This window comes from Onychostoma macrolepis, chromosome 05, assembly GCF_012432095.1.
Source record: "Onychostoma macrolepis isolate SWU-2019 chromosome 05, ASM1243209v1, whole genome shotgun sequence".
Lineage (NCBI taxonomy): Eukaryota > Metazoa > Chordata > Actinopteri > Cypriniformes > Cyprinidae > Onychostoma > Onychostoma macrolepis.
Genome location: NC_081159.1, coordinates 32789806 through 32933984, shown reverse-complemented (window position 1 = coordinate 32933984; position 144179 = coordinate 32789806). Strand labels below are relative to the sequence as shown.

Sequence of the window (144179 nt, the reverse complement as noted above, 5' to 3'; positions counted from 1 at the left end):
GAGCAAATGATGTAATGCTATATTTCTCCAGATCTGTTCTGATGAAGAAACACCCTCAGGCCATCCAAGATGTTGATGAGTTTGAGTACATTTTCAGCAAATTTTCATTTTTGGATGATTTCCTTTAAGAAATAGATGAAAATATAAAAGAAACCAACAAATATTAAAGATTCAGATGCAGGTGAATATTTACATAATGGTCATGTCTACAAGTCATGTAAAACTAGTTTCTCACATTGTCAGTTTACCAATTTATAATGTACTGCAAATAATATGTAAATGCCGGTGTAAATACTTTAATATTTGTATAATAAACTGATATTTTTATAGTGTCTTTGCACACTCCAGTCTAGATGTTTTGTTCAGCTTAGTAGGAGAGATACAGTGGAAGTGTTTCTCTGTGTAGAAGTTTGACCATGCCTCATTTCTTGCTGACTCTCTCTCTCTCTCTCTCTCTCTATGTGCTTGATTAGTCCCTCAATAATTAACACCAGCTTCTTTGCACATCTATGCTCAGCAATCCTCATGCGAACCCTTCAAAAATATACACCTAAAAAAGAAGGTGGGCGTAATAGATAGAAAACAGGAAGGGGCATTGAGAAGGTGAATAATTGAGGTTCGAGTACTTGTGGCTGCTTGCAAATGGACAGATAATACTTTCCACATTGTTATAAAAATCTCATTATGCATTTGTGGTAATGGAGTCATACTTTAATAGATAAATGTGTCTAAATCCAGAGTAATTGAAAGAATTTCACACAAGCTGTCTTATCTTCCCTGTCGTTATTTAATAAAAAAAGTCAAGGCTCAGTCAGCCTGACAGTAACTCATGAATTTAGCTTTGCTTATATAATACAGTGAATGGACCAACATTTTTAAGTCAACTGTATAATCTGTATAATCAAAGGTTATTTGTGTTTCAGTAAATTAAACTTCTAGAAAGTCTGAAAAGCAAGCTTTAACCTTGGTTAAACTGAAATGCATTTGTGTGCTTTAGAAAGAAATTTTAACATTTAACAAGTGACAATTTCGTAAGTAGATAAATAAATACACAGTTATTTTTCTAGCAATAAATACACAGTTATTTTTTCTAGCATTGTCTTTACATTAACTTAAGTTCTGTCATGACAACTCTCGGAGGGATTGGCATGGTAACGTACATGACAATGTTAATGTATTTGGTCTCGGCAGAATAGATCTGCTACGCTGCTGCTGTGGCAGAGCAAGTACCGAGACTTGCTACTGCCAATACATCCACAACATGCTGCTGTGAGCATGTAAAAATACTGCTGCTGCAAATATAACATACATGAAACAACCCCCCATAGCATACATGAATCACCTCATAGCAGATCTATATAGGTGGAGCTGGGAAAGGTGGAGGGTTTCTGAAGTATGCTGCGAAACTGCTACAACAAACACTAGTCATATATTTGGGTCACATTTTATATTAGGTGGCCTTAACTACTATGTACTTACACCAAAGAATAAGTACAATGTACCTTTTGTGTTCATACTGTATTGCAAAACACATTTGTTGCTATTGAGGTGGGATATGGGTAAGGTTAGGGACAGGTTAAGTGGTATGGGTAGGTTTAAGAGTGGGTTAAGGTGTAAGGGATGGGTCAACAGTGTAATTATAAATGTAAGTACAAAAATTAATTATAGATGTAATTACATATAGCTATTTTAAAAAATATAAGTACAATGTAAAAACATGTATGTACACAATAAGTGCATTGTACCAAATGATTAATTTAAAATTTAAGTACATGTTGGTTAAGGCCACCTAATATAAAGTGGGACCTATATTTGAATGTTGAGCAGAGAGCTCATTGGCTACTGATACAGGAGAGAACCAGTCAGGTGTGCCATGTGGTAATGATGTCATTAGGTCAGATTGAGTTAGACCTATCGGACTGCGCCATCTAGAGTTTCATGCCAGAACTCTGTATTTCTGATGACAACTCTCGGAGGGATTAGCATGGTAATGTACATGACGATGTTAATGTAGTTGGTCTTGGCGGAATAGATCTGCTATGCTGCTGCTGTGGCGGAGCAAGTATCGAGACTTACTACTGCCAGTACATCCACAACATGCTGCTGTGAGCATATAAGAAATACTGCTGCTGCAAATATAACATACATGAAATAAACCCCCACAAAGCTGGAGATGTAGAAGGCACAATACAAGCCAAACAAGAACAAAACACCCTCCAACAAGCAGATCTATCGCCAAGACATATGTATTGCTGCTGTAATAGTATTAGCTCTTCATTTAAGCTTTTATTTTGAATGTTAGCTTTAGGAAATCGAATCATAGAGATTCGCTGGATCTGATTAATTGGTATTAATCAAAATGTATAATTTATATTTTCTTAACGACTCGAGCCAGTGAGCATTAAACCAGTATATTTTAGCAATCCTGTTTATCTCGTGGCCACGATAATAATACAGAATTGGTTGGGAAATTTTTGAGCAACAGGTAACACGATCTTTGGCAAATAATTTAAGATTTGAAAATCACGGCACCAGACCATTCATTAAAAATGAATCGAGAGTTTATTTACTATTCTAGGATACAATACAAAACACATACACACACATACACACGTTCTGGCAAGATGAAAGCAGTTGAAGAAAGTTTAAGGCTATTCACTTTCCTGCGAATAAAGACGACCTGAAGACGTCACAAACAGAAGACTCGACTATCGTTATCTTTTAAAGATTCATTCAAGTCAGCTCAGCAAATAGAGATTGTTTGTTTGTTTACTTGCTTTGAGTTGAGTTGAAGGCTGTTCTTCTCTCTGGATGGTTGCGTGAGGGAAATCCCGGACTTTCGCGCTGATGTGTCATTGTCGCGTGACGTCACTCGGGGAATCCTCTCTACGGTTGGATGGCTTCCTGGCAGCGCGAATGGCAAGGCTTTGAAGTTCTTATGCAGCAGGCTTTGCAAGTTACTTTGGTCAGACGTGGACAGAGTGTCCTTTGAGATGTCCTTTGAGATGATCAGCTAGATGTTAAGTCTGTAGGCGGGTGAGGCGAGACCAAAGTTTCCAAGCAGCCTAGTTTTTCCAGCTCAGTTTTTTTCTTCCGCAGCTTTTCCAAAGCTGGGTGTCTGTTTTTATCGGACTGATGTGAGCCTATACACTGTCTGATCCAATCACATTGTCAATGTAGGGCGGAGCCCCGCCCAGCACGGCTCCTTTTCGTGCATACATTATCTTAATGTTTCATCCATCATGTGAGGAACATTTCTTAATAACTTCTTATAAAAGTATTCATCATTCATACGAGACTGAAAATCGACATATAATTCATTTCAACTTCCGGCATTTGAGATAAGCTTTAACCCAATACTACACACGGCTATCTATTCAAAAAGGCAGTTATAAGGCAAAGATCAAACTAAAACACACCATGCATAACATAAAACACCAAGCATATATATAGATATATATAAGACATCAAACATGAGGTATTTGTCATATCGAATAGCTATAATTTTACCTACTACACGGGTTAAGTCATAGATTAAAATATCCTAAATTCTAATAACCACAGCAAGATAAACAAAACATAGAATACCACATTCATATATATATATATTGTCTCTTGAGTATATTGCTTTAATAGCAGCAGTCTTTTCTTGATTGTCCTTTTGGCCAAGTCAATAAAAGTTTGGGTGCTTTTTTGCAGAAGAAGAGAAAAGAGGCACATTCCTTTGGAAGGCGGGAGTCAAAGCGGAGGTCCTGAGGTCATTAGGAGTATCACGTTGTGTGGCTCTGGTGATCTTCTTAGCTCAGACGAAGCTGTAAGTCAGTCACTTTTTGTTTATCAGAAGCGTAGTTTATGGTACGCGGGGTCGCAGTATCGCGAGCGCTCTGATTCTGGAACCTCTCCAAAGAAGTAGTTCTTTGTTGTTAACTCCGTGCAGATGTAGCGCGGTCATTTCATCCTCAAACTTATCATGGTTTACGAGTCTCTCGAGGTGATAAGGAGAGTATGGCCGGACGCCAGTCAGAGAATTGCGGCGTTGTGTTGGTCATTTGTTAATTTTTACGACACAGCATGGAGTGAGGAACTCCTTGGAATGTTCTGAGTTAAGATTATGTGTGTGCGTTCTTTTCGACCAGGTTCTACACTGCTGCTCCAAAGAGCCATGTGAACCACATGTATTACTATCAATGTGTGCCTGGGCTACCACGCCGACCGGCTTAATGCTAGTGGCCTATGTCTACGTGTGCCTGGGCTACCACGCCGACTGGCTTAACACCAGTGGCCTATGCCTATATGTGCCTGGGCTACCACGCAGACCGGTTTAACGCTAGTGGCCTATGGCTATGTGTGCCTGGGCTACAACGCCGACCGGCTTAACAATAATGGCCTATGACTATGTGAGCCTTGGCTACGCCAACCGGCTTAACTCTAATTAGACGCGCTCTATGTGTAATGTTAATTAACAAAATGGATATACGTTGCAAACTGATAGATAAGACCCCAGCACCCACCTGAGCAAATATCATAATTTAGTCATTTGATAACTGCTGTTACTTTCTCCACTTCATCAGTCCCAGCGGCAGAAAAACAGCTCGTTAATTCATGACGTGCAATGATGATGGACAAAGTTAGACAATGCATGCCATTTTAACTCTCTCATGAAAATAAAAGTTGTCAGTTACAGTGCACAACTCCTGGGTGGACTAACCTGACTGAACTGAAATAAAGCAGAATATAAATGTTCTTTCTCCGTTTTCTGAACTATACACCACAGCGAGAGCACATGTCACACGAACAACATTTCTCCGAACTGCAGTACCCATAATGCATTTCACTTGGGACTACAACAGCCGTAGATAGTGATCTTCTCCCACAACATTGACATAACCGCAATAAGCACGTGCTTCTGACACTGCGCACATTCATCACAATGAAACATCAACCTTAGTAATAACGAATGTGAACATTGAGATAACACCGATGTATATGGTGAACCCCCTTTAAAATGCATACACAAGAATGCTTATTTCATTTAACCTGTTTCATGTCCGTTACTATCGGCGTGTCTTCAGCGATTACATATCTGTATAAACACAGATGCATTTAGTATTTAGCTGCTAATTGTATTTATGTGCTGCTAATATGCTTAATATTTTGTTCCTGCATGCAATGCAAACTGCTAACATGACACTTAGTTAAAAACTTGATTATGGTTGCTCATTTTTGGATTCAATTAGGCAGACCACACAATACACAAAGTGATATGGATTAGAAGAGCATTCACTTACCTTAGACGTTGATTTCGCTGTTTTGAAGCACGCTGTGAAACTGCTACAACAAACACTAGTCATATATTTGAATGTTGAGCAGAGAGCTCATTGGCTACTGATACAGGAGAGAACCAATCAGCTGTGCCATGTGGTAATGATGTCATTAATTCAGATTGAGTTAGACCTATCGGACTGTGCCATCTAGAGTTTCATGCCAGAACTCTGTATTTGTTCTGTTCTGATCTAATGATGTTTTCTTTTCCCAACCCTACCTCAAAACTAAAGCATTTCTGCATTTCACATTTACTTAAAACCATTGTTTAGTATTTTTAATAAGCAGTACTCTTAGTGGGGACAGTTGGCTGGTTCTCGCAATGTAGGTGATTTCAGGTTTTACTATCCATGTGGGGACACACAGCATCTCTCAGCCAGAAAATGTTGGAATAGCCCTCAATGAACAAATCAGTGGATAAATTAAGCTTGCAGAAACATACATGAAACAATCTTTTGTATTTAGTTGTGTTTGCTAAGGCAAACATCTCAGTTACTATTGCTCATACTTATGGTTAGGTTGGTGGAACTCTGTGCATAACTCACATAGCATTCAACATTAAAGCAACTGTATGCATGTTTTTCCTCAAAATATCAGTTTCAAAATCTTTTTGATGGCACACTGACTTCTAATAAGACGAATGGCTTCCGTTTCTTTCCCAAACGTCATCTTCTTCTTTTTTGATGTTTAATTACGGATGGCATATTCCGCCACCTACTGGGATGGGGTGTGAGACATTGATATCAGGAGAGAAGGGGGAAAAAAAACTAACTTCCTGTATTCTGTTAAATATATTTATGGCTTTCCAAAAAAAAAAAAAAAAAAGAGCTCTATAATCTTTGTAAGACCTGTTTAGTATATTCCAGAGTGTATACCAACAGCTCATAGTGTCAGTCCTGTCTTCCCTTGTCTTGTTTCCCCTCCTCTCGCGGCCTTATTTGGTCTTCCTGTTCCCGTACTTGTTTGTCATCATTAGTTTATTAGTCCCCAGCCGTGTGTGATTGTTTCCCCACCTGTTTCAGTTCTCCTCGTTTGATTTCGTTCTGTTTATAAGCCCTATGTTTCCCTGTCTCCATGTCGGTTGTTAATTGTCATTTCCCATGTCTCCTGTGTTCCTACATTTTGGAAATAAATCTATGTTTTGGAGAAACTGCTCGTGTCCTCGTTTCCCTGGCTCCAGAGAGGATCCTGACAGAACAAACGACCTAACAAACTTGATGACGGCTGAGGATAGGCTGTGGGGTTTGCGGCAGGCCGGTCGGAGGTTGGAGCGGTATGTGGAGGATTTCTGTGAACTAGTGTACCAGCTGAGCTGGCACGATGCCGCTCTTGGTGCATGCTTTCTGCTGGGGCTGGACGACGAGCTGATCCGTTGCGATCTTCCTGTCTCGGAATTTCCCCTGATCGAACTGATTAATCTCGTGCTCTTTGTAAATTGTTCTGAATTCGAAGTTCAGGAAGTTAAAAAAACTTCCTAAGCCTCGTCGTCCAGCCCATTCAGAAGCACGCCACGTCGCACCAGCTCACCTCATGCCCAGAACCCCCACATACTGCGATAACGGCTCGGACCGCCAGCCCGACCCCAAATACCCCGGTGTCCTCCATAGCTCCACCCTCGTCCTCAGCCCTAGTCACCCGCCGCCGTTCGCGGCCCACGCAAGCCCGCTGCCGCCCGCGCCTTCCTCTCACCAGCCGCCGTCCGCGGTCCACGAGTGTGGCAAGCCCGCCGGCAGAGAGTGTAGCAAGCCTGCCGGCAGAGAGTATGGCAAGCCCACCAGAGAATCTCAAGTGCCCGCCAGTGCCTGCGCCACGAAGGCGCCCCCAAGAGTCTCCGCTGATCCCGTCCAGCTCCGCGCTGCCAGAGCGCCCCCCAGTGCCTGCGCCACGAAGGCGCTCCCAAGAGTCCACTTCCCCTGAACCCCAGCCCAGGACAGCCTCTAATGTCCTCAAGAAAGCAGATCCGCAATGGCTGCCGGACTCCCCTGATCCGCCATGGCCGCCCGAGTCCCCTGATCCGTCTGTGTCTCCTGGTCCCTAGAGGCCTCCAGAGCGCCCACCCCCCCATCCCCGTTGGATGTTGGATGTACCTTGTGGGAGGGGGAGTGATGTTAGTCCTGTCTTCCCGTGTCTTGTTTCTCCTCCTCTCATGCCCTTATTTGGTCTTCCTGTTCCTGTACTTGTTTGTCATCATTAGTTTATTAGTCGTGTGTGATTGTTTCCCCACCTGTTTCAGTTTTCCTCGTTTGATTTTGTTCTGTTTATAAGCCCTGTGTTTCCCTGTCTCCACGTCGGTTGTTAATTGTCATTTCCCATGTCTCCTGTGTTCCTACGTTTTGGAAATAAATCTATGTTTTGGAGAAACTCCTCGTGTCCTTGTTTCCCTGGCTCCAGAGAGGATCCTGACACATAGATTGTCCTATAACTGTTGTCTTTCTCTTTTGTGTGCCATACAATTGATCACCACATGCTGTACGATTTCTGGGGATCCACATTCATAACACAGAATCATGTTTACCTATCATCTGAAGTGATTTGTTTATGGCAGAATGAACAATTCTTAGATGAGATATTACTGTATCTTCCTTTCTGTTACCATAACTAACTCTAACTAAACCAACTTGTTTTTGTATATTATACAAATGCAGACCTTTATTTCCTTTGTCCCATCTCTCCTGCTACATATTTTAATATCCGTTTTAATCCCTGACATACGTCAGTTCTGAGAGTACTGTATGTAAGTTTGGCAAGCAGGTATGAAATTCTGTGGAAAGGCCGGATTACTTTATGGCAGCAACAAATGCACAAATTACTTTACACACACACACACACACACACAGGACCGTTTTGAGCTTTAATGAACAAATCCTTCAGATTTTGCAGAGTGGTGTGCTTTCATTTTTCAAAACAATTACACTTAAGATTTTACCTTGGCAGATAAAAGCTTTAGAAGCCAGTAAGAAACCTTCTAACAACTACCCAGAACACCTAAGCACTGTGGTGGTGACTTTTGCATGAACGAGAGCCACAATGTCAAGGATGTTTTATAACATATGTCAATATTTATAAGAAATAAGATGTGTTTATTCAAGAATTTTTATCCAAGCTTCTACACCAGATAACGTCTTAGTTCTTTTAAATCCATGCATATGATTATCATTGTCAGATTCAGAAGACTTTGAATATTTGGTCATATTCTCACCACAAATATTACTAGATGACTTCCTACAGTGGTGATTTACTGGATTAGATTTGACTTCTTTGATAAAAAAGAATATATGTTTAGACTTGTAATTCTAGTTGTGCTCTAGTTGTACAAACCTACCCAACTACCCCCCAAGAGAGAGCAGCTGCTGGCGCTTCTTTGCTGATGTGCTGCCAGCCCTTGTGTTCATTGTCCCCAGCCGGCCCCGGGGCCCTGCTCTACAAATGCAAGCAAAAAGCCCAACAATAATTTAGACAACAGAAATCCAACAAATGCACATTAGACACAGTCCTTTGCATTAGCTCAGCAAATGAAGACAAATGAATAAATACTGTATGCATGCAATGTGAAGTTGAGGCACAAATCGTACACTCAAAAAAACACTCTATTATCACAACTTAAATAAATACATTGGTGAAAGTCAAAATGATAATTTATTGGTTTAATTAAACATTATTTGAATGAGTTCTGTTGTTAGAAATGTTGGTGATTACATTAACTTAATATTATGTGTGTTGATATTATGTATTATGTAAACTCTCATTTCTGTAGGATATTATTTCGACTCAATATATCAGAATATGGTTGTTATGAGTTAAAAAAGGGTCATAATAAATACTTTTCACTAGATTCGACTGCTTGGCAATAATGCTAATATGAAGATTACCAGATTTGAGTGATTATGTTATCTATTCCACCAGAAGCTAAAAACAAGACCACACAAGCTTTTAATTTCCGGTGGGACCGCCAGGGTTCACATACTGTACACACACAACAGGCAAGTGTTCTCTGCGCATGCCATCAGGGAGATGTCGGTTTCTGACAGCATCCATTACAGAGAAGGCCATGCATAGCCACATTAGCCTTGTGTGATGTTGAACCCTGATTATGGTACTCTGTCTATGTCCCATCCAAACTCCTCTGAGAACCCCCATGGGAGTCGCCCGTCTACACTCAGTCTAAGCGCTCTTCATTGCACTGGGAGAATGTATCTGTCAGGATGCAAACCAGACCCCAAGAGAGAGGAATAGTAGGACACTGTGTTTCCTACTAAAAAATTTCAGACCTCCCCAACTCAAAATTTTCTAGTGACTGATTATTGAATAGTGAATTGATTTTTTTCAGTTATGGCAACAGTTTGTTAACATTGGCTCAATGAGAAATAATATGTTGAGCCAATTGGGCCCTGATCTAAAATGTATATTGGCAAATTTATATTGCTAAAGCAACCTTACTAAATTGTTTATTCCTCGTTCTCCCAAAAGAAAATGGTTTAAAAAAACAAAAACAAAAAACAAACAAACAACAACAAAAAAAAAACAAGAAAAAAAAACAAAAAAAACATTAAATGATGTTACACTGAACATGGACACATTTTAATACATTTTTAATAAAATCTACAACAATTTTGTAAAAATACCTTACAATGATAAGTACATTCTACACAGTAAACCTTACAAAATCATGCATTTTAATTCTCATAAGATACACAATGCTGATGAATTGCACTTAATACAGTCACAAACATGCAAAAATATCAAAAACACCATAAAATGTAATAATTTATCTGAGGTTACTTCAACCAGTGTTTAGTGTAATGTCACCTGAATATTATCATTCTCACAAAAGGTACTCTGAGCTTACTTCCGCTCAATTTCATTTCGCTTCTGTACTCAGTCTGATATAGCAAACCAACTCCCAGATTATCTCTGGCTCCGCAGCATCCGGCCAACCAACGAACAGAGGGCGGGCTGAGAGCCGTGACGTTGACACTAAGCGCCTAATTTAAAGCTTGTCCAGGACAATTTTTTAGTGAAATACATCTTTACATGCCCGATTGGACAAATTAGCCTGATTAAAACTTGAGTGAAAAAAAAAAAAAAAACTATGGAAGCATCGAAACGCAAGACTCATTCTGATTTTATTACATTCAACATCAAAACAAATAACCTTAACATCACACATAAACTCACGGAAGAAACATGAATTAAATGTTCAAACTGTTGAGTTTATCTATAACATATGATATTGTTAAAGGTGCAGTTGTAGATCTCGGAAAATGCTAACTTTAGCCTGATAGCACCGAAAGCGAACGTCCCTGCAATCGCTGTCCAAAGCCACGCCCCCTGAACACACATATGCTAAAGTTCACTCTATTCTTCTCCAAGTTCACCAGCCACTTACTTACATGTATTTTGGGAGAAATTGATGAATTCACATGCTGTAAGTCCGACTGACAGGACTCTCTGAACTGTGGCGTGAACAAACATGGAGGCGCCTATCTCACGTTACAGATCACAATCAATCATTTACAAATGATAAAGGTTTTTAAACAACAAAACACACTCATTTGCACATATTTGTGAATCGGAATATCAGATTGTTCATGACATAGTAAGCAAGTTTGTGAATATTTTAAATAAAAGGTGAAAAGAACATGTCTTAGCTTTGAGACATATTTAGTTATGAGAGCTTTGAAGGCCAGTCTATTTGGCATGACCCTGTAGAAGAACCTTGATAGTGGTCATAGTGGACATGGCAATGAATAAGCCAGCGTATACCTGAGTCTATTCTGCCTCCTTTCAGTGTTGTCAACACTATACACTGGACCCTGGCCCTGAAGATTAAGCTGGACACAGAGAGTGAAGTGGATGGACAAATACAGCTCTGCTGTAATGCCTTGCTGATATACAGCGACAATGACAATGTTCACTGGCTTGTGTGTCACTGTGGCGGGGTGAAGAATCACACACGACAAGGGGACTCAAGAAAGTCAAGAAAAACCCTGGAGGGTGGATTTTATTTGTGAAGTGGTGTAAGTGGGTAGTGCGGTGCTCCGTGCTGTGCTCCAAATCACTCCTCTTGTGTCCTAGAAGCTGTGGGTCGGTGTCGTGCTCTTTGTGCTCGGGCAGACCGGTCACACACTGCTTTCTGGTAGGAAAGGAGATAGAATAGCATTAGTCACGGAGGCTTCTTGAGAAAAACTCCCCACAATGTGCTTGTATAACAGCTTTTAAAGGGCGGTGGCTGATGACTCTCACGTGTGGCCGGTCTGCCGGTAATGCGGGGTGCAGGTGTCCCTCCTTTGTTGCCAGGGCGACACTGATGAAGGCTCGGGACACGTGTCACACTCCCCCCCCCAAGCGTTGTCCTGGTCCTCCTACACAATGGGGAAGCTGGGGGTGGGCGGGAGGTGAACCCTGACAGACCTGCGAAAGCTGCCCAGCCACAGGAGAGTCCGTCGGCGTTGGCGTTGGCCGTCCCTGCCCGATGTTGTATGTCGAAGTGGAAGTCCTGGAGCGCCAGGAACCATCGAGTCACCTGTGCGTTGCTATCCTTCGCAACCGTTCGAGATGTTCCTCCCAGCTCTCCGCATGGACGATGACGTCGTCCAGGTAGGCCGCAGCGTAGGCCTGGTGGGGCCGCAATAGGACGTCCATCAAACGTCCATGCAGGCCGAAGGGGAGAACCCGGTATTGCCAGTGGCCGCTAGGGGTCGAAAATGCGGTCTTTGGTTTTGCAGTCTCAGTCACCGGCACCTGCCAATATCCCTTGGTGAGGTCGAGCGTGGAAATGAACCGGGCTCTCCCCAGCCGGTCTATCAGCTCGTCCACCCGTGGCATGGGGTATCCGTCGAATTCGGAGACTTTGTTTAGTCGACGGAAGTCTTACAGAAGCGGAGGGTGCCGTCCGGCTTCGGGACCATGACGATAGGGCTGGACCATGGGCTTTGTGATGGTTCAATTACCCCTAACTTCAGAATCTCCTGTACGTCTTCCTCGATGGCATGTCGCCGAGCCTCCGGAAACACGGTAGGGCTGCTGCCTAACGATGGTACCCACCGTTTCAGGAGGTTGATGTGGTAAAGCTGTTCTTCCCATCGGCGGCCGGGCTGGCGAATTCGGTAGGTGATCGGTCCGACTTTCTCGGTTACGGTGTACGGCCCTTGCCAGGTGGCCAGGAACTTGCAGGCGGCTGTTGGGACCAGAACCATCACGTAGTCTCCTGGCTGGAATTCCCGTGGTTGGGCTGCCCGGTTGTAGTGACGTTGCTGGGCTTGTTGAGCCTTTGTGAGGTGTTCCCGGACTAACGGCATCACTCTGTCTATTCTCTCCCTCATGTCCCATATGTGCTTGATCGTGGAGCAATGGGCTGCCGGTTGCTGTTCCCACGCTTCTCTTGCTATGTCCAGGACTCCTCGCGGTTGGCGGCCGAACAAGAGCTCGAAGGGGGTAAAACCGGTGGAGGCCTGAGGTACCTCCCGGATTCCGAAGAGCACATAGGGTAGCATCCGGTCCCAGTCACGTTTGTCTTCGGCAGCCACGCGGCGAAGCATCTGTTTAAGGGTCTGGTTGAACCATTCAACCAATCCATCCGTTTGCGGATGGTAGACGGTGGTTTGGAGCTGTTTGACCCTCAGGAGGCGACAGAGGTCAGCCATTAGCCGGGACATGAACGGCGTGCCCTGGTCAGTCAGTATCTCCGCTGGGATGCCGACTCGGCTACATAGGAGGAACAGCTCCTGGGCGACGGCCTTGGATGTGGCCTTACGGAGAGGGATCGCTTCCGGGTACCGGGTGGCATAGTCGACTATCACCAGGATGTGTTCGTGGCCTTGGGCGGACTTTGGCAGCGGCTCTATCAGGTCCATTCCGATGCGCTCAAAGGGCACCTCGATGATTGGCAGCGGAATCAGCGGGCTGGGGGGAGGTGTTTTTGGGGAGGTCTGTTGGCAGGTCGGACATGCCTGACAGAAGCGTTTCACATTGGCCTCCAGGCCAGGCCAGTGGAAACGGTCTCGTATGCGCTGGGTGGTGTAGTGAACTCCGAGGTGGCCGGCCATCGGGTGAGCGTGGGCCAGTTCCATTACGATCTCCGTCTTGTTTCGTGGGACTACCAATAGCGTTTTTTCCTCCCCCCTCCGCTGAGCAACACAGTAAAGCAGGCCATTTTGGACGACGAAGTGAGGGACCGGATGGGGCGCTGGCAGGACCTCTTTCCTCTCGATCACCCGCACTTGTGTCCAGCAGTGCTTGAGGCGGTCGTCCCCATGTTGCTCTTTCGCGAACGCGCCCCCTCCCGATATCTGTTGGAACACATCATAATATAGGTTAGAATTTTGTGAGGGGGACTCACTATCTCTGGCGCTGTCTGATGCCAGCAACACGGGGCGTCGGCGGAGGTTTCGCCTCGGTTTCCGTCGACGGTGGTTCCCGGCAGGGCTGACAGGCTGGCTGGCAGCGGCGAGGAGGCGGTCAAAACCGGGCCAGTCTCTCCCGAGGAGGACGGGGACGGGCAGGTCCTTTACGATCCCAACTTCCACTGGCCAGGTTCTTTGAGGTGCCGCGATGTTTATCCGCCGTGCGGGCACCTGTCGCATGTCCCCATGGACGCAGGTGATGGATAGAAGGGCTTTTGACTTGGTTCGTTGGGGAAGGACGGCCGGTTGTATGAGTCTGACGGCGCTGCCAGAGTCGAGGAGAGCTGGGAAAGGCCTTCCGTTTATCTTCACCTTCGTCTGTGGAGCGGCATGGGGTGGTTCGCGATGGAGTGCGCAGCCTGCCAGCCAAGCCCGATTTGGAGAGCGGGGTGGTTCCGTAAGCATGGGCTCATCTTGGGGGCTGGGAACCGCTGGCCTGTTTACCGGTCGCGGGGTACCCTCCGGCGTGCGTCGCTCCTGGACCACCCTCCGGGGAAAAGGCGGCACTCGCTCCCTCGCCTCTCGATGTAGGGTGGCATCCGCCAGCTCGATGGCCTCCACAACTTCCCCAATGGTGAGTGGATTTCGCATCCCAGCCGCTTGCCTGAGGGAGCGAGGGAGGGCCCGGAGAAGCTTGTCCACGATGACTCGTTCAGCGACCTGACTGGCGGTGGGGCTCCCGACGAGTAGCCAATGTTGAGTTCGGCCGCCTGGGCGTGGGCCGGCAATCGGGCCTTATACTCCCAGTCCTGGAATAGTTGGGCGGCACAGATGGGTAAGAGACCGACTCGGGCCAGGATCTCCTTCCGCAGCTCCTCGTACGATTCACTTTTCTCCAGGGGCAACGCGAAGTAGGCGCGTTGTGCCTCCCCGTTTAGAAGGGGGGCGAGAATCCGTGCCCATTCTTCCTGCGGCCAGTCTTCCCGGAGCGCAATGGCTTCAAACATTTGCAGATAGTGCTCGATGTCGTCGTGGACGGTCATTTTGGGTAGTAATTGTGTGGCCTGCATGCGGGGGTCCGGCAGCGGGACTCGCTGGGCAGCGGCGACACGGAGCTCGGCGAGTTCCCGCGCTGTCTTGCCTTGTCGGGAGGCCATATGCTCCATGATCTGTTGCTGGCGGATGCTCACCTCCGTTAGGTGTTTTAACAGCTCTTACATGATCGGAGTGGGGAGGAGCGGCCGCCTAGACAGAATGGAAAAAAAACCTAAACAAATTTAGTCCACGTGCTGGAGGGGTAGCTTGTCGGCGATTTTTCACTCTCCTGCCCGCATTCTCCACCAGTGTGGCGGGGTGAAGAATCACACACGACAAGGGGACTCAAGAAAGTCAAGAAAAACCCCGGAGGGTGGATTTTATTTGTGAAGTGGTGTAAGTGGGTAGTGCGGTGCTCCGTGCTGTGCTCCTAATCACTCCTCTTGTGTCCTAGAAGCTGTGGGTCGGTGTCGTGCTCTTCGTGCTCGGGCAGACCGGTCACACACTGCTTTCTGGTAGGAAAGGAGATAGAATAGCATTAGTCACGGCGGCTTCTTGAGAAAAACTCCCCACAATGTGCTTGTACAACAGCTTTTAAAGGGCGGTGGCTGATGACTCTCAGGTGTGGCTGGTCTGCCGGTAATGCGGGGCGCAGGTGTCCCTCCTTTGTTGCCAGGGCGACGCTGATGAAGGCTCGGGACACGTGTCACAGTCACAAAAGAAGTATGTATGTAATTGGACCATCTTGGTTTTCCACTAGAAAGTGAAACAATAAATACAACTTTTGCTCTCTCAGTCGAGAAGCACTGGTGCTGCATTTCTTTGTTAAGGGAGCACTTGCAATAGAAAGCCACTGCAGTCCTCATGAGCAACATGAGGTTGGAGTGGGATTCGCCATAGGGCTGGAGAGATGACCAGATGCAGAAGGAAACATAGGGGTTAGTAAAAGACCTATAGCCACTAGTGTGGCACTAGCTCCCAAAGAGGGGGACCTGTAAGACAGGAAGTAGCAGATGCTGGTTAGGGTTCGGAAATGGCAGCAGTGAGAGGTCTATGTAGCTGATTAACCAGTGCCTTGATAATATCAATGGCATGGGGAAGATCTGAACATGCTGAGTTAATAGTCAGCGATCTAGGCTTTTATCATGCAATAACTAAGCAGATGTAGCAGAACTCAGATGTGGCTGGTTTAGAAGACAGATGAGTAACAACAACAGGTATGAAGTGCCAGGCAGAGATAGTAATGGCAGTATATGATGATGAAGGTAAGTATTCCCAGTAAACTGAGAGAGTTATTTACAGTCTGTGTGTGAGACTGGACAGTGATTGTGCGTATGTGTGTGTGTGTGTGTGTGTGTATTTGTAGCGTCCTTGTTTATTGAGCTGAGTGGATAAGGGGTGGATGAGTCAGAGAGTGAATGTTTGCCAATATACAGTATGTTGATATTGTATATGTAAATATAACAGATAAACATGTATGTTAAACATTAATAAGAAAAACGTGTATATGCATACAGCATTTTTGTAGATGTGTTCTTTTTTATAAACATGCATATATAAATTAGGTATACTGTATATTGTTAATGGTAACACAGTTCTCACTATTAATTAATTACTTATTAGCATGCCTATTATTAACATAGCCTCTTTATTAGTACTTATAAATCATTTATTCTACATGGCCACACCCTACCCAATACCTAAACTTAACAACTACCTTACTAACTATTAATAAGCAGCAAATTAAGAGTTTATTGAGGCAAAAGTCATAGTTAATGGTTTGTTAATAGTGAGAATTAAACCTTAAAATAAAGTGTGACCTTGTCAATATATACATCTAAAAAAAAAGATTTTAGAAATATTTGTGCATCTATAAATTTACTATACTTTTATAATTTACATTACCTTTATACCTTTATCTTCATATATCCAGAGTATGTTTAAATGTGATAATATATAGCAGTATACTAACATGGTAATACCGCTCTTGGGAAAAATGTCATATATTACATTTCTGTATGGGAAAAGACAGCAAACATCAATAAACCTCTGAAAACTGGTGTCTACCCAGACTTGTCCTCATTAAAAGTAGCTTGCTGCCATTAAGCCATAATCAGTTTGTCATTATTGCACTCAATGAAATAATGGAAATAAAGTGCAGTAACTAAAAGGGGAGTGGGGGCGTGGTGTTTGTGTGCTGGCTGGGAATTGGGCAGTGCAGACTTCAGAAGGTCCAGGAAAAGGTTGGTCATAATTAAAACGCAGTTCATCTTAAACTTTATGCTCATTCAGGTCTGTGGGCATGGCTGTCCTGTTGCACCCCACCCGGTACTTCAAAGATACCTTTGTGGGTAGGTCCATAGGGAGAGACCAGTCTCCTAAGGAGGGAGACATTATAAGATTTTATGGCAGTGGTGATGAAGCCCCCAAAAATGGCTTTGGGAAGATTAATATTATACAAGGCTGAATGTTGAATGCTGAATTATGGCAGAGCGTATAAACTTATAATGTATAGCCATAATATAATATATACTGTATATATATATATATATATATATATATAATATAGGCTGTATCCAGATCAGATGGTCACTGCAGCCACCCGGTTCCAGTCCATATCCAGACCAGACAGTGGATCAGCAACTAGAGACAACCTCAACAGCCCTGTATGTCAGTGGAGACTATGTCAACTAGATGAGCCCCAGAGACAGATCCCCTCCGAAGACCTCGTCACCTAGACGGCCATTGGGATAAGAACACGGGAACCAGATGATTCCTCTGCACAATCTGACTTTGTTGCAGCCTAGAATTAAACTGCTGGTTTCGTCTGGCCAGTGGAGAACAGAACACTATTTCGAGACTAGGGCTGTCGCGATAACCGCAATACCGCAATACCGCGCTATTGACGAGCATAACCGCAGAGGAATGCAACAACCACAGGAACTGCGATATTTGAGACGATATTTCAGTGTTTTCTTTTTCATAAGGTTACGCACTTAGTGCACCGAATATTACTAATGATAACAATGTGTATCATGCTGATTTGCACAGAGGCTCAGTAAATTTGCACTTAATAAGCCTAAACAGACAGCGAATGAGAGAGAGATCGACTGATCACGTGTGATTACCTGTGTCTGTCCTTCAGGCCAAGTCATATGTGAAAACAGGTTGTCATGTCCAAGGAAAGCGAAATAGCATCGACGCTCTGATGGTCAGCTGAGCCTTTAAAAGTGGCGCTCAAAGTTAAAATGATTTAAACAGCGTGTTTCATTACAAATCTCTGAATGAATCAGCGCTTTTAACGTGTAGTTGAATGAACGGTTTAAAGGCTCACTCAAAGACAGTCTCTTGCCGCCACCTTGAGGCGAAACAATGAAGCTGAACTGACTGAAGGCCCGTCTAGAACACGCAGGTGAAATATTAACAGAAAAAGTATCTTGTCAGTCAAATTCGAGGATCAGAACTAACATATATATATATATATATATATATATATATATATATATATATATACAGGCTAACAATATACTAATGATCTTGTCAGGTTTAAGTTTTGTTATGTGGACCGTTATTTTGTCGTCTCTTGTGTTTATTTCACTTCCTGTTTCTACGCGATTTAGTTTCGGTTTTATTGCTTTCTGAAAATGACCTCCTTAGATCGTAACACATACACACACAGATTATATATATATATGCGCTATTGAGCCACTCAAAATTACCGCAAGGGAAATTCCTTAACCGAGACAGCCTTATTCGAGACACTATTTCCCAGTTTAATACTGTAAAGCTGCTTTGACACAATCTGCATTGTAAAAAAAGTGCTATAAAAAATAATGGTAAAAAAAAAAAAGGCATGGCAATGCATGGCAAGAAAAATGCCACCACCAACAAAGGGGAAGTTAACCAAACACTCAATGAATACATTAACAAAACTTGTTGGTTTAATGTCTAGCCAGAGTAAGACGGGTAGGTTAAATGTGACACTTTACACAGCTATAAACAGGCTGCAATTGGCACTAATTGGTGGTTGTGATAAATACACAACAATACCAGTAATTAACCCCTTCTGCCACAATTGTGTGAGTATGTGGACCAGAGTTGATTGATTTTATACTCTCTTTGCTTTTATTGTTGACAGTTTATACTCTTGTTGGAAGGCCTTCAACAAGGAGGCAGGGAATTGTTCTTTTCAGACAGAAGAGCATCATGGAGGTTAAGAACTGACCTGACATTGGGTGATGGGTATTGGCTTGCTGTTACACTTTACAATTCAGCCCAAAAGTATGGACATTGTCCAGACCAGTCAAGTTCTTCCACATCAGACTCAGTAAACATTTCCTTTTTAATTTTTTTTCTTTTTTTTTTTTCTGTATGGACCTTACATTGTACAAGGGCTTTGAAGTTAGAAAAGAAAAGGTAGGCTTATTCTGCTACAAATCTTGATCTAATTTTATGCAACTGTTAGTAATGGGTTTATCACACATAGCCAAACATCTTATTAGAAGAAGATATCCACATATTTTGAGTCATGTCATGTAATTGAGGTGAGGTTACCAGGGTCTTAAGACTCAGAACACTTCAGAAATATTACTTCAATATATATATTATACAAATATTATTTATATAACTGAATTCAGAAAGTATTTCCCCCCATGTTATGTTTCAGCCTAATACTAAACATGCAAATATGCAAATAATTTTATTACATCACTCTATACATACCCCATAATGACAAAGCAAAAATGAGTATTCAGTATTCAGAACCTTTGCTTTGAGACTACCTCAGGTGCATTCAGTTTCTCCTTATTTGTTTGGGGAACGTTATTTTTCTGCAGCATGGGTTACCAAGAGCACAGTGGCCTCCATAATTCTTTAATGGAAAATGTTTGGAACAACTAGAACTCTTCCTAGAATTGGCTGTCTAAGCAATTAGGGAAGAAGGGCCTTGGTAAGAGAGGTGACCAAGAACCTGATGGTCACTCTGGCCGAGCTTCAGAGATGATGTGTGGTAAAGGAGAAACTTGCAGAAGCTTGCATTCCACTCTGCTTGATGGAACAATGTCCTCAAAAATTCCAAGCATGATGTCTGAAGGAAACCAGGCTCTGCTTATCACCTTGGCAAAACTAACCCAATGATGAAGCACGATGGTGTTACTAGCATCATGCTCTGATGGTATTTTTCAGAGGCAGAGACAAAAGAAGGAAGGATAGCTGAGTGCAACTGAATACAGTACAACAAGAACCTTAATGAATACCTGGTCCAGAGTGCTCAGCAGCTCAGGCTAAGTCGAAGGTTCACCTGCCAATAACCCTAAGCACACAGCCAAAACAGAGGACAACTCTATGACCTAGCCAGAGACTGGACTTGAACCCATTCAAACCTCTTGGAGAAACCTGGAAATGACCGTTCACTGGTGGTCCATATCCATCCTGACCGAGCTTGAGAGAATCTGAAGAAAATAATGGCAGAAAATCCCCAAATCCAGGAGTGCAAAACATGTCACATCATACTCAAAGGTACTTAAGGCTGTAATCACTGCTGTAATGGTGAATTTTGTATGCCTACTATTAAGAACTCGGTCCACCTTTATAAGATATCCAAATTAGCCTTTGCACTGGATTTAGCTTCTGCAAGTCAACTCAACTCTCACCCCTCCTTACCCACTCTTGTGCTCCTGCTCCTCCACCCTCCCCCATTTGCGTCTGCCGTAAATGACGTTAATATAGGGAACCCAGACTGTAATTAGATCACATAGACTGGGATAAGTATTAAAGACATTAGAGTAAGTGAATGAGTCTGGGACTGCAGGCTATTGTAGATGGGAAGGATATAACATATCACGCAGACAAACAAATCAAGATTTTACCGTAAACCTGTAAAATTATGTATCAACCATCTACTAAATAATTATTTTAAATGAGTGTATTTAAAATATCTGTGTAACCCCTCAGAATGTTAATGAATTAAAGTGGCAGTTAGTAAAAAAGTAAATATTCATCAGTTCATTCCAAGCCCATTTTATGGATACTGTGGTTTCTCCGAAATTGAAGAAAAAAAAAACAAACAAACAAAAAAAAAAACACACATAAAAGTATCAAAAAGTGGTTCATAATACTTCTTCTGAAGTTTTAGGTGAGGAACTGACCAAAATTTGTTATTGATAGTATTACATACAACAGCAAACTACAACTCCTAAATAGCTCTCAGGTTAGTTAATGTAATTTTCCATACCGCATAACATAGCCTTGTGGATGCATCACAAAATGTATGGATGTGACCAAAAGTGGTGTTGTTAATTAATTCTGCAAATTTTCCATTAATTTCTACCAGTTTGTCCTATTCATGCAAATGTGTGAACCAACTGCAAACATTATTGGCAGTCATTATGTTTTTGACAATGCAATTAGTCAATTACAGTGAAGTGGAAGCACTGCCTTCAGTATGATTTTCACCCAGATTTCACTATTACTCCTCCCACATTTGGACATGTTTGGACATTACTTGCAAATGAGTGATTTGTACATTATCAATCTCATATTTCGTACTCGATTATTTTCACATTCCATTTTTTTATTTTTAGGATATCTCATCTGCCTCCTGGGACAGAACACTCCTAACATAGTGTTGCTGATTTTGCTGCCGTCTGAGCACTGATAATTGCAGCACAGTATGTGTTATGCTGAAAAGGCTTGTGTGGAGGGAAGCAAAGCAGTGTGTGTGTGTGTATTTGTGATATTATTTATGCTGACCTGCTGGTAATATGAAGTGATGTTAGTAAAGCTGCCTGATCTCAGGCCCTGCTCTTAAAACTGATGTGTCTGGAAGCAGTAAGTGCTCTAAGGGGCTTCAAGTGTGTGTGTGGAGATATGGAGAGAAGCGGGAATATGGAGAAATGGAGAGTGTGGAGAGGGAATATGTAGAAATCAAAATGGGAATGATAGGCTGAGAGAGAGAGAGAGAGAGTTAGAGAGAGTCCAAGTACACACACTGTCAGATGAAAAACTTGTGGACAGGAGGTCACCATGGCAACGGCAAAGCCCAAAGGCTTGTTACCGAAACCCGGTTAATTATGGAGAGGGAAAGATAGCTTTATTTCTCTCTTGTGGCAGCTCTCCTTCTATCCATCTTTCCATCCATCCACCCCTCCTGGAAAAAGACATAGAAGGTGAATGAAAAAAAGAGAGATAAAAAACAAAGAAATATTGTGAGCGCACACACTGCCAGACAGTTGTAATATATAGATGAATAAAAATGTTTCTGTGTGTGTGTTACATGTCTAGACCTAAGGCAGAGGAATCCAATCTGTCCACCACCAAGAGGCGAAGCGTGTTTATGTGGACAGACTGCTGATACTGCTTCAGAATGTGCAGACATTCATGTAGAAATACAGGGGTGAGATTCTGTAGACTCCGCAGCCTCGTGTGCACAGCAAACTCCGTACAGTAAGTGTTTAACCAAAAATGAAAATTCTGATCATTCATACTCACCCTCATACTGTTCTGCTTTCTTACTTCTGTGAAACAGAAGTTGTTCAGATTTGTTTGATACAAAGCAGTAGTTTATTCATGTCTTTTGAACACTTATGAGAGGTTTGCTTGAGGAACATAATTTTTAAGTAATTATTCATACAGTCGTTATAAATCTGTAGCTTTCAAATGTCGTACAGTCTTGTGTGTCTTCATACTTGGTCAGTTTTGTGTCAGGTTTGATGCCAAACCCAGTTTGGGTTGTCAACATATTCAAATCCATTTAGGTCCTCTTGTTGAGCTCTGATGATAAATTAACTGAAATTTACAGAAATTATTTACTGATAAATGTGAGACATTCTGGGAATGTTGTGGGGAACGCTCATTTCTGTAATGTGCAATCAATCAATCAATCAATCAATCAATCAACAAAAACAAACAATGTTATATTTACTTTTGATTAAAAAACAAAAACAAAAACAAACAACAATCAACAAAAATACCCATCATTTTCCCCAAAGATTGACTTTTAACCTTCATGTTGTATTCCAGTCATTTTGACCCAGAGAGGATTTAATTTTTCCCCAAAATGCTAGTTCATTTTATCACACTGGACTAAATCTTACTGACTTTGCTCACACAGTGTATACCAACTTTTCAGTAGTACTACTACTACTAATAATAATTTTATTATTTATAATTTTATTGTTGTATTACTTTTTATTTTTATTTTCTGGCCTAAAAATGCTTAGAAATTTCTAGTTTTGTTATATTATTACAGTACCAATCTTTTTATGAATTTGTTTTCGTTCAATTAACACAGGTTTTAAGTGGGATTGATCATAGGCCTAATTTATCTGAGCTTATGCACATTGAACATTGCCAAAATTATACACAAATAATACCTTTTTCCCTTAAAAACCAATTTCAGATCAATGAGGCCTACAATTAATTACAGTTATTAATTACAGTTCCAAAAAGAAATAGAAATAGAAAACCAATTGACACAAATATCGAATCCAAGATTTGATGGTAATTTACTGTAGCAATGAGAAATTTTCAAGCAAATTTTAAAAGGCCAGTCATTTCTGATCAGTAACACCAAATTTGGTATAGAATTTTCAGCTCAGCACAAGGGTTAATGCCAAATAGATAAATATGTTAACTGTGTTAAACAGATTCATCACATTCATTTAATCTCTTAAGTGATTGGCAGTCCTATCCCCTAAAGCATTGATTAACTTCACCATCCCTAATTTTGAATGTATTATAATAATGATGATATATCTAACAACAATGGGTCAGTTGATCTTTTGGACAAAGAACAAGTCTATGTGTTTAAGCAATCATTATATCATCATTATCTTGCATTAGTCCTTACATGAAAAACCCATAATCCATGAGTAACCATGATTCCCTGGAGCAACGTACTTAAGCCTGCAGGTTAGCCCAGGGTACTGTCCCTGCAATTTGCTTTTTACAAGCTGCTTTGGGTACAAAAAAAAAAAAAAAAGCATCTGTTATGACTAGTAGCCAAAAAGACTCCAAATTACCACTTCTTCCTAACATGAATAAAATAATTCACAAATGCTATTTCTTAATAATTTTCTGGCCAGCTGTGACTCAAACCAGAGACCTTCATGCTGTAAGACGACAATGTTACCTACTAAGCCACAGTGCCACCAAATCCCTTTTTATATTTTTAAGATAAGCAGGTATTGAAGTATGACCACTACAAATATTTTAACCTATATGAAATAGACTTCAGTTCTTCAAAGGAGAAGTTCACCAAAATGTCTAAATTTTGTCATTCTACCAGTAGCCTGCATCATTCTTCAGAACATCCTTCACAGAAAAAAGAATGTCATGCATGATTGGATGGAGTGAAATTAAAAAGTTTAGCAGTTTCGTGATAGTAACTTGACAAGGAAACATACGTTAAGGGAGAAAGGGACTAGAAAAGCCAGTGACCTCACCTTCACTCTAGTATAATCAATAAATGAGAGTGAATGAGGAACAGAGAGAGAAAGAGAGTAGCAAAACCTACATTGCATTTTTCCCCCCTCTAAGGGCTTGTATATGACATATTACAGCTCATGAAATACATACATTAAATCATTAATGTGTTTTGGGAATATGCTTACCTGTGTGGAGAACACCACAGATGGACTTGTCTCAAAGGAGTACTGCTTCCTGTAGAGAACACAACATGGCCTCCATCTCATAAACTAACAGTACATCTCTGCCAGCCACACCAACCTTTATTAATGGAGACACCATAATAGCCTTTTTAAAAGCTAGCTGTTTTGAAGTGTGTAATTTCTGCACCAACTAGACCAACTAGAACATCAAGCTGGTTTTGCATTTTCAGATGAAAATGTAAGTGGTGCTTACAAAATTTCCTGCCACAATCCAGTTGTCTGTGCAGTGCTTGGTAGTTCTGGATGGTTGAATGGTTGCCCACTCTGAAGTGCAGTTCTGGTCATTATGGCTCTGGCATCAAAGTAAATGTATATTGCATTTGGTATCATGCTGTATCGCATGCCTATATAATTTCTCTAATAATTGCTATTTTTCCCACACCCCCCTCTGACTGGAAGAGGTGGAGGTACTGGTCTGCTCATCTATAATGATTGGAAATTTAATCCTTTAACATCTCTGGATATCATTTGAATCACAATCACCCACTGTCTTAAAATCCATTTTGTAGTTGTTTATCAAACCCCAAGTCTGCTAGGTAAATTCTTAGAGGAGTTAGATGTGTTGCTCTCAAACTTCCCTGAGGATAATACTCCTTATGATTGGAGACTTCAACGTCCACCTAGATAAACCTCAGGCTGCAGACTTCCACTCTCTGCTTGCCTCTTTTAATCTCTAGTGAGTGTTAACTGTGGCTACTCACAAATCAGGTAACCAACTGGACCTTATTTACACACGCTACTGCCCCACTGCTCATGTGCTGGTTATTCCACTGCACACCTCAGATCACTTCCTCCTTACTCTCAACATGGTTCCTGATACAACACATACACATGTAAACTTTTAATGTAACCTATGCTCACGCTCACCCTCTCGGCTGTCTGCTATGGTTTCATCTTCACTTCCTCCCCTTAAACAGTTCTCATCACTTGATACTGACAGTGCTACTGACACTCTCTGCTCCACTCTGACGTCTTGTTTAAACACAGTCTGCCTCTCTTCCAGGCCAGCCCGTACCACCCCTTATGCCCCTAGCTATCTGATGTTCTCCACAAACATCCCTCTGAACTCTGAACATTCTGAACACAACAAAATTAACAATTTTGTCTAACTCTTGCATGCTATTTAAAACATTTTCTTCCCTCCTCTGTCCTCCGCCTCCTTTCCTCAGCTTTAACGGTTGATGACTTTGCTACATTTTTCATTAATAATATTACAACTATCAGTGCTCAATTCTCCACATCACAAACTGTCAAACACATCTTAACAGCAAATATACACTGGCTCATGTCCTTCTCTCCACTCTCATAGGCAGAAGTCTCCAAACCATCAGAAGTCTCCTTTCCAATCATCCTACTACTTGTCCACTTGATCCTATTCCATCTAATCTCCTTCAAGCCATTTCTCTTCCAGTTGTACCTGTACTCACTCACATCATTAACACTGGTGTCTTTCCCTCAGCATTTAAACAGGCTCGGATAACCCCACTACTTAAGAAACCCACTCTTAACCCCGCACTTTTAGAAAACTACAGATTAATATCCCTTCTTCCTTTCATTGCAAAAAACAAAACATTTGAACAAGTAGTGTTCAACCAAGTCTAAGCTTACTCTCACAGAACAACCTTCTGGACAGCGACCAGTCTGGCTTCAGAAATGGACATTCAATCAAGACTGGCCTGCTCTTGGTTGCTGAAGCCCTAAGACTGGCAAGAACAGCTTCCAAATCCTCAATACTTATCTTTCTGGATGTGCCCGCTGCTTTTGGCATGGTTAATCACCAGATCCTCCTGACAACCCAAATGGAACAGGGCATCTCAGGTACCGAACTCCAGTGGTTTGAGTCTTATCTCTCAGATAGGTCCTTCAAGGTATCTTGGAGGAGTAAGGTGTCCAAGTTGCAAATTCTAGCTAGTGGGGTGCCTCATGGCTCAGTTCTTGGTCCACTTCTCTTCTTTATCTACATGGCATTACTAGGTTCTGTCATTCAAAACCATGGCTTTTCATATCACTGCTATGCTGATGACACTCAACTCTACCTATCATTCAATTTTGATGATCGAACGACAGCTGCTTGCATCTCAGCATGTCTAACAGACATTTCTTGCTGGATGAAGAACCATTACCTTCAACTCAGCCTTGCCAGGACAAAACAGCTTGTGGTTTTAGCCAACCCAACACTTCATCATAATTTCTCCATCCAGCCAGGCACATCAACCATAACTCCTTCTAGGACAGCCAGGAACCTTGGAGTTGTGATTGATGATCAACTGAATTTCACAGACAACATTGCTAAAACGGCAGATTTCCTTATACAACATTAGGAAGATCAGAGTCTTTCTACTGGAATGTGCTAAATAACTCCCCGTGCAAGCTCTTGTTCTGTCCAGGCTGGACAATTGCAATGCTCTCTTGGTAGGTCTTCCAGCATGTTCTATCAAACATCTGCAACTCAGGTCTAATAAACTTGACTACGACATGTGTGTAGACTGTATGATAATGACACCTCCCATAGGAAAAATGTATTGCTCAGTGCTTGATTTTCATAAGCTCAGGAGACTTAGATGAGATTCTCATATATCTCTCATTTTAGTATTAACAACATTTCAGATGTTTCTTCTAAAATTTCTTTGGAGAAATAGAATTAGACACAAATGAGACATGAGCAATATTTGAGAAAAAAATAATAAAAACAGTCAAAACACAATGTGGTGGAAGAAACGTAGAATATCTCTTTATTGTCTTGCTGCAATCTCTATCAAGACTCCAATATTGAAATATTTTATTGCTCAGTGGTTGCTCTTTCTAAGCTCATGAGACTTAGTTTTGATTCTCATATGTCTCATTTTAGTATCAATAGTGTTTTCGATGTTTGTTCTAAAATTCTTTAGGAGAAATTAAAGTAGACATAAATGAGACATGAGAAAGTTCTGAAAGAAAGGAATCCAAAATGACAATGGGAGAGAAACGTGTGAGAAACATGGGGGATCTCTTTATTGTCTTGCTGTAATCTCTTGCAAGACTCCATTATAAAAATGTTTTCATTTTTCATGTTTTTATGTTTTCATGCTAATCATTTAAATAGCATTAAACAGTTCAGAATATTAAGGGTTACTAGTTTAAATCTCTCTCACAATGGTCTCCTTTAAAGCTTTAGAAGAGATCTCAACAACTTTACACACCATGCTCAGATTTTTTTCTCCTAATCTAAAGACTGCTGGTCTCATACTTGTCTCCTCCAATGTTTCAAATAAGATCTCAACAACATCACACACTGTCCTCAGATATTTCTCCTTAGCTAGAGACGCTGGATCTCTCCCATGTGTCTCCTGAAATGTTTAGAAGATATCTCAACAAAATCACACGCTCAGATGTTTCTCCTTAGCTAGAGACTCTGGATCTCTCAAATGTGTCTCCTCAAAAGTTTAGAAAAGATCTCAACAACATTACACATTGTGCTCAGATTTTTCTCCTACAATAAAGACTTCTAAATGCTCTCACATTTGTCTCCTCTAAATCTCAGAAGTGATCTCAATAACTTTACAAAGTGTGCACCAAGTCAAATGCCTCAATATGAGCTCTTAAGAACATTTCTATAATATGTATTAATAATCAAATTAGTCAATTAATAATCAAGACTGAGTCATAAGCCATTTATGTGCCTTTCAGCAAAGAAAGCTCCAGGGTTACATTTTCTGTAAATCAGTTTTGATTAAGACATCTGGTACATTACTATTTCCAATAACAAATTATGTGCCTAAGTACATAAACATTATCCTATAAAAAGTTTTCCCCCTTTATTTAGAGACTTCCAAGTACTTGACTTGGTGCACACTTTGTAAAGTTATTGAGATCTCTTCTAAAGCTTTACAGGAGACAAATATGAGACCCCCAGATTACAGGTGCATCTCAATAAATTAGAATGTCATGGAAAAGGGCATTTATTTCAGTAATTCAACTCAAATTGTGAAGCTCGTGTATTAAATAAATTTAATGCACACAGACTGAAGTAGTTTAAGTCTTTAGTTCTTTTAATTGTGATGATTTTGGCAACAAATTAGAATACTTCATAAGACCAATAAAAAAAAACAAAAAAAAAAACATTTTTAGTGAATTGTTGGCCTTCTGGAAAGTATGTTCATTTACTGTATATGTACTCAATACTTGGTTTATGGCACTGCTGAGGTGGAAGCCCAGGTTTCTTTGACAGTGGCCTTCAGCTCATCTGCATTTTTTGGTCTCTTGTTTCTCATTTTCCTCTTGACAATACCCCATAGATTCTCTATGGGGTTCAGGTCTGGTGAGTTTGCCGGCCAGTCAAGCACACCAACACCATGGTCATTTAACCAAGTTTTGGTGCTTTTGGCAGTGTGGGCAGGTGCCAAATCTTTAAAAATCTTTAAAAAGCTGGTCAGCAGAAGGAAGCATGAAGTGCCCCAAAATTTCTTGGTAAACGGGTGCAGTGACTTTGGTTTTCAAAAAACACAATGGACCAACACCAGCAGATGACATTGCACCCCAAATCATCACAGACTGTGGAAACTTAACACTGGACTTCAAGCAACTTGGGCTATGAGCTTCTCCACCCTTCCTCCAGACTCTAGGACCTTGGTTTCCAAATGAAATACAAAACTTGCTCTCATCTGAAAAGATGACTTTGGACCACTGGGCAACAGTCCAGTTCTTCTTTCTTCTCCTTAGCCCAGGTAAGACGCCTCTGACGTTGTCTGTGGTTCAGGAGTGGCTTAACAAGAGGAATACAACAACGGTAGCCAAATTCCTTGACACGTCTGTGTGTGGTGGCTCTTGATGCCTTGACCCCAGCCTCAGTCCATTCCTTGTGAAGTTCACCCAAATTCTTGAATCGATTTTGCTTGACAATCCTCATAAGGCTGCGGTTCTCTCGGTTGGTTGTGCATCTTTTCTTCCACACTTTTTCCTTCCACTCAACTTTCTGTTAACATGCTTGGATACAGCACTCTGTGAACAGCCAGCTTCTTTGGCAATGAATGTTTGTGGCTTACCCTCCTTGTGAAGGGTGTCAGTGATTGTCTTCTGGACAACTGTCAGATCAACAGTCTTCCCTATGATTGTGTAGCCTAGTGAACCAAACTGAGAGACCATTTTGAAGGCTCAGGAAACCTTTGCAGATGTGTTGAGTTGATTAGCTGACTGGCATGTCACCATATTCTAATTTGTTGAGATAGTGAATTGGTGGGTTTTTGTTAAATGTGAGCCAAAATCATCACAATTAAAAGAACCAAAGACTTAAACTACTTCAGTCTGTGTGCATTGAATTTATTTAATACACGAGTTTCACAATTTTAGTTGAATTACTGAAATAAATGAACTTTTCCATGTCATTATAATTTATTGAGATGCACCTGTATTTACCTAAAGAGAAAAATCTAAGCACAGTATGTGATGTTGTTGAGATCTCTAATCTAAACTTTTGAGGTGACAAATGTGAGAGATCCAGAGTCTGTAGCTAAGGAGAAATATCTGAGCACAGTGTGTGATGTTGTTGAGATCTCTTTTAAAGCTTTAAAGGATATACATGTGTGACCACCAGAGTCTTTAGCTAAGGAGAAATATCTGAGCACAGTGTGTGATTTTGTTGAGATCTTGTTTGAAACTTCAGGAGACAAATGTGAGAGATCCAGTGTCGTTAGCTAAGGAGAAAAATTTGAGCACAGTGTGTGATGTCGTTGAGATCTCTTCTAAAACTTTAAAGGAGACAAATATGAGACTACCTGAGTCTTTAAACTAGGAGAAATATCTGAGCACAGTGTGTGATGTTGTTGAGATCTCTTTAAAGCTTTAAAGGAGACCATTGTGAGAGTGTTAGAGTTTTGAGTTTGAGAAGCAGGAGATTCAAGCAAAAATCTCCATTTAATCCTTACGTAACCTCATTTCTGTCTAGGAGAAATATTTGAGATGTTAAAGAGATCTCACTTTTGATTTTTTCTTTCATATGGGCTATTTACTCGTACGCTACAATGCACGTTACTATGAAATAATAAAATGTCATCAGCATGCGCTAGTCGAAAACAAAAGGAGCATGTTAAATCTCACTTTAGCAGTTGTATTTTTTATGTGGAAAAAAAGAGGAAGCGGCAAAAGAGAAAGGGATAAGAGCTTGAGGTAAGCAGTTTTATGTTTTAGTACCATGTCGCATTAATTTTTGTCACATTTTTGTCAGCTGGTCAGTAAACGTGGATCGTATCAGCAAACACACTGTGCGATGATCGTGCCTCTCTCACTGTACGACATGAGAGCACCAATTAAGAGCCACGATCACAGAAATCGCCACGGTTGTTTCACAATGCCAATTTTTCATCTGGGACAGCCGAAAGTCACGCAGTGTGTTTAGGGCTTAACACTAGTGATCTCTATTCTTTTTTCTATTCTGTCTACTTGTTTTCTTTTTAATTGTTATATATATAAAATAATAAAAACTTGACCCTCGGACATTAGCTCTATCTATTCTTTATCTTTTCTATGTACTTTTTATTGCTTTTATTATACAAACCCCCCCCCCCCAAAAAAAAACACTTGCTACACGTACTGCATTAGTCTAACCGGGACTTGTCACAACACTTATATATTGTCGCTCTTTGGTTGTTTTGATTGCTTCCATTACCCCAATTTGTAAGTTTGTAAAGTGTCTGCTAAATGATTAAGTGTAAATTTCATATTTCATAACCGTATATAAATAATTTATAATGTCATATACATTATAGTTCAGATGCAAAAGCCTCTAAATGCCATCTGAAATTTTATTCTAAATGAGCATTTTTATCAGGCCCCTATATTTATGTTCAGTTATTTCACTTTAATTGCATAGAAAAGGACATATACATTGCCATTACAGTAAAATTACTAAACAAAAACATTGCAGCCTGATAAAAATATTCATTTTAGATGAAAATTTCAAATGGCACTTAGAGGCTTTTGGATCTGAACCCTTCATACATCAACTGATATTATGTTAATATATCACCAAATCTGAACAACTGAAATATGATTTTTAACTTAAAATATACTTACAACCACCATAAAACTACATGTAGTAAAACTGAAAATCACATCATGAATCAAAGTTTATCATGAAGAGACTTTCCCATGGATAGTGGCCAACATTCAGATACATGAAATACAAAAAGAAATACAAATACAACAATATGTATATCTTGTTGAATATAATATAGATTTTGATTGTTCAAATTGTATGGTAATCCATTTTTTCTTAAAACTTTATGTATTTTACAGTATAGGTTAAAAATACTGTGTTTCACAGACATTTGTTCACTGTATATCATAAGGTAACTTACAGATTTTCCACTGATACTCCATAAACTCATCATTCAGTGAGCTAGAAGTTGACATGAAAAAAGGCAAACAAAACAAAACAAAAAGTCAAATGGATCACTGATGACATAAAATCCCAAAACTGACCTGCTATGTACATAAGGTACCCACAGTTAGTGAATTCTCATTTCCTATAAGTAGCAAATATCCTTGACAGTATATTAACAAAGTATAATAAAGATGCAATTAACCTAAAAATGACAAGCCATTTATCATTTCCAAACAGGGTCACCAGATCATATGCCAATGCATTCACAGTGTGATAACAGCAGCTCTTTCAGCATATGCTTACATCAAACGACTGTAGATACACTTTATTATGCAAATACTGTATAAAAGGCATACTAGCTTTAGGGTGTGTTCTGTATTCTTCTAATATTTATTTTCCAAGATGTTTGTTACATAATCTTATGTTGAGGCTTTTGAGTGTGAATGTTTAACCCTCTTTGGGGGTTCAAACCCACATCATAACATTTGCCTCTTGGGCATGCTGCCCACACATTCACAAGGATGACTGTACAGCTGACAAAATGGCTATCCACTGAGGACATATGGAGATATGAATACTTGTAGTTCAGGTTAACTCAGTTGCGTTAACACAGCTATATGTGCAGACTTTATCCTCTCAAGTCTTTATCATAGGCACATAATTTATTACATTTTTAGGGTTAATGGGAAAGTAGTTCATTTAATGGTTGCAGATGAATTTATGGACTATGATGCTCATTAGTCTGTTGCAGAAGCAAGCTAAGCATAGCTGAGAGTACTAATTATAATTAAGCATGCACTTTAAATGCTAATAATTAAAAATGTATGTTTTCTAATAAACTTGATACTGCATTGTATAGAATATCATTATTTCTATGTGTGTCTTTCAAGTGAATGAGAAGAACAAAACGAAAAATGAGAATGTGAACCTCACAAAAAAGGTTAAGTCTATTTTTGGAGGTTTTTTTTTTGTTGTTGTTATTTTTGTGATCATGATAATTAAGCACCCTGCATACCTATAATGATGCATACTGTAATGCAAATAATCAAACAAATAAACCGTTATATTATTTGTATTGTATATAATTGTATATGCTGGTACTTAACTGTGCCACTGTAAAAAATAAATAAATAATAATTTAATTAATTAATTAATGAAAATTAAAAATACAAATTACTCTATTACATTTAAAACAACGTACAGTGGTAAATTATTGTTGGCTGCAGAATTGCGCTGCTAGACCTTTTTGCGAGATTTCTTCAGGGATAGTAGATTAAAGCACAGATATGAAACAAAGAAAGCCCTCTCTGAGAAAGCCTCGCTCCCCTCCGCTGCTCCACGTCCGTCACTACGTGATATCCGCACTTCCTATGCTCATAAAGCTATTATTCCACTCTCCTGCTCTGTCTGGGCTGATGAACGGGCGCTGAAACATCCTGCGCTTGACATCGCTGAGAAATGGCAGGCGAATCGAGCTGACACGAATGAGACAATACAGCAAGCTCTCTAACGATGGGAACTCCGATTCATTTCAGTCAATCGGTTCGTTCAGACGATTCATTTCAATGATTCAATTCCTTCGAGTCACCATTTCAAAGTGTTTCAAGAAATTCAAGAAACAGCGGAGTTTAGCTTTTTTTTCTCTCTCTCTCTGTAGTGAGAAATATTTTACTCAAATACTGCTAATTTGATTCATAATTTACATTTTGCATTTTTTTGTTTTGTTTTGTAATACTATTTAGCATAAATTTGTATTCCTGTTACTGCCACTCAAGTGAAAAAAAGGGGAAAAATAGTTGGCTTCAACTTGTCACCCACAGTACAGTAGGCTATCAGTTCAAATGAATCAGGGAACCGACTCAAAAAACGATTCGTTTGCGAATCGGTCACCGCTGTGAACCGAGCGTGAATTATGCATTCGGACTAACAAGGGAAAGTGATGCTCAGAGAGGAGGACAGAGGACTCGGAAAAGATGCATTAAAGGGCGATGAAGTTCTGTGAAGCGGTTTCTCGTCGCAGCGTTATGTACGCACGTATGATTAATTTGGTGTAGTTTATTGCTACGTAGCACGGGGTGGATTTTATTACAAAGGAAAAAACGATAGTCGATATCGGATGGTCGCTGAAAGGAAGAGAGAAAGGGGGGTAAATGATTTTAATGATGACTTATAGGCTACAGCGGACCGTCACTTAATTTTGAATTACAGCTTGAATAGCGTGGAACTTCGCAGTTCTGAGGAAATAACAAAAAAGCGTTTTATTCGGTAAAGGAGAGATGGATGGAGAGACAGGCAAAGGAAGGGATCTCTGACGAAAAGGTAAGTTGTCATAATATCCCATTTTTCTATTTCATGTGCTGTGTCTAAGCAGTTTGCAGGCTTTCATGTCCATCTCACAAAATCGCGCAGCTGTGTAAATGAATGTGAATCCACTGGAATAGGCTATAACAACAGACGCGTTTAGCGCAGTCAAAAATAAGCACAAACTGTCACAGCATACAAAGCAACTGCTGAGACTTTCACCATTTCTGGTTTTCTGCAGAAATATGACCTACGACCAACCCACCTCGACAAGCACAACATAAGAGCTGTTCACACGTGTTATGTGTTTCTGCGCAATCTTTTAATTATTGCTCTGTGTACACATGCGTGTTTTCAGCAGTGGCGTCGCGTCGTAGCCTTGCTATTTCAAAGAGCCTGTCTTTAAGTTAATAACAGTTCAATTTAAAACCGCGTTCCGAGAGGCATTCTATCCTTTTCTGTTGCACTCGGTAAGGGGATTGGAAAAGGTGTTTTAATCGTTTAAACGAAAAAAAAGAAAAAGAAAAAAAGTTAAATAAGAATTCATGCGCGCCTGTGTTAGTGTTCATTACCTCACGATAAAAACGCTTGTGCGAAAGCTGGCTTTGGCGCGAATAACCGCCATTATTAACTATCCCTCTAACCATTACTGGTTAGGCGTGTAGGCTGCCTTCAAATATTGTTTTGTTTTTTTGTTTTTTCATTAATGCAGTACATTGTGCTCATGAAGAGCTGGAGCTGGAGTCAATGCGGTCACGGCGGCAGGTAGCAGTAGCTGAATGGCATTAAATTGTGAATGGTGCTGCAAAGAAAATGTAGATTTAATTGAGAAATATAGGCTACTCTAGAAGGTGCTCCTACTTATGAGCGCTAAAATAAAATGTAGCTACCTTTTACCTTACCCTATCAATGAAATAGGTGTCGTGAGAAATCACACCTGTATCTGTGACAGCCCTTGGATCGGCAAAAGGAGTCAGGGGACTGGCCTGTCCTTTTTTGCCAATCAGATACGCTCTTCGCCTGTCAGTCATTTTAAATTTACAGATTACTGACATTGGGTAGGTTGACATGACATTGGAGGGCTGGGTTTCAGGAAGAGAATGTGTTGTTGAGGTTAGCCACATTTTGGAGGTTAGTAAAACAGCTAGAATCACTTACAACACTGAAGTGGCACATTGTGCTCACTGAAAATTTAGGTTGGCTGACCAAATAGGGCTGTCTAATGATAAAAAAGCGTGTATTGGATATATGTCTGCTAAACATTGTATCATTTGGAAAGAATCTAATCATTGTGTTCAAGCATCTGATAACAGCTTAAAACACATTCACATTCTTAAACATCATTTTAATGTCAGTCAGGGAACGTTTTTGAAACATACTGCACATCAGCAATATAGCTCTAAATATTACAGTTTCCAGATGAAAGCAAACATCAATTAGACATCTGTTTGATGTACATGTGTTATCAAAGGAACAAAAACACTACCTGCTGTCTGATGGCCACATAAGACGTGCCTTTGATTCAACAGGGAAACCAATATCCTCTTAAGGCACAGTCGGGTTAAAACGGCTTTAATGTTGTGTTGTTGAATGAATAATCCCCTGGCCGTGAGCTTTAGGAAATTTGGAGTGGTGGTTGTATAAATGAGGATTCTGCCTGCATGCGTAACACTCTGGCTCTCCCACAGGGCACTAACAAGACAGTTCACAGTTAGATCACAATCATTGCATCTTGACATCTTGGGCTACATCTTGAAATCAGCAAGTTAGCTTTTAAAAGAACAGCTCACCCATAAATGAAAATTCTGTTATCATTTATTCACCCTCAAATTATTCCAATACAGTCCATGAAACAGAACATGGAGGTGCTTTAAATAATATTCAAAAACACTGAATGTGAACATGGGCTTTCATTCTTCAAAATGGAATAAAATGCACCATAAAAGTAGTTCATATGACTTGTGCACGATAGCCCGAAGCCACATAATGTAGCTTTCTGTGCATAGGTCATAGGAATTACTTCTATGGTGCATTTTCACCCTGTTTGGATGATGAAAGTCTGTCTTCACATTCACTTTTTTCTGGACATTCTTCAGAACACATCTATTTATGTTTTGGAATAAAAAAAATCAGGCTGAAATGTAATTCATTATTCACATAAAGTATTGTTTTCTGATGTAACTTTCAAACCTCATTCTCGCTTTTACATATTCAATTTCAGTTTGTAAAGTATTATGCCAGAGTTGGCATCAGTGAACACCAAATGTCTTGCAATGTGCAAATAGTAACTGAGACCTATTCAGTAAATAATGACTGAGAATCTCTCATAGGTGATGTCATATGTCCAGGTGCCTTTGTGGGCCATATGAAAAAAAACAACAAAAAAATCTACATTTCTCTTAGGCCATCTGTCGTTTAAACAAATTTGGAGTATCACAGTAATTGTATAACTTTACTTTGCCAGAAAGACCTTTACTCTGCTCGCAGACCTTGAGATACCAAGCAAATGCTACTGCTTGCTTCTGCTTAACAATGTAGATTGAATGCATGATTGATTGATTCAGCTGCCCTTCAGTTGAATTCTTCTCTGAAGACTAGATGCAGAGCTCCAGGATATTGATCAATGCTTAGATCATTTTTGTTCATATTCAAATCAGGGGTCAATAAGTCTAGATGGATATCGAGGCCCAGAAAAAACGGCAACTTTGCTCAGACAAATTTCAGTCATAAACAGTGCATGCTTTTTCCAGCATGAACATTAGAACACCTTGCTTTATAGTCATGGTAATATCAATCATTTCAACGATCACCTTATCTGAATAAGAATGTTTGGCATTTGGAGCAATTTGTTCACAATTCAGATGTTTATTGCTTTTGCTTTTCATTGTGAAGAGCTTCTATGCTTCTCCTCATGATTATCTCAGGGGAATGGATCATGTTTTCAGCTTTCCCAGATCCAAGGGACCATCCTGGCTGTAAACATGTTCTCTCTCAGTCTTCCTGACTGTCAGAGTGGATGTGGATGAGTGTGTGCATCATTTATGGCCTCTCTGATGGGCACTGAGGGTCTCAGTATTTCCCTTCACTGCAAATGATTTCAGACATTTGAAGGCCCCATTGTGAACGTATGGTTCAATAATATGAGGTGGTTAAAAGGTCATTGCTGTATTGCCTGCATAGGGTTCAGTACATTGCTCCTTTTTTGTTATCATTGTTTTCTTTGTAAAGTAATTAAAAAAGTATGCAATTCTATGTGCACAGAAAACAGGGATGTGTAGTATACTGGTGATCATCTGCTTGATTAGGCCAATGGGTTAGGCAAACAGTGATTTTCTTAGTATTTTTGTGATTTATATTTTGTTTTTGTCTTTTCCAGTACAAATTTCTAAACGTTCTTAAATCAAGATACATTTACACAAGAAGCAAAATGACATCCGTTATTAACTCTTGTTTTCTTTTCAAAATTTAGTGGGTTTATGCTTAAAACAAGGGAAAAAATCTGTCCATGGAATAAGAAAAATAAACTGGAGAGATTTGATTGTATGTTTGATGATTTTAAGCATAAATTCAATTAATTTTGATATTACACTTAAATCAATAGCTTAAGTCAGTTTGCTGCTCAAGTAATTTTATCTTGATTTAATAATACTTAGATATTTGTACTGGAAAAGACAATAACAAAATCCAAAATAAGACAAAAATACTAAGTAAGAAAATTAGTTTTTGCAGTGTATTGGAAGTAGATCAGAGGCAGAAAAATATGGGCATGTAGAATAAGACATTAATGTGTGCTTTTGTAATTACTAATAAACAGCCAATATGCTAGTAATATGCATGCTAATAATCAACTAGTTAATAGTGAGAACTGGTCCTTAATATAAAGTGTTATTTGGGTTTGTAAGGTGTTCTGAGGGGGTTTTTAATCTTGTCTTGCTAGGCAGTTGTTAACTGTTCTCAGTGGTTGGTAGTTGCTAACTGACACAAGACAAAATGCTCGGGTCCCTCCTTCAAAATAAATACATGGTATTTTTCTGCTTGTTTGTTTTTTTTTTGTCTGCAGATGATTGTAAGTCTGAACACTTAAAGTACATAACAGCACATTTCTCTTCAACAAGCTGCGTGATTTGTGGGGTCATTCACGTCTGTAGCTCAAATGATGTGGTTGAGTTATGTACCAATATTCAGTTCATTTTGTTCCTTACAACTGAGCAATACTAGTAGTTACAAATGACAAATCAGCTATCAACCAATATTTCTATATCACTGCATTTCTAAAAGAAGATTTTGCTTCGTTCTGTTAATTAAAGAGCAAAACGGCCTAATTTCTAAGACAAGCAGACAGGAAGTCCACATTTAGGACAAAGGACAAACAAGGACAAAGATGCAATTATTTGTGAATAGTCATCTCTTATTATGTATAAGAGCTGTATAAATGCTGATTTTATAAGATTTATTTTTAAGAGGGCTTTAAAGAGGGCTCTTGGCGAATATAATTTCTTTCCTTTTATATTTATCGCCCTCTCTCCATCTCAGATTTTTTTTTCTCATGTTGTGATATTTCTTTGATCTCTCGCCGTTGTTCTCGCCTTGCTCGCGCATATGCCCCTCCCTCTCTGTCTGTCTTTGCCAGGCTGTTATAAGCAGCCGTGTTGCTTGTGTCATCAGAGAAAAGGATTGAAAGGAGAAAAGGACAGACGAGAGCCCAAGAAACCGTAACACAGTGAGGTTGGGTTACAGAAGAGAGACATGGGTGTGTGTCTTTGTCCCCACCGATTCTTTCTCATTCACAGGGTGACAGCTGGCTAGCAGTAGGGTACAGTGGCATTGCCAAAAGAAGTCAGTCCAGACCACAGCAGAGATTTACATCCAATATCCTGCATGTTTATAACATATACCAAATGGAAATTATGATCATAATACAAAAATAGATTTGATGTGCACTTTTTTCGCAAGATCATTGGAGTTTGTTTTACAAGCAAATACCAACCTGGTCTCATAAAAATACGTACCTCTGTGCACTTTTTGTGTAACACCGTTTTTACGTACCTTACTGCACTTTTCGCCGCAGTTTCAAAGAGAAATGTCCACTGAGTGGCGCTAAAACACAGGTTCAATACGTGAACCCTGGCACATTTTTATTACGTTGATATAGCTACGTATTGCTGTGTTTTTATTACGTTGCTTCAGGCACATATTGCGGCAGTTCAGAATTCAAATATCCGGGGACTGTCACTAAAAGTTAATGCTATATCGTGTTGGAAATATGCCCTACACCAAACCCAACCCTAATCCTACCCGATAGTGTTGACAAATGCAAAACTGATATGAAAACATATTTGTAGATGCAACCAAGCCATTTCAACTTCCTTTTATGCAGATCTGAACTGCTTTGTCGAACCGTGGTTACATGGGATTCAAACCAGAGCTCTTTGCCTCTCAAGTTTGTCTCCGTACTCCGTGAGCTACCGAACAAACCTACCTCTATGAAAACCCATAGATATGAAGCTGGATATGTGTGATGCTAACATTCAATAGCATCAGTTTTCAAATCTCCCAGCATATTAATATTGTTTTGAAGTCATAAAATGATATTCTTCAAGTAATTGTGCGAAAATTAGGCTTTATTATCGAAACTCTCTAAATTTGTGTGAAAAGGAATAAAAGGTGCTGGAGTTTTACTGCCTCTAGTGTTAATTTCTTTTGGAAACTGCAGTGATATGTACTTATTGGTACGTATTTCGCGTCTCGCTAAAAAGTGCACCCAGGTACATTTATGCCATGAGACCAGGTAGGCAAATAGTCTTGCAGTGTTTTTACTTCAAAATGTCACATTTAATTCAATGTGTTAATTAAATGTGTTAATTTAATTCAAATCCTACACCAATTTTTCTCACTGTGTACAGTGTTAACATCACTGACAGTAAGACAGAAAAAGAAAACATGTTTAATTTATTACAATATACATGCGGCACTTGTAGTACATAAAACCATAAAACTGTAACATTAGTAGGCTATATCGTTGACCTTAATTCACAACTAGTTATACATACTAACAACAATAATAGTAGCAAAATCTAAATAATGTTTTCGATACATTTAATAGACACATAATTCATAAAAACAGCTATTCCAACACTATAAATATGCTTTCCATCAAGTAGCCTACACATTAAATGCATGCATAATACATAAAATTCCAATATTGCAACATTATAAATAATGCACAGCACATTCTACACATTTACTACATGCAACTCATACACTACATGCAACTACATGCACAATACATAAAATAACATTCTAGTAACATTATGCTCCTGCTTTCCATCATGCACAACACATTATACGCATTACGAATTCTATGCATGTTATATGTACTGCACCCACAGAATTTTGTCGCACTGTTGAGCACTGTAGGACACACAGGTGAATTCACACACATATTTTACCCCTGTACCTTGACAAATGGAGCGTATTGCATCACATCAGCAGTGGGTAAAACGTTAGCATATTGTGTGACCAGATTATAAAAGTGGATTTAGTAGAAAACTGTGAAACGGTACAGCTGCTAGCTCAAGGCACACACGCTTACATACAAATCAAGAGCGCGGCCGTCAGTAACCATGGAAACAGGATTAGGCCCACCCTGCTGAAACAAAACCCACCTAAAACATTTTAAATAAGGGAGGGAATGACTTTTCTTCTCTTTCCCAGCTAAGGCTTCCTGTTTGATTAATGCAACACCTTACGCCAGCATAGTTCATGTGTTTGGATCAATGGATTCCGCCCCAGATTCACACTGCACTACACAAGGCATATCCTCCAAGCCTGACTGCTCTCTTTACTTAAAATGTGTTGGAATCTGTCCAGACTATTCATCTGCTAGTGTCTGCGGGAGCCGAACCAGTAGTACAGGAAATCTATTTTTCTTGTGTACCCCAAACAAATGAACTATGAGTCGGGCTTGCTTTTGCTGATTTGATTGGAGGTTTGTGTGGAGTATTTAGATCTCCTCAGAATTCATTTAAATGTATGCCCATATTCCAAACTGGATGTAGAATGGAATATGAAATTAAAAGATTTACACCTAAATCTTTTCCATGCAATGAAAGTGTAGTGCAATCAGAAAATGTCAATCTCTAAGATTTTCAGTAAAAAATGACCTTCATATGGCTTGAGAAGACTTGGAATATAACACATAAGTCAGATGTCAACTATGTTTGTGCTATTTTGTCATTTTTAGGGCTTGACAGCTGAAGTTATCATCCACCTTCGTTGATAGACCAGAGCTGCTTGGAGCTTTGTGTGTGTGTGTGTGTTCCATGGGAAAAGAAAATCTTACAGCTTTCAATTAACTTGAACATGAGCAGATGAACAAATTGTATTTGTTGCTGATCTTTTCCTTTATGTTTGTTTTAAAAGGATAAATGTGTAGATTTTTTTTTTTTTTTTTTTACGATCATTACTGTTACTGATAAAATTCCACTGCTCCAAGCGGCAGGTTATGGAGTGTTTGTGCAGAGTATTAATAACTGTCCTGAAGCAAAACCAGCCGGGAACCATTATTTTAAATATTATTTTTCAGAATAAGAATTACATTTTCAAGTATGAGTCATTGTGAGTACTGTGAAGTGCTTTGGGATGAAGATGCTTTGAGATGGAGGCTGTGTTGGTTGTACTGTTATATTTTACATAGAGTTCCTGTTTTGTCTCATCTTTGTTTGTCTAACTGTGAAACAGTTTAAAAAATTGGAAAATTCTATAATTTAGTCATCTTCATATTGCTTGAACACTATAGGAAGATTTGTTTCTTCTGAGAACACGCAAAAGAAGATATTTAGCGGACTGTCCAAGCTGATATTTTGTCATCCAAAATGAAAGAGTCAAGCTCCGAAGAAGAAGAAGAAGAAGAAGAAGAAGAAGAAGAAGAAGAAGAAAACACATACATATTAAAGGGGTCATATGATGCGATTTCAAGTTTTCCTTTCTCTTTGGAGTGTTACAAGCTGTTTGTGCATAGATAATATCCCTGAAGTTGCAAAGACTAAAGTCTCAAAACCAAAGAGATATTCTTTATAAAAGTTAAGACTCGACCACGCCCACCTAAAACGGCTCATTCAAACACGCCCCCACATGTCTACATCTTTTTTGCAAAACACCACCCAAACGTATACGCAATGAAAGAGGGCGGTATGTTTATTCTCGCTGTTGTACTGTTGCTGCTGCCGGCACCATGTCCTGGAGATGCTGTGTTTCGTTGTGAAAGCAAAACTACTTTGTTTGGGCTTCCAAAAGAGGACACAACTAGATATCAGTGGTTAAGTTGTATTTACAACACTGTTCCAGAACAGTTCAACCCAAATATTCGAGTGTGTGCAGCAAATTTTACGGAGGACTATTTCCTGAACCTGGGAGTAACCTGCCAGCTGTGCTCAATGACTGTTTCTATAAAGTGGGGCAATTCCAACTTTGCAAGGACAGTCTGGTGCTTCTGACTCACAGCCTGTAAGTATGTTTTCAAATTTATAGAATATGCCACTGACTATTCAAACGCGAGTTTTGAGCAGTGTAGAGTAGTGCTTGTTGTTTGTCGTTTCTCCGATCACAAATGCAGACATGGTAATGTTTACATGGCGTGATGCAACGCGCCGCATAAAAAGACAGTATAAGTCATCATAATCAGTAATTATGTCCCCACTGGATGCAACAAATGGCTTGTTTGTAATGGGTTTTATTGTTTTTGTGTCATCGCACTGGGACATGGCATCACAATACAGTAAGGGACATAACATTTCCGTCTCACACATGAGGTATTTGGCCAATCACAACACACTGGATAGATGGCCAATCAGAGCATGCCTCGCTTCTCAGAACGATGAGCTTTGTAAAAATCGGCGCGTTTCAGAAAGGCGGACAATAGAGGAGCAACAATAATGTACAGTATGTGGAAAATAATGTTTTTTTTTAACCTTAAACCGCATAAACACATTGCATTACACCAAATACACAAAATAATGTTATTTTTAGCAGTCATATGACCCCTTTAAAATTTAGTTAAGTGAAAAACTAAAAAAAAATAAAAACTTTTTATGTATTTTGTGGAATTTTGGGGGCCTGTAAACAACTTTTGAAAATGTTTCAAAGTGCAAGTTTTTGATAATGATACTGTTATCACCTACAAAATCACAGATTTGTGATAGTGGTAATGTTATACGATTCACATGTTCAGACTATAGTAATGCATATAAATTCTAAAAGTCCTAAAACCCAAACAATAGAGAGTGAAACTGACAGAATTTTGTTTCAGTGAACTGCCCCTTTAAGAGCTGCACTAGAAGAACTGTGTATCATGTGCCGTGACAGTCTATCACTTTAAAGATGTGTGCAAAGGTGCTGTACAAAGATTATGAACACAAACTTCCCACACACAAACATGGAACATGCACCCATCCGTTTGCATTAACACACACACACACACAAAAATAGAGTGACACCAGAAATAACTATCATTTTAGACTTTACAAGATAAGGCCACCACACAGGATGGAACCACATGTTTGAGACTGGGGGACCAAATGTAAGGATATCAGTCTTGCACTAACTGCGTAAACCTGATTTTTAGTCACCTGCATCTTACTCAAATCTGGCTCAGAACAAAACTGGTGCAAGCTTCATTTCTATGGTTTGAAATGGGATTTAAATGTGAATTCCTTAGATCTGTTTTCATCTGATTTGGTTGCAACGTGTATTTACTGCTCACTAGTGTCTAGGCATGGATTTCTAAAATACAGCTATGTCATTGTGTTTATATTCACAGCGGGATGCCTTTGATGGAGGTGGGCAGAGGCTACATTTTCAGATTCCATGCTTTATGCATCCTGAATTCTTTCAGATTTCACTTGTTGCTGAAATCACTTGGCGTTGTGCTGACACCTACATCATTACTATAGCAACCAATGTAGATACAGTAGCCTATACCGAAAATAAACTGAGATTTAATCACTTGCTGGACAATGTGCACAGTTGGTCCAAAAGTATTGAACAACCAGTGTGAATAAATCCATAGTGCATAGCCATGCAAAAGTAATTTGATCTGTTTTTTTATTTTATTATTTTTGTTTTTCAATAAAATATCTTAATATTTAAAACAAGATACATTTACTTGAAAATTAAAGTTGTGCAAGATAATAAGGTTTGTCAAAAAAAAAAAAAAACATTTTGATTTGTGTATAATTGTAATAATTTGGCACAAGTATTATTTTAATATCATTGAGATGCTATTATAATTTTTATTAATATTTTGAATTTGTTTTTATTTTCATATTTTAAGTTTGGCGCTGTTGCAATAGGAAACTCACTTTGTATTACAAAAAAGAATAGAAAAACTGGTGCATAAACTGTGTGTGATTAACTGTGGCAGAAAACAGTTTTTCCGGCATGTCTGTTGCTTATTTTTTACTTTTTTCTTTGCAGCCTGTGGAAACCACTCAAAAATAATTGTTTATGCTGCTTTCAAAAGAGATGCATTTAGATCACAGTCACAGTTCTGTCACCAAATTTTGGTCCATACAGAAGTCGTGACAGACAAGTGTGAGGGAGAAACACTTGGAGAGACAAACATAATGAATGGAGGACAGAGTGTGACAAAGAGCCTCATTAGATAAATATCAAAACTACAGCTATATTTAGAAATCCACACTAATTAATGATAAGCAATCTTGATTTGGTTTGCGTAGGCTGAGCTTTTCAGGCTGTACTTGCGGCAGCGACAGTCTACACACTTGCCACACACTCTCACAAGAACAGATGCAGATCTTGATAGTGCATGAGGAACTGTTTTTCCACTAAATTAATTACAAATACCCTCATCCAAACAATTACAATTAGTAAATTATTTATTGTTTTGTTGTGTTTATATGGGAAGGCAGAATTTCCTGAATGTTATTTAACAGACTCTGGCTGTCTTCAAACAGTCATTATTTGGAATTGACAACCTTACACAGGAAAACAATATTTGGACAGAAATTGCTTGTAGATTTCACAAATAATTACAAAGAATCAGCAAATATAACATTGGATTAAAGTGAAATCTCGGAAGTATAAAGACTGAAATAGTATTTTCTTGTTAAACATTGTGAAACAATTTAAAACTTTTTTTTTTTTACTGAATATTTATTAGTAGGTGTGACTCTCAAAAATGTTCTGAATACAACAGCGTGCAGAAGTGGCTTATGTACTGCCTGTATGAATAAATAACAAAAATTTGTTCTCAGTATTAAAATAGCTAAGAGTAAATATGAAAGATGCTGACTTCATATGTTAAATCTTAATTAACCAAAAGAAACTTTGAAAGAAACGAAAGAAACATTACGTTCCATCAACATTTTCAAAACCTTGCCTTGACATCTAAAAGGAAATATTTTAGTTCTGAATTTACTGTTTTGTCATTCTTCATGAAGATTTAATCTTATATGATTTGTTTATTTTGTTTTTGGACTTATACTGGTCTGAGTGCGTTGACCATCTGTTTCATGAGGCAGTGAAATCAGTCAGTCTGTCAGTCATGTTTGCAATCAGTCAGAGCTTTATTGGATGCTGTGCATTAAGAGCTGCACTCTGTCACACAGGCACTTCTTAATTTGATAACATACACGTGCTGGATGTAATAGGATTACATTAACATTCATAATAACAGAAAGAAGGTGGGAGAAAGAGTGAACGGATAAATGACATTAGAAAAAAACCTAATACACGCATACTGTACATGCGCAATTTAAATCATGCACACATCATGATTTTGCATATTATAAATGTTAAATATATCTGTAAGCTACATTTCAAATTTACTTCAACTTGACATACAATTAAATTCAACATTAAAGGGGATAGTTCACCTCAAACTGAAAATTCTGTTACCATTTACCCTTAAATTCCAAACCTGCATGAATTTGTTTCATTTGCTGAACACACACTTACGCACACAAAAACAAGACCATGCCTGTCTGCTAATCTTCAACGTGTTTGTCATGATTCATTTTAGAGTAAGCCATATTTGGTGTTATTTTTATTTTATTTTTTTTAATACACATTGATTTCAAGAGTCTCGTGGCTGACTGTCATAACAAATAATAAGAAGTAGAATAGAATAATACTAGGTACCCCTGTATTATTATCATACTAGGATTTGAAATGCAAACATTCCGATCTCATACTATTTAGGACAGACAGTATGTGAATTGGGATGCAGGCTTTTCTTGTTTTGTGTCTATGCATTGACACTCACAAGCACACACTGATGTTGGTTCAGCCCATAGGGATTTTGACTTAGTAATGTGACATGAAGGAACATGCGAGGGAAAATCACTAGATTACATACTGTATATCTGTATTAGGATTTCCCCCCATATTTCTTTTCCTAAAGCTAGTGTTGTAAAATATCACCCAGTGAAAGAAGTGTAACATTGGTGGTGCACAGTTAGACAAACACACTTGTTTAGTGGCCATTACAATGTAATAAAACCACATCAATGACAATCTGGATGTCAAAGCTTCTTTTGCTAGCCACGGTGTTGAAGCACACTGAATAAACTGCTTTTGAGTGATTCTGTGACGTCAGGGCCATTATATGATTGGCTTACGAGAAACCAGGTTGACCGTTTCGTCAGTGACACAGATGCCAAGGTTGCCATCTCTTCATTTAATAAGAAAATGTGTATGTGGTTTATTACTGCAAAATCTGATGAATGATCAACGTCATCTAATGATCACATGCATTTAGAAATATGAACTGTGTACTACTAGACTACTAGATAATTAGTTTATGGGGTTAAAGGGATAGTTCGCCTTTAGTGGTTCCCCACTGACTTGCATAGTGTTTTTTTTTTCTCTCCATACAAGTCGATGGGGACCAGCAACTGAAGGTGAACTATCCCTTTAATGCTTCTTTTTCTTTGACTGTTCAGTCACGGGACAGTTTTAATGAATAGAATAGAATAGAATAGTGAATACACTAAATTGACAGCTGAGATAAGCAGTTTGGAAAATGGATGGATGGATAGATGGTCAGATGACCGAAGAGTTTAAGAAAAGTACAAAACAAATGAACATTGTATAATGTTACAATAGCCTTTGTTTTGTGAATTCATCAAAACTTTCGATTCACATTTCTGGGTTTATGGAAACACCCCACAACACTACACTTTTTTTTTTTTTTTTTTTTACTTGCTTCAATCTCTTGAATCCACTTAATTTAAAATTCAATTTTGTTAAGTGTCAAAGAGAAAAGGATCTTTATAAGATGGATGCAGGCCAGTTTCTCCTGTTCTTTTCTGAAGGAAAGACCAAATTGTGTTAACAGTGAATAGACTTAATCAGAACATTATCTTTATGTTCCTGCAAGGCTTTCAGATCTCTATACTCAGAGTAGTATACAAATAAATTATAAACTGCATTTAGAATAAAGAATCTACATACAATCTACCATATGAAAATCGACAGTCTGCATTAGGTCATAACAGATATGGTCTATACAGAGATTATGAAGCTGACCAATTTTTCAATATCATAAATACATATAAACTGAATAAATTGTGAGCTGTATTTGCCTGTAGGAGGATGTGGATGGATGGCTGCTAGTCTGTTTGAGTTGTTCTGAATGGCTTTTAGTGCATTTCTATAAGGCCCCTTAAGTATACTTACTGTAATTGTATTAAATGTGCACTTGAAGTGTACTTCAAGTCTTAAAAGTATACTGTATTTTTAAAAACCTGTAGTTACAGGTAATATAATATTAATAAAATAAAAGCCTTTAATGAAGTTAAAGTACACTTTCATAACTATGTTTCTTAGCACATTTAAGTACACTTTTAAAACATGTATTTTATAACAATTTCAAATTAATAGTTTTACTTAAAGTACATTTTAAATCATTGTTTTAGAAATCTTTTGTCATGCCTTAAAGTACACTCGATGTGTTGACAAACATGTTACATGTTTGATATTCCATTTTAAATTGATATATTTTAAATGCACTACATGCAACTTACAAATGTGTAATTATACACACACACACACACACATCATTTTCAATAGAAATTACATTAAAGTATATCTTAGTTTAACCACATTTCAAAGATAAGCTTATGAAATTACATATAAAGATATACTTCCTACTCAAGTGGGTCAAAAAAAGCACACGAGTTCAACTATTTGCATTTAATATAAATGTAAACTATAATACATTTTAATTTCATTGTTAATTTACATGTAATTATATGTCCAAAAACATTATCTTCACTTCAAATAACACACTTAAGTATGTTCTAAAATTTATTTAATGATTTCCGTAATACGTACTCTAAGTGTACTTCTTTTTCACAAGGGGTTTCTAGGGTGCAGTTTCTGCTTACAGAACAAAATGGATGCTTCTTAAATGAGTGGGTATTCTGTCGCAGATGCAATGTGAAGACAACAGCATCTAAGCACCAACTGGGTTTGTTCAAATCCCTAACCCTAACTATTAACAAATTGCCTTAGCAAAGCATGATTTATATAAGGAGGAGGCCTTCAAGTGTAGCTGGTAGGTCAGTCTCAGTGATCCTCTCTGCACTCTCCACAGTCGTCTCCATCTTCTGCTCTTCCTGCATTGCCATAACGTAAATACAGGATGCTTTCTATAATGCTGCCAGGGTACAAATCAACACTTGCCAAACATGAATTGCAAGTGGAAATTGGCTTTGGTGAATAAATAAAATGTTGGCTGGTAACTTTTATAGGGAATGCAAAACAATAAATTAGTAAAATCACTATTTAAGAATGATATTCCATGGAAAACACACATAATCTTTTAATTACAAATTGTTGAATAATGGACAGTTTGTGCTCTTTGACCAGAGACATCTTTCAAATTTAGCAAGTGAAAACAGCTAAATACTATCATTGACATTGCAAATATATATTTTTAAGTAAATAATTCAAAATACAGTTTAAGGTCAGTGAAAAAAGGAGTGAATTTTCTCACTTGACCAGCCACTTCCAATGTCAGTTTTGGGCTCTGAATGATGTGGTTCATTTCTGTACTACACCAAGAAGAAGAAAAAGAAGAAGAAGAAGAAGAAGAAAAACCCCACTTTGGACTGACTTAATATTCTAATTTGTTGCAGCCAATTTTGATTTGATTTGACATAATATTCCAAATCACAAAAATATTATACAAAGTAAAGGGATTCTTTATTATTATAAAGACCATTACAATAGTTCAATCAAAGAATGGTATCAATTATTTCTTAAAGTATATATTTAGGCTTTTTACAACTTAATTTCACCATAACCAAAAGCTAAATTAGCTATAATATATAAGATAAAAATAAACATATTTTGTTTTGTCAATGTTTAATTTTATTTATTTATGACTTCAAAAACCTTGATGTTTATTATGATGCCTTTTTTAAAAATACATTTTCTGTTGAGTTGAAAAAAAGAATCTTTAGGAGTTGATGGCTTGCATCATTGCCTTGTTAAGATTGATTAGGGTGTGGTTTACTCTGCATCTGTACTCTGAAGTACTGTAGTAAAAAAATACAATCTAGCTAATGCAGTTTTGCTCTGCTGTCAGTGAAAGAAAAGACAGATAACCAAACGCCACCCAAACCAAATTATTTCACGACATTCACTCTTGAACTTCAGTATTCTTCTAGCAATTAAAGCTAGACAAGAACATAATTGTTTTTGTAGGTTAATTATTAAAATACTGTATGTATGTCACCATATATTTTTGTTTAGCATATATATATATATATATATATATATAACATAAGACAATTGATCCTCCAAAAATGCCTTCTATACAATTCCCATACCTAAAGGAGTGGAAAATGAGAGGAGACAAGAAGAGTGTGAACGGTATTGAAAGGAGTGTGAAAGACCTGCTGACATGATCCAATAGGCAGAGAAATAAAATGAAATCTAATGCAAACGGTGGGCTTACTGGTGTGCTTCTTACTGTGACTATAGCTTAACCAGGAAGACTGCCTTGGTCAACCACCTTCACTATGCCAGTCAACCAGGGGTACATTTTTCTGTACAATGACATACCTTGCTGATTAACTACCATATATGCATCATTGGAGAAACTAGTTACAACTGTTTCCCAAAACCATAGTAACATTTGCCTGAGACTAGGTAATAATGTTGCACAGACCAATAATTTCACTTCATAAGACCTCAGTATATCATCGGATGCCACAGGTATTAATTTTGTGTTCGTTGATATGCTTTTCATTCTCAAAAACATGTAGCCAATGACTTGCATTTTCTGAATCACCAAAAACCATGGTTTCAGCTATAAAATTGTTCCTATGAGCAAGACCTCTCAAAGTCCGCTTGTCAAACTAAAAATAATCTATATGATTCTAAGCCATTCTTAGAACTGTACTTCCAACCACATAAATGTGTGATGCTGTTTTTGAATGTTTGTTGGAACTACTGTTTTGGGAAACACCAAATCGTTGAACTGTATTGGTAACGATGGAACTGACAAACATAGTTGGCTAGCTATGCTTTTGGAAAACACATCCCAGATAGACCAGCACTAGCCAGCATAAACAGCCTAGCTTTAAGGCTGTGAGAAGTAGGAGTGCTGGGGGTGAAGCAACACCTTCAGTTAGATTTACATAACATGCATATAGATATATACTGAACAGTTGGATATATGACAAACACTCTCATCAGTATGAATATAATTAATTCAGCATCAACACCGGCAAACAAATGCGCACACCACTTCATATTTGCAGTTCACATATTTGCATTCAAGATCCACATGCAGATGAACACCTCTTTTCAATGCTAAAATGTATACTATTGTGTGTTCTTACTGTGTAATCCACAAATACATACAGCACAAACCATGTGGTATTTGCACATGTAAATGACGAACCGTCCATTTCTAATTGTGTCGTTTTGCAATGGTGGATAACTTTGAAATAGAATACAAGTGGAAATTGCTTACATTTATTTGTGCATTAAATTAGATATTTTAGTATTTGTTTATTGTTTCATCAAAACATTTTTATATCAGTGCAATGCCAAGACATCTTTAAAACAAGATCAGCTTACTTGAGAAGCAAAATTGGAAAGCTATTGATATTATTTAAAATTTTGGAAGTTGATATTATAACTTAGCTTGAATCATATTTGTTAATAATGCTATGTTCAACACAGAAGCTCTGAAGCTTGTATCAACAAAAACAACACATTTCACATTGATGCACTGTATCGGAGCTTTTTTCGTTTTGCCAAAAGCACGTGATCTATGACGTCTAAAGCTTCGTTCGCCTGAAAAACACGTGACTGCTTCAGTACCTGGTTCAAACGAAGCGAACCCATCATAATTTATATAATAAGGTCAAGTAAACTTTACCGTAGAAAAAAAACAGTCTAAGGACTGAGCTAGAGTTAACATAGGCAGATTACAGATTTAATTCATGAGTTTATGTTTGATTTATTTGCATTATTTTAGTGGCAGTACACAGACACAAATGAATGACTTTGACAATGGCCATTGTTTTTATACAATAAATTAAAACAAAGAATCAGTTAGAACCAGATGTGGAACACAGCACTTTGGAAGGTGCTATTCATTTCACAGCATAAACCGTTTTGAAAAGCTTCGAGTAATGAACCTTTTTCCGATACAATTGTGTTGAAATCGTCACTGGTTCAGAACGCTCCACCATCGCTAATATTTGTAACAAGGGAGGCATCATGACGACGGAGTGGGGACCCAATTGCAGGCTTTATTGAAAGAGTGTGGTCAAAACACCAGAAAACAGAAACATCCAAGGCTCACAGTGCGTTTCCACTGGCACGTAGCGAGCACAGCGAGCGTTTTAAATTCATTATGGAAGTTGAGCTTAAACGCTTGTGCGGTGCATTATGGGATTGAAAGCAGCACAGAGAAGTGTTGAGAGCGTCAAAGTTCAGCATTCCTCGACTTTACACAAATATCAAACGAAAAACGCTGGGCGACAAACAATCTCTGTGAAAAGAGGAATATGAAACGCAAACAGGGTACAAACACTGTTTTTAGAGACGTGCTTTGCCCTAAATTTGACACCCCAAAGTAGTTGTGGTATAGCATTGCCAGCGGCATGGAGCGCAGATTTGACACTGTAGTGGAAACGCACCATCAGGCAAAAGTAATCCATAGAACAGTCAATGGTCAGGGCAGGCAGCAAACAATCAGGAAACCAGGTAAACAGTCCAAGATACAAAAACACAACGGCAAAACAAGGAAACACAGGCAGGAAAACGGAAACTAGAAAACATACAGGCTAACATCACCAGCAAAGTCAGAGTGTGTATGTGTGTGTGCTACTTTTAAAGTCCTTCTAATGTGAGACAGCTGTGAACTGATAATGAGATCTGATGAGAGACATGTGATTGCAATTGATGATGCGTCCAGGCAGAGGATTATGGGAAATGGAGTCCAGGGTGAGTGGTAAAGGGTACAGGATGGGGTGCCCTCTAGCGGAGCTCATGGGCTGGAGTGCCTAGAGATCGTGACAATATTAATATATTTAAACTTTATATTTATTAATGTAGAATATGCTTTTTCCCATGGAATTTATATAATAAGCTATTATTTCTAAAGTAACATGAAAAGTAAGCTCCAAAATTGCTTAGAACACAGGCTAGAACAGATAAAAAAGAATAAAATAGTGAAATTATAGAGGATATATTTTTATTTAATTTAATTTTATTATTATTATTTTATTTATTCATTTATTTTTTTTTTATGGAGTTTCAGGGTTCAGTCAAGTGTTCAGAGAAAACAATCTTTAGACATTCATTGAACACTGCAAGGGTATATATCATGTTTGGTTAGTTTTTGTTAAGTTTTGCTTAATGTCTTATTTCTCTTACGGAAACTTTACCAAGTCTCTTGCATTGTTCTCTTGTTCTGTCAGGTTATTTTAAATCAAGGTTCAAAGTCAAGCCTAGTCTTTGTTTTTTATTTTGTATTTTCTTATTTAAATAATAAATTGCACTTGGGTGCAGATAATAAACCTTGAGTCTGTAGTGAAGCGGATATTTCCAAGATCATTCCACTAAAGATATTGTAACTCTTTTTTATTGAATATATCTTAAGGTAAGAAAAACTACATTTAAAGATACATTTATGAACATCTTATACAATTTTGTGTAAGATTAAATTTGACCAGATATTATGTTTATTTTTTTCTTCCGGTAATGAAAATAGTTCCTCATGCTGTGAGTTCTGATAAGAAACACACAGACTGAAAGCTTGTAATATGCTGTGCATTGAATTTATTTAATACACGAGTTTCACAATTTGAGTTGAATTACTGAAATAAATGAACTTTTCCACGACTTTTCCTAATTTATTGAGATGCACCTGTATTAGAGATCCGCTGATAGACGTGGCTTTCAAACACTCCCGTGCTTCTGTGTAAGCATGAAGTGATGATCTGTCACGAATCTGGTCTGCACTTCCGTTCACTCACCACTAGAGGTCACCCGCTTATCACATGGACTCTGGCACTTCACCATTTAACTACATTTCCCATCATCCATTACTGATCACAGCTGTCAGTCTTAGCTGCCTAGTCTTGCCTAGTGTTTTCCCCTGCCTGGACTATTGCTGACGTTTTGGACTACCTCTCCTTAGAGCCCTGCACGGGCCTAAAATTTAGGCCCTAGCCCGGCCCTGGCCCGAGACGCTCAGGCCCTAGCCCGGCCCGTGTCTGACAGCTTATCAGAATTCTCGGTCCGAGTCCGACCCGAGCCCGTCTTTTTCCCCCTTCTCCCAAAACAGCTTATCTACTACCGTTTCAGCTATTAAAATAGTTCAGTTTTGTATGAAATGGCAAAGTGATTGTAATTCGTTTAGTTATTTTATTAAGTTAATTTAGAAAAACGTTTGGAGCATTTTTTTTTTATTCATTAAATGTAAGTTTTTGTTTTTTAAAGTTACGACCAAGCGGCCAGCGGCAGACAGCGAGTTGATCATAGCCTACGTTTGATCAATTTAGCGTTCTCAAATCATCACGACTTCTCTAAAATTAAATCTATAATTATAAAACAGCTCCACAATGTTAGTTTAAACGCTTGAGCTAGATAAATGTGCACTGATGCATATCCAGTAGTTTGTGCGGAAAGTGGAAGCTGAAGCGCGCTTTACAGGACACGCAAGAATGATCACTTGCATTGGAAACATTTCAAAATACGCTGTCATTTTTGCTCATAAAGGTAAGAGTAAAAGGCTACGTTGTTCGGAACCGTAAAGGGTCTACTTTTATTTGCGTGCACTCACAATATCAACAAAACGTGCTTTCATAAAAAAAAAAAAAAAAAAAACAGTTTCGGTTTTGAGCAAGCGGAGCGTTTCTGAAAAACCGAAACACAGCATATAGCCTACTTGCCTCACTGACTTGATAAATATAGTATCTATAGAAAGCTTTGAATTACTACTTTAAAACGAAATAATTCGAATCGAAAACAAAAACTCTTTCATTATAAAATCCCTAAAGATGCATTTCTCTCTAAAGGCGCATCCAGTGAGGAGATGGCGTGGATCATCATCAAATGCATGGCTGATCAAAAATGCAGCTTTTCCCGAAGCATTGGGAACTTTTTGTAATTCCACGCTCCAACTTCTTCCTGATGCTCTGCATGGTCACCTGTATGCTAATGTGTGCGTATGCTATGTATTGCTTAGGCGATGTATAATATTTATAAAATAATCAGTATTTAATTAGCCATGTGTGCTCTGCGCGTATATGGGCACAACTAAATGAGCCCGAGCCCGACCCGAGCCCGATCTGTAAAAAAAAAAAATGGCCCGAGCCCGGCCCGAATGGACTCGCCGTGTCGGGCCCCATCGGGACCCGACGGGCTTGCAGACCTCTACCTCTCCTGTCTCGCCCCTTTGGATACTGTTCGCCGATCATTGACCCATGCTTGTCTTAGTTTACTCTTTGTCTCGCCCATGTTATACCTGTTTGCCATTGTTTGACCCTGCCTGTTATGACCACGTCTCTGCTCAATAAAAGTCTGCAGATGGATCCGCACGTCTCATGTCTCATCAGCCCTGTAACAGAATACTCGGCCTCACAAGGATCCAGCGGCTTTTCAAATGGACATTTGCCAGGTATGGACGCAGCGATTTTGTTGCTAGCCCTCAAGCAGGGTACACGATCACTCGAGGGTTACATTACGGAATATTTGGCTTTGGCTAATGGCTCTGAATTACCGGACTATATGTTAATAGACTTTTTTTGTGAGGGTATTAACCAGCCACTCAAATCACGACTAACCCTTGAAGCTCCCCGTTCATCTCTAAGTGACTTTATAGATTACGCTTTAGTGACTGTTGGTTCAGCGTTTACTGTGGGTGTCGAGGAGGAACGTGACATCGCATGTAATTGTATGATCACAGCCACGCTAGAGCACGCTCACAAAATGGAAGCCGCAACAACACCCCGTCATGTCACTGCTACCGTTCATGAGCCAAGTCAAGTCACCACTGATCGTCATGAACCCAGTCAAGTCACAGCTGACCTTCACGAATCAAGCCAAGTCACAGCTTCTCTTCGTGAGTCAAGCCAAGTTGCAGCTGATCTTCACGAGTCAAGACAAGTCAAAGCTGATCTTTACAAGCTAAGTCAAGTCACCGTTGATCGTAACGAATCAAGCCAAGTCAAAGCTGATCTTCAAGAACCAAGTCAAGTCACAGTTGATGTCAGAGAGTCAAGCCAAGTCACAGTTGGTCGTCATCAACCGAGTCACATCTCAGCTGATCATCCAGAGTCACTTCACGTCTCAGCTGATCATCCAGAGTCACTTCACGTCTCCGCTGATCTCCTAAAGTCAAGTCACGTCACGGCTGTTCGTCCAGAGTCACAACGGCATGTCACGGCTGTTTGTCCAGAATCACGGCACGTCACGGCTGTTCGTCCAGAATCACTTCACGTCACGGCTGTTCGTCCAGAGTCACAGCAGCACGTCACGGCTGTTCGTCCAGAGTCACAGCAGCACGTCACGGCTGTTCTTCCAGAGTCACAGCAGCACGTCACGGCTGTTTGTCCAGAGTCACAGCAGCATGTCAAAGCTGATCTTCACAAGCTAAGTCAAGTCACCGTTGATCGTCACGAATCAAGCCAAGTCAAAGCTGATCTTCAAGAACCAAGTCAAGTCACAGTTGATGTCAGAGAGTCAAGCCAAGTCACAGTTGGTCGTCATCAACCGAGTCCCATCTCAGCTGATCATCCAGAGTCACTTCACGTCTCAGCTGATCTCCTAAAGTCACGTCACGGCTGTTCGTCCAGAATCACTTCACGTCTCGGCTGCTCGTCCAGAGTCACAGCAGCACGTCACAGCTGCTCGTCCAGAGTCACAGCAGCACATCACAGCTGCTCGTCCAGAATCACAGCGTCACGTCTCCGCTGACCTTCCAGAGTCGGGTCACGTCCGGGCTGACACACCCAGATCATCAAGGTCAGTCTTATTATTCCAGTCTGATATCCAGTTTGAGGGATTCCCCGCTGGTGTCTGCATGCACAGCTGGTATCCCCAAACCCACTCACTCTAAGCCCTCCTGTTCCTGAACTGATTCCCCTGTCTGAAGTGCTTCCCATGATGGGGATCGCTTTGTTGTGTTTGGGCGGCGTACACCACCGCAGCACTGTCTGAGGTGGTGGCACATGCTGCAGAACCTCCAGAAGCAGCAGGGCTCACCTCAACCCCTTGTATGGTGGTGGCGCTCAGTAATGTACTCTCAACCTGTTGTGTTGCGGTCGAAGAGACCGTTACTAAACTCTCCCTGTGTCCTGAGTTTACTGCTGTAGAACCTCCAGAGGTGGCGGCAGCTGCTGCAGAACCTCCAGAGGTGTCAGCGGTATCCGTCGGTGAACTCTCGCTCTGTCCTGTCACGGCTATGGAGGCCGTCAATGAACTCTCGTTCTGTCCTGTCACGGCTATAGAGGCCGTCTATGAACTTTCTGTGTTCCCTGCCTCGGTCCTTGGGTCCGTGCATGTTCTCTCTCCTTTCTATGTCTCCGTTCTCTCTAGGTCCCAGGCTCTGCTGTGGGCTCCTGCTCTATCTGCTCCACCGTGGTGGTTTTCGGACCCGTCTGCTCTGCCCTGGTGGTCTTCTGCTCCACCTGTTCCGTCTGCTCCGCTGTGGTGGTCCACTATCTGGCTCTGGTGGTCTTCTGCTCCGCCCTGGTGGGCTCCTGCTCTATCTGCACCGCCATGGAGGTCTTCTGCCCTGGTGGGCTCCTGTCCCGTCCGCTCCGACCTGGCTTCCTGCTCTGCCGGCTCTACCTCGGTCCCAGATCACTCCGCTTCCACAAGGACCTGGCCCTCCATCCCTCCCTCCGCTCCACCTCCCTCCTGGATTATAGACTGTGTGGAGCGTCTGGAACCCGCTCTTTGGGGAGGGGCTCTGTCACGAATCTGGTCTGCACTTCCGTTCACTCACCACTAGAGGTCACCCGCTTATCACATGGACTCTGGCACTTCACCATTTAACTACATTTCCCATCATCCATTACTGATCACAGCTGTCACCAATCACTCATTGCACCAATCACCCACACACCTGATCCTACGCACACACTGATCACATACCCTATTTAAGCCACGGACTTTCTCTCCCTTGTCGCCGAGTATTGTATGCATTATCGCTGCCCTACAGAGCCCCGTTAGTTTTCCTAGTCTTGCCTAGCCTTGCCTTTGTTGGATTGTGTTTTCCCCTGCCTGGACTATTGCTGACGTTTTGGACTACCTCTCCTGTCTCGCCCCTTTGGATACTGTTCGCCGATCATCGACCCACGCTTGTCTTAGTTTACTTTTTGTCTCGCCCATGTTATACCTGTTTGACCCTGCCTGTTATGACCACGTCTCTGCTCAATAAAAGTCTGCAGATGGATCCGCACGTCTCATGTCTCATCAGCCCCGTAACATGATCACTGTAGCCAATCAGACGTATTTGTTGAGTGTGAACATAATGGCCAATCAGCGGTGTTTAAAGGGGTCATCGGATGCAAAATTCACTTTTACATGTTGTTTGAACTGAAATGTGTGTTGGCAGTGTGTACACAACCACCCTATAATGACAAAGATCCACCCAGTGTTTTTGGTCCCACTTTATATTAGGTGGCCTTAACTATGTACTTTGGAAATTAATAATTTGATATATTTCACTTATTGTGTGCATGCATATTTTTACATTGTACTTATATTTTAAAAAAAAATACCTGCTTGTAATTACATCTTTAATTTCTGTAATTACATTTATAATTACACCGTTTGACCTATCCCTTATCTTAACTCATGCTTAAACCTACCCATACCACCAAACCGGTCCCTAACCTTACCTGTATCCAACCTCAATAGCAGCAAATGTGTTTTGCAATACAATATGAACACAAGTACATTGTACTTATTTTGTGATGTAAGTACATAGTAGTTAAGTTCATCTAATGTAAAGTGGGACCGTGTTTTAAAAAAAAAATATTGATAAATCATGACCACTTCCTAAAATCAAGCTGTTCTCACATTCTTGGCTGTGTGGCGTCGCACAGGCCAAGGCCTCTCCCACGATTGACACTGGTGTTTTACTTTAGACTTGCCCTGATTGAGCTGTGAACAGTCCGCCATTGTTTCGATGCCGGAGCAGGTGTAGACAAGAATCACTCCTAAGCGATTGAGGTGTTTTGTTGTTGGATGTAATAATGCATATAGCAATCGTCATTTATCTCGACATGTAAACCGCTGAAGACGCAGTGGATTAGCTTTGTTTTTGAAGGGAATACATCCTTCGATCTACCTTAATGCATCTATGTACACGCGAATCGTCCGTGATCCTAATGTGCTAGTTAGCAAGTTCCACGATGGATGCGGCTAAAGTTTACAGTCTCTCAGAGAACTGCACAGAAGAGGGGCGGGGTGAGAAGAGCTCATTAGCATTTAAAGGGAAATTTGTTTATTTGTATCCCCATTAGCTACCACCAAGGTAGTGGCTATTCTTCCTGGGGTCCAACAAGTAAAAAAACAAAGTTACATTTAATCCATAAAAATAAAAACCAATACAATAAAACATACAAACCCAAAATTCATTCAGAACATAAAGATCAACAATTTACTGAATACTGTGCCATTAAATATTTCTTTAACACTTTTTTAAACCTCATTTTACTTATTAAAAAACATGTAATGTCCGATGGCAATTAATTCCATGTTTTCATTCCTCTATACATTACAGTCCATTGCTTTGCATTAGTTTTTGAAACAGGAAGCAAAAAATATAATTTTGATGCATGTGCAACTGGTCTCAACTGTCACTGTTACGATCTGCGTTGTGTACAATGATGAGACAGACCACAGGAACTGTTGCTGATGGAGAGTTTATTGGCATGGAAATTAGCCTGCTTTTTCTGTTCCTTCTCAGTGTGTTTCTGAGCAACGCGTGCAGCTTCATGAAGGTAAGACATAAGTGTTTTCGCATAACTGCCATGGTCAACAATCACAGGGTCATGCAACACCTGACCCACGGGAAAGCATGGGTCAACTTTGTAAAGTGATCCGTCACTCCAAAAATCCAAACACACTAACTCCATAGGGGCTGAAGTCCTGATATTCTCGAGTGGTGCTCGAGCACATGGCTCTGGTGTTTTAGCCAATATACATCTTTGACAACACTTGACATACTCTCTTGTGTCACGCTCCATCCTAGGCAAGAAAAAGCGTTGTCGAGCTAGTTGGAGAGTTCTCGACCTTCCCTGATGTCGACGAGATCGTGCACACCGGTTAAGGCTTTAGCCCGAAGACTAGCAGGAAGTACAAGTTGGAACCTCTTGTGAGTGCTCAACGGATCTTTGGAAACACGATAGACTACTCCATCTTGAACCTTCATCCGATCCCATTGCTTAAGAAGAACTAGAGCCCCGACATCCATTTCAGCCATCTCTCGTCTTGAAGGTCTTTTCTTCTTCTCCAGACAGGGCATTATCTTAAAGATTGCTGGATCTGTTTCTTGGCCCTGTCAGATCTCTTTGAGAGCGATTGCTGAAACTGCATCAAATCCAGATGTTGCTGCATCCTGAATGGACTGGATTGTCTGTATGGCCCTTAACTCAGTTACAGTCTCCCACTGATCAGAAAGGTTCAACAGTGTTCTGACTGTCGTGTGATCACAGGACACTGGGCTTGACAGAGTTTATACATGAAGGCTGTTTACTTGTAAACGGAAGGTGTCCTGAACTCCATCTTTGTCGATACTTTTAGCCTCAGTAAGTAGACTGCCGTGATGAGCCTGTGACTGACTGTTCTTGAGAAAGGATCACGGCTCAAAGCGTCAGCAACAGTGTTCTTACTTCCAGCGATATGCTTGAGGTCAAAAGTATAAGCAGCAAGCTTAGATACCCAGCGCTGTTCACAAGCATCGAGTTTAGCCTTCGTTAATATATAAGTGAGTGGGTTATTGTCTGTCTGTATGGTGAACGTGTGGCCCTTTAGACAATGACTGAATTTTTCACACACACTCCACTTTAAGGCTAAAAGCTTGTGTGCCGGGTATCTCTGAGAGCTACTTAAGGACTTGCTTGCGAATGCAATGGGGCATGCTTTTTCCTTGCCTGTTGGTATCTGCTACAGCACAGCACCAAGACCTTCCGGAGAAGCATCAATTGACAGAATTAGTGGAAGAGAGAAATCGGGATGCGCTAGGACCACACTCTGCAGCAAGCTCTCTTTCAATTTAGAAAGGGCATCATCACACTCTGGGGTCCAATCAGCTGGCTTCAGCTTCCGATATGTGCCTGCCTTAGCCTCAGTTTTTATTTTTGTCCTCCTTTTCTGCCCAGCTGTTAGGGAGAATAGTGGTTTGGCTACGGAAGAGCAATTAGGGATAAAGTGGTGGTAGTAGAGGATCATTCCCAAAACAGATTTTATTCTCTGTACAGATGGAGTGCACCCATCTTCTTCCACGAGGTCAGCTTTTGACAGTTTGGCTATGGCTTCGACCTTTGAAGGATCAACGGAAACACCATTCCCATCGATAATGTGGCCTAAAAACTTAACATCAGCATTCAAATTATTAGATGGCACAACAGGGGAACCACTAGCTGCGATCTCATTCTCTATAGGTGACTGGGTATGAGCTGTAGCATTCCTCACAGCAACGTTACGCTTAGATTTGACCACCAACTGTTCCTTTTGCTCAGTCTGATATCTGTCGAGATGCTCTTGTACTTCACTTACTGTCCACTTATCTGATGCTTTCAAGCAGAAAATGGCTGACAAAGTTGGGTCCGGGCAGTATTCGACAAATATCATGGCTGCCTCCTGGCATGGGTTTTCCTTCTGCCACCCAAGCCTATTCAAAGCCTCCTCTGCAACACCAGCCTTATTTAAACGGACCCAGTACTCGACTGGATTTTCTCCTACAACAGGTACTGTGCCGTAGAAATCAGCTAAAGGCATAGAGGAAAATCTGACCTCGCTGAAATGCTGTTTCAGGATATCGGATATCACTTTGGGGTTCTCAGAGGGTCTTAGGGAAGTGTTACTGCGAAGGGTTATTCTGACAATGTCTTTGCCCTTACGCAGCAGCCACGGCACCACTGTAACCGGTCTCAACCATCACTGTTATGATCTGCATTGTGTACAGTGATGAGACAGACCACTGGAACTATTGCTGATGGAGAGTTTATTGGCATGGAAATGCCGATACTGGATGGAGCAGAGAGAGAGAGAGAGAGAGTTCAACAATGAGATTCTGAGAAACTTTCGGTGATTTTTCCACCTCTCCTCAGCGTGCTCAACGCAGTCTCAGTAAACATTACAATGACAACATATCAAAATAAAACAATGTAAACATGTCACAAATGACAATGCAAAATAAATTGTTACAATTATAAGCCATGTCATATGATTTAATCTTCCATAATTAACTTTAGATCAACCATAAATTTGAATGAGAAACAAATCGATGCACATGAATAAAAAAACACCCAAATGAACAGAGAAATATACCTGGGTGGAGCAGAGAGAGAGAGTACAACAATGAGATTCTGATAAACTTTCTGTGATTTTTCCACCTGGACAGATTAAACACCAGTTAATTGATTAGCTAAAATCACTGTGTTCTGCCGACGCACATACATACACTCAAACTAGTGATGTGACCTTTGACACCGAGGCTTCTAAATCGTATCTAAAAAAAAAACGAAGCATCTCGCAGTGAAGCACTGTACTGGAGCTTGATTCATTTTGCCAAAACCACGTGATCTGTGACGTCCGAAGCTTTGTTTTTCGCACACAACCACATGACTGCTTCGTATTCTGTTTCAAATAACACGAACCACTTGCGCAGTTTGAAGTGTCACTCACTTCTTTGATAAGAAAAATCATAATACAAATACATATTTGTACATGTAGTTTTGCATGTTCATTTTGTATTAATTCCCGCTTCACAATCACTTCAGCTGACCATTCTGATAATCTTCTTTTATTTTGATCATATATGCATATCATATATTCTTGCATATTTTTTTCCCACAAATTTATTCACAGACTCATTTATTCATATATTGTGTAAAACAATGACTGGCATGTAAAAGACCTATTAGAGTGAATACTTTCTTTGCTTTATTTTCATAGCACAAACTGATTTAGTATCTGAAACAATCCAAAAATGGCTGGGTCGTCTGGGACGCAAAGGCAGCTTTTTCCAAGTACTCCAGAGTGCAAAATCTGGACGATGGGGTGGGGCGACACGTGTCTCTCCGCCCACCCCCAATTCCATTGGTTTATAACACGGCAAATCTTATTGGTGTAGACCCGAGCATGCGCATTCCTTTGTGTACGATTTTGTAACTGATTTGGCCATATTACAGAAATAGTATGTGCTAACTCTAGAATCATAGGCCTATCTTAATTATTACCTGTTTAGTAACCATGGTAATTTTAGTCAGATGAAGTCGTTTACAAATAAATTCTTGACGACGGCACCTCCGGGTTCTTCAGGCTGAATAGCGCTTCATTCATATTTCCTTGAGGATCGGCAGGCCACGGATCAGCACTAAATTGGGATTTTATACGCAAATGATGATAATTTACTGTATTTTAGAGATGGACAAACACAAACATAAGCGGCTGATTTTACATTTTAAAGCACAACCGTTTTTTTGTTGTTTAAAAAGATGAGTTATAGCCTACGTTGCTCAGTGCGTCACAAACTTGTAGCTAGGTAAAAAGTGCTAATAAAATGTTTTCATGGCAAATTCAATGTTTCCTTGTTTATATCTTAATAAAACATTTGAACCTATATTGATTCTCTTACAGTTTTTAAAGGTTCCTATCTTATAGTACATAAGTGTCCGTGACATCAGATATTAAAAATCCAATTATCCACACCCTCATTGTGTGTGTGTGTGTGTGTGTGTGTGTGTTCTAATCTGTGTACGGGATGAATTTATATTCAGTTATTAACACTCGATCGTTGTAGCCATATAGATCTGCATAACTATCGAATATTAAATCACTCAGAGCTGTAAATCTGTGCAATAGATACGTAAGCACTTTTAATGAGTAAAAGAGACCTTCTCTGTGATTATAATTTTTTTATTTATTAAAGACTATAATAACTATCTAAAATCAATATGCCTAATGTAGTACAGTGATTCCTGGTTCTTTTTAGCAACAAAACCAGGACAGGAACAAAATAAAGGATTGAGCAACAAAACCAGTAATTTAATTTGTGCATATAGCCTATATAAAAGTATAAATAAAAATGTTGCAGAGAAAATGAACATTTATTGCTTAAATATGCACTAAAGCACATTAATAATAATATTTGCTGTAGGTCAGATTTAATAACAGCTGTTTTAGTAAACAAAAACATTTAAAATAGGCCTATATGCAAAAAACAAAAAAAAAAAAAAACAAAACAAAGGGGGTTATTTCAGCAAGGTTTTTATTCCCATTATCCACACATAAAACCCCAGTTCACGCTGATGGACTATTTGGTATTATTGCCTTATTTGTCACCGCAGTTGTTCTTTAAAATAAAACCATTTGCGGGTTTGTCCTATGTCTTACTGAACTACAGTGAATTTTCATCATATCCTAAATTATTGCTTATCCACCGATCCTAAAATAAAGAATATAGGCTACATATAAATATACATTATACAAAACAGCTAAATCTCAAACAGTGTATCATTTTTATCAACATCGCCCAGCTAAAACTGCTCATTGTTTAAGTATGTCTGCTTCGTGAACAGTGAAAAGTGCAATAATATCTGACTTCATTTAACGTGCAACCTACCTGTTGAGATTAAGGACCACTATTACGTTCATCACACATAAACATAATTAATATTTCTCATAGGTGAGGCTATTTATAGCATAGGTAGGACTATATTATGGCCACCAATTAAGAATTTGTTCCCCAGACTGAATTCGTGAGCCGCTCATATTACACAGCTCTGTTCTGCCCGAAGTACTCGGAGATGCCGCCACCAAGCGTTTGATAGGAACTTAATCTAACTAATTTGTCATAAATAAAAAAAAAAACACACATTTGCTAACTGATTCCAATTAAAATCGCTGTTGTTAGCACTTAATATTTCTGTAGTACAGCCAAACAGCATAGATCATTCATAAAAACTTATATAAAAGAAAGCTCATGCGCAAATGTCTACACCAATAAGCTCTGCTGTATTATAAACCAATGAAATTGAAGGTGGGCGGAGCGACACGTGTCGCCCCACCTTAATGTGTCGCCCCGCCCCATAGTCCAGGGTGCACTCTGGAGCTACTCGCTTTTTCCACCTTTTGACCACAAGATGTCGTTAGTGTGCATCGTCTTGAAAAGCTTTGAGTAATGAACCTTTTTACGATACAGTTGAGGGGAAGCCTCGGTGCTTCGCAAAGCTTAATTTTTCCATCACTAACTCAAACCGCTGTACTCGGTAAAAACACTATTAATCTCACCCATCCACACATAAAATGCTTCTTAGTACATTTGTAACACTCTTAACAACAATATCTTTGCATATCAAGTACTTAATAAAACTTATGATAACTTTTATAACTTATTTTGAAGGAGCACCGCTAACTGCTTACCTCTCCTCAGCGTGCTCAACGTGGTCTAACGACACAGCGCAGGCTAACTCTAAATGACGTCACAACGTCAAATGAATATAAAACTCTTTTCCCCAAATAACACAAATAAAGTACAAAACTAAATTATAACGTTTTCGTGAACAAATTAATACAATACAATACAATATTTATTTGTAAAGCACATTTAAAAACAACCAAGGTTGACCAAAGTGCTGTACAGAATAGAATAAAAAACACAGAAATAAGATGGATACAACAAGACTATCAAATTTAAAACACAACACTAACAAAACATCAATTCAACCAATGATCAAGAGGTATTGAAAGCTAGAGAGAAGAGATATGTCTTTAGAGAAGACTTAAAAGCAGAAATAGAGGGGGCTAATCTGATATGTTTCGGACCTGCAGTCACAAAAGCACGATCACCTCATTTTTTAAGTCTACATCTAGGCACGATGAGTAGACAGAGATCACTAGATCTCAATGTTCTAGAAGGGGCGTATGGATGAAGCAGGTCTGTCAGGTACTGAGGGGCCAAATTGTTGAGGGCTTTGTACACAAATAGAAGAATTTTAAAATAAATTCTATATTTGATGGGTAACCAGTGCAATGCCGATAAAATAGGGGTTACTAGCTCGTACTTGCGGGTACCAGAAAGAAGTCTAGCAGCTGCATTTTGTACTAGCTGAAGACGGGAGAGAGAAGACTGAGAAACACTGTAATAAAGTGAATTACAATAATCTAAGCGAGTTGTCACAAAAGCATGGATCACCGTTCGGAAATTACTCTGTGAAAAGAAGGGTTTTACTTTAGAAAGTTGACGGAGATGATAAAAATAAAATGATAAAAAGATGATTTTACAACAGCATTGATCTGTTTGTCAAATGTTAAGTTATGATCAAATAGAACACCCAGATTTCTAGCGCACTGAGTTTCATAGGGGGCAGAGGGCCACAGTCAACATCTAACACAATTTTCCTTATGCCCAAATAGAATTATTAGAATTAGTTTTATTTTCATTTAAATGTAAAAAATTACTTGAGAGCCAAAGCTTAAATACTTCTAGACAGGCCAACAGCGGTTGTAGGCCGTTTTTATCATTGTGCTTTAAAGGAAAGTAGATCTGAGTATCATCAGCATATAGATGAAAGGATACTTTATATTTGTTAAAGGGGTGGTTGATTGCAATTTCACTTTTTTAACATTAGTTAGTGTGTAATGTTGCTGTTTGAGCATAAACAATATCTGCAAAGTTGCAGCGCTGAAAGTTCAATGCAAACAGAGATATCGTCTTTTAAAATTCTGGAAGTTTAATGCCTACAAAAACGGCTGGTAAGGGACTACAACGAACTACTTCCCGGGTCTGATACGTCACGGACCCAGATAAACCCCGCCCTCGGGAACATGTAAGGAAGGGGGCGAGGCCATGCTGTGCTGCTTTAGAGAAGAGGAAGAGAAAACTAGGGGTGCACGTAAAAATCTATTCATATATGAATCGCGATTCTGTCTTCGAACGATTCTAATGGATTCACAAGTTTAAAAATTAATGTTCTAAAACAGCTGTTTTAAATTGATAAGCAATATAGACGACACCGTTGTTTACAATACCAGCGGAGCACATGCAGCTGAGCTGAGCTGACATTTAGACGCACGCTCGGCGGTTTAGTGAATCACAACACACTGAGCCAGCTAACCAATCAGAGCCCATCACGTATTTCTGAGGGAGGGGCTTCATAAAAACAGGAAATAATCGAGGTGTTTGTCAGAGAAGGGACAGAGTGGTGTGGAATAAAGGTAAATTATATGAAAAATTATGCGTTTTTATAAAAACGAAGCATGAACACATGTTAGACTGCACCCCATCAACACAATCAAGACTAGAAAAAAAACAGTAAACCACCCCTTTAAAAATGGAAGCCAGAGGTAGCATATACAGGGTAAACAATACCGGCCCAAGGATTGATCCCTGTGGCACTCCACAATTAAGAGGTATACTAGAGGAGGACTGATGACCAATATAAACATTAAAACTTCGGTTGGTCAGATAGGAATGGAACCACTGTAAGACTGTGCCACGCAGGCCCACAGATGTCTCCAAACGTGTCAACAGAATCTCATGGTCAACCAAATCATAAGCAGCACTCAGATCTAATAAAACTAAAGCCATGGGGTTCCCAGAGTCAGTTTCTGTAAAGATATCACTTGAGACTCTTAAAAGGACAGATTCAGTACTGTGTAAAGCTCTGAAGCCAGATGGAAACATCTCATGAACAGAATTAACAGTCAAATAAGATTGTAATTGAGTCAATAAAATTTTCTCAAGGATCTTTGAAATAAAGGGTAGATTAGAAATAGGACGAAAATTGGAAAAAGAAGAAGGATCCAGGTTTGTTTTTTTTAAGATAATGCGTCATCACAGCACATTTAAGACTGTTAGCGAAGGAACCAGTAGACAAACATTTGTTAATAATCAATAACAGACCAGAACCAACTGTGTCCATGATTTGTCTAAGAAACAGAGGTGGAATTATATCTTGAGGGCAGATAGTTGGTTTTAGGTGACCAACAATTTCGTTACAGGAAATCAAATCAATAGGCTCAAACTCAGACCAGGTAGAAGAACATAATGGAACATCATGCAAAATATGTATTGAATTAAACAGCTCGGATCTTAATGTTGTGATCTTCTCAACAAAAAACTTCCCAAAATTGTTGCAAAGAGAAGTTGAGGGCTCAAGAATAGAATGCACAGAGGGATTTAAGTAGAAAACAGAACATGAGGTTTGTGACAATTATTTGTAATAAGTTCAGACAAATATATAAATGAATAATACAAAATAAATAATAATAATATATATATATATATACAAAATAAATGCATGAAAATCGAAAGGAGGGATTATTAGTGAAATACATTAATTCAGATCATGAATACACACTCTTATTAACACCTGTCACACATGCCTGGTGTTAAAATTATGACTACCACTACCATACAAAAGTTGACAGTGCAGTACACTTGCAACTCTCGACACTGAAATATTTCTTATAAAACAAAGCAGAGAAACAATTGCCCTGTCCAATGCACCTCTGCTGTGAACAGAGCTGTTTTTGACAGGTTAAAAGGGTGTTGTTTTACACTACTATTGAGAAATTTTAACCAAAATATGTTATAGACTTTTCATTATGACCCTAAAGAATCATATCAACTTGTGGAAAATGGGCATCCGATGACCCCTTTAAGAATCCGCTCAACAACGCTGAAGGAAATGGACAGGAAATAGCAGGAAATGGACATTTAAAAAATTTTACTCTGTACTTTTGACAACACTAAATCACAGTTCACGATTTTGCCGAGATATTCACAAAAACACGGACATATGCAAGAAGACTTGTCCGGAGTTATACATCATCAACATTTCTCTCAGATGGCCAAATCATGACCAAAATCATAGAGTGTTTGGCGTATGATATTTTGACGTTGAAATTACACTTGACATTTACTAGAAAACAAGAAAAAAATACAAATATGAAAATTAAAATGATGTTTGCAGTGCTCAAGCATAAGTGCATTACTATTAAACAAATCATATAGCCTACTGTAAGACCTGGTTTTATGCAATTTCATTTGGCTGATGATGTCACAATCTTTCTATCTGAATAAAGTTGTTGCAAGAGCATTGCTATGTGGTTGCTAGGGTGTATTTACTTGTAGCTAGGGTGATCTGAGTGTTTGATTACTAGAAAAGGGAGTTTCAGATGTGATCTGTGTTTTATTTAAGCTGTCATGTTCATTTAATTCTCAGTATTTTTATTCGTCATGTGAAAAAATAATACCACATGTCTCCTCAACAAATAATAAAAAAAGTGATTGTAATACAAATAAAGCAGGACGAGTTACACACCAAAATGTAATACAAATGTAATTGTTCCCTAACCTTAAATATGAAAAATAGTAACATTGCTGCTGCCTAGAAAGCACCTCTTTTAAATTAATCGGTTTATTATTAAGCTCTGCTTCTGCTCCACTCCAAAAGCAACCACACCTGCAGTCATTTAATATTCACGCTGTGAGTCTGAGCGTCGGGCTAACGTCGGGCTGTCTGGCAATCTGCAGCGAGTTGTACATAGCAACTACTGTACCATTCGCTTCTACTCGTCAAGTGGCGTGCTGCAAAGTGAAGCAAGGCTTGATTAGGTCTGCTCCTCTAGATCTGTCATTACCTAACACACTCAGACACACACACACATTCACTGGGGAGAGAAGTGAGAACTCTACACTAGCGGAAACTGTCAGTCTGAGAGTGTCTAGACGTTTTAAGTAGCAGTCACAGATTGAAAAGGGTTATAAGCGCTCTTGGAGCACACATACACACACTTCCACTTGCTCCACTGATTAGGTCTGTCATGAAAATGGAGTTGTGTAAACGCCCCCAAATCATAGTAAGGTACATAGTAAGATCAATTTGTCACACCATTATTTTTAGTTTGTATTTAAAGGAATAGTTCACTCAAAATGGTAGTCTAAATCTAAATTATTTTTCTTTTCCCTTGAAACTATAACTAGTAAAAATGTTCAGGTTGGTCTTTTAAGTTTAAGAAAGAGATGTGCTCACAGTGTATGCAAGAATTTTGTTATAAGAGTAAATAATGCATTAATATATTTTTTTGATACTTATATGTATTGTGAACGAGCAAGCAATAAACTAAAGTGTAAATTAATAATTTAAAATTATGTTAAATATACATGTGTTTGATAGAAGAAAAAAATCTTAAATGTTTCAAATCACATATAGATGTTTTCTTTGATTGAACTAGCCCTGTGAATAATAATTGTTATTTATTAAAATAGGATTTAAACTAAAGCTAGATTCTTGATTATCATATGACATTTCCCCTTAAACAATTCCCAACAAATATGCAGTACATAAACAAATATAGATCTCTCAACATATCAATTCAGTCTCATTTTTCAGCTTGAGATAGATTTTATGGTTTCAAGTACAGAGAACAAAAGAGAAACATTTTCTCCTAAGGGCAAAATGGAGAACATGAATAACTCTGAAGTATAAATGTTGTTCTCATATAGTTAAATTATATTTACATATCAAAAAATATTTTTGTAATATTGCAGTTTGCTTGTTAACTAACATTTTATGTTTGTTTATAATGATAAACTTAAAAAAACAAAAAACATTTAAATATTTGTGTATTGTGTTCTTTAAACATTCTTAAAATATAGACACATATATTTTGATCCATACAACTGTTTTTGCAATATACTATCTTATTACAGCAAAAAGTTTAAAGTTTTTTTTTTTTTTTTAATGACATGTTACTGCCTCGATGGCTTATTGTTTAAAGACAGGGATTCCCAAAGATTTTTCAGCTGAATCCAGTTGACCTTTACTTGAAGTACCCCCTGAGATTTTAAGTTAATATTTCAACAATTTAACAACACATTTGCATGTTCACAGTTCTCTACAGCAGTGCTGTTTTAGTATCATTGATATACTATTATAGTATATATTATGAAGTAATTGTATTAATTATGTTTTTTGTCATGTTGTTGTTGTTATTATTTTACTTTTTTAAGATTTAAGCATATCCATTGAGAAAATATTTTACATTTTAAGGTGAATATGATTACAGTTTAGAGAATAATATGTGAAAAGATAATATGTGGCAAGTCTCACACTTTAAATTGTGTGTGTGTGTGTGTGTGTGTGTGTGTTAAGATGGATCACTGAAGTGTCCAGCACTTAAATTGCCTGTTTATTTCTAGCCACCTCATCATTTCCACTGGGAAGTGATAGCTGGCAGCATGTGCAGTGGGGTGAGAGTATGTAGGGGGTCTGTTTTTTTTTTGTTAGAGGGGGTTTGATTAACCTGAGTGTTTTTTTACAGTGTGTGTTGGAAAGTTCTAGGAAAGAAATGCTAGAAATGGCATTGAAGCATGGTGAAAATGACTATATGCATGTATGTGTGTGTGAAATCAACCCATTCTCACTCCCAAGGCGTCAAAAACTGAAGCATGGTCAAACCCCTTTCGCGTCACTATGAAGACGCCAAAAGTGCCCCTAGGCGTCAGTATATGACAAAATAGGAACTCCATTGCTTTCAATTGCTTGCTTTATGCGTCAGGTCAAGACGCTTATGGAAAATGACAACACGTTCTCCTCCGTTGTTTTCGGTTGTTTGTCTTAGTTTAATGGTTTGCATGCATTTGTAAAAAATAGAAATAATTTTATATAAATTTATACTTTTATTACTAACCCCACCCCTACCCTAAACCTACCCACTTCTGAACAATATAAAACACGTAACAGGAAAATATAAGTGCAGTCACAGGTATTTAAAATCTGACCATAAACAAGCAGTATAAAAGCATTACAAACAAGTCGTGTTGCATTCCAAGTCTTCTGAAGCCATACGAAGTCTTTATGAGAAGAAGAGAGCAAAACATAAGGTTTTTATCGCTGAAAATGATCCCGCTCTGTTAACGCGCTCACATCTCATTCAAAAGCATACTGCATCCTGTCAGAACAGCATGACGCAATCGGTCACGAGACACACAAGAGCCAATAGCATTTCACAACCAAGGCTGACGTAAGGCTTCTTCTGGCTGCATTTTTTGAATTCGCGCACAGACTGCAGCACACAGGATGAGCTTAACGGCAGACGGAGACGGCGATCGCGTCTATTCCTCGCACAAATCAAATGTTTTGCCTCGGAAGACTTGGAATATTAATATTTTTTTTAAATAAATTATGACGATAGTAGTATCTGCCTGTTATATCTTGTGTTTTATTGACAAATGGTAGGTTTAGGGGCAGGGGTTGGGTTATGTGCTCATAAATGTGTAAATAATGCAATATAAATAAAACAGTTGTGGCTGTTTACATTGAAAAATCACACCCCAACATATATGCAATATTGGCAATGTTATTACCCAATATATAATTTAATTATGATGATAAAATTCCCAGTATGGCGTCGGCATATTGACGCTAAGGGTTTCCTATTTAAAGCAACGGAGGACCCTGCAAGTCGAAAATTGACGCTAAAGGGTACCTTGAGCGTCAAAAAGCGACGCCAAGTGGTCCTGACCAAGCTTCAATATGTGACGAGTTGGGTGTGAGAATGGGTTGGTGAAATGCACCAATTTATATTTAGTTGTTTTTGCAAAGGATAATCCACTGGTTATTAGTAACGTTATTAGCAGTAATGTTTTGGGGCTGTCGCTGGGCAACATGGACTCCAAAGATTTTCGATGGGGTTGAGATCTGGAGACTGGCTAGGCCACTCCAGGACCTTGAAATGCTTATTACGAAGCCACTCCTTCGTTGCCCGGGCGGTGTGTTTGGGATCATTGTCATGCTGAAAGACCCAGCCACGTTTCATCTTCAATGCCCTTGCTGATGGAAGGAGGTTTTCACTCAAAATCTCACGATACATGGCCCCATTCATTCTTTCATTTACACGGATCAGTCGTCCTGGTCCCTTTGCAGAAAAACAGCCCCAAAGCATGATGTTTCCACCCCCATGCTTCACAGTAGGTATGGTGTTCTTTGGATGCAATTCAGCATTCTTTCACCTCCAAACTAAGTTCTATTTTGGTTTCATCTGACCATATGACATTCTCCCAATCCTCTTCTGGATCATCCAAATGTTCTCTAGCAAACTTCAGACGAGCCCGGACATGTACTGGCTTAAGCAGGGGGACACGTCTGGCACTGCAGGATTTGAGTCCCTGGCGGCGCAGTGTGTTACTGATGGTAGCCTTTGTTACTTTGGTCCCAGCTCTCTGCAGGTCATTCACTAGGTCCCCCGTGTGGTTCTGGGATTTTGCTCACAGTTCTTGTGATCATTTTGACCCCACGGGTGAGATCTTGCATGGAGCCCCAGATCGAGGGAGATTATCAGTGGTCTTGTATGTCTTCCATTTTCTAATAATTGCTCCCACAGTTGATTTCTTCACACCAAGCTGCTTACCTATTGCAGATTCAGTCTTCCCAGCCTGGTGCAGGTCTACAATTTTGTTTCTGGTGTCCTTTGACAGCTCTTTGGTCTTGGCCATGGTGGAGTTTGGAGTTGGACTGTTTGAGGTTGTGGACAGGTGTCTTTTATACTGATAACAAGTTCAAACAGATGCCATTAATACAGGTAACCAGTGGAGGACAGAGGAGCCTCTTAAAGAAGAAGTTACAGGTCTGTGAGAGCCAGAAATCTTGCTTGTTTGTAGGTGACCAAATACTTATTTTACCGAGGAATTTACCAATTAATTCTTTAAAAATCCTACAATGTGATTTTCTGGATTTTTTTTTCTCAATTTGTCTCTCATAGTTGAGGTATACCTATGATGAAAATTACAGGCCTCTCTCATCTTTTTAAGTGGGAGAACTTGCACAATTGGTGGCTGACTATATACTTTTTTGCCCCACTGTACGTGAACTGCAGCCAGCAACTTATTTGCTTGTGCTCTTGCACACGTAACATGCAAGAGACTGAATGTGATTCACTTCCCTGATATACTCACACCAAGGTTATTTTCGCTCTTTACTTAGATGTAAAAATAAGTTGTAAATACTTTGCAGTGATTATATTGTTAACCCTTTAAAACCTAAGGGTAAAATAGGTCATTTTCACATATTTAGTTTATTTGACTGTAAAATTATAACAGAATGTGCTATTTTCAAGTGCAAGGTGTAATTTTTTTCAGAAAACAAATGGCTTTCAAAAAAGTACAGTTTTTGACCATTATTAATCTTGTGTGGTGAGTTTGTAGACAGAATTTAAATAGACAAAAAAAAAAAAAAAAACGGAATTATTTTTCTGTTTTTTATTTAGAAAAAAAAAGAGAAAAATCATGATCGAAATAATCCAACACTTCTTCCTTCAAAATTCAACTATAATACATATATAAAAGCATTTTTCGGATAATGGGTTGCACGGTTTTCATTCAGGAGGCTTTTTTGATCATACACGCACACATTTACACATGCATGTACATGCATACACCCATACATTTACACGCACAGACTCATTATATCGATGCACATACCACATGTGAAAAAGTCTCACTCAGCCTGCTCCCAAAGTCTCATCAAATATCATCCTAATCGACTCTTGTGCTGTTTACTCCTCCTTCACCATGTTTTTGTTAATTTTGTTTATTATTTTATGCAATCCAAAACTCCGCGCTCCCTATCTCTCCATTCAAATTGTCCCTTCCCGCTCTCCTGGAAATCTGCTGTCATTTGTTGACGAAGCGCAAGAAATTACCGTAATAAGCCATATATTGCCGAAAAGTGCATGCTGTCTGCTGTCAGGAGCAATTTGAATGATTTTGATAGTGCAAACGGCAGAAGAGTTATGGTAACATGAATACAGCTTGGTTTGATGTGTTGGCGCCGACACAGCCGGTTTAAAAGTGTTAATGAACATCAAGACACCATCCACGCTACTGAGAGCTGACATTTAGATGAATATGTAAATATGTGCTGTGCACTTTCCTCTCAGTAATAAAATATACACACAACAAAAATGACAGTGGTGAGAAAAGCAGCAGTTAAGAAAGCATCTGATCAAAGTGATGTGGATGTTTGCATGACATCTGCAATTCTCCGTCATCATGTCCATGGCTGCGGGAACTAGGGGTGCTGAGGGTGCTGCAGCACCCCCCGCCGCAGGGCCGGGTCTGAGATTTTCCTTTTGCCCCTTGATCATCCCCAAGATACTTAATTTTTGTGATTATTTATTAAACTGACCAGAAATATATAGCCTAGTGTGGTTGTATTCTTCTTGCGCGCCTCACGGCGCTCGTCTCTACACCTCCCCCTCACACTGACAGAATTTCACGTGAATGTTCACGCGATGTTACCGTAATTTTACATTCCGACTTGTAAAAACCATTCACATCCTCGTCCTTTTTATGATCTGTTTTCCAAAGCTTTCGCTTCTCAAGACGGCCACTGTCAATAAGCACTGCTCTTTAATTGCGCTCTAGTCTCTGGTCAAACGCGCTCAAACCACTGTAGTCTAATCTGTAGCCTAATGTAATCTATTATTAACTATGCACATCATAAAGTTTTAGGCAAGTAGGCTATCCATATTATGACAAAATATTTTAATAAGACTGAATTTGAATTTAACCTGATCACGTTTAATACAATAAATTTTAAGTTTAATTATAACGCGCATGCGTCCATTATTCAAACAACGAACAAATTATACAGCGAACGAAGAACATTTACATTATCAAAGAATATTACTGAAGCGTGAGTGTAAGCACTCTAAAAAAAACTATAAGCTATAATCAGTGATGTTGTCTGCAGTGTTTGATGAATTAATCTCTTACATAGCAGGTGGGTAGGCTACATCTGCACTTTGATGTTTCTGATGATGAGAGAATTCGATAAAGTGCATTGACCAAAACTTTTGCGTATCAAATATGTTAATATTTACTAAAATCCCCTTAAATAATAGAAATATTAAAGAAAAAATTCTTGAACTAAAATCACAAAAGCACAAATATATAGGTTATTGGTTCGCATATATAGGCTACATCTTCATTTGTATGTTAATCTATAAGAGTTTGGGCTGTTTATAGGATTTTGCCAAAAATCCCCCACCGTGGCCCCGCCCTGCCACATCAAGCCCCGCCCCCAGCACCCCCCAGATAAAATATGTTCCCGCGGCTATGATCACGTCATCACCACAGATGAGGTCATTAAAATTACAATTATAAATTTAATTATAATAGTTTGCTTATAAAGCATATTTGAAACTATAGCCTAAATAGATCTGGCTGTGTAAAACTATAGTTTGAATTAATCAATTTTCTTTACATAACAAAAATGTCCTAAGGCCTTTGCATAATAATCAGTCTACAGGCTTTCATAGACATCCTAGGAAGTCAGGGAAGGTATTTATTTTTTTTAATCTTTGTTACAAGCTGTTCAGACATTGGCAATGAAAAGTGATTAATACATGACAATTCTTACATGCAGCCCCTTTAAATATTAAGCTAATTCACCCAACACTGTTTGTGTTACAGACATTAATGACATCTCAAATCATGCTGGTGAGGAAAAAAAAAAAAAAAAAAGTTTTTGTAGGTTTGTTTCACGTAAGCCAGAAATAACAACCACCCAGAACATTCTAGTAACCATATAGAAATATGCTAAAAATCACTAAAGAACACCTTAGCAACTGCATGGCAACAGCTTGGCAGCCACACAGAACAACCTACCATCACAGCATTGTTGTTATCACTGTAAAAATTCAATGTGTATATATATATATATATATATATATATATATATATATATATATATTATTATTATTATTTTATTTATTTGTGAATTGAAAATAATAATCTAAACATGTTTCTTACAAAAGCTGGTCTGTTGTCATTAAACCATCAAGAATTGTCAATCAAAAGAAAGAAATATAAAATTATGATTCTCAAGTATTTGTTTGAAATGTGTCCAGATGTTGTCCCAACTTTTCAAATATTTTGTTATCTGAATAAACAGATGCACAGTAAGTTGCCAGCATGTACTACAGCTTGAAAATATGTGGTAACTGTTATTTAAAAATGATCATTGCTTTACATTTTACTGGCTTTACATAGCTATCATATGGTTCAGATTTCATATTTTTATTATATATCATAGTTATTTTACGAGGCAAATAATTCCCATATCAATGAAAATCAACGTGAATGTAAAAGCACGAGGTTTGTAGCACCTTACTTGCTAAATGCTAAAAAAACTTTTGTTGCCTTGACTAAAAAAAACAAAACAAAACTGTTATTCATTAGGTAAACTAAAGTATTTAACTCGTCACTGCAGCATAGGTTAATTTAACAAATTGATTGTAATATGTTGCCATATAATTAACACTGTTAGACATTTCAAAGGGTTTTTACAGTAAGTTACTGTAATTAATATGTACAGTAGCAAACTGTATTTGATTTACAGTTACATCCTGTACTGTTTTACAGTAAATTACTGTAAAAATTCAATTAATCAGTATACTACTGTAATTCATTCATTTTAATATAGATTTCATTAGATTTTATTATTTTGTATATAGAATTCATTTTATTATTACTCTACATAGGTACTACTGGCATTCAATTAAAACGATTAATACAAAATATCAAATTGTTTATTTAAAACATTGCAATGTATAACGCTTAAAAATATAGTCTTCCAATGTTGGAACAGTGCATCTTCACCATTTCTCCTGATTTGGGACGTTTTACAGTGCATTATGTTGTGTCCTCTGGATTTATCCTCACAAAGAATCTTTAGGCAACAGAAACATAATGGGGAAAAAAGACAAACAGCCAAAGACAAGCATCTGCAAAACCCAGGTGCTCCAAAACGTGCATACCTGTCAACACTCCCGTTTTTCCCAGGAGTCTCCCGTATTTCACACCCATCTCCCGCCCCCCTCCCATTTTGTTATTTCTCCCGGGAAACTCCCGTAATTTGTATGGCCCAAATCTAGTTATATGAATAATCACATCAATATTTTATTCCAAGGTTGTGCAGTTACCAGATCTTGTATAAAATGCATCACCTCATACAGTCGACACAATACACAAATTTCAAACCATTTGTGACCTCCACCTGGCAACCTACAACCCAGTGGCGCTGTAGATTTCTGCACAGGTAGTAGACGCGGGAAGTTGAATCAGTGGTAGAATGGAAGGAGAAGAGTCAGGTGGTGCTCCAGCGAAGAAAAATATTAGTGTAAATTTAATAACAGTTGGACGGAAGAATTTAATTTCTTGTCTCAAAACCATGTAAACAACACCCACGCCTTTTGCAAAGTCAAATAATTTTGATATCGGACACGGTGGGAAAAATGACATATCTCAGCATATTAAATCACAGCGGCGCATTCATGCAGCCGAGGCACAAAAGGGCAACACATACTATAAACACACAATGTTAAAGGCTAACTAAACCCCTGGTCAGAGCCTAACTCCACCCACTGGCAATATTTGAAAAATGCCGGAAAAGCGGAGACAGAGCGGACGAACCGAGGGTGGGGCTGAGCGGAGCGCGTGCACCTGAGACCTGCAATGACGGATTGATTGACAGCTGTCAGACTCACAAAGATGGAGAGTGACTGGAGTGACACCAGTAGCTTTGCAACAGAGCGGTCATTCGATGTAAAGGATTTCTCACCCACCTAATTAACTAACTAGGCTACACGAAATAATCAAAATAACTATATAAATGGCTATGCTAACTAGATGCTAATATACGCTACCCTGATCGTTTTCAATAATCGCAATTCCAACTCCTGACTCGCTACAGTGGTTTTGACAGAGCAAGATGTTTTTATACCAGGGGCTGAGCCTATGCCAAGGGCGTGGTGAGCTTGTGCAGGGGCATGGTTAGTAAGTGCCATCATACGTCACAGGGGTATGCAACGTCCAATAGGAAAATTCAACTGCAGTAGCCACCGTTCAACCTGAAGAGGGCAGCAGTCCCTTAGTCAGTCCCAAGCTGTTATGGCGTTGTAGACACGGTGCAGGGCGAATCGTGTCAATTCAAATGTAAGAAATGAGGAAAATAAAACAACCTCAATAGAATGGCGCCAAAGAGGCCATTACAGCAAATACAGTAGTATACAGCAATTTAAAAAAAAAATACAGTAAGTCTCTGTAAGTGGGGTCTGGCGTCACAGAAAATTCCCATGATGCAAAGGGTATTACAGTTATTTACTGTAAAGGGAATTTGCAGTATTATACTGGGTCATATACAGTCAATAACTGCAGAAATTACAGAAATGTCTAACAGTGTACGAGTTCAGCTTCTTAACAGCACTGCTATGCAACAGGAAAATATTGTTTGTTTTTAATTATGCAAAGTAAAAGAACATCAAAATCTCTGACTTTCGATTGCAAACTGCAAATCTGAGCACAGTCTGAGCCACAGAGCTACAGTGTTTACACTTTTCATGGGTATCAACCTACGAATGGCTTAATTCTAGCTGCATCTGCATATGGGAGAAAGAACAAATTATACACATCAAAAAAATTACACACTTCACCTTTAAAGACATCTCATTTGTGGTTGTTTCCTTACAACATAACTAACACATATTTTTCTTTCTGCCTATTTTTCTTTTTCATTCAGAAATAATGGAATCATGAAAAAAAAAAAACGTTTTCTTTTACACTTTCACATTTTTAAGTTTATTTTCATATTGTCTTTGAGCTTTTTTTCTTCTGTTCTCTATTCCCTGAATGAGTCACACCAAAACTCATCTCCTCCAGCATCTCTGAAGAAGAGAGACAGACAGAACTCAGAAAGAAGAAAATAAATGTATTGTAAAAGGCTCAAAATGACACTGATATTAACAAAAGGAATAAAGAGCAATGGAGGAGAAAGAAGATTCATAGCCGATGAATCCACCCCACCTCCCTCCTCTGTATCTGCCTTCGACTCTGTCTCATTTGGCCGTTTGGCACGTGTCGCAGTGGAAGTGCTTGAACAGAGCTATTTAAACAGCGGTGTGGTGTCTTCTCTCGCGCTGTTCTCCTCAGATCTCTCTCTGAATGACTATTATGCCTTGCTGCATTAAGAGTCCAGTCACGTCACCCTGTATGTGTTTATGTGTGTGGCATCCAATCATTTCAGGTTACTGCACTTTCCGTTACTCCCACGGCTAATTAATACCAGACTGCATGCCTTCAGCAGCACGGCACAGCTTTACCTGTGTGTGCGCGTGTGTGCATGAAGAAATGGTTTTCCTTGGAATATTTTTAATGGAGTTATTTACTGAAAGAATGAATGAATGGATGAATGAATGAATACAGAAATACAGAAAGAAAAAGAAAGCCATACAGAAATATGTGACCCTGAAGCACAAAACCATTAATAAGTATCACGGGTATATTTGTAGCAATAGCCAACAATACATTGTATGGGTCAAACTTATCAATTTTTCTTTTATGCCAAAAATCATTAGGATATTAAGTAAAGATCATGTTCCATGGAGATATTTTGTAAATTTCCTACCGTAAATATATCAAAACTTAATTTTTGATTAGTAATATGCATTGCTAAGTACTTCTTTTGGACAACTTTAAAGGCCGTTTTCTCAATATTTCGATTTGTTTTTGCACCCTCAGATTCCAGATTTTTTTGTATCTCAGCAAAATATTGTCCTATCTTAAACCATACATCAATGGAAAGCTTATTCATTCAGCTTTCAGATGATGTATAGATCTCAATTTCAAAACATTTACCCTTATGACTGGTTTTGTGGTCCAGGGTCACATATAGAAATACAGAAAGAAAGAAAGAAAGAAATACAGAAAGAAAGACAGAAAGAAAGGAATTTAAAGGTGGTTAAATATTGCTGGTCCACTTTGGCTGAAAGTGCTAGATAAAATGGGCCACCTTAATCCTTCACAAATTCTACTCGCATTCATTAAATAAATTGACATTTACTATAAAGCTTTAAAATATGGTCACAATTAAATTTCACTTAATGTATTTAGAGAAAACAGAAGAATTTTATTTTTAAATATTTCATTTTAAATGTTCCTCTCATTCTGTTTTTTTTTTTTTTTTTTTTTAGCCTATTATTATTATTAGCTATTATTAGCATGTGTTAGTCACATATTTTTGTGTGATGTAAAATTCATTTTCTCAGTATTCTTTTAGATCAATCTGTCAAATTTGATGTTAGAGCAACATATTTTATCACATTTTCAAATGTTATGCATGAATTGAGTGAACTATGAATTTTACATAGCCTAGGCCCTAGGCCAGGACTATTCAATTCACTTCATTTGAGGGCCGGATTATCGAATTGAACATTTGAAGGGGGCCAAGGGGGTGGGGGGCCATCCCAATCTTTTTCTGGGGGGCCTATAAAATTGGAAATTAAATTTAGTATCATTGATACAAATAATATTACTGTTGTCTCAATTAAATCAATTTTTTTCCTTTAATTTTTGCCATTAATTATAGCCATTTAATATTACAGTATAATTGAAATGTTATATTATTTTTTAACATTTAATAGGCTTTGAAAAATATAACAGCTTTTTATAAGTGAACTTAAAACAATCTTCACATAAACTATAAATTGTATGCATAAGCTATATTGATTAGATTATTCTTTATTCAAGCTACAAAATTTAATCAGCAAGCAGAGCAGTCAAGTGATTTCTCTTTTTCTTTAGTTCTTTGATTCACATCAATCACAGACTGCAGCAGGTTTCACTTTAAAAGCAGCTGTTTCTTTAATAAAACCTGATGCACATGATGCGGATGTGACACGTATCCAATTTTCTCCAAACTCTTAACTAATTTAAGACTGTGTTTATGAGGTAACTCGCCAGTGTCTGCGATATTTCTCGCCAGAAGTTATGACTGATAACACTGTCTTTAAACTTGTTTAAACTAAAGTTAGAATTGTGGATATCTCATAACTCCCTCATAAGCGCTTGTCAACGCTGCCATCTTTTGATGTTACGGTCTCCAGTAGATTGTTGTTATTGCGTCTCTCCATTTTCTTTTTGGCTGGCCAGTGTTGCCACCTTGTGGACAAAATAATTAGTGCAAGAACAATTCAAGGCAAATGTTGCAACCTGCGCACTCTTCCTCGGGCCAGATGAAGATGATTGGCGGACCGGATTAAATAGCCCTGTCCTAGGCTATATGTTTTGGGGTTTGTTAAAGGGATAGTTCACCCAAAAATCAAAATTACATCATTAATTACTCACCCTCATGTCATTCCAAACCCGTAAGACCTTTGTTCATCTTTGAAACTCAAATTAAGATATTTTTTTATGAAATCTGAGAGCTTTCTGACCCTGCATATACAGCAAGGGTCCACAGCCAAGGCACAGAAACGTAGTAAGTCATCATTAAAATAGTCCATGAGACATCAGTGGTTCAACTGTAATTTTACGAAGCTACGAGAATACTTTTTGTGTGCATTCAACAATTCTTCTCCTCTGTGTCACCGTAGGACCATTATGGAGGTTATCACGATGCATGCACTTGATGCTGCTGACGCAGAACATGCGCATGCACTGCGACTTGTTTACCAGCAAAGGAAAGCATGCGTTGTTATTTGTAAAGTTGTTATTTTTGCTTTCCTTGTGCACAAAAAAGTATTATCGTAGCTTCATAACATTATGGTTGAAACACTGATGTCACATGAGCCCCTTTCGCACCGCTTTAGTTCCAGAACTAAAAGTACAGTACTAAAGTACTGGGACGATTTTGCGCGAACTATTCCCCGGTACCATTTAAAGGGTTGCATTCGCACCAACAGTGGGTACTAGGAAGTGACGTAAGCCGGTCGACAGCGACGTCATTTGTGTGCGGCGTTCAACAACGAAAACAAAGAAGAACAACGTTAACAACAGGAGGATGGAGGACGCTGTGATCGGAGCTGTGTTTTTGTTGTGTCTTGCGGGGTTCACAGTAATGGACATGGAATGTCGACGTAACTTATATGTCAAGCGATTGAAAGATCGGAAAGGAGTTCAAAATGTTCAAAAGTGCCTGCACTTCAGCGTCCGTCCATCTATCGCTGTTCTCCATTCTTGCGAAATATAAGTTGATGCGATGTTTACACAGTATGTGTTTACAATCAGCCAATTTTTAGCCAATGAGCGTACACTTACGTCACGATAGTTCCTATGGAACTCTTTTAGACCCTACTCTGAAGTAGGAGCTAATTAGTTCCTCCAAACGGAGTTCCAGGAACTAAAACAGTTCCTAGTTCCCGCGGTGCGAACACGCTAAAAAGTGGATAGTTCCACAATTAGTTTGGGTACTATGAAAATGTTCCTGCGGTATGAAAGGGCCTATGGACTATTTTAATGATGTCCTTACTGCGTTTCTGTGCCTTGACTGTGGTAGGACCCTTGCTGTCTATGGAGGGTCAGAAAGCTCTCAGATTTCATCAAAAATATCTTAATTTGTGTTCCGAAGATGAACGAAGGTCTTACGGGTTTGGAATGACATGAGGGTGAGTAATTAATGACAGCATTTTCATCTTTGGGTGAAGTATCCTGTTAAAATATGTTTGTTTGATGATATTTATTTATTTATTTACTTAATTACTTACAGAGATGGCCCACTTTACCTGAAAAGATTTTTTTCTGAAGTGCATGATCTCAAAAAATCTATTGGCATATATCTTCCAAATAATACATTATATTAACTGAATTCAAATGAAACTTTTACAGATGGACCATAAAGTTAAGAAAGGTAATTAAATAAAATAACAAAAAAACATCTGGGTATCTAAATTACACAGAGGCCCACTTTAACCTGAATTCACCCTGTGAGTTAAGATGTATTGCACAAAACAAATGAAGTGTATTTTACTGAATACAGAAATGAAAATCATCATGCAGACATCATCCTAAATTTAATTTGGTATAATAAAATACTACTAATTGTAAGAAGCAGACTTTTAATGTGTAAGAGGGATTTGTGACATTAGCTGGAAAGTCATTTTAGAGATGGAGCAACTTACAAATTACATTTTGAAAGATTACAGAGACATAATTGTACTTGCTTGGAATAACAGGCAGTGATGAATCATTCACATTAATGCAACAGAATACGACAACGATAAGAGAACAGAAAAGTGTATTAAGAAAGCAAATCGGGTAGATTTTGATTTCATGTTGTTTGCAAATTAATTGTCATGAAAATAATATAAATATATCCTCCATTTTATTGGTCCTAAAATATACTTCATTTTATTTGTTAAAAATTGGGGTGCTAATAAAAAATATTTAATTATGATTAATTTCTTAATAATGAAGCAGTGATTTTCATGCTGAAAAGTGACATTTCTGGAGTTTTTGTGTAAATGTTTGTGTGTCTAAATGTGCTTTTATAAGCACTTCTGTGCTTCAATCTGGGAAGCTTTTAAGCTATGAGCAGATAGAATATGATTCAGAGATTTGAGCCAGATGGGGTATGGTTATGAAAGAGAGATTGTTTTAATAATACAATAAGATAATAAACACCGCATACATGCCCCTCTTCACATTTTACTGTTCATTAGAAACCCTGTTTTGAGAACAGCTCTGCCTTCACACACCAGGAGCTATACGTACTGTAGAGATAAACCTGGAGGTTTATTACCACTCTACTGCTCTCACTTTTTTTATGGTTTACACGCATACATACACACACACTCTCTCTCTCACACACACACACACACACACACACTGTGAGAATTGGGTTCGCTCAGGTTTTTACGCTGTTGCTTGTCAGTATATGAGTTCTGTGTGCAATTAATTCAAACATTCCTCCGTCTGAAAGTAATTCCTGCCTCCAATGTATTCACATAGTTCACAACCCATCTCCCCTCCATCCCAGTCTTCATCATTCCTCCTCATTTTCTCATCTTTCACTAAATGATGAATTGAGAATTAAAGCAATGGGGTGTGTGTGTGTGTGTGTGTGTGTGTGTGTGTGTTTTGCATAGAGCTGGTTGTGTGCCATTCAGAACAGATTTTAGCAGCTACGCTAAATAAAGTTGGAATGAAATTCAAAGAGATTCAAATACGGTAATTGCTGTAAGTGTCGTTTATGGAAGCTTGGTTTAGCCACTGAATAAAAATAAAAAAGGTAACTGTGCCTTTTTATCTCACAATTCAGATTTATTTATTTTTTTGTCAGAAATGCATGATATAAAATCTCTCTCTCTCTCTCTCTCTCTCTCTCTCTATATATATATATATCAATTTCACATGCCAGAAGAGGAATTTCAGTTGTGTAACACGATAAAATGGTGCCAAACAACTGAAATTCCTGTTCTACTTGACAGTGTGAAATTCAAATATACTGTAATTCTAAATCAATCATTGAAATAGAGCCATTTTTTAAATTTCCTGACTGTGCCATAGAGAAAATGAATACTAGAACCTTTTTTTTTTTTTTTTGTGACATTATTTTCATGACATTTAAACATGCCCATTCTCTGAATTCTCATTACTATAATGTTGTAATGTAATATTAAAGAAATAGATAGATCATGAGAGTCATTTCCTGTACTGGCTTCAATATGCTAATTTTAATTTAAAATATCATTATATCCAGACTGTATGAATTTTTTATTACTGTACTACAGTAATAAAATCTAATGAGAATCATCAGTGAGAACAATAAGGATTACAAACAAACTCAAACAGAAAGAAAATCCTAATGAGATTTCTTTAAAAAATTTGCTTAACAGTTATGACAGTAACATCACAACGTTAATGGGACTAATTTTCTTTAAATAAGTGGTTTCCAGATGTGAAATTCAACCTAAAGCCGGGCTCACACTGTGCCATTTTTTAAAAGTCCTTTAGGACTGTACTTGTCAGACTGTACGAACACGATGATTATGTCACACTATGGGATCTCAGTTGTCATTAATGTCAGACTGTACGACAGTCAAGACGAGTTAAAAACGGGTGTGCGCAAGAAAACTTATCCGAAGTTTTACATTATCAACCCATACACGTCCAGTGACTGCGAACTGCATTGCACGCGGCACCGAAATGTTGGCTGTCATGAAAAGTATATGAACGGCGGCAATACCGGCGTGTTTAAGAAGAATAGTGTATGTATTCATACACATGCACATGAAAACAGCGGCGCAACCAGTGTTTATATAAAAAAGAAACATATCAGATGAATTCCGTGAGCGGAGGACGGGAGCGCCGGAGTTTATAGCTGATAGAATAATTCTCAAGCATTAATTCTGCTCATAGCTTGCCTTGAAAAACGGAGACAGTTTGATATTCGTCGCAGGGGTAGTCACACTGCAGGACTGTGCGCCAAATCTTCTGACACTGCCAGAATTTCGTCGGAGGTGAAATTTGATCGCAACAGCCATTAATCGGCTGTCGATTTTAGCCTAGGATCATAGGAATCTTTTAGGATTTTCAAAATTTGTCCCAGACGACCAAATCGTGGCCAAAATCGCACAGTGTGAGCCAGGCTTAAGATGGTTCATTTGTAAATGCAAAGTCTTAAGATCGCAGACAAGAGTTGTGTATAAGTTAAAATTATACTTTCTAAAATTGCCTCTGCTCTCAATTCAAAGGAATTGAAGCTTCATTTCCATGCTGGAAAGTTCAGCTAAACCCATCTTCTGGTGGTAGTTGGTTTACATGGTTTACACAGCTGATCATTTATGGTCATTACTATTCCAAGCTAGACCCCCTTTTTACTTTATGTCACTATGCATGGGGCAGTTTGTGACAGAAAGACCAATGCATTCAAATGTGGATTTTAGTTAACCCCAATTTTCTGTGTTAACCCCAAAACTGTGTCGAAGGGTGCACTTTCCTAATGGGGAAAAAAGAAAAAAAAGAATAAATAATGAAATGATTAAATAATGAGATGATTATTATTATCTTAATTGTTTCTACTAGACAGCAGTGAGATTAAATGCATTTACTAAATGCTTTTGCTTATATCTCCTGAAAAGAAAGAAAAAAATCTCTTGTAATCTCACGGGTCTCTACAGTTTTAGAAGATTTCTAAACAATGTCACAAATTTCTCTGATTAGCCAAAACACCAAAGACAGATATTTTAGCCTGAACTAAAAAACATTCTTTCATGACCAAAACATGAAAGCTATGCTATGCATCTACTGTAAGCTACGCTATCTATTCTCAAAAACAAATTTAAATTAATGATTTAATTAGGTAGATGAACAATATCTGAGAACTCCATTAAATATTCTGAGCTATGAATGAGCAACCTCAGAGCAATAAAAATGTCCCTTGGGTTATTTTAACCATTTTGAAAGACTTTGAAAGACTGAAACACTCCGTATATTGGTATCTCTGCATTTGTATGATTTGAGAAGCCTTTTTTTTTTACCCTTTTGCATTTTACATAGAGGTCAGAGGATTCAATTTTATTAGATTAAATTTAGCATTTTTATAGCCATTCAGCATTCTGGCATCATGCCGAATGGATACGTTTTATTGGCAGATTTTGAACTCTATTGAGAGCGACTGTCAGTATTAAGATTGACTGACGGATTTTGAAATCGTCTGTCGCTAAAAGGCCCTGTGACACATCCACTAGCAATCCTTCTCTACACTGCCAAAATTCAAGTCTTTAAAAAGTTATTAAGACTGGCATCAAAATAATGTTCTATATGCTGTTTAATTAAAATTTACTTTCTGTATTGCATACACTGGTATCTCTGTTTCATAACATGTTTTATTTTTGTTTGTGGGTGTATGAAGCTGAAACTTCATACTAGTTCTAAAACAGGCAGTAATTTAATTTTCATTCACACGCTCCATTCAGAATATAATGGTACAGTATATCAGCCTGCAACACAAACACGCACAAACACACTACACAGTAGCTCTGATCCAACACCTAGGGAGCTGCCATACTGTCTAGTGCCTACATACACTGGGGAAAAAATGGGGTAGAATTTACTTTGAATTGATTTTCACGTATGTCATACTATGCCTGTGATTCCTTAAAATGCTGTCTGGGTGCTCTTCTACCCCCACACACACACTGACAGAAGCATAAATGTCATTGTCAGTTTGTGCCTCTTATTAAAGGTGCTGTGTGTCATTTTCTGACTGGAGTAGAGCATAAAAATACCATAATTTGTTTGTAAATATTTAGGAAACATGCTAAGTTCACATACACTTGTTTCTTTGAAAAACAGTGCAACAACCAGTTATTCTACTTTGAAATGTGTGTTCAATGTCGGAATGTTTTTGTTTTGGTCTGTGTGATTCCACCCACTTCCAGTTTACCTAACAGTATTTTGGCACCCTGGGTTGCCAGTTGGCGGAAAAACACAGTGTATTGCAGCCATGGACGCCAGCAAACGAACTGGGTCAGAGATCACAGATTCTACCTGACCTAAAAATTCTTGGCATCCAACTAAAAAGCTCTATGACCACAGGCACATTAAAATGCGGATAACTCATCAGCTTACAGTGTAAGGCTCATTGCCTTGCTCATTCCTGTTGCCTTTCCTCAATCTGGCAACCCGCCTGATATCTGAGGAGGAAGGGGTGGGAGAAACAACTCTCTTCAATATTTTGAATTTGGACTGCATTACCCATTTCAACCTCTAGCTTTCAATACTGCACACTGCACCATTAACCAAGTACTCCAGAGTGCAATCTGGACACGTGTCGCCCCACCTTAATGTGTCGCCCCGCTCCATCGTCCAGGGTGCACTCTGGAGCTACTCCCATTAACTGGTTAATGATGAACACTGACAAATTAAATACATGTATGGAAGACTGTAGGTTTTACTACTCTGGTTTCTTCAAATCCATTCACTACTTATCAAGATGCTTTAACAGCTTACCCATTTCCTTTCATAGAAAACATCAGCAGGTCTATACTGTCAGTGTGATGTATCTTTGAAGCTGCCATCACTGAAAACTGTTAGTAACGCTAGCTTGTATCTGATTATTGAATATTCCCTTTTGCTTTGTCTACAGAACAACTTCCCTTTGGAATAAACAAAAAATGATGAATGAGCGTTTTTCCTGACTGGTCCGGCAAAACAGAAGGGACTCCACTTCAATTAGCGGGGACATCTGAGAACGCTTCTTTTTTAATGCCAGAACTGAACAATGACAGTGAACAATGGCACATAATTACAAATAACTCCGTTTTGTGGCTTTTCATTCTGAGTGAGGTAGAGAAGTCAGATATTTTGCAAGCTTGCAGGCCGTGAAAGAGGTTTTGAAATACTGGCTTGCAGCCGAAGTGTTTAGTTGGAATTCATGAGGAACGTGGGTGCGATATCTTACAGTTTTTCCATTCCGAAGGCCATTTTATTGACAAAATGTTATTGTTTATTAAAATGTTTCAAGCACTTCCTGACACATCTTTTTACTGATGGAACCTCCCTACGAATCCCAACTTTCCTGAACATTCTGCATGGGGTGTCACTCCTCTGGAATAAAACCGCTCAGGATGTACAGCATTGCATCTCACTGATTCTCAAACACCAACCCAGTGAGAAGAAGCATACTCACAGCCTGGCAATCAACAGTCAAACAGCAGGAAAGAGATCCAGTGAGTCAATGTGGAGTACATTAGCTTTCACTGCCAGATCTCCCTCAGAGCTGAAACAGCACCTTCTCGGCTTTGGTGTCAGAAGTAAGAGCTCTCTCTGTGTTATCTCCTTCTATCCCACTCTCTCTGGCTAGCTTACCCTGATCCCGCTATTGACAGACTTGATGTCCAAGTTGAACTTAAAATGGAACGCTAGTCTTTGTTGTCCTGTTTTACGATTACTTGGCGCCACCAGAATTGTCAATTGATTTGGATCCTTATCGTCCATATTATATAAGCAGTTATTGACAAATTAGCATGTCCAAATAAAATTAATTTCGAAACCTAATGAGCTGCCTACCTAGACAACATGTTCAGGAATTGTAGGAAAATTGTAAGGCAGCATTGCATGAGTTCTCCAAGATAATTCTCCAATGAAATCAAGATTATTAACAGACAAGGCAGAAGATATATTCTATGCTTGAGATGATGGGCTCCAGCATTCCTACATAGGGCATGGCTTGATGGATAGATGAATATTTAATATGAAATTGATAAATTACATTATTTGACAATATTTGCATTGAAGTGCAAGGACACGAATATGAGACATTGGCCTTGTGGTGTTTTCAGTTGAGGCTTATTGGGAAAAAACATTCCTATGGAGACATTTTGGCAAAATGTATTATTAGAAAATGTGTATTATGCTGCTTCTTGCTATTTTTGCGACAATTTCAGGTTCAAATTGAGTGGTGCTAAAAAGGTTTTATGAACAAAAACAGATGAATGCAAATCTGGCAGCATTTTGTCATGTCGGCTTCTACAAGTCCTCGAGTTCTTTTGTCATGACTCAAGTTTATTGCTGTAACACTTTATTACAACAGAAAAAGCCGTACATATAGAGCTGGTTATGTGATACAAACATCAAAATGTATTGGTTTACAAATCATGCACTATGGTAAAAATAGGACATAACTGATCAAATGTAGGTCTAATAATCTGCACATGGGATTACATTTTAATGTGAAAAGGAATACACGTTTTTGGTGTTTTACTGCCACTAGCATTGATTTTAGTTGGAAACCGCAGTAAATTGCATGTACAGGGACCTTTAAAAAAGAATTAAAGTATTTGTTTTTTAAAAATGTTTTATTTTTACTTCCTGAGGCTATGAGCAAATTCCGTTATAGTGCACTATATTGCATTAAAATTCACAATTACAATACCATGTGTCACCTTGCTTGGAGCGACAATGTTTGGAAATAATGCTTCACGACTTTATGTCCATACATACAGGTAGGTTCTATTTCATAGAACTACTGAAACTTTATTAATATTATATAAGGAAGTATATCTAATAGTCATTAGATTATTAATAGACTGTATCAGTATTCATTAGTTATTGATTGCAGTTGCAAAAGTTACTTATAGTTAGTAGAATGTCTAAAGTGGACTACCAAAATAAAGTGTAACGGTTTTAATTAGCAATGTAACTAATACAGTTACTACAAATATTTACTAGTATTACTTAGTACTAGTACTTAGCATGAAAATGAATGTGTAAAATCAGCTTTGAAGTAAAAAATGAACAGACTTTTCATTCAAACAGTAGAGCAGAAAGAGTGATGACAGACAGAGAAACACCATCTGGAGTTACTTCTCATAAAAAGATACCACAAATGAGACATTTATTATTATAGGTTTATAGGCTGATTTAAGTTTAAAGTTGTTATAAGATACAGATTCAATGTGTAAATACATTAATGATTGAAAATTTTAGGGGCAATTAATTATGATTAATCACAGAAGGCATGTGCAATTCATTGTTAAAAAAATAAACTAAATTACTTTTTAGTTTAATTAATTGCCACTGCATGTTATATATCATGATTCTTTTGCATTGTATTTTGATTTTGCTAAAACAGAAAGCAAGCCATGCAACTGATAATAGATTACAGGGCATGTCTTCGAGCTGCCTGTGCTGGAGGGAACATTGCTACTGTCTCTTTCTGTGACTGATAACAAATTGTAGTGCTGGACTGTCTCTCATTATAACACGCAATTCTAAAATGAAAATCCTGCTCAACTAAAATATTTCCTCTATATTAGATATATCCTTGCTGCAAGCAATTTCATAAAGTGTTGGGGACAAAAACAAATATGATTTTAATTTAATAAAATAGCTTATTAATTGCATGAATAAAATTACATCTGACATTTAAATTATGCATTCAAAATAATAATAAAAAGAATTTAAAGGTGTGCTCAGTCATTTTTGTCTGTGTTTAGCTGGCTGTTCATCCCAATACACTAAACTAATCTAAAATAAAATACATACATAGGGCCTAGATAAAATGGTGTAAAAACAATTTCCACAATTTCTTGTCATTTTGCCAAATAACTATAAAGTAAATACATTGAATTTAATTTACATTGAATTGACATTTTGAAGTAGAAAGAATGAAATTATACTTCATTGTAATAAAATACTTACCAAAATCATTATTAATTATTTACAAATTGTTCAGTAGTAGCAGTACACTATTATTATTATTTTTATTTATTTATTTATTTATTTTTATTTATTATTTTTTAGCTTTGATATTTGGTACTTTGGTTTACTAAATGCTTACTATTTTTTATTTTTTTATTTTTTTGGCACATTGTTTGCACTGAATCATGGTTGGCTGCAACGCACAACCTGAAATTGCCGAGTGCGACGTGTTCCTGTGTCAACATCTTTGTTGACCCTGGAACAACATCGTGATTAACCAATCAGATTTCAAGAACCAGTTTATAATTTTTGTGAAGTTTAGGATTACAATCAGTGTTTGGTGCCTGTACATCAGTGTAATTCATCTATCAGTTCCTCTGATTTTAGGGATTACTCATGGTAAGGTTAGGTTTAGGTGTAGGAATATGTTTAGAATATATTTTTGGATTAAAATGTTGTTCCAGGGTAAACAAAATATGTTGACCCAGGAACACGTCTAACTCGGCAATATCAGGACGTGCGGCTGCAACAATGCAAGGTGGCTGGATCACAATGTGTTTTCTCATCTTTAACTGCAGCTGAGACTGAACTAACAAACACAAAAGACCTTAAAGGCAGTACAGTTCCTAAAGTTTGAATTGCTTATACGTGTCAAGAGGTCATGATTAATTTAGCATTTTCATTGCAGCATTATTATTATTTTAAATTTAAATCTAAATGAATGTTACGAATAACATGAAACCTCTGTAAATCGTAAATCCTATTTTAAGATCAATGCAGTTGCATCAGCATTTCAAATCGACTCATCAAGAAAACAAATGAACTATTACATCCTTAATCCTTACAGTTGGCATCCAACTGTTCCAGCTATTCAGCCCATCAGAATCAGACTGAGGGATGTGGCAAAGGTCATTGACGGTATTAGACATCAGCAGTCAGAAAGCAGATTATCACTGCATGTTTTTTATTTTTTTTATTTTTTGTATTTGCATTCAAGACTATTACAGAGTTGTGTCAGCTAAAGGAATGAGTTGGGATTAAAGAGTTAGAGGAAGTCAGGTTTGTGGTTTGTAAGAACTGGCAAATGAAAAGAGAATGAAATGAAGATGAACGGAGAGGAAGGTGATAGAATGTTGTGGTTCAAATGCAAGCATCAGTGGAAAGAAAAGCCGAAATTTGAAAAGAACGGTGAAAAATAGTGTCATGATGAAACAGAAGGGCATGAAAGCGGCACAGAGAAATTGCGACTCAATCGTCTACCTCACTTCTCATGCAGGGCACGTTCAGAAAAGGAGAGAGAGAGATGACGGGGGTGAGAGAGGGAGGGAGATGTGGCGAGGGGATTGAGATTGTTCAGCCTGGATTTAAACACACTGCCATCTTACAAAGAATGATGAATTGAATACAAATGCTGTTCTCCTGCTGAATAAATACACACCTTACTGACTCGACCAGACAAACGCACAAATTGAAAGGCGACATCCTTGTGAAAGCCTCACCCCGAAATCTACAGTTGAAAGACAACAACAACAGACTGCAAATGCAAATTCATAAAATCAGCTTGTTTCGTGCAGAAGCTAATGATGCAATGACACACCTGGCCAAGAAACAGTCAGCAGCCAAATGTCTAATTGCCTTTGGTCTTCTATAATGGTAGACAGCATGTATTCATATATAGTTAATGGCTATAGAGGTAAATACATTCACATTAAAGCTGGCAGTTCTTTACCTTCATAGTTGCCTTAGCCATCATCAGTTTTAATTAGCAAAACACTGACAGAAGTTACAATATTACATTTTGCATATATTACAGATGTTGTTGCTGAATCGCTTAGGAAGTTGAAACGTTTTGCAGAGAGGATACAGGCAGCATTCATTTCCATCTTATGGTAATTGTAAGTAAACAAATATAAGTAGTAACTAAAGACATGTGTTAAAATGCTAGGAAAAGTTCAACTGTAATTGGTTTTAATTAAAGCTTCTGACTTTTCAGTTGACTATAGAATGCACTTGCCTTAATTCCGGTTCAGTCACTGGAGTTTTAAATCTTGTTATTGTGTTATTTAAAGAAAAACAGACAATTGTAATATCACTATTCATTCTAGCACAAGTAAGAAAAATCTTCATTCAGTTTTCTCTTTCAAAATCAGTTCATTTCCATGGGATGTTCTGTAAAGCTTGCCTAAATGAGAAACCTAGAGGGTTGAGCTTAGCAAAGGGCCTATGGTTATTATTGTGAATTGTAATTGTTCTGTTTATGCTGTTGTCATAAGATATGATTTCAGATTTGTGACTTTAGTAGACAGTCCCTTCTTGTCAAAATGTATGTTCCAAGCCAAAAGAAGCTGCAATATAGACCTGACTTCTGCTGGTTGTGAAAAGTCTTGCTTCATAATGACTGATTTTAAGCAATAGTTTCGATATGACCAACCAAAGTGGCAAATATAAACTCCATTTTAAAACCAGCGCATATTAAAGGATCCTTTTGTTCAGTGAACAAGCTTTTAATAAAATATACTTTCAGTAAAGCTCATTTGCCCATTGAAAAAAATACAATGACAAGAAAATTTTGTTTGCTTAGAGGTTGATCTTTCATAGCTCAAACGAGTTCTTAGTTTTATTTAATGTAGGTTTTAGCTTTGTCTCGGAAAGTAAAGATAGATAAACAGAAATCTATTCTGAAACTTAAGCAAGGAGAATATTATGAAGAATATTATGGTCTTGTTCTAAGGAGAAATGTCTGTTTTATCTGCTTTAATCTCTGTTGGAGCTTAATTTAAACTCGTTGATGTCTATAGAAGACACAACTGAGATGTGTAAGATCTCATTTGTGATGTTTCTTTTCTGCGGGCACAAGCCCTCATAAAAGGGCAGGACATCTGTGTTTTCTGCCTTATTCGTCTGAGAAGAATATTCTCAGAAAAGACAAAAAGAAAAAGACAGAAAAAGCAAAAAGATCAGTGCTAAAAGAAAAAAAAAATTAACAGCATACTGAATAGCAACTATGTGGCATGAAAAGTCACAAAGACATGGAGGGCATCTACAAAAACTGGAGATTTGATAGTATGTTTATTTTAAACCTAACATCCAAAGACATGCACATATATTGAAGGACAAGGGCACTAACAAGGCCATTTGTTTGAACTCTTATTCATCTAAAATATACATGTGGGCTGAAATTAAACAACCTCTGTTGCGGCCTGTTTTAAACAGTGGCCTCATTATTTATTAATGGGCATTCCCTGGAATTTCATTTCTGCTCTGTTTAAGATAAAAGCAGTGAATAGAGATGTCCATGTGTAGCAAAAAAAAAAAAAGTCTTGCCTCTGGGAACGCACCTTAGAATGATGAATCATATGCTGACTTTTGCAAAGAGTGAAAGACAGCGGTAGAGGATGAAAAGAGGGTGGGAAGACAGCATGTTGTGTAGATTAAGTCAAGTCCTTTTTTGTTAGAAGTAAAAGAAGTAGAAAAATAGTACAACGTTTACTGCACTAAGGCTGCATCTGAAATTGAATGCTCTCTGGAATATCTTTCAAATAAGTAATTACATTGCGGCTGCTAACAAAGCGTGTTCTATATACAGTAATATGAATGTGTATAGTACGGTGGCAAGGCTACATAAGGGCCAGGGTTGCACTGGCCCACTCAGAGACTGAACCAATCAAATGAGACACAATATTGTTTTTTGTGGGAAATAAGAAAAATCCTGCATGCATACACATAGAAATGCATATCCTAATGATTTTTGGCATAAAAGAAAAATCAATAATTTTGACCCATGCAATGTATTTTTGGCTATTGCTACAAATATACCCCAGCGACTTAAGACTGGTTTTGTGGTCCAGGGTCACAATTGTGTATCTCTAACCATCATCCTTAACATAGACTTAAACTCTGAATTTCATGATCAGTGTTTTTGTTTTACTTTATCTAGTACCTCATTTATCCACAACATCTCAATCAAACATTAATCATATACTCCTTGGGAATCTTAAGAGACAAATCTAAAGTCAATACCTATAGTAAATGAGATGTGTAAGAGAATCACCACTTAGTATCTCCATCCTCAGCTGAAAAAGAGCCTTGGGCAACCCAAGTTCGAGTTTCAGCTGAAGGTTCTTTCCTGGTCTTTTTCCTCTCTCTCCTATTGTTTTCTGTCTCTTCTCCCTGCCCTGTATATTAAAGGGGAACAAAGATCAGAAAAAAATATCCTGAGTCAGTGCAGTGTATGAAGTGTCAGAGTAGTGATCAGCTTATGCTGTACACACCAATGTCCCTGGTGTTAATCTTCCTTTTGCAGGCACCTTTTGGCTCAGGCCCTGTTTACACCAGTGCGTTTTTGTTTTAAAATAGCGTCTTAAAATGAAAATGATCCTTATCTACTCTGGTGTTTTCACTGCGTTTCAGAAACGATCTTCATCCACACTACACCACAACCAAAAATGCATGTCACATGACCATTCTTGCAGGTACAGTATAGGTAGATTACCTATTATTTAGATGGCGGAAGCATCTATGTGCTTGGAGCGGTCGAATGGGGAATCTACCTGTACATCTATGGGTACAACAATGAGCATGATGTTATTGTTTACACGGTCGTCAAGGATACGCAGAGCAAATGTGGGCAGCCATGCCATCGTTTTCAAAAGTCTCAGTTTTGGTCCGTTTACACTGAAATGCAACCTCTGAGTTTTCAAACTAAAACGGGGGCTGCAGCTTTTTCAAAAGTCTCCGTTTTCGAGAGTCGAAAATGCCAGAGTAGTGGAAACGACAGGTGTAACCATAGCAAAAGTTATGCTTTAAAAAAAAAAAAAAACACACTAGTGTAAACGTAGCCTCATTCCATAATCCAGCACTGCGGATGATGTATTATATATTTGAAAATGTACAAAAACTTATACAATACAAGCTCACTGCATGGATTATGTATCATACAATGCAATTCCATTGACATGAGCTTTTTATATATATATATATATATTATATATATTGAAAGCCTTCTCAATATTTAACCAGACTGCAAAAAGACAAAATTAGAATAAAGGTAATTGTTTTTTTATATACCTGAAGAAAACAAAAACCTGGATGACACAGATTAAACATGTAGCATATTGTGGTGAGATAATTTGATAATGACAATAAAACAACCAATGATTATTGTCATATGCAGGGTAAGAAATTTATTTACTGTGCATTTTTTCCTTTGTAATGGCAGTTATTATGGTTACCTTATTAAATATATCTGTACTTTAATCAATCAGAATACAAACCATAATAGATTAAAAATAAATAAATAAAAATAATAATAATAAAAAATACAAATTCTACATCAACAAAATATTTACACTGTATAGGTGAAATAGAAGCTGCATCTGTCATGGTGTTTATTTACATAGACGGTTTAATGCCGCTCAAAGGTGATGTACATGTATAAACAACGATTGCATATTGTTACATAATGTAAATTAATAAGTGTGTAAAGTATGTAAATTATAAAATAAAATAAAAACAGAAATTTATTACAGGACAGAGCTTCAATATTATGAAAAAAACTTTATTGTTGATTAATACTTTTGATATTGTAATAATGTTTATTAATTTTGATTAATAGAACGTGCTTAATTTTTTTGGGGGTAGAGCTTTTATGCATTAGAAAATCAAGACTTCACCCTAGTTATTAGCATGAATAATAAAACAATTACTTAAACTGGATAATAATAATAATAATATTAATATACAGAAAGAGAGCAGAGAGTGTTCCTCATCACTGAAGTGGTCCATGATTTCAGTCTAGAACAAGGTCACTGAGTTCTGCACTCTTTCAAAAAACGTGAAAGATCTAAATGTGCCGTTTAGATTGTTTTACTATTTGAATGGTTATGCATCTGTTGTGCTGAAGACTTACAAAGTCAAAATGAAAAAAATATATATATACATAAAATAATAATAATAACGAACTATACTGTAAAGGAGCATTCAAACTGACAGCAATTTGAAGTATAGCAATCAAAAGTCATTGTTTCAAATAGACTTACTATAACATGAATGTGTGTAGCTTATTATTCAGTGAACAACCATATGATACATACCTTATATCCAAGTCCATTTTATGTTATTAAGCTAGAAGAAAAATTCCAGAGAGGAGAATAGTGCATGTACAATATACAGGCGTTTAAAAATTTCCATGACTACTGCATGACTGTCATGATGGCTCTAGTTTATGAAAGTGACAAATTAATCATGCCAGTTCCTATTGCAGCTACTGACACATTACAAACTGCTGCCAAGCTAGAAGCTTTTGTTGCATATGACACTAATGATATGCATGTTATGAATGCAGAGTCTTTTATAACATGTTGATAGCAGTCCTTTTTAGTGAGGTTGCATGGTCGATAAAGATAAGGATAATATCAATTTTTCAGGTAGAACCTCTCTTTAATAAAGAATGAAAAGCTAGCTCAGTACAATTTTATTGCTCAGAGGTTGCTTAAGACTTCATAAAATAAGAAATAACATATACAGTGAACAACTACAAAATCAATGTGAATGGCATAGCTCAGATAATTTGGCCTTGGGAGGATATGAGGAGAAATATATTTGAGTTTATAATGAGATCTCTAGGGGATCTTGGCAAATCTGAGCACAGTTTGAGACTTTATTGAGATCTCCTTTGAAACTCTAGAGGAGATTAATGTAGGATTCTTGAAGTCTTTTTCTTCTGAGGAATAAAGACTTGAGCAAAACATCTGTGTTTAATCTCACTGGCACCCATGAGATAAAGCTGATATATTAAAATGATTCCTTGTGATTTTCTTTCTGGTGTGTGTCCAAAATAGTCTGACCTCAGTGTTAGGTTAATAAAAATAAACAGGGGGGAAAAATGCATATTTTATAGCAGAAACAGAAGAAAACTTTTACCATTTTCAAATTACTTTATAATGCAAGCATAAAAAAGAAAGAAAAAAAAGGAGACTTTATTTCATATTCAGTTATTCACATTTGAACATTCTTTTCTCCTCCATATTTTCTCACATGGTTGTGTGGCCTTTTTGTTCAGTCCCCTGCCATTTCTTTGTGGAGGCGAACACAGCTTCAGTGCTAATGCTCCCAGGATTTATTTTTAATCAGAGATTCTGTTGGGACAGACATTGAGCCAAATGAATACGATGGCAACAGGTTTTGATGGTGGAACGGCTCCTTTAGTGGCCAATAGGGATCTCGAATATGTACTTATTTAACGTCACTCTCAAAAAGAGGCGGGAGAGAGAGAGAGACAGAGATCTGAGGGCTTGATTGTCAGTATAATGTAGCTCCACTGACAGCAGACTGCTGACACAAGGAGAATATGAAAACCATTATTTCTCCTTCTTCCTCAGGTCTTGTTAGGATTTGTGGCTTGTATACATTGTGTGAGAGAAAATACAGAGGTTGGAACCACAATGTTTTTCTAAAGGTGAAAGAATGTTTCTGTTTCGTTTAGTTAAATGTACGATACTTGCATTGCCTTGGTCACTGACGAGTGTCCAGATGCAGTCTCGGATGAATGTCTTGATGGTTTCAAGGTTTTGGACTTGCGATCACGTTCTTCCGGGTTTGAAGAGTGATGAATTCCAAAGATGTTCTGACTCGATGGTGATTGGAAGTTTCTTCCCAGGTGGAAGGTGAGAAAGAGCTAAGAGACATCTGCTGAGATCCGAGGATCTTTGGTGAATGGAAAGTCAAGGCCGCAAGGCCTGGCACAAAAACTTAAGGGTCCAGAAGAGTTCTAGCTCATCCTCCTCATCCTCTCATGATCTAACAGATCTAACAGAACTTGTGTCGAGGCCTGCCAGGCGTGGTAGCGCCAGCCCTGCATGGGACTTAGCAACCAGAAGATGGAAAGGGGATGAGAGACGAGTGAAGAGACTAAAAAGCCAGGCGGGTAACTGAAGGGAGGCCTTTTAAACCCTATGGAGGTCACACCCCTCGGGGGTCAAAGAGCCAATGGTGACTTTCACTTTTGGAGGGAAAGTTTACGACTCTTTGTCTTAGACCATGGTATTTTGCATATTATGATTTGACTGGGGTTGATGCAAAAACTACTAAAGAACACAAATGTGTTGCATTGGTATAAACATGTAATATACACTCTCAATTAGATCATCCGAAGACAAATTCTTAAGCCGCCTTTCCACCGAAATTACCTGGAACAATTTGTCCCAGAACTTTTTTCCCACAAACTTTTTTTTCCTGCAGACCAGTTGCTGTCTGCGATTACATCGCGGTCTAAAGTACCAAGAAAATTAGGCAAATAATCTGGTGATGTAGGTCTGCGCGCGTTTCTCAATACCAAACTACGCAAATTTCAGACTTGCGTCCTTGGTAGTTCGGACTTTACAAGTTCGACTCGGGAGTGTGAACTCCCGCGGACAGGACGACGCAAGTCCAGTAATTCTGCAAACAGCAGCGTACTTGATAACATCAGTCAGCTCACCTTGGCTAATGCAGTTTTCCTCGTATTTACAATAAGACTAAATATGATATCAAACACCACAGCCTCTTTTCGTTTACATTTAAACATATTAATAGCCGCAGAAATGTAGTTCAGGGAATGTACATCCATTACAATGAAACAAAATATTATATCAAACAGCATTGTCTCTTTTTATTTTCATTTAACATATTAATAGAATAATATAATAAAGACAAAAGATTACCTGTTAGATTTACCTAAAACAAATTATGTCTCATGTTTAACCACTACAGAGACATCAGAGCCAGCGGCAAATGTCAGAATCACTGGCCGAGTTGAAGCTCCTCTCGTCGGGATACGTGAGCACTGAGCGCCCGCTGATCGCGTGGAGCTCACGTCTTCGAAATCAGCGAAGCACATTTTCAAATAGGCGCTGTCTTTATAAATAAACTGCAGATTTGAGTTTTAAACAACTACATTCTCGCCTGAAATACTTTTAAAACTACATTCCATGACACAATAACAGTAATATTAAAAAAATAAAAATAAAAAAATAAATGCAAATAAATGGTGGCTGAAATACAATGTTGCATGAACTCAACCAATCAGTGTGTTCAGCACCCAAGTCCCTCCCCTGAAAGTTCCGGACCTTTGAAAAAGTACTACTTCGCAAGCAGTGACTTTCTGAGGGGAAAATTTTTACCCAGAACTTTATTTAGATCCTGGTTCCTGTGGTGGAAACACACTGAGTACCACCCCAAAGGCCCCAGTTCCTGGGTAAAGTTCCTGCAGTGGAAAAGGGGCTATAGAGACCAAACATGTTTATAGATAAGGTTATGCGAACGAGTGGTTCTATCATAAGCATGCATAAAACAGTATACAATACAAAAGACAATATACAAGAACAGTAACAATATACACAATGACCTGAAGGATATGTGTGTTCATTCAATGAAAGTTTTTTCTATGAATTAATTAGAGAAGAGTCCATTTTTATGGGCATTATGCGTCTTTCCTAAGGGGAAATGGAGTGAGAGTTGCTTCTGCCCGCATTTCTTTGAGCAATAAAACTAGTGTTATCAGATGATTTGTCTTTGGTTGCCATGGAACCAGAGGCCTGTTCTGCCTTTTTGAGGTGTTAGTTGCATTTCAGGGGACCCTCATAGTTGGCCCTTTGGTTGGGTGAGGGGGCATTAGAGATTATTTGCTAAATATAACAAGTAATTGAATGTCTGATTGGTCCAAACACTACACTTTTGATTTTAAGTATAAAACTTGCAAGTAGTTTGACAGTTGCAGGTTTTTATTGTCCCCCATCTTCTCATTCCTGTATCTGAACAACTCTTGGATCAGATCGTGTTCTGCTCCAATTTTACTCTTTAAATCTCATACAGATTGTAGGAAGGCCAAACAGTTGGAGTAGAAAAATGGAATAACGTGCTGTACAAAAATTTATGCAGAATGCAAAAATTAATGCTTTATTGGAAGGTGTAGCATATTTACAGTGAAGGACAAAACAAAAATAAATAAAAACTGTACAAAAATTAAATGAAACTGCAACAATGTGCTAATTTGGCTAAACCAATAGGCCCAATGTTACAACACTGCTCAGACTTAAATAGTCCATAAGCAGAATTGAATAAACTCAGGTAGCAAGCTTTATAGGCTTAAGCCCCACCTACAGGACAAACCATCATAATTGGAACAAACTGAAAAGCTTGCAGCAGTCAAATTAAACAATATAAAGACAAAACACAACAAAATTAAACTTCCCAAACAAATACTATAAGAACCATTAACAGAAGAGAGATGTGAAGGTATAGTTTACCCCAAAAAATTGATGTTTATCTGCTTACCTCCAGGGCATCCAAGATGTAGGTGACTTTGTTTCTTCAGTAGAACACAAACGAAGATTTTTAACTCAAACCGTTGCAGTCTGTCAGTCATATAATGGCAGTCAATGGGACCCACGCCTTTGAGAGACAAAAAAACATACACAGACAAAACCAAATTAAACCCTGTGGCACAACAGCTGGCACGTGACACGTCAACGTGCTCTGGCATAGTAGACGCATGCGGGGAAGCAATCTTCTTCTTCTTCGTCCATGATGTTTAACGGAGGTTGGCATCCAACTTCAATGGTGCATTACCACCACCTGCTGTACTGGAGTGTGAATCGGAGCTAGACAGAGATAAACTATAACTAGAAGGGAGACTTCCATCTCTATTCTTCCCCTTCTCCTTTAATTAATAATAATGATTTCCAAAACTGTGTTCTATATCCTACTTGCTATACCAGTGTCCCTCAGGAAACTAAATAAATGTGGAAGCAATCTAAAAAATGAGTGACATATACACGCGACAGATCAGTTTCCGTGCATGCGTCTACTATGCCAGAGCACATTGACGCATAAGACGCCGGCTGTTGTGAATGTGCTCAGGACAAAAATTATATAAATACTGCTCAGTTTCTTGCACAGACCAAATGTTTCGTGTCTTGAGACCTCAATGTATCGTCACGAGCCGCAGGGTTTAATTTGGTTTTGTCTGCGATTTAACGATTTGTCTTGAAGAGCAAAAATTTAAGTTAATGTGGTTTGGAAAGAACGAGTCATGTCGTAAAAAATATTAAGTCCTTGAATGTGTCAAAGCACAAAGTGGTTACATCCTATAAATATCTTGGGATTTGACTTGATAGTCCTATAACTTTCACTAACTTTGGAAGAAAGTTAAATCTAGACTTGGCTACTCATACTAAAATAGATCTTACTATAAGTGCCAAGAAATATCTTGTTGAAACCACTATTTCATTGTTATTTGATTATCATGATGTGGTGAATAGAGATGCACGCCAAGGTGTTCTTGAGCAATTAGATGTGTTATATCACACAGCTATTAGACTGATTTCTAATGCTCCTTACAGAATGCATCATTGTGAATTATATTCCCTGTTGAATTGGATATCATTACATATTAGACGGGAACTGCACTGGTATATTTTTATCTATAAGTTTCTGTTAGGTTTCTCTCCCATAAATAAATTATTTATTAATAAATCAAGGAAATAATAATAATAATAATCTATAGTATTAGTATTGTAAAATATCTTTAAGCACATGAAGCTAAAATAACATCTATAAAAGTGACCTACCACAGCCATTATGTTCATATATAATGTAATTTGTCATTTTTTATCACTCATAACTTCTGGAGAGAAATAGTGCAGACACTGGACAAGGATGATTCTTTCTAGTGCGCACTTGTCTAGTGCTTGTCGAGCATGTAAAAAACTGAAGTATACTTTGGGCTTTAATAACAGTCCTTATTTACTTGGTGTGGTTTCAGTGATTGGCCCATCAGTAAAAGTTTGAGTGTTCCTGATAGCCAATCAATGTAGGCCTAGTTTTTCTACCCGCCACAGCCAATCAACTTCTTCAGGCCCTGGGGCTTTAGTCCTGCCTAGCCCATATGTTAATCCAGCCCTGATTATAGGTGATTCATAGGGTCAGATAGAACCTAATGTGTGTGTGTGTGTGTGTGTGTGTGTGTGTGTGAGAGAGTGTGTGTGTGTGTGTGTGTGTGTGTGTGTGTGTGTGTGTGTATGTATAAAGTGATTTTGATGATTAATGCATTTTTATTTATTTTTTTCGTGGCATATTTTATCATATTAATGTTGCAGCCAGTATTAGGAAATCTTACTGTGTCTAATCTGAAAAGGTTGAATTGTTTTTTATTCTACAAGTTCTTCACTGGCTTTTGTAAAAATAAATTGATAAATTGATAGTAAATTCCTGGTAGGTGTATGCAAGTATGAATTGATGGAGGGATCGATGGATTAGGCAAATCTTTTAACATTATTTGAAATCCACATTGGGACCTGGGTAAAGAGACATCTCATGCCCAAAACATCAATTTAAGAGCACACTGACTTAACAGTGTCTCTCACCCCTGTTCCTCTAGCTCCCTTGCAGCTTTCAATCAACCTTTAATCATTCTGTTTCCTCAGTTACTTGTAAACGTCCATCATCATTCCTATCTCTCTCTCTCCTGCATCTGACATTTTCAGTTCCCAAAATATTTACAGCAGTGCATTGCCTGACAGATAATGGTGTGTAACGACTTTCTTTCTAACTCTGCCACTGCAGTCGACACGTAATGACATAAATTTGTTTAACAGTGTTTGCAATAATGCATTTGTCAAAAAGGCAAAATAAAAATGTATATTTACACAAATAAAGCCTATTTTATTTCATTTTATTTTATTCAAAGTTGACATCTTAATAATAACACGGGGAAAAATGTCATGATGTCACGAGTTTTAAGTGACATGATGACAAAATTTAAAGTTTAAGCTGAGATACTGTTTTTTCATATACTGGTCAGTTTAAAGATTTTGGGCTATTTTATAATCTTTTAGAATAGCTGAAATAAAACATCCAAAATACACATTTAAAGATTTTTTTTACCTATTTGCATCTGTAGATTTTATGTACAATACATATCTTTAACAGCTGTTTTCTCAAAATGATATTTTTTCTTTCTTGAGCCAGAAAGCCTGCTTGTTTTCTGTTTATATTCTGATGGTTTTTGCTGAAGGTTTTTTCAGTAATCATTACAATCAGCAGGTTGGCTCAAAGGACACACATTCACACATGTTGAATGGCCATGTGGGCTCTGTAGTATGCTCTGTGGTATGTATAATATAAACAAACAGAAGGGAAAATAAATAATCTGAAGTAGTTAATCAGTCAAAAACATTTCATAAATTTAAATATTTTGAGATTAACTTGATAAAATTATTGGGGAAAGTGTGGCTAGCTGTCACATGTTTTACTGCAGTAAATGTTTCTCAATTTCTGTAGACATAAATACTTTGAAGTCTTGTCTATAAAGGTGCTATTGAACATTTCCACTATTATTGTCTAGGGGGAAAAAATGCATTGCATTGAACACGTGGATCTATACCGGGTATGTTGTCATACTATATGGGGTAAATTGTTACAACAGGAACCTGCTGTTTATTGACAATAATTTGAGAAGGATATCCTTGTTTAAATATGAAATACTATCTAATGTAATAAAATATATCTTTAAAACATACCTGTATGTAAAATCTATAAGCTATTTAATGTTTTTTCAGCAAAATTTAAATAGGCTAAAAGCATGACAAAATGTGCGTGTGTGTGTGTGTGTGTGGGTGGGTGGGGTTTGGGTTAAGAAGACGTAATGCTTTCTGAATGAACTGTAGTTGATTGTGAATAAAGTGTTCAATATTTGTTATATATATATATATATATATATATTTGTGACATTTACCATTTTACCAGGTTAGAACGTATAGATAAGGAAACAAGTATTTTTATACAATTGAACTTGTGACTCAAAACCTTGTAGTTTTGGTGTAGCCCTTGTGACAACTAGCCTTAAGTATAAAGCAGAGATCATTTTATTTCACTCTGAGTTTTAATGCTAGATACTGAAACAACGCATATGCAGTCACTCACTTGTTTCTGTGGTCCGTCCCAGAGTCCCTGGATGTAAACTGATATAGTTTCGTCCTGCCCTCCCACTGGCAGGAATATTGGAAAGGAGAGAGAGCAAGACACCCCAAGGCGACAGCCTGTCTGGACAGCCCCATTTTTACAAGTCCCCTTGTGACTATGCCACACTCCTCACTCGCCTCCACACACGTGCATCCAAACATCTCATATACACACAGGTAATGGCATGCATATACATATGCAATGTACAGATACAAACATCCACATACTGGCATATTGTATTCACACACATACATACAATGACACCAGCTGTGTGGACGGTCCAATTACAGTCAATCGTCTGGTCTCACAGCTGTGGTGGGTATAGTGATGGCCATGTATGACACACACATAATCAGCATAGGCTCATTGGAAAAACGTCCCTCTATATACATTTTTGCAAAACTCAAAACATGTACATATACATACAATTCAATGCAAAAAATTGAACACATTTTTACTGCCACTCACTGGACATTTCACTTTTGCATAAATGTCACCACATGCATATTTAAAAAAGAAAAAGAAAAAAAGCTTGGGTTGCACATGTAAGAATGCAAAAATGGTTGTAACACTCCTCAAAAGGGGTTCAACTTATAATCGAAAGTATTTATTTGATTTACCACCAGAATTTTTAAGTAATGTCTATCATCTTTTAGGAGAATAAATAATAAACTGTTTTAAAAACCAAGCTTTTACTCAATAAAATGTGCCATTCTTGCACATGCTAAGTGCAGCCAAAATGCTGGGTGTTATGTGTGGTTGCAATATAATTATTAACGTATTCTATATCACATTTTAACAGTAATATTTAAAAATAACATTCCCCAACCAAAGCCCCAAGGTTGAGAACCCTGCTCTAGAAAATACACCTTAATATTATGTCTCTGCTGCCAGGTGAGGTTGAACGTAAAAGAGTGTGAACCTTGTAAGTGAAAACACCTGCTTAATCCAGATAGTCACAAACACGTGTTTACTAATCCCTCCCACTCTTTTTGCAAAGCAGTCTCTATCCCCCTCTCTCTCAATCCTTCATCGCTGTACTGTATGTAGTGACCTAAATATCCAATATTGGTCAGCAGTCTCACTTGACCATATGTTTCATTTAAGTCATTTAAAACACAACATGCACCGCTTTGCAAGAACCTTTAATTCCACATCCACCCTTTTGTACTGTTTTGCCAGCTATTCTTTTTCTACCCTAAAACTCTCCACCTAAGTCGTTAGATTGATTCGCATGAATTCTGCGCTCATCAAGACCCTCATGACAAAAAGCTATCAAAATAATTTATTTTTATCAAAGCATCATGAAGATTTACACCAATTAGATGCCCTGGTGTTGCTCATTTTGACTAATTGACCTATATCTACACAATGTTCAGCAGTAAACAAAAAGAGATGCCAAGTTGCATCCAAATCTGCCTATGGGGGGCACTACAACTAAAAACATGTCATAACTCCACAACAGTTTGTTAGGAAAGGAAGATTAAATTTAATGTGCATCTTCTTCAGGGCAATTACTAACCTAGCCATGAAAAATCAATCGTACAGACCAACAAAAATGGCCACCAGCAGGTAATAAGTAAGTTGCACTGTTAATTATTGAACATTATGAAACTTAGCATATACATACAAGGTAACGAGGCTATGTACTGTATTTGGTAAAAAATTGTCCAAAGGCTGGACCTATACTATACTAATTTTCATTTTAGTTAATAATTCTGGAATCGTGATGGCTAGAATAAAAATTGAGGCTGTAAAACAAAAAAAGAAGCCACAGGATAAGAAATTCTTAAGGTCTCATAGTTTGGCATCAGAGCAGATGGTTGAATTATTTAAAAATTATGATTGTGTAAAACCATTGTACTCTTTGTGTATGACCAATAACCATAGTATCTCCAACAGTTTATAGAGTTTATAGAGTTTTAATAAAATTAGTTTGCAAAGACATCTGTGATCTCCAGCATGCTTAGTGCTTAAATATTGTGATGTAAACTATGGCTCTGGTTATAACTGAAATTTTATAATTTGATGATAATGTATTCAAAAAGATACTGATAAGACAATCAAAGATGAAAACATGCCATTCTATGTCAGTCTTTCTAATTCAATGTTTTATAATACTTGATGATTAGTGCAGTAATTGAGGCCATTGGTTCAAACTTCAATAAAAATGCAACTATGCAACAAATGGTTTAAATTTTAAGCATGACTAAGCAATTGGACTTGATTTAATTAACATGTATTGGCATGTATATGATGTTGGCATTTCATTGACTTTTACTGGAACAAAAAAAATCTGTCCAGGGTATTTGCTAACGTGTTTCTCTCTCTCTCTTGTCTGTTTCCAGGGTGAAAGAAAACAAGCCACAAGTCCAAATGGACTTCTGAGTCATCTTCTGTAAAGAGTCATTAAATTGGTTGATTGTGCTATAAAAGGCAAGTGGAGGATAGGAGAGCTTGCTGGTTGCATGATGGCTCCTGAAGGTATAGGAGAGCTTCGAGACTTGCTCTTCTTCCTGCTCCTGTGCCTCACATTATTGGCTGAACTATTGGAGATGACTGCAGCTTCTGCACAGGGACTGGATGGCGAAGGTGACATAGTGTGCCCATCTGTGTGTCGCTGTGATGAGGACTTTATTTACTGCAATGACCGTGGATTGAGCGCAATCCCACCTCTACCACCATCTGCAACTGTACTTTATCTTCAGAACAATCACATTGACAATGCAGGGCTTCCTAGGTCCTTGGAACATCACACGACTGTGCGTGTTATATATCTCTATGATAATGAGCTTGATGACTTTCCCATGCATTTGCCACCTTCATTAAGAGAGCTTCACCTCCAGGACAACAATATTAGGGTGTTGCCAAGGACTGCACTTGCTAGACTTCCACTACTTGAAAAGTTGCATCTGGATGACAACTCTGTTTCTACAGTGAGTATTGAGGACCAGGCCTTTGTGGACAACCCTCGATTACGTCTCCTCTTCCTTTCCAGAAACCACCTTTCTAGCATCCCATCTGGTCTTCCTGCCTCACTTGAAGAGCTCCGTTTAGACGACAACCGAATCTCTACTATTCCCACTCATGCCTTCCGAGGTTTGTCCTCTTTACGTCGCCTGGTCTTGGATGGTAATCTTTTAGCTAATCAACGCATAGCTGATGATACCTTCTCACGCTTGTCAAACTTAACCGAACTCTCCCTGGTCCGTAATTCACTTCAAACACCTCCACTTAACTTGCCCAGCGCCCACCTGCAGAGACTCTCCCTTCAGGACAATAACCTTATACACATGCCTCGGGGCTCACTCGATGGAATGCGCAGACTGCAGCGCCTAGATCTCTCTGGAAACAATCTGACTACCCTTCCCAGAGGATTGTTCAGGGACTTGGACAGCCTGGGGCAGCTGCTTGTGCGAGGAAATCCATGGCATTGTGGGTGCAACTTGCGCTGGCTACATGACTGGCTGGAAGCAAAGGGGAATACAATTACAGTGAGAGGCTTTATCTGCCAGACACCAGAGCGAGTCCGAGACATTGCGCTTAGAGACCTCACAAATCAGATGGATGAATGTGAGTTGGCTGCTGCTGGTGGTGGTGGAGTAGGTACAGGGGTTGGCGTTGGTGGTAACAGAGTGAGTGGAGGAGCAGCAGGAGTCTTTTCTACCACTCTTTCTCCCCCTCAAGGGTCCCTGTTTACACTCAGGTCAAAGCGACCAGGCCTCGGTCTCCCAGAAACAGGGTTGGACTACACATTAAGCAGCAGTGGTGTGGGGAAGAACCTGGCCCTGAATGTGAAACCCCTATCCCATGACAGCATCCGTGTTACTTGGAGCGTAGCGCAAACATCTTCTTCCTTTCGATTAAGCTGGCTTCGCCTAGGAACCAGCTCTGCCATGGGGTCCATCACAGAAACCTTGGTTAGGGGTGACCGGCGGGAGTATCTTCTCACTTCCCTGCAGCCTGGTTCCAGCTACATCATCTGCATGGTGCCTCTAGTATCTAATAGTGGAAGCAGGAGTAGTTTGCCTGGGGGGGACACAGAATCAAATGAGGTTCCAGTTTGTGCCAGAACAGAAACGTCTGATCCGAGCCACCCTGATGATGATGGTGAAGAAGAGAGATCTGATCAATTGTCTTCTCTTCCTCTTGCAGGAATTATTGGAGGTGCTACGGCAATAGTTTCCCTTGCTCTTATCATTGCCATTTTCTGTTGGTATGGGCACCGTGCAGGACATTTAACATCACGAGACCATTACAGCCATAGTAGCTCTCGCAAGAGCAAAAACTATGATGACTACATTGAGTCAGGTACAAAGAAAGACAATACTATCTTAGAGATCAGAGGTCCAGGTTTTCAGATGACACCAATGGCAACAAGGCAGCCCCTTCAACCGAAACCAGTGAGCGAGGATTATATTATACACACCATCTTCCCCTCGAATGGCACAGGTCTATACAAACCATCCCAAAACATGACCAACTCTGGCTATGGTACCAACCGTGGCTATAGAGAAGGAGGCATTCCAGATATAGATTACTCCTACACATGATAGCTTTGATCTAGAAACCATAATTAGGAGTCATGTACTGCATAGATACACAGTTTTTAATCAACATGGGCTCTGCAGAATCCCTTTGTGCCTTCTGGTCTCCATTACAATGTAGCCTGCTGTTCATGACACTATAAAACTTTTAATTGGCCCAGATGCTTATAGGAAGCATTATAAATGTGGTGCCAGGAGGCAATGATGCCATTTCAGGTGGTGATACCAAATGCTATTTTCACCTCCCAGTGTAATGATCAGTGTCCCTGACATTGCTGTTTTATCTCTGGCTGGTGCACTGAGGTGGATTCAAGGGCAGCCCACACCGCATTCAGCTCACAGACTGTTCACAGAGCTCAGTGCATATATGGGAGAGAGGCAGTCTTCTAATCGGAAATAACCAACCTGCTGCACATTTGGCTCCTATGGGATGAATCTCCCTGAATCAAGGATTTGAACCAGGATTGACAGGAATCCTGCATCAACAAGCCAACCTCTTTGCTCAGAGGAAACTGGAAATGTGTTGTTTTAAGTGATCCTTCTGGAAAATGCATGGGTTCACATGCACAGTTGTTTTTTGGGGAACAAGCTGCAGAACATGACTGCTATTCCTAATTAAAATAGTGTCTGGACCAAGTAGAGACATGGCCCTCAAAAACTACAGCAAGGTTTGAAATGCCTCAAAAACTAAATTCATTTGAATTCTTATACACTTGAAAGCTGCCTGATGCTACTACGATAACGTCTAACAAGCGTTATGATGACTGTTCTAGTTTCAGACTGGTGTAAAGTTGAGAGGATGAATGAAATGGCTTCATGTGTCTTGAGGAACGTTTGATTTTTAAAAATTGCAACTGAACCCTGGTGTGTTGATAGATACAAACAATGAAAGTTAGATATTGGACATTGTCATAACTCTGTTCCCTAGTTGTTTGATCCCCCCCCCCCCCCCCCATTTGTTTCACTATATGTTTTAACTCATAATATTTTTTATTTTTATTTTTTTTTTCTCAATTTTTCAGTTTTTACTTTTCCTACAAAAGCAAAAAAAAAAAAAAAAAATAGCTTGTTTTCAATAGATTGTCCCCTATAATGCACAGACTAAACCAATGTTCTGTTAAGGTGGCTCATGGTTTGTAGGTTGCTTAGCCACATATTTAGCACAAAGTTACATTCTATAAATCACTTATTTACACCTCCAAATTTCACTGTAGATAAAGACATGGCCTCGCTGCTAACCACAGCGGTTGTACTGCTATGATTCTTAGGGAGAAGAGAGAGAGGGGAAACCAGGATTTTGAACCATAACACTGTGGACCATCACTGTGGAAGATAGAGACTGCATCAGAATGTTGTGTAATTTTTGTAAGGCGGATGCATTTTTGATTAAAAAAAAAAGTCACTTTTTTTTCCCTTGTGTAGAAATGAAGCATTCTGTCAATGTCTTCAACCCATTCATTTAAGCCAACAGCAGAAAAGAATGCTAATTAAGGACTTATCAGAGAATTTACGTAATGGTTCTAAGGTAGTCAGAGAGAAAAGTTATGTTCATTTTTTACAAAAGACCTCCCCTGATTCACCATAACATTTCTGTTCTGCTCTGCTGTATTTATGTATTTGAGGACTTGTGGAGAATTTAAGACAGCTTACACACTGCCTTGTATTTTATGTACTATTTGGCATTGTAGTGTAAGTGTCAAAAACAAGAAAGAAAAGATGGACAGAGAGAGAAAAGATGAATGGAGACAAAGATAGAAGTAGAATGTTCTAAACTGAGAAAGAGTGAGAGATTATATTCATAAAACATGGATTTGATATTGAAGCAGAGGCCTAACGGAAATGAAGCCTGTGGTGTTGAACTGTGCATGAAATGTTTTGTCATCTTCTTGCTGTCTGCTGTTGTGTTGGCACTTTGTCTTATGCCTTTCCTTCTACGCAAATAACTACTCCAAACTTCTGTTTCAGAGATGGAAATTAATCAAGACTTCATGGCATTTCAGTACACACTGGTTTTACAGCAGTTCAGCCTCACAGTATGTCATTTTTGTAAACAAAAAACATAATTTTGCTTTTAATTAGCCTTTTTTTTAAGGGATGGCTCACCGACAATGGAAATTCTGTCATTTACTCACCCTCATGTTGTTCCAAACCTGTATGATTTATTTTTTTTAATTCGGTTGAACACAAAAGAACATATTTTTTTAAGATTATGAGTAACCAAACAGTTGTTTGTCCCCATTGATTTCAATGGAAAATAAAGAAAAAATACTGTGGAAGTCATTGGAGTCATTGGAGACCAGGAACGATTTGGTTACATTCTTCAAAATACTTTCTTTTGTGTTCAGCAGAAGAAATAATTTCATAAAGGTTTGGAACAACTTAAGGGTAAGTAAATGATAACAGAATTTCCATTTTCATTGAACTATCCTTTTAAATTGATCTGTGGGGTTTTCAGCCTGTTATTTTTAGGCCAGGGAGACAACTGTAAAATTGAGGAAAGGGTGAAGAGTGTACAGGACATGAAGCAGGCCAAACTCTACTAACTCCTCGATGCACCACTGCTTTAATAACATAGTCCCATTTTTTGTATTTTTATTTATTGGTCGATTTATTGATTGTTGGTATGTTTGTCCAAGTGCAACAGCTAGTTCACTCAAAAAGGAAAATTGTCATCTTTTTCTCACTCTCCTGTCCAACTTGAAATTGACAAGAAATTAACTTAAATTGTTCATTGGAACATAGAAATTTAGCAAAATAGTTCAGCAGAATGTTGCTGCAGAATGCTGATAAAATGAGAACTTACAATCACCAGGGACTGTCAAGCTCTAAAAAGAACAAAAAGACATTATAAAAGCACAATAAAAGTAGTCTGCATGACTCGGAAGACTATATTCTAAATATTCTTAATGCATTCAATAGCTTTGTGTGAGGAACAGGGCAAAATTTAAATAGTTATCAAATCCAATCAGATTCATGCTTGCACTCATTCAAACATGAAAGAATAGTTCTTATGCATGAAATGAATGACACCAGGAGCCATTAGTTCTAATGTGTCTTATAAACTACCAAAACTTATCAAATTTAACTGAATGAGGCTTAGTAAATTGCTTACTGTACCTAATTTTTGAGTGAACTATTTGCACTCATCTCAGGTATAATTTCAGATACTTTCAAGAGAAAATTCACTGCATTTCAAGAGCACTTGAACCTGTTGAATAAATTGTTATTTTATTTCCCATGATTACTGTAATTCAGATTCACACACCTCTCACAAAGGCAATGAGGATGGAAGATTTTGTAACTCTACAGGTGTAAACGGGGCCTTGCATTTGAGTTCCTCAATATAGATCATATTTTCTGTCTCAGCTTGCAGCTGAAATGTTCAGGCGTTCATTTCCTGTCTTCACTTTCCCGTCCCATCTTGAGAAACCTCTTTGATCTGTTGCCATTGTTTTCATTTGAATTTGCAGCATGTGCAAAGAAGGATTACAGAGTCTGTGTGTGTCCTTGTGTGCGTGTGTGTGTGTGTGTGTGTGATGATGTTCTTTAGGGCTTCAAAAATACAGAGACATACATTAAAAGCATTTTCTGTGGCAATTTTTCCTGTCTGTTTTATTGAAACCATCTGCAAATTCAGTATCTCCTGCTGACTCTGACCAGCAGTTGTTCCACCTGCACCTCATTAACGCAGATGTCTCTTTGCACATGCACATGCTCCACTATATACTCACATATACACTCACAGAGACAAACACAAACACTCCTTCTGTTGTCACCCCAGAGACAGGAGCTCAACCTGCATACTCATTCTGTAAAAAAACAACAATACTTTTGACACTACACGCAACCCATTCTCACTCCCAAGGCATCAAATACTGCCGCTTGAGTTTTGAACATCACTACAGAGATGCTAAAAGTGTCCCTCAGCATATAGTCCTTTTATAACAATGTGGATGGCAACCTCTTTGCTTTCAACAAGAAACCTCTATGTACGTCAATACTCTAAAATGATACCTAAAATTAATTTCTTGCAATTTCAGGTGCTTTCATACTTGGTTGATATATATATATGTATATTGTTATCAATTTTTTAAATTTATTTTCACACACAACATCATAACATAACATTCATTCAAAACAAACAAAACAAAACAAAACAAAACAACAGACATATAATCAATACTTTTAAAGTCCAGTCAAAAAGGAGAGAGAGAGGGAGGGAAAAAAGCAAAAAAAAAACAAGTCATTCCTTTATATAATCTAGTATGTTAAAGAAAAAACCCTGCCAAGCGCATAATAATTTTTATTTGTTTTGGTGGATCCGTGTGAACGGGGATCATTTTGACAATGTTGTCATCTGTAAAAAAAACTTTTCCATTTTTAGTACATCATTGTCATGTAAATGTACTCTTAAACAACGTCCTATGTTTCAGAAAAAGCTGTTTTATATATTGATTGAGCATTTTGATGCATTTAATCAGCTGCTCCTGTATCTGAAGTTGGAGTGATGATGGTTTGGGGTATTATTTTAAATGTGAACTCGGCAGCAGTTGACACCTTGAGAGTGAGAACCTGTCACTCAGCGATATCATCAGAAGCCTTCCTCTCATTCTCTGTCTGTCATATGTCACTGGTGCTCTCTCATCTCATCTCTACGGCCTTCCACACTGTCATAACCGAGGCATCTGGGAATGGTGTAATATGACTCTTTTATGCTGTCTACTGTAAGTGATGTATGCAAGCAGCTAATGAGCCCAGGCTTATAGAGTTCAGTTGTGTGCAACAATAGGAAAACATTTGTGATCAAGGCTTCAATGAATTTTAAAATGGATTTCATTGCCTGATGCAGTTGGTTTTACATCATGGGAAAATGACAGCAGTACACCCCTCATAACATGTTCTGTGGCAGTGCATGGTACACTGGTATTGAATAGTAACAACTTTTTAAACATAACCCTAACTGTATTTTGTTTGATTTATGCTTAAATGCTAGTGGGGGTTGGCAAATACATTTAGTTATGAATATATATCTTCATTAGTTTTGCATCCAAAGTAGATTTGTCTTCTTTTAATGATTTTTTTAGATATATTTTTAAAGGAACAAATACTGATTATGAATTTTATTTATTTTTTATTTTATTTTATTTATTTTTTTTGCAGTGCATATTTATATATAAAGGTATTTACACTTAAAACTACCATGATATTACCTTGTTACATGTCAAAAACATGTTTTCCCATGGTATTTGTTTGTTAGTGACATTAAAAGCATGAACAAGATGGTTCTTCTTTTAATTTGCTGCCCGAATATCTACAATCACCAACACATATGTGTTGTATTTACTTGGAACGTTATGGTAAATTCTCAAGAGCTGTACTGACAACATTACGCTCAGTCCTGTTTACTGCACATTAGTATTATTGTGTTGGAACATCATGGAATGTCTGGAATTGGGGACACTAACAATACTTATGAAGCAGTAAAATCAACACACACAAAAATTACACTATTTATAGTTTTTTTCCAAATATAATAAAGGTAACTTACAAAGAACTACACCCTTATTAAAATGTATTAAAGTTTAATAAAGATCATTAAACTTGGCAATGAACCAGAACTACAGAGCACACAAAAACATCCCACTATTTAGTTTTATTCTTATTTTGTTATATTTAAAAAATGTAAAAAATAAAAATTCTTATTTTGCAAACTAAGTGAACTTTACTGTTTCTCGTGTTTCTATGATTTGCTGTTGGTTAATGTCATCAGAACAAACAAATGCTGCTTAACAAACAAAACCTGAAACCCCAAATGAATCACATTATTTTGTTTTAGTTCTGTTCTCTTGGGTGTTTTTAAAAGTGGAAGGTATGAGGTCACTGAATGTTTATTGATTGCTTATTTGTTATCTCCTCACCGAGCAAGAGAAAAAAAAGTTTTTTGAATGTCTTTGTAGGTTGCAGCTTTTAAAAATATGCCTCTTTCTTCCTCTGTCAAACTGTGTGATGAAAACTCAGAGACAAAAGAAAAAAAAAACTATTTTGTATAAAGTATGTTTTTTTTTTTTTTTTGTTTGTTTGTTTTTCCTATGTGATTAAAGGCAAATGTACTGAGGTTGCCTCTGGGACTGAGTTCTTTAAACAAAGTGAATGAGTTAACTTGTTTGATCTGTTATATGCACATAAGAAAGATATCAGTACTAGTGTACAGTAAGTGTTCACAAGCTTCCTCCCATCTGTGGAACATAAAGAATAATGTCTAGGCTGTTTCTTTCCATGAACTGAAAGTGAAGGGGACAAAAACACTTGTGCAATATTTTTCAATTTCAAGATAAGATCATTTCTCTAATGTGCATGTGTGTGATTCAGAGAATAGAAGATGTGCACAAAAAAGTGATATAAATCAGAAATGATCTTGAAATTGTGTGTAGCTGAATGGTTTCAGATCTCTGCCTAGTAAAATGGTTACAGATCTCCCAATTTAATGTCACTGGCCTATAAAACATCACCAGCCAATGTCCATCGGCACTCCTGCGTTAGGACAAATCTTTTCATACGCACGTTTTATAAATGAGGTCTCAGATATCTTGATGAGTTAGCCTGGTATTTACTTATATGCAGTGTATGAATTGCTGCAAAGCTCTCAGAAACACATTCAGTCATATTGATTAGTTAATGTTGCTATGTCCAACAAGCCATGGCACTCTCACGCCACACATCATGTTCTCATGATTGTGTGTTTGTGATTGGGTCTGTGGGAGATTGGGCGGGACTTTTATTCCACGGCTCCAGTTCATGACCAACACTGCACTTTATCTGTTTCCAAGAGGACCTGGTCAAGGAATAGACTACGGCATGTTTTTTAATGATTCTTTTAAAAGACACCCTTTTACATTTTTAAACCCTGAAAAGCAAATATTTGCATATTTACAAGGTAACTAAAATTGATTGGACAGCATGTGACAAGCATGTAAAACTGAATAATGCAAAGATTATTTGTAAATAATACTGTCTCTGTAACTCTAGTTAACAATTTTCCTCAGGTTGTTAACCTAAGCACATAATGTGAAAGTTTCGACAATTGTGCAAATTGTCTTAAAAAAAAAAAAAAAAATGTATATGATTTTATTCAACAAAATTATTTGAATGGTAGGCATCACATAACTGTTAACATGTAGCCATTTAAACACTAGTTTAGTGCAGTATGAAAACTCTAGTTACTCTCTCTCACATAAACACACTTACCTGTCCTTTACAGAATTAATTCTCTGTATGTTCTTATTATTTTTGTGCTAGTTTGTTGACTATACAAATTCCTCAACAGAAAAAAGGCAAAGAGACGGATGTGACGCCAGGTTGAGAAGTGCGCATCAGTCCAATTCAGAAGAGCTATGTTTCTGTCTATCCCTGCACCTGGGCCCTCTCTAAACAGAAGGAGAGAAAATAGGAGAGAGGTGAAAGAAATGCTGAAATGATTATTCTGAATCAACATCCTCCCAGTCCATGGGGAAAGAATTTGCTGAAAACGGCTCTTTTTAGTCGACACATGTGGCTCTGAACTGCCTTCCTCAACTTACCAGAAACGGCTTTGTTTGTCATTTCTACAACAGACAGACAGTCCTAAGGTAATAGTACACCAGTCTCTCTCTACCTGCCAGTCTCTCTCATTCACATGTATCTTTCTCCAATCTGCAACGGCACAGCAATATCAACATTTATCTACTTTTTATTTTCCTAGGTATGGACACGAAATAAGCAAAAACAACAAGCCCTGGCTTCGCTCCAGGCCTCTGGTAGTAACCCGTGTCTCCATCTCCTCTGGCTGCCTGGGTCTCGATCTCCATCCATTGCCCCCCTTGGTTTCATCAACCAGGGTTGCGCTCCCGAAAGCATTGTAAGCCTACGTTGATTGTAGCTCCATTGGTTTCAATGGGTCTACGATGTACTTAAGCTTACAATGATTTTGGGAAACGCACCCCAGGTCTTCACTATGCTCCTCCCTGCCTCGACTCCACCATCAGCCTCCTTCCTGGCTGGACTTTGGGTCCTCACCTGGCCCATCTCTCCAGCTTCTCCTCCCTTGCATTATCTCCTGCTTCATGATTTCCTCTGACTTCCCCCCTTGGTCAGGCCTTTCTCCAGAATGCCTCTTGATTCGTTTTATGAGGATTTTCACCAAAAAGAGATTGCATTCAAAATACGAAAATTATAGCTGATGAATTATTTCAGAGCTGAGCATACCAAAAGCATAACTAAAGACCAAGCCTAAAAGTATATATGCTCAAAATATAGTGATAACAGATACTTATCTACTATATAGTATGTGAAAAACAGTAATACCACAAAGTTCCATAAAGCACAAGAATATTACAGAACATTCCAGAATGTTACAGACACTTCTAGAATGTTCCCCTCCTTGCAAAAGCAAAACATTTTTATAAAAAAAAAAAAAAAACATGCAAAATTAGTACAAAAACGTATCTGTACTAAACCAATGTTTCATAATTAGTGATAGAAGTTCTAAAATTTACCGGATCTAAATATTTACTAAAATATTGATGCTATGTAAAAATAAATAATTAGCACATAATTACAGAAGAACCATAAAAAAAATTTAAGTGAAACAAATTTTTATTGCATTGTGTATAATTCGAAAACAGTAGTCTCTAAGTTCCCAAATGACTTACGTCCAGCGAAATTCTGAAGTGCACATTGGATTGACGCTTTACTAGCCGACGCAGCTGACATATCACATATCAACATGACAGATGTAGTAAATCCGAATGTCATTATGGAATGTAATTTTTTTAACATTTGCGAAGTAAGTTCAAATGGAGGAAGTGACAGAATGCTGGCAAAGTTGCTGGCGATTATGGACAATGATGCTCATCCCCGCCATAAAACTCTGGATAAACTTAAGAGTAGCTTTAGCAATAGGCTCATTCAGCCTCGTTGCTTGAAGGAACTATATAGGAAATCTTTCCTGCCTAGTGCTATTAGAGCGTATAACTTATCTGTCTAGGACAGAACTGTGTTAGTCAAAGGGTATTGTAGTCACATGCTTTATAAGTGTTTATTTATTATATTGAGCTGCCATGACAATCTAATTTCCTCTTGGGGATTAATAAAGTACATCTAATCTAATCTAATCTAATCTAAATTCAAATGTAGTACCTACTCAATAGGCAAATTCAAATGTACTGACAGACAGATCACCACTGTCCTTCATATTGTGGCATTCAAAGACAACTGTACTGCTAGTCGCATGCTTGATGATAAGACACATACTTCCTTCCACTCAGCTGCTAGGTAAATGATGACTGTGAGAGGCATGTTGGGCTGGTGTAGGCTTGGGTAACAGGGTGAAGTGACAGAGGGCTGGAGGTAGTGCAGTCAAACATGACAGATGGCCTCTCTGGAGTACCCATACTGCACCGGAGGACACAATCTTACCGTCCATTCTTTTCACTCACTCCCTCTCCTCATTCATTCTTCTTACCACCGCTGCCAGTCTAGAGCCTACAGGTTACTTAAAAGGATAGTTCCCCCAAAAAGAACACGTGTGTAACAGTGTCAACGAGACGGGGGTCGAGCGGATCCAAGTGCAAGCTTTTATTCTTTGACATGGTCATAACACAGGCAGGGTCGAACAACAGCAAACAAGTATGGCACGGGCAAGACACAAGAGTATTCCTAGGAAAGGGGTGGGTCTTCGATCTGCAAACAACATCCAGAGGGCTTGACAAGAGGGGTAGTCCGAAAACGTGAGCAATAATCCAGACGAGGAACAAACAGAGTCCGAGCGGTGAAACAAGGGTTAATCCAGGGACCACGGGCAGAAATCAGGAAACAGGAAATAAGGCAACATGAAAAGACAAGACTAAACTAGAACTAGAAACTAGGCTCCGTAAAGCAGCTATCTCTTGGTGAAAGATAAATGCAGAACAATACAAGAGACTAAACAGAACATAAACACGGAATGGCTTGGTAAAGTAGGTAACACTAGAGTGATAAACGCTAGACAATACGTTAACACTTTATTTTTATGGTCCCTTTTGAACATTCTGTTGACACTAAGTAATGTTGCAACTACATGTCAACAAACTCTCATAAGAGTATTAGGAGACTATTTGCTTCATATCTACTAACTCCTTATTGTGTTGGTCTCCCAACAGATATTCTACTGACTATAAGTAACTTTGCAAGAATGTGTCAACTTAATCAAACCCTAACCCTACCAGTCAACTAATACACTACTAACACTCTAATGAGAGTTAGTATAAATGTAGGTGCAACATTACTTATAGTCAATAGAATGTGTTAAAGGGACCATCAAAATGAAGTGACACCGACAATACTCGGCGATCTGAACAGGATCTGAGTGGGTATTAAATAGAGTGCGTAATAGCTCTCAGGTGAGCGTGTGATTGGAGGCAGCTGTGTGATCAGTGCAATAGATGATGGGAAATGCAATCCAGTGTGACGTGCAACAGACTGTGTGGTGCGAGAGTCAACATGATGGAAGGGCGATCTCCGATGGCGAGTGGACGGAAGAGCACGAACCGGATTTGTGACACCGTGACTGACTTACTTCTGTGAAATACACAAGGAGATATTAAGCAGAAAGTTCATGCTGCCCTTGTGAAAAGAAGTACACTTTAACAAAGTACTTATTAAAAAGAGTACTTATTACAGAAATAATATACTTATAAAAGAATACTTAAGTGGTTTTGGACTCCTAATTGCACATGAATTGAAATCAAATTAACACATATTATACTTATACTATACCCATTGGGACAAGACCTCGGGAACCAGATGAGTCCTTTACACAATCTGACTTTGCTGCAGTTGGAATTTCACTGCGGGTTTCGTCTGGCCAAAGGAGAACTGGCCCCCCGACTGAGCCTGGTTTCTCCCAAGGTTTTTTTCTCCATTCTGTCACCGATGGAGTTTTGGTTCCTTGCCGCTGTCACCTCTTCCTTGCTTAGTTGGGGACACTTAATTTCCAGCGATATCGTCGACTTGATTGCACAGATACTATATAAACTGAACTGAACTGGACGATGATATCACTGAATTCAATAATGAAATGCCTTTAACTGAGAATTGAGCGTTTAATCTTGTCATTTTACATTATTGACACACTATTTTCTGCTTTGACACAATCTGTATTGTTAAAAGTGCCATATAAATAAAGCATTTATAAATTATTCATATTAAAATTGATAAAAAATGAAATAACTTGCTGAACTTGAGTGTATATTTGACCCTACACTGGTCAGGGGCTGGAGCCTGCACTGGACTCTGGTCAGGACACTGGGAACGGCACTCCTGGCCGTTGACTACTGAACTGGATGCTCTGGACAGCCGGCGGGCTTGAGGGAGGCACAGCTGGTGGACTTGACTTCGGATCGGCCAGAGGGCTTAAGGTAGCCACAGCCGGCAGATATGAGCGAGCGGCGGCCCGCAAACTTTACTGATGAGAGGCTGGCGAACTTGACTTAAGAGTGGCCGGCGGGCTTGATTGATGATTGAGCGGCAGGCCTGAGTGAGCCGCGACAAGCAGGTGTAACTTTGTAGCGGCCGGCGAACTTTACTGATGAACGGCTGGCAAACTTGACTGATGAGCGGTCGGCGGACTCGCACCGCTCGCGGTGATCCCGCTGAAATCCCACGCATCATCCGCGGGCTAGAGCAGGATGACGAGCGGCGACTTTCACTTGAAAGTATTTAGTTAGATATTATCAGAGGCGCGGGAAGTGTTTTTTTTCTGTGGGCAACTGTTTAACTGTTGGGAATATAAAAAATAAATCGGAGTGTGATATGAATATATGAAATATGAAAGCACAATGCAAGTCCACTTTCGAAGTTACACTGCATTGCTGCTAGCACATGCAAAACAGACCCAACATGCCAACTGTAAGATGTCCTGCATTACAATTCAAGTATACAGCATGCACATGCATGACTAGCAAACAATAGTCCACAGACGTTACCAAGATGGCCATCGAATGAACTGACACGCTTAAAAAAAGACTTTGGTTAAGGCCTCCACAAAGGTCGAATGGACTGGAAAGAATGCAAAGGGAAAGACAGGTTTTGTTATTATATTCTCCCCTTGTGTCTCTGTCACTGTCGGTCTCTCTCTCTTATTGATTATCCCAGAAAAAGGGAGAGGTCACTGGCCACACATTTGACTTTCCCCCCGTCTACTTTTCCATTTGTCTCTGTCTTGCCACGCTCTATCCTTTTCCTGATCTTCCATCCAACCGGCTATTCATTGTAGCCCTTGTTTTTTTGACTCTTTGCCCTTCATTTGACTCTTATAAATCAATCAGTCCCATTTTCCTTTTTGTCCCACATCTGTTTGCATGGCTATTGCCTGCAGTCATGTGCAAGGGTGAAAAACTGAAATGGAGCATCTGAGAGAGAGACAGCAGGACACAGCATTTACTCACCTTGCAAATCTTGTTAAGAGAGGGGATTAAATTATAATGTATTATTTCATTTGATTAGTGCATTTCAAAGCAGACAATTAGGCATGGAAATGTAGCATTAATAAGGACGAATTTTCGACTGTGTATGTGTGTATTATGTGATTACTGCTTTCTAATGGGGTCAGCAGTATTTTGAGATGTTAAAAAAATGTCATGACCTGCTGTAGGTCTCGTTAAGAAGGAACAGTGGAACAGTTTGCATTTAAAGGAAACACCAGTACCTAAAAAGCAGCCAAAAATTAATGTTCTATGTAAGTGAAGGATTTAGGCTTTAGTTCTGTATAAATGCTGGGTAATGCTTTACATTACAACCTGCAACGTACTGCGTAAGTAAACAGAATTTACAGCATAACTCTTTTGTAATTATAGTGTACCTCCATGTTGGTACACAGCAAAAAACGATGAGTTATTTTTTTAACCCAACCAATTGGTTACACATATTGGGTCACAATGTTGGGTTATTTTTAATAATAACCCAGCGCTGGGTTAAATTGGTTCCCGCGGCGACGGTTCAAATTTTAACGGACGACAAGTGACTGACAGTCAGACAACAGAAGAAGCTGCTGCTGCTGTGTCAGTATGAGGTAAGTAATATCGGTTTTTGATATATAACTCTTATAACATATGAAGAAACGTTAAATGCACTCTAAAATGTAATGGTTTTTTTAAACAAAGTTGTAGTTCCCTTTAGTCAGTGTATAGAGTGGGGGAACTATGATGTCACTTTGTAGGCGAAAACCAGGAAAGTTAGTTAGCATTTTAGCACTTCCGGTTCCATCGTCCCACAGTCAATGGGTTTTTTGAATGGGATTTTGGTTAAATCCCTTAAATAAGGTCCGCGGTTCACACAAGCTCAAGATACTTTCAAGTTTTATTCTACGACATAAAACACACCAGTTACACCCCACTAGTGATTTTTTTAAAACTGTTATGTTTCTTAAAAAAGACGGATGCTAACAAACTGCTAAATAGGACTACAGGAGCTGTTGTAGACATTAAACGTCATCACGCCGGACAGTTTATCAATTTAGTATTTTGCAGTTGTAGTATTTGTAATACAATTAATTTTAGAATAACCAATGAATAGTTTCCCGCATTTTATATTGTTGTTCGACAATGTTTTTTGTTTTTGTTTTTTGCTTTGCCCCGAAATGCAACACATATCTTCGGAAGGAAGAAGCTCGTTTTATCGCTTTCCTACTGATGCGGAGACTCTGGGTTTGTACCATAAGGTGAACTCATATTACGATTATTAAACACCACATTTACCGGCTTTACTTGGTGAAAGTGAAACTTTAATGATGCATAGTGCTTAAAGCCACGTTAAAATTAAATGTTTAAGGCAACATGAAGCTGTTAAAGCATATAGATATAGGATTTCCTAGAAGCAAGGATAAAATAACATTTTGTGTATCCACCCTAACAAAATGATAGCTGAAATGTGGTACTTTGTTCACTAAAATAAGTTTAATCTTACCATATCCAAAAACTCGCTCACTCTGCTGTTATTTAAGAGATTAAATAAGCGGGGATACGTTTTAAATTAAAATATTCATATTAATCAAGGATTTATTCACTTTTAATGCACCTTATTTCGAAATGTACAGAAATACTGTCACGTGGTCGTTGGAGCCAGGGACACGAGGAGACATGGAGACGAGGAACAACGGACTTTATTTACAATAACACAACAATCTACTGACATTACATGACTTCACTGTGACAATACTGACATTCACATGACTCTACATTGACAACTAAGACCAAACACAGAGGCGAGGAAACACAGGGCTTAAGAACACTGGGGAGACGAGATAATTAATAACACAGGGCTGGGGACTAATTAACTAATGAACATGACAAACTAGGACAGGAACAGGAACTCCAAATAAGGCCACGAGAGGAGGGGAAACACAAGACGCTGAGACAGAGTCTGACAAATACGTGCTTTAAATGTCCTTTAGTTAAGATTATTTAATTTATTCACTATACTATTTATTACTAATGTCTCATTTCAGTTTTAGTTTTGTTCTAGTTTTGTATTTATTCCAGTTTATATGAAACGTTTCATGTAACGTGGATTAAAATTCATATACAGAGTAAATCCTTCACTGAACATGTTAAAATTAATTTGAGAAAGTTGTCGGGAGCGCGGTGGTGGTGACGCTGAAGGCGAGCGACCGTGGAGCTGTAGTTCGTTTATAGCCTAAGTTTAGCTTTTCAGTTCTGGCACTTTTATTTAGGCTTCAAAATTCGTCAAAGTTATATTATTTTGTGAAGATTATCTTGATGGACAAAACGTGTAAATTTCACGAACTATGATTGAACACAGAGCTTATTTTTTGCGATTATCCAAAAGCCTATGGAAAAATTCCATTGGCTTTTTGTCGAGGAACCAGTTTCATGCTAACAGCCGATTCGCCTACAAAGTGACGTCATAGTTCCCCCACTCTATATGGGGACCTACGTCACTCTATATGGGAACCTACGTCACGCCGCGTCGGATTCCGCCATGTTTTAGGTCATGCTCAGGAGCACACAGCATAAACAAATGCAAATCACCACAGAAAAAGCCGACCGTTTTACATTAATATTTTTTGGAAAACATTTTACATACGCTTAGAATAAATCGGACTAATATGTAAATAAAAAATCGCTCTGCTGTTTGTCTGAGAGGCTGCAAATATTCATTACTGTTCAGTCTCCTTCACTACAGTGGTACTGATATATGCTAACTGCTAAAACACTTATGACACTTAACCATGGTTTTACTATAGTAAATGTGTAGCGACCGTGTTTTTGGTGTATGTATTACCATTCGTATAACCACAATCTTATTAAATACCATGGATAAACTATGGTTAGAGTAGCAAAACCATGGCTAATTTTGTAAGGGGAGAATACACTATAGCTAGATCTCAAACAGTGGATCATTGTTATATCGTCATACTGCCCAGTAAAACTGCTCGGTGTTAAGAGTTAAGCCATTATAGAGGTAACAGAATTTGAAGCTTTGAAACGATGTGTATTGTGGATGCTATGCAAATAAATACATTGACTTGACCGAACCAAGCTAAAGATTCCTACACTGTCAGAAATAAAATTACAAAAGCTGTCACTGGGGCGGTACCTTTTCAAAAGGTACACTTTTGTGCCTATTAGATTCAAATATGTACACTTTAAAGGTACATATTAGTAAAGTACCAAAATGGACCCTTTAGGTACAAACATGTACCTTTTGAAAAGGTACCGCCCCAGTTACAGCTTTTGTACCTTTATTTCTGAGAGTGTAGCGATGCCGAACAACGATGCGAGCGATCAAATAAATGAATGAACGAATCTTAGTCCGTACAAAAAGTGGCCGGGTATTAAAGAGCTGCCACAAATAACATTTCCATATATGATTTCCTTCTATTTGTTGTGTGAGGGATTACAGTTTAATACAAATCACTGTATCTATAATACATTAAATCTACAGAGATGAATTATAAAGCAACATTTTATTTTAGATGTTTACCATACGAATTTCAGTTTAATTTTCATCCGAGTTCCATAGTGAATGTAGACATATTTAATGTTTATATGATTCAACTTAGATCGCATTGGAATGATCAATTGCCATAGCCCTTTTCATCAATGTCTGCAGGTAAAACCTCTGCTTTTTCGGCCTTATAACGCGGAGAAAGCACATTTTTCACACCGGCCGTGCAAAGGGATATGGCAATTGATGATACAGTAAGCCTTAACCACTTCAACGCGATCTTAAGTAGAATAATATAAACATTAAATAATATAAAACGTCTACATTCACTACTACTCAGTCTCTGTAGCTCCTGTGACCTAAATTCCCAGAATGCATTGCCGCTGTGACGACACATTCCCAGACTCTATTGTTCCCTGGAGAATGAGCTCGATTGTAAATAAAGAGCCTAACTATAGCTGTCCCAGTTAGGTTGCTAGCAGTAATAAAGTAATTAAAAAATTAACAGAAAGACTAGCTAAACTGTTTAGAGATGTATTACAGTTACCCAACGTGTTAAGCCTGTAGGCCTACTACTAAGTACAGGTGCATCTCAATAAATTAGAATGGCGTGGAAAAGTTCATTTATTTCAGTAATTCAACTCAAATTGTGAAACTCGTGTATTAAATAAATTCAGTGCACACAGACTGAAGTAGTTTAAGTCTTTGGTTCTTTTAATTGTGATGATTTTGGCTCACATTTAACAAAAACCCACCAATTCACTATCTCAACAAATTAGAATACGGTGACATGCCAATCAGCTAATCAACTCAAAACACCTGCAAAGATTTCCTGAGCCTTCAAAATGGTCTCTCAGTTTGGTTCACTAGGCTACACAATCATGGGGAAGACTGCTGATCTGACAGTTGTCCAGAAGACAATTGTCACGAATCTGGTCTACGAACCTCCGTTCACTCACCACATTGACTCTCACACCATACATCACACTGGACTGCATTTCCCATCATCCATTGCACTAATCACATTACTGTTGCACTTCACCATCTACTACATTTCCCATCATCCATCGCACAGATCACACAGCTGTCACAGATTACACATTGCACTGATTACAGCTGAAACCCATTAGACACTCTTTATAAGCCTTGGACTTTCTTTCCCTCACTACCGAGTATTGTATGCACTTATCACTGCCCTAGCTTTAGCTACTCTATGGAGCCCACTTAGTCTTGCCTTGCCTTGCCTTGCCTGTTTTCCCGTGTTTGTTTCTAGCCCGTGTTTCCTGGATTAACCCTTGCCTTGCCGTTCGGACACTGTTTGCACCTCTCTTGGACTATTGCTCGTGTACCTGGATTATCTCTCTGCCTTGCCCCATTGGATATTGTTCGCCGATCGTAGACCCACGCTTGCCTTAGGATTACTCTTTTTCTTGTCCCTGCCATACCTGTTTGCCATTGTTTCGACCCTGCCTGTATTTATGACCATGCCTTTAAATAAAAGCTTGCACTTGGATCCGCACGTCTCACGTCTCGTCAGCCACGTTACAGAATACTCAGCCTCACAAGGATCCAGCAACTTCTCAGACGGACATTGGTCAGGTATGGACACAACTAGACTATTGTTTGCCCTTAAACAAGGCCCACGGTCATTGGAGAACCATTTTAGAGAGTTTTTAGCTTTCGCTCATTATTCAGATCTACCGGACGTAATCCTGATTGAGATTTTTTGTGATGGCATTAATCAGCCTCTGCGATCTCAGCTCAGACGCGAGGGTCCGTGTTCATCACTGAGTTGTTTTTTGGACTATGCTTTATTGACTGTTGGTTCAGTGTTCACTGTGGGTATCGCAGAGGAATGCGACACTGCACTCACTCATATAATGGCAGCTACAATAGAGCACGAGCACAAAATTGCGGCAACAGCGGAGCCCGATCGCAAAATGGCCGTCACAGTTGATCATCATAAGTCAAGCCAAGCTACCGTTGATCATCATGAATCAAGTCAAGTCACCGCTGATCTTCACGAATCAAGCCAGATCACAGTCGATCTACATGAGCCAAGTCAAGTCACAGTCGACCTTAAAGAGCCAAGTCCAGTCACAGTCAATCTTAAAGAGCCAAGTCAAGTCACCATTGATCTTCGTGAACCCAGTCAAGTCATCGTTGATCTTCCTGAATCCTGTCAAGCTGCCGTTGATCGTCATGAGTTGAGTCAAGTCACAGCTTCTCTTCGTGAGTCCAGCCAAGACACAGTTGATCTTCACTAGTCAAATCACGTCTCAGCTGATCTTCCAGAGTCGCGTCACGTCACAGATGTTCATCTAGAGTCACATCACCTCATATCTGCTGCACCCAGATATTCAAGGTCAGTCCTTCAGTGTACCAGTCTGGCATCCAGTGTGATGGTATTCCCAAACCAGCTCACTTCAACCCTCCTGTTCCTGCTCTAACTCCCCTGTCCGAAACGCTTTCCCTAATGGGGATCGCTTTATGTTGCATTTGGGCAGCGTACACCACCCACTGCAGCTTCTCCAGAGGTGGCGGCACATGCTGCAGAATCTCCCAAAGCGGCAGTGCTCACCTCAGCTCCTTTTATGGTGGTGGCGCCCAGCAATGTACTCTTAGACTGTCTTGTCACAGTCAAGAAGACTATTACCACTGTAGAACCTCCAGAGGTGGCGGAAACCACTGCAGAACCTTCAGAGGTGTCAGTGGTATCCACTCGCAAACGCATTGCCTGTCCTGTCACAGCCAGAAGGGCTGTCCCTGAACTCTCGTCCTGTCCTGTCACGGCTATGGAGGCCGTCTATGAACTTACTGATTGTTCTATCACAACCACAGAGGCCGCTTTTGAACCTTTGTCCTAGCTCCGAATCGGCCGAGGAGGCCATCTCTGAACTGTCACTTCATTCCGAACTAGCCATGGTCCCTGAGACCGTGAATGCACTGCCTGTGTTGTCTGTCTCTGCTCTCACTATGTTGTCTGTCTCTGCTCTCCCTAGATCTCAGTCTCTACCATGGTTTCCTGCTCTGTCTGTTTCCCCATGGAGGTCTCCGGCCCTGTCTACTCCGCCCTGGTGGGCTCCTTCTCCGTCTGCTCTGCCCTGGTGGGCTCCTTCTCCATCTGCTCCGCCCTGGTGGGCTCCTGTTCCGTCCTGGTCTCCGCCTTGGTTCTCTGCTCTGGCTTGGCTCCCTGCTCTGCCTTGGTCCCCGGCCTTCCCACTTCCACATGGACCTGGCCCTCCGTCCCTCCCCCTGTTCCGCCTCCGCTCCACCACCCTCCTGGATGGTATAATGTTTGGAGCGTCTGGAAGCCGCTCCTTGGGGGGAGGCTCTGTCACGAATCCGGTCTACGAACTTCCGTTCACTCACCACCAGAGGTCACTCGCTCACCACATTGACTCTCACACCATACATCACACTGGACTGCATTTCCCATCATCCATTGCACTGATCACATTTCTGTCGCACTTCACCATCTACTACATTTCCCATCATCCATCGCACAGATCACACAGGTGTCACAGATTACACATTGCACTGATTACAGCTGAAACCCATTAGACACTCAAAGCTTGCACTTGGATCCGCACGTCTCGCGTCTCGTCAGCCACGTTACAACAATCAGTGACACCCTTCACAAAGAGGGTAAGCCACAAACATTCATTGCCAAAGAAGCTGGCTGTTCACAGAGTGCTGTATCCAAGCATGTTCTAACTAGTTTACAAGTTCATCTGTAAAATGTTTCTACTGCTTCGTCTTATCACAGAGGAGGGAGTGGATGAAGAAAGTTTTACACTACGGGATGACACCAGCATTATTGCTGTACTAATTCCAAGAACTTTCAACGGGGAGACAATGGAAGAGAAGACCTTACTACAAGCAGTGGATCTGTGTTGCAAACTTTTCTATGTGTATGACATCAACTACCCAAAGCCTTTTGCTCCCATTTGGGAGTTTTTGCAGCACAGTCTTTAATATTCCAAGATTTCCTTCAACACACTGCCTCCTCCTTAAAAATGTTTTATTTAGTGATCAGTAAAAGCTTTTTATTTTACTGATCATCAGTCGGTCCAGCAGATTTGTTTTATTACAGTTTTTTCTGAATGCTTAAACCCTAACTGTGATTCTTATAGCACAATTTCTAAAACTATTAATACTTATAGCAAAACCACTCACTGAGTTTGCAAAACTAAAAGCACAAACACTGCTTTGCACTCAGTTTGCAATTTTATAACACACACTTTGCAAAACTGTAGGTACAATCCACTGCACAGCACTCTTTTTGCAGAACTGTAAACACAACTCACTGCTTTACACTCAATTTCCAAATGATCAACACACTCCTAGCAAAACTATACACATTTATGGCTATTATTTACACTATTTTGCCAACTGTCTGGCACACTGTCACATGTGAAAACTGTTTTAGATAATTAGTTCACTTTGCAATCAGCCTAAGCACTATAAATAAGCTACAGGTAAGCTGTCCGTGTGGAGTACAATGGAGGGAGCAGGAAGAGTGAGAAGAGTGAGAATTAGAGGAGGCCGAGGAAGAGGACGTGGAGGTGAAGAAGTAGGAGGAAGAGGAGGAGGAAGAGGACGTGGAGGTGAAGAAGTAGGAGGAAGAGGACGAGGACGTGGAGGTGAAGATGTAGGAGGAGGAGGAAGAGGACGACAAGGAGGTGAAGTTAGAGGAAGAGGACAAGGAGGAGCAAGAGGAGGACGAGGAGGGGGAAGAGGAAGGTTAAGAAGAGTAAGAAATAGAATTACTGATGACATCAGAGCTACAATAGTGGACCATGTAATCAACCATGGAATGACCCTGAGGGAAGCTGGCCAACGGGTTCAGCCTAACTTGAGCCGCTACACTGTAGCAAGCATCATAAGGACATTTCGAAATGAGAATCGGTTAGTACAGTCACTTTGCACTAAGATTTGTAGCACTGCCATATTCTAATGAGAAACACAACAATACCATAGATGTAAAAATACTGAAATTGTTACTTTACAGAATTGCTAGACGACCAGATGCTGGGGGCAGAGGAAGAATGTTCACTGCAGAACAAGAAACCCATATAGTCAATATGGTGATTGCAAATAATTCCATAAGGCTACGAGAAATTCAGCAGCGCATAATTGAGGATGACACCACCTTCCAAAACATACACAATGTGAGCATTTCTGTATTAGGTCGTGTACTTGCCCGCAACAGAATCTGAATGAAACAAATCTACAGAGTACCTTTTGAAAGAAACAGTGAACGTGTAAAACAGCTGCGATATGACTATGTGCAGGTAAGCTATAGTATCATTGGTACTGAATCTGGAAGTGCATACTGTAGTGCTGTGCATGGGCCTGCTGTGCTGAATTTGTTTTGTCTTGTCTAGAGAGTGATGGAGCTAGAGGCAGATGTCATGGGTCATGAGCAGTTTTTTGTGGATGAGGCTGGTTTTAACCTCACTAAGACAAGGAGACGTGGCAGGAACATTATTGGACACCGTGCCATAATCAATGTCCCAGGACAACGTGGTGGTAACATAACTTTGTGTGCAGCTATAAGTCAAAATGGTGTTGTTCAACATCATGCAACCCTGGGCCCATATAACACTGCACACATTATTACATTCCTGGACACCTTACATGACATGCTCACTAATGTTCAGAGACCAGAGCAGACCAGATACGTCATCATATGGGACAATGTTAGTTTCCATAGGGCTGCTTTGGTCTGCAACTGGTTTACAGATGAATGAATGAACGAATGAATGAAGCATTTATATAGCGCTTTTATTGTGTATTGCTATACACCCAAAAGCGCTTTACAATCATGTGGGGAGTCTCTCCTCAACCACCACCAGTGTGCAGCATCCACTTGGATGATGCGACGGCAGCCACAGGACAACGGCGCCAGTGCGCTCACCACACACCAGCTACAGGTGGAGAGGAGAGAGAGTCATAGAGCCAATCAAGTGGATGGGGATTATTAGGAGGCCATGATTGATAAGGGCCAGTGGCGGGACTTTGGCCAGGACACCAGGGTTACACCCCTACTCTTTACGATGAGTATCATGGGATTTTTAATGACCACAGAGAGTCAGGACCTCGGTTTAACGTCTCATCCGAAAGACGGTGCTCATTTGTCAGTATAGTGTCCCCGTCACTATACTGGGGCGTTAGGACCCACACAGACCACAGGGTGAGCACCCCCTGCTGGTCTCACTAACACCTCTACCAACAGCTACCTAGTTTTCCCAGGAGGTCTCCCATCCAGGTACTGACCAGGCTCAGCCCTGCTTAGCTTCACCCAGATCACCCACTCTTCACTGTACTCAAACTCCCCCCATACTCTCCATTCTTGAATCCAATTGAAGAGTTCTTCTCTGCCTGGCACTGGAAGGTCTATGACCGTCATCCCCCATAGCCCTTTTACAGGCAATGGAGGAGGCATCAAAACAAACACAAGTGTTTTTTTCCAAGTCAAAACAAAATAGTAATTTCACTGAGAAAAAAAAAGAAATCAGTCTACATCGTGTCGTCTCTCTGGGTCCGGCCACAAAATTTCGTCTACATCACATGCAATGTCCTCTAGTCCAAGGCACCGGGGAAAATATCTTCTGGAATGGCGTAGCCAGGCCTGACAACGTAGTCTGAGTATTTGACAGGTTTGTGTATCATCTGAGGCCAAAGTTTGAGTCTGACAAAAGAGAATATGTTTTTGACTAAACTATTTGATTTTGGAAGTTTGAAGTTTGCACAAGTTGGTGTGTAATTTTGAGATTGTGTTTACAGTTGTGAGAAAATGGTGAATTGTTTCATGAATTGTGTGTTAGCAATTGAGAAAAACTGTAATTACAGTTTTTGCCCGTTGCTTGAACACATTTTGCAAAACTTCGCTCATTGTGCCAAAACTCTACACACAAGTAAACATGACACAACACTGGGAAATATACCATTCACATCTGTGTCAAATTGAAACTCTACTATCAAAACCTAAACTCTGCTATCAAAACCTAACATTCCTTTCTCAAAATGGAACTCTGATGACAAATTGACACATACTTGCATCATATGCATACACTTTCAGATCAGGGGGAACACACTAGTTTACTTTATATAAAACACTGCAGTCTTTGATTTTCACTGTTTATTCAGAAGGCATATTTTCAGGAGCCACATTTTCAAACAACCAAAAAAGCAAAATACTCAATATTGTACATTGCAGTAACATGAATTCAGATAAAGCAAAAAAAAAAAAATAATAATAGAAAAAACACTATACTGTAAACACAGAAAATCATGGCAATTGCATACGTGGGCTCATGGATCCCGCCGTCTGTTGGGGTCTGGCCACAGGACCTCATCGACAACGCAAGCAATGTCTTCTCCCGCTAGGCACCGGGGAAAATATCCCCTAGCATGTCGAAACCATCCATGGATTGCTGTCACCTGAATGTCGCCGCAGGCCTGATCCATTGCCTGCAGAAGAGGCATGCGGGCATGTGGTTGGCGGTCATATACACGCCATCTCCAAGCCGAAAATAATTCCTCTATAGGGTTTAAAAATGGTGAGTAAGGGGGCAAGTATACCACTTCAAACTGATTGTGGTTGGTGAACCAGGTCTGGACCAGAGCAGCCCGATGGAAACTGACATTATCCCATACCACCACAAACCTGGGCTGATCTGGTCTGTTCTGTACAACTATATTATGGAGAGCATCTAGAAATGTGAGTATATGTTGGCTATTGTATGGACCTAGTTTTGCATGATGATGCAGAAGCCCCCGAAGGCTTATGGCGGCACACAATGTGATATTTCCCCCGCGCTGCCCCGGGACGTGCACAATTGCCCTTTGGCCAATTACATTACGACCCCGTCGTCTTGTTTTGCTCAGGTCAAATCCAGCTTCATCAATGAAAATGAATTCATGAGGCTGTGCAGCTCCATCCATGGCAAAGATTCTCTGTAACAAAAAAAAAACCATATTACTGTACTCCAGTGCTACACATACAGAACCCTCACCCCATCACATAGGTACCTGTGTAGCTCTCCGAATGGATCCATGTGGTACTGATATGGTACATATTCAACTGCTACTGGATTTCACCAATACTGTATTGTAAATGTAAAGGACAGTTACACTTACCCGTACATATTCAGCTCGAAGTCCTTTGACCCTGACGCTGTTCCTCTCAAATGGGACCCTGTAGAGCTGCTTCATGGTGATGTTGTGTTTTCCCAAGATGCGTCTGATGGTGCTGATGCTCACATGGTTTATGTTGTTGAACACTTGGCTGTCTGCAAGCATTTTCTGTCGTAGCTGGTGGAGACGGATGGCATTGTCTGCCCTCACTAGGTCCACAACGGCAAGTTCCTGCTGTTGTGTGAACAGGCGTTGGCGTCCTCCCCCAGAAGGTCTTCTAGTCATGCTAGAGAAATGCAACCACAAATTGTCTTTTTCTTACAGTACTTTACTGTATATACTGTATCATCCACTGTACTGAAACATCTCAATATACTGTAAGTAATCATGGTATGTTTCACAAAACTACCACTTTGGCTGCAAAGGAGCATTAGCACCCTGCAATACCCTGTACACGTGATGTGGTAATGTGATATACTGTAGTACAGTGCTGTAAATACCATCTGAGTAGAGTAGAAGGTAGAGAGGTGAAGACATACCGGTTTTCTAGTCGGAATGTTCTTATTACAGATGCCACTGTGAAGCGGCTTAGATGTGGGTGGACTCTCTGCCCAGCTTCCCTCATAGTCAGGCCATGGTTGATGACATGGTCCACCAAAGTTGCTCTTATATCATCAGAAATAGGGGTCCGTGCATGGGCTCTTCGACCTTGTCCTCCTCCTCGTCCTCGTCCTCGTCCTCGTCCTCGTCCTCGTCCTCGTCCTCGTCCTCGTCCTCGTCCTCGTCCTCGTCCTCGTCCTCGTCCTCCTCTTGCTCTTGCTCTTGCTCTTGCTCTTGCTCTTGCTCTTGCTCTTGCTCTTGCTCTTGCTCTTGCTCTTGCTCTTGCTCTTGCTCTGCCTCTGCCTCTGCCTCTGCCTCTGCTTCTTGCTCTCCCTCCATCCATGCTTGCAAAGTTCTTGAAATGGCTAAACTGAGGGCTTTTTGTAGCTGGCTGATTGGTGTTCAGTTTTGCAAGTAAGTGCCTTCAGGTGTGTATTTGAGTGGTTGCAATTGCCCGATGTGTTTTGTATTTTGGATACATGTGTTTTCTAAATGGCACCCTGAGATTTCATTTTTGAACAAAGTGTCTTATGTATGAAATAGAGTGTAGTATGCAGGACCAAGTGTGTTGCATAAAGGAGTAAATGTGTTGCAGAATTGCAACTAGAGTGCAAAGCAGCGCTTTTGTTTAAGGAATGGGTACATGTGTTTGAGGTATGGTAACAAAAGCTTCAAGTTGTGTTACTTTAGTCTAAGCATGGGTCTATAGTGTTCAAGCAACGGGCAAAAACTGTAATTCATTCATTCATTCAGCATCCTCAGCCAAATTGCATTACAGTATTGGTAGTATCCTTATTTGTTATAGCGGTTTCGTAGACTTCTGAAAAAAGAGTTCTCTTCCTACCCTGGACAGTCGACAGTTTGAGGGTGTACAACATGTGCTACATTATTTACTGTACATAGAATAATGAAAGTTCACTCATCTGAAGTACTGCTGCTATGTACTGTAATTATATTGTATGTGTCAGTAGTATTGAAACCTTGTAGATGAGCCTGTAGGCCATCTTCCCTCACGGTCAGTCCATGCAGAAGAACGTGGTCAACTATAGTGTTTTGTATTTCATCAGGGACAAACAACCTTTGACCTTATCCCCTTAATTTTTTCTTTTCTCCTCCTATTCCTCTTTGTCTCCCACTACCAGTATTCATTTTCCAAAATACATAATCACTTGTGCTCCTGTGCATATCATCCTGAGATTCTGACCTGTGTGTCATTAGTTTTGCTACTGAATGTTCACACATGGATAAACATGTGCTGTTTGTGTTCATTTTTTGATGCTTGAGTTAATTATATTGTGTGTTTGAGTTTTCTAAATGAGAACATGGTTAAACCTGTGCAAAATGATGGCATTTTTGTGTAGAGTTTTGCAGAAAACACTGAGCAAATTGGAACGTGTGTGCAAACAGGTGAAATGTGTTAAAGGTTTTGAGAAACATGTCTTTGTTTTGAGAACTGTATGAATGGTTTGGAAAAATGGGCCAAATGAATCAGTTATAGTGTGTTAGCAATCGAGAAAAACTGTAATTTATTTATTTATTCATTCACAGTAACTGACAGTATAGTCCAGTGTGTGTTTACTGTGAAAAACTGTAATTAATTCATTCACTCATTCAGCATCCTCAGCCAAATTGCATTACAGTATTGGTAGCATCCTTATTTGTTATAGCGGTTTCTTAGTTATAGCGGTTTCTACGGTTATAACCGTAATTCCTGTTAATTTGTTGTGTGTTACATAGAGAATGGTGTGTTGTGTTTTGCAAAAAAGTGTCAAAGTCAAAGGCTGAGAATTAGTGTATGGTTTTGCAGATTTGGTGTGTGGTTCTGGTGTTTGAGTGTCAGCTTTCAGAAATTGTGTGAGAGTAAAGTAAAGATTTTGTGTATATGCAGTTGGAAAAAAAAACTGTATAACGTGTTTGATTAATTTTTATTGATATATGTTTGTATGTTATGTTTGTTTTATTTGTGTACTGTATTTGCACATTTGTGTATGTTTTGATATGAATGAATATGAATTGAGACACATTTGTTGGTTTTGAATTCACTGTACATCTTGAAAATATGTTAGTTGTATGTGCACTTTTGTGTTTTGAATTTAATATTTTTACACATTCTTGTACATTTATTTTGTAAACATATGAATTTACAGTACTTACTAAAAATGTTTTACATTTCCAAATATATTTTTTAAAAATGTATTATTTGCATATTTAAATAAACAAAATCTGTATTTGAAAACAAAGTAGTTTTATAAAGTAATTGTTTATTAAAAATAAAAAAAATACTGATCTGAATTAATATAAATAATTAACTCAACTGTTGAGTAACTTTTAACCCAACTGGATTTTAACCCAATTCATTGGGTTAAAATAACCCATAGATGGGAAGGTGCTATACCAACCCATAGTTGGGTTATTTTTAACCCAACATTTATTAGTGAGTATAAGGGAATAATATGCGAAGTTTGTGGAATAAAGGGGTAGTAACCCGTAAAATTACAAGTTATTTCTACTGTAAGTATTTTTAAACTAAGGGGTACCTATTCTAATATTACATGGTATGTATGATCTAACAACAATCTTATATTTGCAAGCGATTTAGCAAAAACATACTGTGTACTTTTTTATAGCCTACACATCATGAATGTTCATATTTTGGTTTTTGGAGTCCCCAACAACAGGTTGACATGCATGCAAGGTCAAAAAACACTTTATTTTCTTATAATATGCATTTATGTTTACCCTATTTGCTCAACGACTCCCAAACGATTCGTTCAACGATTTATTTTTCCAAACCCCTCCTTGTACGTGACAGTAATCTGCAGTGATTGGTTGATTTCATTTAAAGCAGGGTTTGGTGAGCTTTTAACGCTCCAAAAGCGGCACCTAGTGGCAAAGAATGAATTTGCATTTTCATTCAGACCAACGCAAAAATCAGGTTTTCCCAGGTCGGCGGGCATTTCATGAGCAATTTGTTGTAGCCACTTATCCTGTAACAACATGGAATAAGGGGGGAACAAGCACTACTTTAAATTACAGCCCACAAATGTTGTATTTACACTGTAACCACATGGAATAAGGAGGTAACAAGCACCACTAATTTACAGCCTGCAACTGTTGTATTTACACTGTAACTACATGGAACAAGGGAGGAACAAGTTGGACTTAAAAACAGAACAAGTGTGTATTTGCACAGTAATTACAGAGAAAAATATTGCACTAGTTTTAATTTAATTGTTTGAAGGCCAAATTAAACCCTTTACATTTTTTTCAGTTTTTCCCGCTATAAAAACATCACAGTATACATCCACTGAAATATAAATATGTATCATGCATTTTTTTGCGAACAACTGGAAAGAGGTAAGCTTGTTTTAAGCTGCATTGAACCTTGATGATATATCATGCAAAGTTATTTGGTGATAGTGGTGTTGGGAAGTTTGCTGAGATCGACAAATAAGCTTTCATAAGGTAAGTAGACTTGTGAATTATAAATCATAGCAGAAACTCGTTAACTCATGTCACTAGATGTCCAGTTTTGTTGTTCAGTAATCGCCATCATGTATCCTTTAATAATAGAATGGTTAAAAATATCATATATCAAGAGCTGATAAAATGTAAAAACTGTAACTTGAATGCAATGTAAGTCGCTTTGGATAAAAGCGTCTGCTAAATGCATAAATGTAAAATGTAAATGTAAATGTAAATATAAGGCCTAAAATACCAATATAAAAAGTATATCGTCTTTCTAAATCACTCACAAACATAAGATTGTTGTTTAGGCCATACATACATGTAATATTAGAATAGGTACCCTTAGTTTCAAAATACTTTAAATGATTTGTAATGTTACACGTTATTACCCCTTTATTCCCCAAACATCACATTTTATTCCCTAACACCTACACGGAGGTACTGAATAGGTACACTATAATTACAAAAAAGTTGTAACTTCAGTTTACTTACGCAGTTCTTTGCAGGTTGCATATCTGGTTGTTACCCCCTTATTACCAAAACGTGACATATTGTTCCCTTATACCTACACGTACGTTCTTTATAGGTACACTATAATTACAGAAACGTACACCGCAAATTCAGTATACTTACGTAGTTCTTTGCAAGTTGTAATCTAAAGTGTTACCAAATGCTGCAACTAAGCTGTTTTACTGTTGTCATGATAGGCAGTGCACGTCTTGCTTTCTATGGGCTGTGCATGAGAATTAACCCAAAATGAGATTCTGGCTCATGCTATTCCATTGTTTTCTATGATTTGGCATATTTTCAAAACTCTACAAAACTCCAAACTGATGACACTTATAAAACAGCTAGGCATTCTTACAACACCAGTATCTGACTGCTTTTATTCCACTTGTATATATTTTCTTTCCACATTTGTTTTAAAACCTAAAATTATTGTAACATGTAGTGAGAACATTTGGTCTAAAGTATCAGACAATACTGAAGCCACTTTTTCAAAACTCTTCATACAAGAATCGTCACAACATAAACATTGTCATATCATACGTCTAAAATAAGCTTGGTCAACCATAACACTGGCAACAATTCTCACTCAGAAAGCATACACTGTCATTTATAACACACTGACCTAACATTAACAGAAGTGAGCATTATATAAGTGCTTGCATTTTTCTTCATAAATTAATATTGTCTTACAGAATATTAATAACAAAATATTAATAACAGAATATTCACTATATTGACTTTAAGCAAATATAACAAGAATAAATCAGAAATGCTGCTGTTCATTAGTAATAGTAATTTACTAAATAAGTTGTTTTCTTTTTTTTGCAGAAAAAAAAAAAATATAAAATACTTTGAGGGTACGTTTTAAGCTAAAAATTACAATTAGCTGTGTTTTCATTTCATTAGTGTTTAATGCAAAAACACTGCAATATAACAACAACACCAAACAAACAAATACAATAAAAACAGAAAAATACATATTTCATGCATTTTTCTGTTTTGAATGTGGTTGATTTTTTTTTTTTTTTTAACAGAGTACCAACAGCTGATGGCATATAAATGTCAAAAGAATTCAGGGATTTTGGAAGATGTGGTCACTGAATGCATTTTGTGTGACAGCAATGAAAAATGATTCACCGATTGGTTCACTTAGACTTCTGTTTCACTGACTGTGTGAAGAATTTTGACAATGATAATTCAATGATATAATCTTCTTTTATATTAGTACTTTTAAAAATCATTTAATTTCAGCAATGTAAGATAAATGTTGAATCCAAACATGTTACAGTAATGCAGGATACAACTGTCACGTCCACATATCCACATAACTGACATAAAATCCATAATGTGATTTTGTGCTAGAACAGAGTTTGTTGTAGATATAGTAAATGTTCTCACTATATGACTGAAACTGTACAGTGTAATTTACCTTTTCAGATGAAGGGTGAGTTACAGTCATTTGGCAGTCCATACTATGGTAAGGCTTTGTTTTACAGTATCACATGTCATACTGAAATGCAAAATGTCTGAATTGGATATAACAGTTACCTGCATTTGTCTCTCTCCTTCTGGTGCATCTCATGGTTATACAGTCATTACAGTTATTGATTGTTTCCTCATCATTGTACTTTAACTCCCCCCCCCCCAACCTCTCTCTCTCTCTCTCTCTCTCTCTCTCTGCACACACACACACACACGCACATGTTTGTTTTTGTGAAAAGTGGGGACATCCCATAGGCGTAATGGTTTTTATACTGTACAACCTGTATGTGCTATTGCCCTACACCTAAACCAACCCCTTAGAGGAAACTTTGTACTATTTCAGATTTTCAATACGCTCCATTCTGTGTGATTTATAAGCGTTTTGAAAAGTGGGGACATAGGGTAATGTCCTGAAAATTCACCTTCTCCTTGCAATGCCTATGTCATGCCCTTGTCATTATACAAATTGACGTCCTCATTTATCACAAAAACGCGCGCGCACACACACACACACACACACAGAGACAGATACATGAACAAACAATGAGAAAATTACTTACACTGTAACAAGATTTCAATATGTTTGGTTATCTTTTTTAGAATTGTTTTACAGAACTTGTATCTATATAATCTATGTTGCTACTGTATGTATGTATATGTCTGTCAACCAATCAGAATCCATGGTTTATGTAGAAATTAACTGAGGTATCAAATGATTCATTGAATAACTGTTAGGATCAGTATAGGATTAAATGTTAGAAAAATGGATTTACCAATGAGAAGAATTGTCAATTTTGAAAATGCACCCCTTGCTTATCAAAACTGTACCAAAGCAATTAAACAACTGTAAAACAATACTGGGTGCCACTTTATACTAAGTGACCTTAACTACTATGTACTTACATCAATAAAATAAGTACAATGTACTTATTGCATTCATATTGTATTTCAAAACAATGTTGCTGCTATTGAGGTGGGAAAAGGGTAATGTTAGAGACAGGTTTGGTGGTATGGGTAGGTTTAAGGGTGGGTTAAGGTGTAAGGGCTGGGTCAACAGTGTAATAATAAATGTGACCCTGGACCACAAAACCAGTCTTAAGTCACTGGGGTATATTTGTAGCAATAGCCAAAAATACATTGTATGGGTAAAAATTATCGATTTTTCCTTTATGTCAAAAATCATTAGTATATTAAGTAAAGATCATGTTCCATGAAGATATTTTGTAAATTTCTTACCGTAAATATATTAAAACTTCATTTTTTATTAGTAATATGCATTGCTAAGAACTTAATTTGGACAGTTTTAAAGGCGATTTTCTCAATATTTCGATTTTTTTGCACCCTCAGATTACAGATTTTCAAATAGTTGTATCTCAGCCAAATATTGTCCGATCCTAACAAACCATACATCAATGGAAAGATTATTTAATCAGCTTTCAGATGTATGAATCTCAATTTAAAAAAATTGACACTTAAGACTGGTTTTGTGGTCCAGGGTCACAAATGTAATTACAGAAAGTAATTACAGATCCGATTACATGCAATATAATTACAATGTAAACGTATGCATGTACGTAATAAGTGCATTGTACTAAATTATTAGTTTAAATGTAAATACATAGTAGTTAAGGCCGAAAACAAACCAGATAGTTTTGAAAACAGCGTTTATGTTCAAAACTCTCTCTGTCCACACTAGCGTATTTAAGCATTTTCCGAAAAATTCACGTCCACACTGAAACACAAGAAAATGCTAAATTAATCTTACTGCACATGTGTAAAATGTAATTAAAGCTCACTGAGATGGTACAGTGTCCAGATCTCATAAAGTTCAAGATCATTTTATTAGAAAATATCTCACCACTTACTGATGTGTCCTGGTCACACTCAGTATCCATTCCATATATGGTCTAAAATGCAATTACCTTTATGTTTTGCCGCAGGGCAGTCATTTTTTGCAGGAATGTAATATGAAGATTATACAAAGTAACAGTCAGCAATGCTGCTGATTATTTAGCAATTAAGTAATACTGTTAAAGTGAATAGCATATAACAGGCACATTAGTTGGTGCAATATGCGTCATGACTAAGCATGTGACAAGACACTGTCTTAATGTGGACAACAGGCCAAAATGTCACATGAGTAAGCATGTTTTGCATATGGGCATTGGCAATCACAAGACTTTGCAAGACTATTGGCAATCACAGCAATCCTGGTATTCAGAACAACAGCATGATTCTGTTGCCACTCGGTTAAAATCACTTCACGTTTGATGACCCTAAAAACATGAAATGGTGGCCCCTTGGTAGTTGATGTACTGTAAGCACAAAGAAATCAAATCTAATTTCTTGCCTTAAAAACAGATACAAACACACACACATTCAATGCCACACACAGAGACATGTGTTTACCCCCCTCACACAATATCTGCTCTTTTCTAAAGCCTATCCTTTTTTTTTTGCACTTTTGTGATTTAGTATTGACCCTTTTTCCCTTATGTAACACACACACACACACACACACACACACTCACACACATTCTCTACTTTGATTTAGTGTTGATCTCCTTCTCGCTGGCACACACGAGCCATTAATTACACGAACCAGTGCCTTAATCCTACGACAATTCCCACATGGACACAGCTGTCTGGACATTGCTGCAGATGGAATAAATCAATCAAAATCGCTCCAGCAGTCTCTCTCTCTGTCAGACTCCCAAGATTTCCCATATTTTTAATTGACCTCTCATCTTTCCTCCTCATCCTTGAGCACCTGCTATTGTTTTTTTTTTTTTTTCTCTCGCTCTCTTGCCATATTTTACATTAACACGCCCCATCCAACTCAGCAAAACCAGTATCATCTAGAATTCTGAGTTTCTTACTTAATGACTTTTTCTTGCTCGTTTGTGTGTTCAGAACTCATGAATGCCATATTACAGTTCCACTGGAAGGTCGTAATAGACACGCTCCTGAAAAAAGGAGGCTGTTCCAAAATAATGTATCCATAAGGTCTAGTTTAATAATATACATTCCCCAGAAACAGCCGGGACAGAGAGAGAGAGAGACAGAGACAGAGACAGAGACAGGGTGTCTTTTCTAAGTGTTTGATACAATGTACTTACTGCAAACAAGGGTAACACTTTATATAAAGTGTCCTTGTTACACATGCTACATGTACTATTATAATAACAATAAATTATGCATAATTATATGCAGGTAACCCTAAGACAAACCCTAATCCTAACCCTAACCATATAGTAAGTACATTTAGTTAATTCATATTACTCAGTACTTAAAAACAAAGTGTAACTCAGGTTTTTTTTTAAAAGCAAGTACAACGTAAAAAGTGTGTACATAAGTGTGTACGCAAGTGCATTGTACCAAATTATTGATAGTAGCAGTTAAAGACGTTTAAAATGATGGCAAAATGGTGAATAATAATGGTGATGTCACACATAAAGTAGGTGATTAATATTAATAGTACTATATGCCTGTACTGAATCCATCTTTCTGTACGGTATGATGGCCTGGTTTGGTAATCTGACAGTGGTTTTTAGATCTCAGCTAAACCGTTTGGTGCATACAGCAATGAAAGTGGTTGTTCTGGGGGTTTACCCCAATCTTCAGTCTATTTTTGACAAAATTATATTTAAACAGGCAAGGAAAATGACTCTGTACCCTTCTCCAGGGTTTATCCAGAATTCG

At 38.5% G+C, this 144179-nt stretch overlaps 1 protein-coding gene across 7 annotated transcripts; it reads left to right on the top strand.

The window, feature by feature from the left end:
• Nucleotides 1-33666: 33666 nt before the first annotated feature.
• On the top strand, nucleotides 33667-111227 carry flrt1a (fibronectin leucine rich transmembrane protein 1a). Of its 7 annotated transcripts, XM_058777449.1 has the most exons (4): nucleotides 33688-33750; nucleotides 33933-34043; nucleotides 88691-89357; nucleotides 108093-111227. In XM_058777449.1, exon 4 carries the CDS (start codon nucleotides 108213-108215, stop codon nucleotides 110295-110297), a length of 2085 nt encoding a protein of 694 aa, XP_058633432.1. In that variant the 5' UTR covers nucleotides 33688-33750; nucleotides 33933-34043; nucleotides 88691-89357; nucleotides 108093-108212; the 3' UTR covers nucleotides 110298-111227. The 7 variants fall into 7 exon arrangements, 5 of the variants coding, with proteins under 5 accessions (XP_058633430.1, XP_058633431.1, XP_058633432.1 ...); XM_058777447.1 differs by having other exon boundaries at nucleotides 33667-34043; XM_058777450.1 differs by lacking the exons at nucleotides 33688-33750; nucleotides 33933-34043 and adding an exon at nucleotides 57524-57536.
• The last annotated feature ends 32952 nt before the right edge of the window (nucleotides 111228-144179 follow it).

Coding starts and splice junctions, on each gene's coding strand:
- flrt1a (XM_058777448.1), top strand. CDS start 108,213: ATGATGGCTCCTGAAGGTATAGGAGAGCTTCGAGACTTGCTCTTCTTC.